Source organism: Paramormyrops kingsleyae, chromosome 7 (genome assembly GCF_048594095.1).
Source record: "Paramormyrops kingsleyae isolate MSU_618 chromosome 7, PKINGS_0.4, whole genome shotgun sequence".
In the NCBI taxonomy this organism is placed as follows: domain Eukaryota; kingdom Metazoa; phylum Chordata; class Actinopteri; order Osteoglossiformes; family Mormyridae; genus Paramormyrops; species Paramormyrops kingsleyae.
This window is the reverse complement of record NC_132803.1, coordinates 16,901,639-17,045,817: the sequence shown is the minus strand read 5'-3', so window position 1 is coordinate 17,045,817 and position 144,179 is coordinate 16,901,639. Positions and strand designations below refer to the sequence as shown.

Below are 144,179 nucleotides of genomic sequence, written 5' to 3'. Positions count from 1 at the left end.
ATCCTGGTCCTTATCCTGGTCCCTATCAGCCCTGTGCTCCGTTAACACTTCTAGACATCTTGCTGGCTTTTGTCTGAGTTTGAGTTCGGGAACCAAGAAGGAATCTGTGCTGTCTGGTTCCGGTCCAGTGTTCCATTGTTCTGTCCTGCTACCACTCTCAGCAATGCTGTTCCAGCCCAGTCCTAGTCTTGGAACTGAGGGGGGTTCCATTGTTGTGCGTTGCGTGTCATTGGCTGAATTTGGAGATCTGTTGTTCTCGATCAACAGGAAACACCCATTTGTGTGGTACTTGGGAGGGGGTCCTATGCCTAAATACCATACCTCGACCCCTCCTGAAATAATGGTTCTCGTGACAAATCATCCCAATCCAGATATATTTGTTTTAGTGGGTATATAATGAGAGAAAACCCTTCTTCCAAAACTTATTCTGAGTTTTCAGGACTAACATGTTGTCAGGGTCTGTACCATCTGTCTTCGTGTCTTCCCCCATTTGGCCAGCAGGTGTTGCTGGCCATCCTGTCCTCCTCCCTGTCAACTGCCCTTAAGCCCCTAGTGTGTTTCCCTTGCCCCTGGGGCTGCGACATAGCTCAGTGGACTGAGTGTGTGGTTCAGAGACTGAGTACCTGCTGGTTGTGGGCTTGAGGCTGGCTTGACCAGTGCTAGTTTAGTGCTTATTGGTTTCTCTCATGTTTACTATGTTTCACCTGGGTCTTGGTAACCTTTTAGTTAATTGTTTGCAGTTTGTTTCATTTTGGGTTTTGCTTTTTACCTTTCATGATTAAGTAATACTTGTCCTTGTTATATTCCTAGTGGTTGTATTCTGTGTCCTAGTTGGCCTGTTAAGTCTTTTGGTTTCATAATTAAGTTTGTTATTAGTTCTACCTGTTGCCCATTTTCCTGTGCCTAATGATTGTTGATTGTTTGTTGCTCATTGTCCTGCACCCCAATGATTGGTCAGTTGTCTGTTCCACACCTGCCTTTTTGTTAACCCAGTATAGTCAGTGTATTTAAGTGCCTGCCCTTGTTCTTTTCCCCAGTCAGTCATTGTGCTACAGTAAGTAGCTGTGTTTTGTTGCTCTGTTTAGTTTCTAGGTCTCTCTGTTACCTCGTTCCCAGTCTTTGCTTGTTCTTTAGTTGTTTCGTTTCTTAATTTTTTTAAAGTTTATTTCTTATTTTTCCTTGTTTATTTTCTGACCCCTCATGGTCCATTTGTCTTGATATATTTTCCCCAGTTTGTATTAAATGAACCCTTGTTGTCCCCTCCTGTTCTCTGTATGCACCATGCTCCACATCCGTAATACATGTATAACTTATGTGATTTTTATTTTGGTTCATCAGTGAAATTTTGGCTTTCATTTTTAATCTGGTCTGTGTTTCTTGGCCTCTAGGTTAACAGAGTCTCCTGGCTGGTTCCTGTGTCCTGTTTCCCAAAGTCCAGTCTGTTGATTGCATCCTGCGATATTTTGGTTTCCAATATACCATCTGGCAGAAGAGCTGGCAGCTGGGTGTGACAGCTTGCTTCAGGTTTTCTTTCTATTCCATGTCAGATATTTGAGCAAATGAAATGAGTTTCCTGGACTTCACTGTGATATTGTGCTCTTATGAGTGATAAATGCATGCATAAATGCCAAGACTACAAATACATGTATCAAAGCTAATAAAGGCTTATTGATAACCACATACCACACAAAGCAAGATATAAAGCACGTAATAAGCTAAGAAAACAGATTAATTAATATACTAATGTGATGATAACTACTATCCTAGTCCCCACCTAGTCAATGATTTGACTAGTCAATATTGAACAGATTTACTGCAATCGTGTGTGTGTGTGTGTGTGTGTGTGTGTGTGTGCATATCTGCCCCAGAAGTTCTTGGTGCCTGAACCACAAATCTGAAAGAAATTCTTATAAAATGGGGCAATTCAGCTGGGTGGGTCAGGTGTAAGTCTACACTCATTATATGAGGTGTTTATATGCTTTGTTGACGTAAAACCCAACCACAGGAGAGGGAATAACGAGAAAGCGGTTGGGATGCCTGGCTGTGAGTCTCTCCTGAAAAGCACTCGCGGTTTGCCACTGGATTCATATTTACTGATCATGATCGAAATTTTGCTTGACAAGCTAAGACAGGATAATTTAGTTAGTAAGACTGTTTATAGTTAGTTGCTGGACAGGAAACATTCTGTCAGAATGACTGTGGTTTAATGGCTGGTTCCATTTCTGCCACACTAATACACTAAGACATTGAAATTAACCATATCATTGGAATTAAAAAAAAATCCATTCTACATTCTTCCACTGGCTTTTACTGTACTGTATCATTACTGATATATATATATATATATATATATATATATATATATATATATATATAATCAGATTATTATGTGAGTGTAGCAATCATATATTGTCCTTCTTAAGTTTTATCCTATGATTTTCACGCCCTATCTCCTACAGTTCTTCACCTAGAAACTCTGTTCCACCTTCGACCCATTAAGGAGAAGTCTGTGTTTTTCTTAATCATATTCAACCCACATCCGTCTTTTTCAGCCCTCTTTCCAGAAAGTCAATCCTTTCTTTCGTAGACTGAGTGGAAGCACCCACATAATTGCACAGGTTATGGGGCAACAGCCAATTATGCCGTGGGCACAATCAACATTCATATTTTCTTACAGAAACGCATCTCTAGTTACTTTAACTACGACTAACTTTATTTTATTTAGGTGTAGAATTCTTAGCACATACCTATTAATAAAGTACTTTAGAAACAATGTAATACATCAATTTTCATATTGTCTCTGGAATCCTCAATGATTTTGGTGTTTCATTAAAATAAGGTATGTTCATCTTGTCTTTTTCCAGAAATATCAAATGGATGTTTGCCCCAATAAGAGTCCCCAGCAGGCTAAAAGCTATGAGATGCCAAAAGCACGATAATTATCCTAAAACTCGGGCCTCTGCTTAAACCACATGGTGAATACAACTGCAAAGTTCCCTTGGAAACACAAACACTGAAAGTAGACAAATGCTCTGATGTTGATGACGTGTTTACTGCAGCCACTTTTGGATCCAAAATGCAGTTTTTTCTCTTTTAATTATTGTTCTTCAGTTTGCATATAATGAAGCATATACAAACTGTATAATTCCTTTTCTTTTGGGCCTGCACTATTAAACTGTGGACACTGTGGTCCATAGTGACTGTACAAGTGCAGTGTAGAATCACAGTGTAATCTTTGCATCTCTATACATGTATTTCAAGGTGCTCATTGTTAATGTTCAAATAAAATATTGATTGAGTATTGGGCTGTTACAGATTCATTAGTCAAGCTTTTTGTTTGCAATCTGTTTTGACTTTTAACTCGTTTGGTGTGGTGGATTCCTAAGGCTGACCTGTCAGCAATCTGTCTACCTGAATGAATTAAGATCTTTTGAAAAAAAACATGTTAATAAATGGGAAACAAAGTGGCACCCCGGTGCAGATGTCTTTTGATTGAAACTGACCTCTCATACCCAGAATGCCTTGGGTGTATATTTTAAACAGATCAAATCAAACTTAATCACCATTCAAAGCATGCTGCTAAATTACAGATATTGAAAGAATTTTCCTGAAAATTTAAATATAAAATGAACAGCTGTACACAAAAATGGAACATTATTTCAATTATGCTGAATATAGAATGTCAATTGGTAACTTTTAATAAACCTGATTGTGGCTGAAACATGCTCATATGGAAGGGTACCACATCTGCACAGATTATCAGCTACTGTGCCTGAAGTCACAAAGAGATACTGTCCTTCCAAGTAAAAGGGATTCATGTATAGTCGTATAAAGTAGTTGAGATTTAATCAAGATTTAAAGATTTGACGAGGTGATACAAAGAGCCAAATACAGATTCAGAAATTAAAAGATTAATTACTAGAAATGTTAACACACAATGGTTAAGCTAAATATATTATATATGATAACCACTGCATGGCTCTTTAATTATACACACTAAAGAACTGGCTGGCTATATGAGAAAAAAAGTAAAACGTTTGAATATTTTACAATGAAGTAAATACTTGATTAAATATGAAATACTTGAAATATGATTAACATTTTTTAACCACTTTAAAAACAAAACATCAGTTTTAGATGCTTGACATTTCTGCTTAATTATTAATGGAAACAGTCCAGTATATTTGAAAATACTTTTTAAATGAATCACCTCACTTAAAAAAAAAAATACAACATTATGAATACATTAAGTTCTCACAAGCCGCGAATCATACAAATTGTATACCTGGGCTCTGGTTAGCCGAGCCCCAGCAAGGCATTTCTCTATGTCAAAGAAATGTTTGGAAAGGGAGGATTTTATTTTGACAGGTGTGAGGGTGAATGGATTTTTCTCCAGAATGTGAATGCAGACTAGAAGCCGCTGCAGTTTTGCTTCTGTGAGTTTTCCTCAGTACGACTGCAAACCGCTGTTCTCCACCTTGACTGCACTGGAGCGAAAGCTACAGGAGCGATCCAAAACAATCTACAAAACAATCTAGATCCTTCTTCAGACTTATGAGCTAGTTTCTGGTGTAAACTATTTAGCCAGCTGTGCTGCACATACCTAATGACAGAGATTACAGCGATGTGTTAAATTACCAATGAAAAGACACACATGCTATTTTCTTCCATCCTTCCGCATGAATACCGTTACTGGAATATTTTTAATGCCCATACATTGAACGACTCAATTTATTATACTGTACACATGACTGGTGCAAATCATTCTCATACGGAATGAAATGGGTAATTATAATAAATAATGACAAATAAGAGCTTGGGGACTACAGTAGGTATACACAGTCTAGATGGGAAAGTAATATACATTTGGAACATGTTCCTCACATGCTATTTATCTTTGACTTCCTGTCTTTGAATACATTCTCACAGAAGGGACATTTTATGGCTTTACAGGGAAATGTTTTACAAGGAAATAATGTGCTCTGTGTGAAGGGAGGGGCCCTTATCTTCCCCCAGCGCTCCACAGCACATTTGTGGGGTGAAACATTAAGTGAATGTTGAGGTCTCTGCGCCCTGGGGAGTGCGGGCGGCTCAGGACACCGGCCACTGGTGAAGCCCCAAGGCTTTACACTGCGCTTACATTCCCTACCTGCCGTTCGCCCGTTTGGAGAGCCGCCCAAAGTCATGGGCGTACCGTCACACAAACGAAAGCGCAGGCAAAGAGACGAGAAGGGAGCAGGACGAAATGGACTGTCGGAGCCAGGTGGAGACCAGATACCAGGGAGACTTGCTAACAACAAGAGGCATCCAAGCAAGGAGAACCCATAACTAACACAGAGACTGAAGATCAGACAACTTTGTTCTTTTTGCCTTTTACAGGATCAAGCTTTTGTATCTTAAACAGATTAAAAAAAAAAAAAAAAACTAATAATAAAAAGCTTGTGAAGCACTAATTAATAGCTTGGGGCTGCACAGACACACCCCCCACATAGCCATTTTGTAACAGTCTGAATAATGACTGCAAGCTTAGGTTTAGGGTTACACCTACAGAGGGTTTACATGCCAGGGAATGTGGGTAAATTGCCCTTCTAAGGGGAATCATTGACTTTTAAGCCATTTTTGGATGCCAATCCTTCATGAAAGAGAACGCAAACAAAAGATCACATGCTCGTCTGGAAGCCATACCAGACAAAATCTCTGGCTCGCCGCTGTGTGCTAACCTGCCCCACTTCACTCACACACATGCTGCTTAAAAAACAAGTAAATGAATAAAATCCCTGTCAATCGAGACCCCTGTAAACTCCATTGGCGATTTATTTACTAAACTTTGATGACAGCCACTCCTGTCGTACACAATATCAGTCATGTGACTCACAAAGCAGGGCTTTTTCCAAAGTCCATTTTTACACATGTGAGACATCCCTTCATGAACTGTAAGTGCAGCACGACCATAGAGCCTTCATTTTATATTTGGCCATAAGCTATAATATTACACCTGCCAGCAACCACAGCATCTCTCTGAACACCTCCGTGTGTGTGTGTGTGTGTGTCATGTGCTTTTCTGCAGTATAAGTACTATTCAAGATTTTCTCCTTTGCCACAGGAAATTAATTCTTTGATATATTGGCTGTTGACATCCCAGTAAATTGGAACAGCCATGAATCGCACTGACTCTGGGCAGCACTGGTTGAAAGTCAGCCTTGTTCAAAACAACCTGGGATGACAGCATGTCTTAAAGGCTTGTTTTTAATGCAGTAAGCTAATGTTGATTGAGTCTTACTCCATATAAGAACTGGTATATAATAAAAAATTAATAGTTCTTTTCCGAGTGCAGTACATTGTCTGGGAAAGTGAAAGGCTGAATGTAAATAATTATTTCTACTTTAACTGCAGTTACAAGTGTTACAGTTTTTTTTCCAAATTTCCAAACACCAGCTTGTAAATTGCTAAACTTTTGGACATTCGTGCTGCAACAATGAGCTAAGAAGGGTTTTAAGTTTATTTCTTTTCAGAAATTAAATGGATTTTAATGATCTTGTAAAGTGACTGGGATTCAGTTGATGAACACAGTGGACTGTTCATGGATTAAATTTTTTTTTTTTTTTACTGGACTGGTGCAAAAAAGAGCTGATTTATTTACCCAGAGTCATGCTAAATTTTCTGTACTGTGGCACTTTGGAAAACAGAAAAGAGTTTCATTTAATTTGTTTACAAAATTCAGTATCCTGCAGAAACACAGGGGAAATGCTATCTGGTGTGCTTTGGTTGTATAGAGGGGAAAATAACGACAACAGGCAAAAATATATTACAATCAAGGAGCCAATAGAGAGAAGGACCAACCTAGAACAGCTATAATACATCATGGAATGCTGACAAACAGTTCCTGAACTGTGTGTGATGGGATATTGGGCCATTCTTCAAGAAGAAGAGCCTTGCAGTTCCTTAAGGGATGAAGCAGGTGGAAATATACTTAGGACACTGTGCACTAGAACTTCCTGTATACTGTAGGTTCAGATCTGCTGTTCTTCACCATATAAGTTCATGAAGGTGTTTGATTGGGCTATGGAAGGTGTTCAACTCCATCCTGGTGTTCATGGAACCACTCTTGAATTTGTTTAACAGTTTATTGGGGGCATTATCATTTTGGAATGTGGGAACATCATGAGAGAACAGAGTTAGTGGTACAGGGTGTACCCAGTCGCTGAGGACAGCAGTTTAATTTATTCTTTTGACATGGGGGAGACACAGAGACGATGGATGTCTCTGATTGTCTCATTGAGCCGCTGCTTGTATCTGCAGCGGTTGTGGGATGGTTCTGCTTTCTTCTGTCCTGGCTTTCTGCGCTGACCACTCTCACCACAGTCTGCTTGGGTTTCAGCAAAATAATGACTTACAAGAAAATTATGGGCGGAAAATTGCAATATGGAAACTGGAATACACATTTATAAAGACCAAATGAAATATATCAAAGTACGACATAAACTAATACAGACACTAAAATCAAAGTGTCTCCATTTGTGAAATGGAAGCCCCTGTTCCGTGTGGGTTGTGTCCTATAGTCTGGATGTCACTGGGTTGTGTCAGTTCTGTGTCCCATGAAAAGGACTTTTATAGGTGTAGAAAATATTGCTGTAAGGGAGCGGCACTGCTATCCAGACACTGTTTGTCTTACCACTAGACATGATGGCCCTTCTATTACCAGTAATGCTAAACGTGGGTCATTGTGGGTTCCACACTATACCATGTGTTTGGTAGCACAACATTAACTGCACCTTCATAATGCCTTTATAATGCATTCATAGAACATACAGTACACCTTCATAATGCATTCATAAGCTGCATAAGTATACACTTCCTATCATACCTTAACCTTGTTTGTTATTAATGTATTTTGAAGCTGTTACGGTATGTTAGGATGTTAAGGTATACTTACTGTACATGCAGCTTATGAATGCACTATGAAGATGCAGTTCATGTAAAACATTACCATGTGTTCTATAGCCATTAGCGGGAATATGTGTGAATGGACATGAAGTCTTTGTGTCAGACAAAGAAATGAAAGTATCAGTATCAGAATTTGAGGGGATGAAGGCAGAAAATGTCTCTGTAAAATGGATGCCATAAAACTACAGAAGGTATAAATTATCCAGTAAAATTAGGAAGTTGGTGTCCACCAAAAATAAACAGCTGCTATGAGCAGAAGAAGACCATCAAAGCCACAGACTCTGTGCTTTTATATTAATCCCATTTTTGTCCCACCAAGGAAGGGAACAGGGAAGCAGCACAGTCTGAGTGTTCTGAATGTTTTTACCAGGATGAGATCTGTTCATGTCTCATCAGCTGTTTCCTCCAGCTGTTCACTTGTAAATGGTTGATGTTTCACCCGTCTATCTCCTAACTCCGTATCCTAGTCTGGGTCATGGGGGAGGGCTGGTGTGTCATGGCAGAGGAATCAAATTGCAGGCCCTGCTTCTGCGCTTTTCTGCTTGAAAACGCTGAGACACTATTGAGACACATCCTTGGCTAATTCACAATGAACGTAGCACATCCTGTCTTTAAAAATGAGCTTGCCGGGGAAGTGGTTTCACTGGCCAATGGCCTGGACCTTCGCTGCCATACTTAAGTCATCAGGTAGGATTTGTTCTTTTTCTGCTAAATTATTATATGTCAGCAACAAATTGCCATAGTGGAAAACACATGGCAATAAACAGGAATCATTTTTCAGTAAAAAGAATTATAGGTGTTTAGCAAGACAGGAGACAAACTCTGGAAAACTTCATACCAATGTTAACAAAGTTTATAAGCTATTTCTTATCACTAAAGCACCTTCAATCCTATTGTGCAAAGGACATCAAAATAAAGAAACATTCACATCTCAATGTGGCGTCAGTATGATTTGATTATATCTTGTAAGATAAATGGATGGTGAGGCAAAATAATAACAAGTGGTGAAGGAAAATATAAAAAAACAACTATAATAGCATTTATTTAAAAAAAAAAATGTGTATTAGTAGGAGTAAAATCCTTATTAAATCATAAAAGTGACTGACCACACTGTAACTAATCATTAGTATGACATCAGCTTCAGATCCTCTTTAAAGACTTTCAGGGGGTGACTTGCAAACTTTGTTCAGCAGTGCCAGTCACGATACATGAAACGGTGTTTCTCAGAGCAGAGGAAAAGCTGTCGTTTGCTTAAGCGCCACGCTGTTGTTCAGCCATTTCGCTCATGTGAACCAGCTTCCCCCCCAGCGCCAGCTCTGCTCGGCGGGAGCTCAGCTGCCGTAGAACGCTTCCTGTGTGCAACACTAAATCTTCATCCGGTATGTACTTCCAGCAGCACAGGACATTCTGTTTCTGCTCTATCATCAGGGAGGCTTTTCAGAACCAGTGCCAGTTTATCATTCCTGATAACCTTTACTTATTTTTTGTTTTGCATATTACTTTATTTTCTGGATAATATTGATGACGTCATAAATAGGGCTACTTCGATTTGGAAAGATTTACTTTTGTTTGGTAGCTTTTTATACATCCCAAAAGGGGTATCCAGTGATAACGACGCTGACAGACATACAGACTTCAGCAATGTACACATAGTTCTGGTTTATTTTTATAATTTAACATCTGCTTTATAAATCTGCAAAATCATTCTGTTGAGACACTATCTTTATGCCTATTCAATAATGGTGAAGAACAGCTGTTTACTAAAACTGCTATACAGACCTCAATGTCCTACTGTAGCTGTTTCTGGAAGAGAGTTACCGTTATTAAATTAAATTGTAATGATAGTTGCTTGTTATTTATGAAAAAATAGTTCATTTTATGACTGTTGGCCAGGAGAATGTACAGCTGTACTAGGTTCAACAGAAGTATTTATTTTATTGCATATATACTCTCCTTTTCACCAAAATGCTCTGGAGCCTCCCTTTGATGATAAGGCATCACATCCAGGCTGTTTCCTGCCTCATAACTCCTGAGATAGGCTCTAGGCCAGGGGTCTCCAATCCCATTTACAGACTGATCCCCTTCTAGAAAGAACTTAATGTGGGCTGAGATGCCGCTAGAGATTTTAGGCCCCGTGGAAGCATATCATATTGGGCCCCCAACCCCAACTAAATCCAATTATGTTCCAGGTATTTTACGGCCCCTGTCACTGAGGGGCCCTTTGAATTGCCCTAACCCCCCAGTTAGCACCCCTGAATATGGGGAATGTGCTTAAAATAAAATGATATCAACCGTTAACAAGAAGGTGTTGACCGAGGTTGGGGTGGGGGGGGGGGGTGTTCTAAGAAGTGTTACTCATTGGTCACTGCTGCTAGCACCATGACCCAAATAAGCAATTCAGGGATGGATGGGTTCTTTAACCTTTAAAAGAGATTCAAATTATACAAAGTATACAACTACAGATGTAGATTAGGGCAAATAATAGTGATTTTGCTCTTGGTAATATGCAGACCGGGCAGCATTCTATAAGTCATCTACGCATGACTAGGGAGAACAGGCACTGTTTGCCATACTGCTGTTTCATCTGTCATTTGCACAAATGTTTTCTATTGTGATATTTTTTTCCGCCTTTGATGGCAAGAAGACAAGTCATTCATTTGTTATTCTGTCAGCTTATTTCTGACGATCTCATGGCATTACCCGTTCTGTCTGTAGGCAACATCAAAAAAAAAATAATGTTTCCCGAATAGAGGCTACCCTGCATAAACCGGACCATTCCCTTGGTAACAAACCAAACAAACGAGGAACATGCATTTTGGCTGCAGCTTTTATATTGGATCCTGTGTCAAGATGTGTCAATAATCAAAAGCGATATAACATCCATAAAAAACGACTGCAGGTAATTACAATTTTTTAACACACCTCTGCTGGCAGCCCAGCTAGTAGGTTCAGCGTGAGCCACGCGACTCTCTGAAAAGGCCGGGGGCTGTTTGGGTGTAAGACATCAAAAAGTCTTTAAAAAATTGGCTTGCTTCTTTCCTTGTTTAATTTAATAAATATAAATCTGTGATTGGTTGGCAGGGCTAAGCTCATTATTGGCTGCCATGCCTGTCTTATACACTTTAAATATTAAAAACACATTTATTTTTGTCCAGCTCTATGCAATAATTGTTTAAACTACGACGTCTGTTGGGGTGTCCTTCCACTTCAAAATTTGGTGTAGGGCTAAATTCTCATTAATAAGATTAGATCATATAATAGGGTCTTATAAACTAAGCCCACACCATTGGAATAGCTCAATAAACTTTTATTTTAGAGAATATGCCAGTTGCTGTCTTAGATATCATAATTACATAAAAGCGTAAACAGGCAGACTACTGCCAACCCATAAGCAAGTGTAGGAACTGAGGGTGCAGCTGCTGTGAAGGGAAGCGACCTGAATTGTGCAGGATTTAGAAGCAGGAGATAGAGGGGAGACTTTTTCAGATGTTCAGATGCAGAGCGAAGCACACCAAGATACCTTGGATAGACTTTATATTGCTGGGTGAGGGCTGCTTCAGGGGATGGTAGGAACGTCAGTAGCACATTGGTGTTTCGAATGACATGCTACTTCCCTTTTCCCACACACACACGTGTTCTCGCTGGTCCACGACAAGTGGCTTGTTCTTCATAATCATGTCCTTGAAACTTGCCTTGCATGAAATTGCAAAATTTTGACTAGGGCTGTAATATTTCTTAAGAAGGAAAACAGGAAAGATAATTTCATGCATAAATAAACCATAACTAAAACTGTCAAAAGGAAGTTCTAGATGGAATTGGTTGCTTCTTATAATGTTATATAATATGTTTATAGGCTGTGGAGTTTCAAGAGTGATTTCCTTTTTAGACTTTCTCATTCCTCCCATACATTTTACCCAACAAAACAGCTGCTGTATTGATAATATACATAAATTACAATTATTTTCATTTTTATGCATGTCTTCTGGCCATGCCGTGCATATTATATGAAAATAACCTTTTCATAGAAATTGACAATTTGCACTTGAAATTTGAAATTTTCACTTGAAGCGTCCATCCAGTTCAGTTACAAGCATTATCAACATCTCTGTAACTGTTATTTAAACCTTTAACAACCCATAATAAGGAACTGATAAAACGTTCACGGGGTTTTCTGTGACACGTATTACATTCGACATCAATCTTTAGGTTCCGCAGCTGCAAGCCTTGCAGCCTCAAGGTAGCGCTGGTGTGCTATTGGCTGAGCCAATAAAAACCCGGGATCAGATTGATAAGCGTTCACCCCGAGGCAGAGCACGCGGCACATTAATGCATCCCTCAAGGATCCCTGTGAACGATCTACCCATTGGTCCAGAAATTTAAAGCACCCTATAAAACCTGCAGCAGAAGTAGATGGGATTTTTTTAATGATTTGAGACATAAATGACAAAGGAGAATATAGAATCTTTGCAACATAAAACAGCCAAGACTAACTAATAGGACTGTACTCCCCTACCCCCCAGCCTGGCTAGCCAAAAGAAATTTATGGCAGGTGGACACCTCCAAAATTGGTGTGACACCAGATTGAGAAAACCGTCCATGACTTCTTGACCTAGACCTGGAAAATGCCCACTGTGGGGAAAGGAGTCAAGGCTTTCGTAAACATGTACTATATACAGGACCTGCAACCTGGTCAAATGCACCCCCCCCCCCCCCCCGTCCCCCCCTTCAGTATAAACAAACCCATATGCATCTCAGGCATGAAGATAATCCCTGTGTTTATGATTGCACTACAGGAAGTGTGGCGGTAAGACCACATGTGCCATAGACCTTAGATTACACATGAAAGCTTGCTGATCGCACCGCTGCTGCATTCTGCACCTGGATGCACTAATCCGGAAGCATCTCTTCACCGGCGTGAATGGCTGGCTGTTTACCTTCAGCACGTCACCAGCCTCCAGCCTCCTTCGTTCCTGTAGGGGGTACAGGGGGCCGCAGGGGCTGCTGAGCATCTTGCGTCTTGCTCAGCTTGTTCCTGCCAGTTCTCTTAGCCAAGAGGAAAGGTGGAACGAGTTAGGATTTTAACAGTTTCTGGTGCCGCTCTGTAATTAGAACGGCTTTGCAGGCTGCGCAGATGGTTGGATTTTGGCCTTCACTTCAGTCCCAGGCAAATATGTCAGGAACATGTGCTCTGCACAGAGTCTCGCCTGGTTCCTGTCTCGAACGTCTGCAGCATAAATACTTGTTGACACGATGCTGTAGACCAGACTGTTTGCAACTCATCGATTCTGACGGAGTGAGAAAGATGACGATGGCATTCATTTATTGTCGATGCCTATATTTGTATGCTGGAGATGATAATTGTCTTTATGCAAATTAGCTAAATTTGTATGTCCAATTGAATTAAATTTACCAGGCTGCTCCATTTAAATTTATCTTTGATATACTGTACCACACATGCAGTACGAATAGATTGCAAGTTGAAGACGATCAAAGTGTTGATTAATGTTTTAAGAGGACTTTTTTATCCACATCTGGTGCCTAATTTAAAAGAGAACATCAAATTGTATTTGTATATATATATACACATACGTACACACATGTTGGCGTATCTGTCTAAATGGGGACCGTCCATTCATTTCTATGGGAAAAACTCCAATCCCAATCACGACACCCTTAATCCCTACAAAGCCCTAACCTTAACCAAAAGTAACAATCAAATCAAACAAAATACAAGACTTTTGCCAATTTTACTTTCTGGATTGCAGTCACAGATTTTTATAGAATTGAGGTTAAAATATGATTCCAAAAGTAAGGAAGTTTCAGATTTTACCACACTTTGGGGACATTTTGGTCTCAAAATGTGATCTGTGATAACCCACACACACACACACACACACACACACATTACTGGTCAGCAAACAGAAAATTGATCAATTCTTATGCTCAAGAGTTACAGTATCATAGCAGACCTAAAGAAAACATAGCAAGGTGATCGCAGGGAAATCACCTAACAGGATTACATCTTGGAACAATCCACAACTGGAAAGACACTGGAGTACTACGGAATGGAAAAGTAGGCAGGTGTCACTTGGCCTATGACCTAAAAATCCCATTGGATCATCTGCCAAGAATGCAAAGGTCTCACAGAGATGTGTAAATATTCAAGTTTCTGTGAGCTGCAAATAGGATATATGTATACGTGATTGTTGCCGATTAATACATTCTTTCTTTTTATCGTGCATTGTAAATACATTTTGTGTGCTCCGTAACACTTACTATATAAATGCCCAGCAGTGTAATTTGCAGCCTACATCAAATCAGGAAATGTATTATTTATAAATAATAAAGTGGGTACCTCTACTGTCCCACACTTAAAAGGCTGGAGTGCAGCTCTGTGTGTAATTGGCATGTTCTTGGGCATCCTCACAAACAAATGTGTACCCCAGCATTGTGCCCCACGGTGCCTGGGAGAGGCTCCATACATCCAGCAACCCTGACCATACGTGGTTAGAAGATGAATGAATGAATGAATTGTATTCTGGTATTCATGTAAACTTACTATTTGCAAATGACAAATAAAAGATTATTCAGTCATTCTAAAAGTTGCCTATCCTACAAATAAATATATAAAATCATATAAAAATAGGAGAAAACGGAACGAGACAGACTACTGATATTCCCGGAGATACTAGTTTAACTCCGAGCCAGGCTGAGATAAACTGGAGTTAAACACTTGAGTCAATATTTCACTGATCTTGGGCCCTGCAATAAATTCCACCCATGGGAAGAACCAGTGTAATTTACGCAGTTTAAGTAGCTGAGGAAAACAGAACTTTCAGACTTCCAGGAAGACTGGAAATGATCAAATGTTAATGATCTATGTCAGGCAGAAAAAACATTTCCGATTGACAAGCCACTGTTTGAGCCCTCAAAACAGCAAACCAGTAGGGAGCTTTAAGGTCCTGGGTCAAAACACAGGGGTGGCATTCAGCTGAAATTATACTGGAGACCTGAAACACCCACTGGGAGAAATTAGACTAAAACGTCAAACTGACTAATTTCCAAGATATTTCCAAAAAGTGTGTAAATAACCAGATGTTAGGGTATTTATTTAAACATAAGCTACCAAACTTGTCCAGAGTAAGGCATCACAGGAAACAATAAGCATTTTTTTGGTCAGGAAAAAAAAAGAAAAAAGTTTTGAAAGCGTAAATCTATAATAAAATAAACTTTTGAAAACAAAGCAAAAAATCCAGGATTACTTAGAAACCTCAAATGAATCCCTTCGGTTCAATGAATTCAGCAATTAACATAACATGCACACATAGCATCACAGACGTATACATACAGCAGTTGCAAATTATGTTTCCTGAAGGGTCTTTGCTTAGCAACACATCACTTAACGAGATATGGGGGCTGGATGTTTTTTTCTAGTGAAATGGAAAGTTCTTAGCCTGGTCAGCAATTATGTACATTTATTTATTTATTTTTTTTAATAGTTTTTTTTCCATTTATGTTCCATGTGTTATTAGGACAACATGTTGTTCTAATAGCTTGAGTATATGCAGACATATTGTCTCTCTATCACACACATATTCCTAAACAATAAACCAATAAAGGAGAAGATGAAGTATTCAGGGTTGAAGTGGTGTTAATTTCATTACAGGATCTGCTCGCTGACTGTTACACATCCAAAGAAAAGCCCAGTAAATGTTTATTTCTATGTTTTTGTACTGTTAACATAAGGGGCCTGCAAACAATTTACATGGACAATCTTTAAAATAAATAAAGTCATATAAAATAAGTAAAATCTGCTTCAGACATTTGTGTTTATGTTTTATAGGTACTATGTTTTATTAGGTACACCTACCTATTATGAGGAGGGACCTCCGTTAGCCTGCAGAACCCTTTTAAAGTCCAATGCCTTGCATGTTCAGAGGTACTTCCTGATATCCATAACCTGAGGGTGACCTATTTCTTCTGATCTCTCGCATTAACAAGAGACCCACTGAACTGCCACCGACTGGAAATTTTTGCTTATCGCACCATTCTTTGTGAACCCCAGAGGAGGTTCAGGAAGCACCAACAAGCATAGTATGTTCAAATGCACTCAGATTATCCATTTGTGATATGTGAAAAGTCCAGGAGGGTGACTGTTTCTGAGATTCTGTAACAACCACGCCAACAATCATGCTATGTTCAAGATCTTAGATCATGGTATCTTAACCATTTTAATACTTACACAAATAATTCCTTAACCCTTTGACTCTCTCCCCGTGTTGTATGTATTCAGTTGCAGCCACATGATTCACAGCTTGCAAAGGCAGGCTGTTTCCGTTAATGTGTAGCTATCCCTAATAAAGAGGCCACTGAGCGTATGTATAGTTTCCATTTTCACAATATTTCACACTTGAAAGATTTTCCCAGGCCCATCCTATCAGCATCTTAACTGCATTAGCCATTTGGCAATTCGATAAGGCATTTTGTTATTCTCACGAACAGCAAGGAGCACGCCGTCATTCATGCGAGGCCTCCATCGGAGCGGGATGACCAACTGTCCTTGTCTTCAGGGCTTTATTAAATCTCCTGTTCCTCAGGACAGCATCAACTCGTCAGAGGCAAGTGCAGTTCATGAATTAAACCCATAAATCTTTCATCTGTCTTCACTAAGCTTCAAAGGCGTCTCAGAGCCTGAACCGATACACCCCTAATGGTCGCAATTATGCCGGTACTGCACCCCATCATGGCGGATGGGGGCCCAGGCAGTGGGGAAGATCTGCTAATAGGTCAACAGAAAGTCCTGTGTTACCTGAGTGGCCTCCCAGTGAAAGAGTCCCTTGTGCTGTAGATGACACCCTTATCAACAGATCTGTGTGTTGGGCCCACAGCATACTGGAGACCCTGTTCAATTGCCAGGGCCATCTTGGCCTGATCACTGTCCTACTGAGGCTTGTGTAAACAAAGTCTGTGGTCTGAAATGTGGATGACTTGTGACAACTGATAATCATCTGTAACATGGGAGACTCCTTAAGGTTGGTTTGTTTCATTGATCAGTCCCAGATCTCTTACATTCATTTAGGACCCAAGTGACAAAATGAAAAGGAAACATTTTTTCAGAATTAAACAATCATGATTCTTAGGCAGCCCTGAATTGTTTATTAAGACAAGTCAGGACTGGAGTTTCTTCTTCAGTCATTAAGCTGGCGATGTACAACATCCTACATATCCTGACATCTAAAAGGTCCTGAGAAAATTTCCCTTCATCATTTTATTCTATGTGTCCACATTTGAGGCTGGTTAACGTCACGTTTTATTTTTATTTTTTTCTCTTTGGACAGATGTGTTCCCATTTGCCTAACAGCCCTGCTTTAGATCATGGAGATTAGTGACTCAACAAATGCATGTCCTATAGGGAGTTAAAAACTGGAGACTCCAACAGAAAAACATCCCCTGCTGCAGTCCACAGGCTAACAATATCCAGTGAAACCATCGCAGTCATTGTGTTTCCAATCCACCGTTCAATGGCGATGACAATAGGCAGCAAAAGCCTGTGCTGTTTCATGTTTATTCCTCATTGTTGTTTTTCAATTTAAGCTTTTCGAGACTTGAGTTTTGAATACAAAGAAAAGGCGCCGTGCAACACATTGTAAAGAACATACAGCATTGTGTGGAAAACAGCTTCTTCCTGAGAGATATTTGATAGTTTTTGCTTCAGGGAGCATATACATGACTACATAAAACACACACACACACACACACAAACACACACACAGAAAAGCAGTGTGTTGTTTACTGCGGTGATACAAACATGTGTTAGTTATTTCCATTTGATGTAGCTAATTTGAATATGATCCTGGCTGTGCAGTTGGAATTCTGAAATAAGATTGTTCACCGTCTTTATATTTGAGCCAAACTGGAAGCAATCACAAGTTACAATTTTTATGTGGCCGGTAACTGCCTTCACTGCCCGTTGGCTGTGGGTGTTTGTGGTACACGGGATTATAATGTTTTACAGTCCCTACTGGAAAATGTCACATCATTTGTACTTCACTTAATCTATAACCATATTGGCTGTTATTTCATGTTTTTCATTAGTTTTTTATTTATGCACTTTTACATAACACTGGGAACCTGTTAACCCCACAAAGCGGTACACTTAATCACGGTAACAGCCAGTGACCTCCCATGATATGGGACCTTCTCAAAGGACATCCCACCCAAAACCCACAAAGTCCCAAGTGAGGTACAGAAGGTACTTATGTTACAAAGAAGGCTGCGGGCTTCAGTTTGATGAGGGTTACCTGGAATTTTATGTTTTTTAAGAGCCTGTGCCGCAGTGCTAAGCCCTTGATGTTATATGGTTTCAGGCCTTGCATTGTTTCCCGCTAGTTTCCTCTGGGACTGCATTTCCACCTTTATACTCGGAGCCAAAGCACATGGGAGCAAACTGAAGTTTAAATAGCATGCTTCCCCAAGGCCCTGTTTAATAATTAATTCCAAACCTGGAAACCAAACAGAAACAGTCAAGAATGGAAAATGGTGGGGGTGGGCAGAATCAAAGCATATAATTGATGAGTGAAACCAGCTGAATGGTTTGCCTAAACTTTTTTTTTTCTCTCATAATCTGATGAACCTGTAGATGTTCACTAAATCCAGTACTTTGTTCTTACTTATATACACATATATTTATAATTATAATTAAGGATGTGCAACACAGCCCCGGTGTTCCTCACCTCACCCCAACCACAGTGTTCCTCACCTCATCCCAACCACAGTGTTCCTCACCTCACCCCAACCACAGTGTTCCTCACCTCACCCCAACCACAGTGTTCCTCACCCCAACCACAGTGTTCCTCACCTCATCCCAACCACAGTGTTCCTCACCTCACCCCAACCACAGTGTTCCTCACCTCATCCCAACCACAGTGTTCCTCACCTCATCCCAGCCCCCGTGTTCCTCACCTCATCCCAACCACAGTGTTCCTCACCTCACCCCAACCACAGTGTTCCTCACCTCATCCCAACCACAGTGTTCCTCACCTCATCCCAGCCCCCGTGTTCCTCACCTCATCCCAACCACAGTGTTCCTCACCTCACCCCAACCACAGTGTTCCTCACCTCACCCCAACCACAGTGTTCCTCACCCCAACCACAGTGTTCCTCACCTCATCCCAACCACAGTGTTCCTCACCTCACCCCAACCACAGTGTTCCTCACCTCATCCCAACCACAGTGTTCCTCACCTCATCCCAGCCCCCGTGTTCCTCACCTCATCCCAGACCTCGTGTTCCTCATATCATCCCTCACTTCTCAGGCTGAATCTGTGTAAAATGCAGGAATGCCCTGAGGCATCAGATAAACTCTTGAGTTGCAAAAATTTTCCTAGCAACCTGTGAAAACAAAGTGCGGTATTAATCTGTGGTTAGGTATTATCAAAAGTTTAACACCATTACGAGGATGACACCTCTTGTAAACAGCCATTAATGGAATCAAAAGGTTTATAAGTAAACCAGTTTCCTGGTAAAACAGCCAGGCCCTTGCAGATACCTTTCACCAGTTTTTCATGACCACAACAGGTCTCTCTTTACAAATCAGTCATTTTACAAAATGAACATGAAAACAGAAGGTAGCTGTGTGTGTTGTTTACAGATTATTCCTGGGCCTTGATTGATAAATCTGTATGCTGTATCTGCAGATGAAAAAATTAACCATAATAAGTATGAAGAATGATAAAAAAAAAATAATAATGACCTAAAAATGGAATGCTATTAATGCTAGCTTTGGTATTTCCAAGATTCTGAAAACTTAACTACAAACTTTTTTGCATGTTTAATATCATATGTTCATCATGATTTGTTTTACTTTTATGCCAATTAAATTGTCATGTAGATGTCATGCCTTAACTAACGAAACAGACCACAATATAGTAAAACCTGCACTCCAGGCACTGAATTTGAAAAGTACAATGGCTAAATATGTTATCTCTTCACAAAACTGAACTTTTTGACTTCTGCTTTGCTTTTATTACAGACGGTGAGTCATTTTTCATTTGAGCCCAAGAGTATCCAGGCATACAGAGTTGCATTGCAGAACAACTCATTTTGCAGTGCCAGAGGTTCCTCAGGCATACTATAAAACAATCATGCAGCATGATTTGAAATGTGCCTTAAATGTATACACGCAATTGTGCATGCATGCCATCTCGACTGACATAACACACAAGCCCCTGCACGCCCAACAGCTCTGCTGCTGATTTATAATCTCATACAACTCCTCTGCAGTTGAAGAGATGATTTGTTCTTCCTGAAATCACCTAGAGCGAAACAGAAGGAAAGGCCATGGACTCTGACCACGAAGACTCGCACACCTCAGGACACCCTCCTCGTCCTCATGCAGGAAGAGTTGCACAAGTTTTTAGGCCGAGCCAGGGAGTTTCCGTGACACGTCCTAACCGTGGCCGGTCTGTCTATAGAAACTTAAAAACCGTTGAGGTGGCCAAGTTATTCCAGTGACTAAAACAGAGAGGAATCCAGGGTGTTCCCCATTAGCAATTCCTGGTAACTCTCTTCAGATTTTCTCATGCAGATAAGGCAGCATCCCATCGTACCTCCTTCGAATGCCTCGATAAGATGTCTTTTCCATCTCCCATCGTACCTTCTGCTGGCAAACAGTGGCTCGGGAATGTCCAAAGGGCCACTGCACATGGTCCCCTGAAAACCATCACATGTGCTTTAGTACTCATACCCTGCCATTCTCATGACTGTCTGATATGGCCAGAGGGCATTTTACACCACATTTAGATCTTATTTATTTAGCACAGCCCCCTATCCTGCTGCACCACGGCACCCCCCCTAATTGGGATATAGAAATCCCCTTTATGAGAGCGATGAGAATGCAGTGGCCCACTATGAGGTAATCACAGCTGGCCTGTACTCATGTTAAGGCTGGATTCTCTCAGGCCTTCATGAGGGGAAAGTGCGATTCTGCCCTTGATTTCTGTCTGCATCAGTGAAACGTCTGGCTTGAGGTTTGCATACTGTAGATCTTTGCATAGAGCTCGCTGCATGTAGTGCCCCATTTACTTAGTTGCTATTTACCTGGCTTCTGTTTTTTATATTTGTTTTATACTACAGATGTTCTTATAAGCAGTATTTGTGGTACTATATTGCTTTCTGTTAGTTTTGACTTCTTACTCGATCTTTTAGTATTGTTCTGCAGTATATTACACTTATTTATAATTCTCATTTAAAATGTTTCTTTACAACATTCAGTTGCTGTTTTCATTTACAAACTTTGAGTCTGTGTACAACATTTAGATACTATAATATGTCTGTTTAGGTCAGTAACTAGTTGGTTTACAGATTCTTTTAAAGAGTAAGTTACACAATATATACATTTCACAGATATCATCATGGGTGTTGTACTGAAGGCTACATGTAGGCTGTGTTTTGGTTGGCATCTGCAGTCCCTAGGCTACCTGCCATACTATGCTGTCACTCAAAACGTCTATCCCTGCCCTAAACCTCACAGGTTGGTTGAAAAGAATGCTCTTACAACTGTCATCAGGAGGTTTCCAGGCTGTGCTTCCCTTTACATACATTTTATGTGGTATCCTCTTCATTGCTGTGTTTCTGACCCATCCTGATTAATCTCAGAGTGCAGTAAGTGACAAAAAAAAAATCCCATGTCACCACGCTCTTCCCAGACACCTATTCCTGTAAATGACAACCTGCACACCTACCAATACCTAGTACAGCATGGATATAAAGTCAATTTGCTCTCGAGTTTCTGCTTTCTAGGGCCTGTTAAAATTTAACTTCAAGTCTGGATATTCAAATAAAATTATAAAACCATACGTGTTCTTGCTTAATCAAAGCATACCTAAAGCAACAAGAGAAATACATATAGTTGTCCACATTGTGCGGGTAAAAACCCCATTATTTTTACAGTTTCTCTTAGTATTTCTGCTCTTGATTTTCATTGCCGTCAAGAAAACTGAATATGATGTATGTCCACATAGGAATAAGAGGATTACTGTGGAAAAAAATGAGCCTGCATGTTTGCTCATGGGAGACGTCGCTCTTAAAATCTCGCTGCTCGGCATCCTCGATGATAGATTTTCCATCCATCCCTCTTCCATAACAACATATAGAGTAAAGAGGAGTATTGTTAGCCTGGAGCCTATTGCAGGAAGCACAAGGCGGGGAAAAACTGTAGACAGGATGTCATTACATTGCAGGATGATAGATTTTGCCATCATAAAATCTAAAATGATTTGATATCACTATCAGCCCTAACTCTGGCCTTGGCATGCCGTAGGGCAGTGAAAATATTACTGCCGAGCTGTTTTAAGTCATGTATGGAACCATTTCCTGTGTGAAAAGGCGAAAGTCGACGACAGAAGAGTGAAGCTAGCAGTGATTTCCCAGCCTTCACCTTTGAGCTTTTTCAGTAATTACTAGAAAACCCACAATTAGAGGAAGAATCTTCAAGTCAGAAAAGGTGAAAGTATATATGTGCACATTCCAAACTGTTTACCCTGGACAAGGTCAGAGGAGAACCTGGAGTCTATCCCTGGCAGCATAGGGTACAAAAGGCTGGAGGACACCCTGGATGGGATCTCAGCTCACCTTCCCGTTGCTTTTCCTGGGGAGGGCTGCGGTAGCAGTATGCTGAGTAGCACGCAGTTTGCAGTGGTGGGCAGGGTTCCGCTAATCCGCTAACCGCTAATTAGCAAAGCTAACTTCTTCATTAGCGAATTAGCGGTTCTCGAAGCTAACGTTTTAGTTACCACTAGTAGTTTGCCAGGTACCAGGCCAGAACTATTTTTCCATGGTCACAGACTCTAAATCATTCTGGGGAATCACTAGACGTTCCCAAGCCAGCTAGGAAATACAATCCCTCTGGTATGTCCTGGGTCTGCCCCAGGGCCTCTGCCCAGTGGGACATGCTTGGAACTGTTCCCTTGGGGGCCATCCAGGTGGGCCACCACATAAGATGCCTGGGCCACCTCAGCTGCCTCCTCTCAATCTAAAGGTGCCTCTGCTCTCCTTCCTGGTCCCTCTGGATCTACAAATCATGTCACACATTCATACAAATACAAGATGTAATGAGATGTAGACCTGATCACTTCTAAGACTGAACATATAAATAGAAGATATTTCAGCCACTTGTTCTTAAAACCTTGTTCTTTCAGTAATTGCCCGCACAGCTGACGAGGCATGTAAACTGACTGGAAAATTGTCTTGAAAATGAACTGCCCCTTCACCGCCACAGTGCTCCGCAATCCGCCTGTCAATCTCACCGCCCTTCTTGGCAATGTTGACAGAAATTCCAAGTCACCTAAACTCCTTCATTAAGAACAGACTCGCCCTTCTCACCTGAAAGGAGCAATTTAATCTTGTCCGAGTACCAGTGCCTCAGATTTCAAGGTATTGAGTCTCATCCCTGTCATGTAAAACTCTGCACTGAATCATTCAAGTCCATGGTCCAGGTCCTGGTTGGATCAGGTCAAATGAATATCGTCATGCTCCTCCGCCAGAGAGGTAATGTTCCATATTCCCAAACCAGTGTCCATTGCCAAGTCCTGTTCCGTCTGTGTCCTTCTTATTAATACCTGTCACCCAAATGGCACTGCACCTGACCTGGCCACGTTTTACACCGTGAGTCTAGTAGCCATTTCCGGCTGTGCCTAACTGGGTTATATGGGTCCACATCACTCCCGGGCCTGGCTTCAGAGCAGTTCCCAGCAACCCCATCCCAGCAGGGGAACACTGGTAGTTCTTGGTACCTTTCATCAGGTGTTGGATAATAGATTGTATGGCCTCCTACCTTAAAAAAATAACATACAAATAAAAAAGTTTTAATTGCTTCTACTATGTGTGACACACAATATGACCTAACCAACAATTATATCTTTGGTTAAGAGCAAAAATTATCGGAACCTTAAAAAAATAGACATTTCAGATGAATTTGAGAAGAATCAAGATATAAAAGAATTTAATGGCCTGACTGACAGTTATATTAGAGACCATATTTTTGACTGATAACTGAAAGAATCTCACATGAATTTCCTTCTTATAGAGCTTACAGTGATCATTTGTTCTCATCCAGTATATGTCAGTCAGATGGGTAATTAGGAATGTTTAATGTTGCAATAACTTCTGTGTGCTGCTGAAAGGATTCACAAGGAGTTTACAGTGTCAGGAAAGTTTACTAAGCGCTTTTGGTGGACATTGCCAGAGGCAAGCTTCCACAACACCAGCATGTTTTCATAACAGATGTCAGCTTGAGAATGATGAACCTTGAGGGATCAGGTGCGTCGATGCCCACAATTACAGGGATAGCACCCCTTTGCTCTGCCCAAGCTAGCCTTGTGCAATATTGTGAAAAAGCAAAAACCCTGGAGGTCTCTCTTTTTTGTGTATGTGCGCCGTCTTACGTTTTGTTCTAACAGCCCACAGTGTTCCCAGTATTCACACAGAGGAGAGAGGAGAGGGAGGGAGATGTAGGGAGAGGATGGGAGAGGCTGGGAGGAGGGAGAGAGAGGGAGGAAGAGGATGGGAGAGAGAGGGACGGGATGGGAGAGAGAGAGAGAGGCAGAGAGAGAGAGGGAGGGAGAGGATGGGAGAGAGAGGGAGAGACAGGGAGAGGATGGGAGAGAGAGGGAGAGGTTGGGAGAAAGAGGGAGGGGGAGGGGATGGGAGAGAGAGGGAGAGGCAGGGAGAGAGAGGGAGGAAGAGGATGGGAGAGAGAGGGAGAGGATGGGAGAGGATGGGAGAGGGAGGGGATGGGAGAGAGAGGAAGAGGGAGAGAGGGAGGGAGAGGATGGGAGAGACAGGGAGAGAATGGTAGAGAGAAAAGAGTCTTGTGCTGGCAGCAGACCTCTTTCTTCCTCACAGGGGCTCCCATTATTCACTCACCTGCGTCACCTGGGCCGCCTGCCTACCGGCTCCTGCGAGGGCCTTGGGGCTCTGACTCCTGCGAGGGCCTTGGGGCTCTGACTCCTGCGAGGGTCTTGGAGCTCTGACTCCTGCGAGGGCCTTGGGGCTCTGACTCCTGCGAGGGCCTTGGGGCTCTGACTCCTGAGAGGGCCTTGGGGCTCTGACTCCTGAGAGGGCCTTGGGGCTCTGACTCCTGCATGTTCCTGTCTCCTTTTACCCACTTTAACACAATAGGAGACAAAAAAGCAAAAAGAAGATGCACTGCAGAAAACACATATTTACCAGGCAGAAATGCTATGGAAGAGATGAGAACATACAGAGCGTTGTTGACTGTCGTAGAGGCAGTTACACCATATCATTTTAATGGATTAGAAAGAGTCATTGTCTGATGTATAAGTAATCATTTGACTAAACAAATGCATTAAAGACAAAGGCTCTGGAAATTGCCGGGGCGTCTCGAGGACTGTTGCTATGGAAACATTTGCATGTGAAGAGTATTGAAATCTGTATGATAGAACCTCAAATGCAAAATAATTGGGTACATTGAACAAGTGGTTATGAGGTTTTCATATTGTCATTGTAGTATATTACAGTATCTAGATGAGAGTGTATTGAACCCCTTCAACAAGCTTAAGTAATTCAAGACTTTTACTGGCACATTACAGTAGACATACTGCATTTCTTATAATGGTAGAATCATTTAAAAGCCTCTTATATTTAAATGTTATTTTAATGTAGAGTTTTGTAACAAAATATCAAAGCATACTGTACACATAATATTTCCACTGACTTTGAACCATATTGCCATGCCAGATCATTGCATTTCCTGCAATATAATTTGGGTTTTGTAAGATATATGTAAGTCATTTAGAAAGAAACCTTTTTTCTGAGTCATATTACTGTGATCTGCCAACGATAACTTATGTAAAAACACATAATCCTTTGTATTTTCTTTGTCATTCAGTAGCAATGGGTATGTTGAGGCACAATGAAAACAATCAATCAAATGAAAATCTGGGGAAAATATTTAAAAACGTCTGCATGATATATATTCAAAAACATAATAGAGAAGTTGTCATGGTGATAATTGTGTAAGATTGTACCCTTCTCATAATCTTGCCGCTCCAATCTTCTGTATTCTAATCATAGTTGGTCTCTGTAATCTTCCGAGATGCTGTTGGCAGCGAGATGCAAATAAGTCATCTCTGCCTCAGCAACAGTCCCAGCGCATTGTCATGATCACAAAAGAGGGAGACAAGCAGAGGTGACACCTAGTCAAAGCAGAAGGCTATTCCAATGAACAATGGAATAATGAAGCAATGTCAGAATGGAGAGATGGGGAACGTCCCCTCACAATGGGATGTTCATTCAATCATATTCAAAAGAACTAACGGTAACACTTTGTTTAAAGCTGACATCCATGATGCACTATAGATACCTTCATAATGCATTATAATGGTCAGTGCAATTAATAAAGCATTACAGCATCTTCTATTGACAGTCATAAGGCATTATAGTGTTGACTATAATACTTCATAAGCTCCAATGAAGCTCTCATCTATGATGCACTATAGATATCTTCATAATGCATTTTAATGGTCAATATAAGCATTAAAGATTCTTTGTATTGCATTATGTAGGTATCTATAGTGCATTATAGATGAGAGCTTCATAAAACATTCAGAATGCATAATAAACATGGCTATGATGTGTTATGCCCTTTTTATAAAAAATTCTAGCCATGTTTATTATGCTTTTTGAATGCATTATTATGTGTTATGAATGTGTTCATAAATTCTTATAGACGTGGCGTTCATAGAAAGTGTTAGTTAACTAATTTGTAATTTGTCCCCTTATACAAAAACCCCAAATGAGTTCACGGGTATAAACTCTGGCCTTCTGCATGCCTCCAGTAAAACGAGTGCAGGTTGAGTTTCTCTTCTGTATTCCTTAACCACCTATACTAGCATCCTTATTCATCGAGGTGAAGGTGAAGTTTTTGAATTCTTTTGCTTCTTTGTTCAACAGTTATGGACACAGCCTGCGAACCATACAATGTCACTGGTTCCATTCTCAGGGGACATGCTGATATACTATGGAAAAAGCAATTAAGCTAAAATTTGAATTTTAATACCAGAATCAAATAAATAATAATAATGGGGAGTAAGCAAAATAAAGTCTGATGGAATTACTGTCCTTAGGAAGTGACATTGGCTGCATTATAAGTGTGTAAAGACTGATAAATCACATATTAATGGAAGAGAATTACAAGACCAGCCCTTGACTAGCCTAAATAAGCATCAAATCGTGACAAGATCTTGCGGAACTGACGGGTGACTCATATGTTCTTGCACTGTGACAGGTGGCCGTGAAGGACTTCTACATTCAAGGCTCCCTTAATTAGGAACCATGTTGGGATGCAGAATTATTGCCATGCAGTCACTTTAAATCCACAAGTTCGCTTGTTCCTGAGATAATTAGCGGTGTAGTGGGGAAGCCACTCAAAGTGCGGCAAGAGAGCCAGTCCAGGCACTGTAAGTTGTGTTCAGAAGTGTCTTATAGTATAAAAGGAAAGGCAGTGTCACTGTGATGAACTGAAACAGCGGTAAAGCATTAATCATCTTTCAATGCAGCTTTTAAACTGTCTGTATTTTAAAATGTAGCCTGTCTTTGGAGATTTCATTTGCTGGGCAGGCAAATGTTGTTTTCTGTTTATTTCATCCACCTGAAGGGTAAATTAGAGATAGGACTTTGCTTAATTGCACAGATTTGGACTGTGGGGAGAAACAGGAGTACCCACAGGAAACCCATGCTATGCTAAATAAAAACGACAAACAGGAGTACCCACAGGAAACCCATGCTATGCTAACTTTAATGATAAACAGGAGTACCCACAGGAAACCCATGCTATGCTAACTTTAATGGTAAACAGAAGTACCCACAGGAAACCCATGCTATGCTAACTTTAATGGTAAACAGAAGTACCCACAGGAAACCCATGCTATGCTAACTTTAATGGTAAACAGAAGTACCCACAGGAAACCCATGCTATGCTAAATAAAAACGATAAACAGAAGTACCCACAGGAAACCCATGCTATGCTAACTTTAATGGTAAACAGAAGTACCCACAGGAAACCCATGCTATGCTAACTTTAATGGTAAACAGAAGTACCCGCAGGAAACCCATGCTATGCTAACTTTAATGGTAAACAGAAGTACCCGCAGGAAACCCATGCTATGCTAAATTTAATGATAAACAGAAGTACCCACAGGAAACCCATGCTATGCTAAATTTAATGATAAACAGGCATGCCATCAAATATAAGGCCAAATAACTAAATGTGTTTGAAAGCTTTTAGTGAGTAATGAGTGCTGGCCCATAGGCAGGGTCATCCCATCTATTCAAAGTTTGATTTATAAATTACCAGCAATATATTATCATGCATGATCCACCATTGTAATTAATCTAGTGATTAATCTAGAATATAATAAGGCATCAACTGCAGCACCTGACTGGTGTGTTAATGTAAGCAGTTATAACAGTATAAGCACACAATCTGGATGCTTTGTAATCTCAACAGTGTCTCTGAACGTCGGCGATACGCATCTGCCCGGAGTCTTCATTCTCTATCTGCAGTGTCTCTCTTAAACTAACATTGATCTGAGTTTTCGATTAATGTGGGCCTATGGATTACTCATTAGTCAAAGTCCATTGTGGATGAATTTTTGATAAATACTGTCGCTGGCGCCTGCCAGCATGAATCACCATAATCTATTAATCAGGAAGTGTGGTACGCTGGACACTGCATTAGAATATGATTCTCATGTTTGCAGGATGGCAATCACCAACACCTATCCAATAATGTAAATATACACAAGTGAAACAGATGCTCTCAACAACAATAAAAAATGATTATTATTAATCATTATTATTATTAATATCATCAACAACAGCAGTAGTGTACCATGATTAAAATCATAAGCAAGTGGCAAGCAAAATCCCAGATGATTTAATGCTGACAACTGAGACCTGTAACTGTGCGCTCCTTGAGAAGTTATTAATTATTATTGACATTTTGTCTTCCCTCAATCTTGTTTTCAGAAAGTCCTAATTAGCACCCAAGTAAGAAAGCAGCATGATTTGTTAACATTGGTGTACATGACATTTTCAATTCCCTCCTAAAGAAAGGCCACTGAAGGCAGGCTAGACATTTAGCAGACAGAAGCTGCCCTAAGATGAGTGCAGTGGCTCTCTGGGATTATGTCTCTAAATGTGGGACTAGCCGTAGCCTTTCCCCACCCACTGCACTTCATGATGTATGGATTCACCCACTTTAATCCCATAGTTATTGGTTAAACACACAGCACTCAAGGACACTGGAGCCACGATGGACACAAAGCATCTTGTCTCTCTTTTCGAGAATACGGTTTCATTATGAGTTATGTATGGACAAAGCTGAATATCCTTGCATTTTGAATTTAAAAACAATTCAAGTCAATCTTCTTGGGAAACTCGTTTATTTGTTTGGATGTATCTTTGGATGTGTTTTTGTTATGTCAGTGTATAATGTTGAGCATTGCCCACATCAATAGACAAAGAACTGGCTTCTTCAATAATAAATGGTGTGTTCTAATGAAAAGTGGTTCTGCACCATTATGTCATCAGGAGATGGTGACACGGGCAGCAGGTGAAAAAATATCAGCCATCAGCTGTCACTGTCACTGTCACTGAACTCAAGCCCACGCTCAGCAGTCCGAAAATAAACAAACAAGTGAATAAAACAAAACTGGAAATGTAACAGTCTGAAGGGCAATCAAATTCACATTAATTTATAAAATTAAGTCTCTGCAGCAATTGCTTTAGTAACACAATTCTTTGTCATCAGAATAGCAAGAAATGCAAGAATAAGTGAAACACAGTTCAAGTAATTCAAATTTAAGTCAAATGTTTGCTGAAAGTTATAAAAAGCTAACAAATACTGCAAAGGAATAATACACATTATGTATATTTGCACATTGGTGTCTGGAATTTTTTGGGGGGACAATATCTAGGTCAGGATTTTATATCACTAGTAGTGAAAAGAATTTTATCATACCATGTAAAATAAACATTCCTCAAAGATTGGGGCTTTGTCATATAGCATTGACATATATGCTTACACACACACACACATGTTTGTATTGACATCTTTGTGGGGACTCTCCTTTCATTTCTATGGGAAAAATTCCAGAATTACAGCCTTAACCCCTACCAAACCATAACCTTAACTGTAAGCTCACATACGCACATAGATGACATAATGATGATGGAATTGTAAATAAATATTATTTACCATAATAAATAATAATGAAGTCCAGTATCATCATCCCAGTGTTTCGCATGTGTAACAGGTGCTGAAACAGGAGAGCGCATTTGCAGTGACTCATCCCAGTGTTTCAGCTTCAGCTCCCTGGGTGCCCATAATGCGTTTGAAGTTATGGATTCACTTTGCTTTGTGAGGATTTGCATATCATCTCTACCAAAATAAATTATGCTTGTGTTTTACTTGCAAGGAATTTCCATTAAGGGCTCCAAAGCTGACTGTGAATATGTGTTAATACACTTGCACAAACACGCTTGCTGTAATGAGGGGTAATGAACAGGTCCTGAGAAGCACAAAAATGTATTACAAAAAAGGCTAGTCTTGTCAGGCTTATTTAAATATATATAAATCAAATGCCGTTGAGCTGTAGTAACCGCAATGAAACTACATCTACATTCAACTGATTCAACAAACAACCACACACACACACACACACACACACACAGGTTTGTAATTTATATCCTTGTGGGGACTCTCCATTCATTTCTGTGGGGAAAACTCTAATCCCAACATGACAACCTTACCCATAAGTAACCAAACAAAATACAAGACCTTTGCCATTTTTACTTTTTTGATTGCATCCACAGATCTTTGTAGGTACCTGAAAAATGGTCCCCACAATGTCAAAATAACAGGTTTTTATTACAATGTGGGGAACATTTGGTCCCCACAATGTAATATAAACATAATACACACACACACACACACACACATACAGTATATACATATACATATGTACATACCTATATATGCAGTAGTTTGTATGGATTGGTTCTGTGTGTCTTCAGGGGTTTCACTCAAAACAGTAGTCATGGGTAGAAAACAGTATCTAATGATATCTAAGTGAAATAATCATTAAAATAGTCATTTAATGCCATTTAGATGAACAATGACACTGGACAGGGGGAAAACATTGAATGAAAAAGGACATTCCCAGCCTTGTGCCCTGTGCTGCCTAGAACAGGCTTCCGGACCCCCCATGACCCCGAGACCCCGGCATTTGGAAGTGAGAGGGTGGATGGATGGATGGATGGATGGATGGATGGAAGTATAATTCTTGTCACATGATCCTGGATTTGATTCTTTGATTGCCTTCCTGCCACTAAAATAGTCAATTTGATAGTAAGCTGTACTCACAGAGAGTGTGAAAAGAGTTAGGGTCAGGAAAGAAGAGTCTTTTTAAATTCTCCTCATCAAAACCTTTCAAAGAAGACTGTCAGCCACACTAGCTGGCATTTGAGGAGTGAAATGGAACAGTGGGGCAAGGAGTGCAGCCTCGTGCTTAAAAAGACAAGGCTTTCTCTAAATAAATATATTTCCTGTGAAAGACAGCGCCATAAATATTTTATTTGCAGCGCATTAAAATTCTACTCAGTGTTTTGCCACGGGGGGCCTCAGCGAAACAATCCAAAGTAAAAGGTCAGCCTCACTAAGGGGGCTGGCGAAGTGATAGATTTCAGTTATTAACAAAATGCAAACAGTGGAAGAATTTATTTACATTACGATTTACATAATAATGCTTTCGGCCTATTTGTCGCACTAAGGGTGAACGCCTAGACATGTAATACAGAACTGTAGTGAGAACATGTTTCATGGTCATTTTTACATTTAAATTGGCATTTGTTTGCCAGATATCTTTTGACCAGTGTTATGTACAGTATAAGGGAGCCAAATCATACATGACAAAAACATACAGATTTCAAAGGTCCCATTTAGGTGCAGGTGCTGCTTAGCTAAGCTGCCAGTGACTGAGCAGGAAGAAGTGCAAGATAGCTGTGGGAAAGGGAGCCATACAAACACTGCATGAGCCTTGGGTCAGAAATGCTATACACACAAACATCACCCAAGAGAGAATCCTGTACGACGTACAATATAAAAAAAACAGCCAAACAGAGGTGCCAAACAAACCACTTCACAATGGTAGAAGTCAACAGCAGACAGCGAGGCGGTGATGGTCAGTGGTACTTGAATATGACGTTATTTTGGGTGTGAGATGTTGAGAAGGTGTTTCTGTCGTAAGCTGTTCTTTGGAGGACCCTGCAGATTTGGGAGAGCAGATATGGTACTCTGGGAGAGCTGGGAAATTAATTTCAGAGGGAAATGAGATCATGAGCATTTGCCTTGGGAGAATCATTTAGGGATTGTGGTGGTGAAGATTGAAACATTTCAAAGAGTCCACCAGTTAAGCAAATGGTTATATGGCTCCGGCCCCATCTTTATGACGTCGATCGCAAACCGTGAACACAGTTTTCCCAAACGCAGCTATCATTTTGCAGGTTCCCATATTTTCAGAGCGTAGGCCTGCCAGGGTGGATGGGTTACAGTGTGTTAGCAGGTAGCTTGCTGGTGGGTGAGAGCTGAGCTGTCCGAAGTGAGCCTTGTATCATCTGTAAGCATTGTCTTTATGATAGAGGCATAAAGACACAGCTAAAAAGCTATGAGCTGAATTAATGGCAACATTTTCATTGTGTCTGTGGTATTCCGTGGTAGTTATTGCGCAATAGAGCATAAGAACAAGAAATTTATGAATGAGAGGAGGCCATGTGGCCCATCAAGCTCGCAAGGGGAGAACTCAACTAATAGCTCAGAGTTGGTAAAATCTTTTCTAGCTCTGATTTAAAGGAACCCAGGGGTTTAGCTTGCACTACACTAACAGGAAGACTATTCCATACTCTAACTGCATGCTGTGTAAAGAAGTTCTTTCTCAAATCCATTTTAAAATCTTCTCCCGCTAATTTCCACCTATGGAAGTTCTAGTATTTAAAGTAATACTGAAGTAACTATTTGGTTGAACAGCATCCAGACCTGTTAGAATCTTATATACCTGGATCATGTCCCCCCTTAGTCTCCTTTGCTCGAGGCTAAACAGATTCAGCTCAGCTAACCTCTCCTCATAAGACATTCCTCTAAGACCAGGAATCATTCTTGTAGCCCTACGTTGCACCCGTTCCAAGGCAGCAATGTCCTTTTTAAGGTATGGTGACCAAACCTGCACACAATATTCTAGGTGGGGTCTTACCAAGGAGTTATATCATTTTAGCATCACCTCCCTTGACTTAAACTCCACACAACTAGAGATATAACCCAACATCCTATTGGTCTTTTTTATTTCTTCCCCACACTGGCGAGAGTGGGACATGGAAGCATCAACATACACACCGAGATCTGTTATATTTCTGCTCCCTGCATGGATTACCTTACATTTGTCTGTATTAAATTTCATCTGCCAGGTATCAGCCCAGTCGCTAATTAAATCAATGTCCTGCTGTAGCCTGTGTGCTGCTAGTTCAGTATCTGCTACACCACCCACCTTCATGTCATCGGCAAATTTAACCAGTTTACTGTATATATTGATGTCAACATCGTTAATGTAAATTAGGAATAACAGTGGCCCTAAAACTGAACCCAATATAATCCTTTAATTTATAGTGGAATTTGAAAACTGGTCAATGAAGTAATAACTTGTGGCTAAAGATTAATGTGAAGTCGGCTTTGGACATTTAGTAGTTACCAGTGAAAGTTCTTCACTGTGTGAGTTTTGGTTACCAACACCGTGACATATGATGAAGTCTGACTTCAGGTCACTGCCAGTCTCAAAAACAGCAAAAAATGGAATGAGCAAGTTCTGGAAATTTGCTATTCGATTGTGCAACTTAAAGAATTACGGTCTTTTTTCCTATTTTGTGCACTTAGTAGAAATGTGACAATGGTGATTTTTTTTTCTCTTCACTGTTGGCCTTTCCGCCCAAAACAACCAACCATGCTGCTTGATAAAACTTTCTTGGGAAGAATTAGCTGATAACGTATCATAATACTGAACAGAAACTGTGTAGAATTTGCTTCACTATTGCCATGTAACTGCGGCTTTGTGTTTTTCGCCCGTGAGGTGCTGAGACTACGGTGTTAGAGGGTCTTGAAAGTGCATCTGGCTCAGACAGTTGGTGGGTGGTTGTGCAACAGCAGATATGGGAAAAGAGACAATGAAATATCTCAGAGCCTTTTATACATATATATATATATATACATCATATATCAGCCCCTGAACACTTACTAAAGAGGGCAATGGAGCTATAAAAAATAAACCAAAAAGGCTAAAGGAAGCCCAGTGGGTATAAAGCAGGGGGTTTATATTCTCTAATCCCATTCTTAATGATAAGATATTGACACTGCGAGCCCCATATCCCATGAGGTCTGCAGAATAATTACAGGAGGGGCGGGAAGCCAACAAGGCAAAAATGAATCGGTCTGCAAAATGTATTAGACGAATCAGGTCGCAATAGTAATGTGGGGCCTGTGAAATAAGAGAATTCGCCTCCTGGATCTGCGCTTGAGGCCACAAAGCAGATTCTCTGATATGCCCCCGTGTCCACCGGTCCCTGTGAGCAAGCAGAGGCCTTTTAAGGTGCATCTGTAATCAGTAGGCAGCTTCCCCACAAGACCCGTTATCTGCTATATGAGAGCAGCAGCACATTTACAGGGGTAGGAATTGATGGCGCAGATGTCCGAGCTGTCATCAGGGGGGGGGGGGGGCATTTTGGGTGGCGGGTGGGTCAGCTGCAGAATGGCGTATATGTAATACTGAGGAGAAACGCGTGTGTGTGTGGTGGGCGAGGGGGGGACCAGTGTCTGACTGATACCTTAATTATTTACTCATTTTCGTTTAGCGATTCGCCTTTTTTGTTTTAGTTGGAAAACTTGTCGAGTATGTTGACAAAGAGTCCATTTTACTAAACAAACATGGCTGTAAATTGCATGGAAATCTGATGATGGATAGAGTCATATTCATCTGGACTTAAAGAATTCCCATCTGTATTCATAATGCTCAGTCAAGTATAACTTTCTAAGACATTTGTTGTAAGTACAGAGAAAGCCACACCCCCAGGCTGGTGTTGTATGCACACTGGGATTCTGTTTCAAATGCAAGGAAGCTCCAGTTCATTTATTAAAAACCCTGACAAAGCCCACTTTGAATGCAGCATTAGTGTTAGGGGCTGCACAAGAAAGTATAATGATTAGTTTGGGTATCAGATGTCCAATTCCAGGGGTGAATTATGAATAAAGTATGAATTAAGCATACTAAAAGCATACTCTACAAGCATACTCTAAGGCCTTAGTAACTGCCAGGACATGGGTCAGCCTGATTAATGGACTTTCTGCTCGCTTGTCCTTAGAATGGTTCATAGACTCTCCTCATCAAAACTGTACAGTACTTAACAACAGGCAGAATGACATGGTTTTTTATTGAATGCTTGATCCTGTTGGGCCAGTTTTGTCATTTGTGCACATAACATGTTTGCTTAGGATGAATTTCATGATTAGAAGAGAGATTGCTGAAATTGTAACACATTACAGGAACAGATATGGTTCTCTGACACGTGTATATATCTGTTTCGACATATGGTAATGATCATGCACTCATTTTAGCTCAGTTTCTTGACATACTATGATGTACATTTATCATTAATAACAACATTCAGCAAAGAGAACTGTGGTCCCATTTACATTTGAAGTGAAATATGAAATCTAATGCAGTTACACCAGACAGGCAACTGTGAAATTCTGCAGGGGCTGAATTTAATCATGAGTGACAAAGGGGTGATGATCAAGAAGTATGAATATAAAAGTAGCTACCTGAAAATCCATCTCAAAAACTCTGTTCTAATAAATGCACATATTAACCATGTCTGCTGTAAAAAAAGTTTCATCAGCTACATTGTTTTTAGAATCTCATTACCGTCAGAAAGTTTGCAAAAGAACGCAGTACATCTGTTCCAATTTTACTGAATTCACAGTTCCTGGGCAGTTGCCATAGCGACACCTGGAAGAGAGGTTGTTTGTTCTAGCACTCCGCAAAAAAAAAGGCTATTATTTCACGCACAAGTCGATGGCACCACCTTGTTCCAGCTAAATAGCGCCGCATTACCAAAATCCTTTTATGCTGACTGCTCTCAAGATGTCCAATACATCAACTAAATGACTCAATAAATCACCAAAGCATCAGGCCAAAGCAGGAGGAAATGTTAATAGCACTGTCAATGTAGGAAAATGTCAGTTGCTGCGTAACATTTACGGGAAAATTAAAAATGTAGATTTTATATGGGTCCAGGTGAATCAGCAAGCCACCATGCAATTCTTTCAGGTGTTTCAAGACGTGATATCTTTAATATACTATGTCTATGAGACAAACTGGACAGACATCCACAGAGAGCTGTCTGACCAAGCTCATTTTTGTAGTATTAGGTAGAAGTTAAGCGCCTGTGTCAGAAGAAACGAGAAGAGTGTAGTTCGGCATGTTAATGACAACCTACCCAGAGACCTTGCACAGACACTGCTGTTCCTGTGCATTATCCCCACTGAGGCTGGTGTTGCATTACTGAAGCATCCTACCATGCATCAACAGATTATGGAAACAAGCACAAGTACTGTATACCATTGTTATCAATGACACTTGACTACGCAAATGCAAAAGCAATCCTTATGTGCAACGTTCATCTGTATATGAATTTCTGTTCATGGGTATCTTTCATTTCGATAGTCTCTCCACCATCCCGATTGTTTGGGTGAATGATTCCAGCTCAAGTACTAGTTACTGTTACCACTACAGTAGCTACAACTAGTTCTTGGGGCTCAGGGTACAGTGCGGTTTCATTTCTTAGTGAAGTCAAAATATGAGTCATAATATGGTTTTCATCCTAAGATTATCAAAATTGTAAACATCTCTGGCTTTTATAGAACACAAGATGTTAAATTTCAAAAAAAGGCACATTTGATTTTATAAGATAATTACACATTAGAGTTTAAATGATACAATATTCAGAATTATATATAATTATATAACTATAATTATAATAATGAAGATGTTGACACTGTTCATATACATAACACGAGAACATCAATTTTAAATAAATTAAAGAAAAATACCTTTTGAAATACAATTTAAAAAAAGGCTGCAAACTATTTTGTTTCTTTTTTTTTTTAAATACACTGCCATAGTGAAAAAAAAAATAACAAGGACCGTTTTTGGAAATATTATTGTAAAAAAAGCACAATTATACCAATGTTATCAAGGACATGAATACTACATAATATGCAGCAATCCTGCCATTTACACCATATACACATGCTCTAATAGCCAAGTACATTTACACACAGATACACAAGATAATATACACAGACATATAACTCATATAGAAGTCTCTATATAAATTTGAGAGGAATTATGGTATAATTATGTCCAAGTGCACAAAAGATTAATTACGGGTAAGATCACTGGAGGACACCAGCTTTCCTTTTTTAAGGTTTCAGGTACAACTTTTCAAAACTCCTTAGAAACATACATAAGTAATTAGTACAGATGATTAAGTACAGGGTGCGTAAAAGCCACTTGTGTATCACAGTGACAAATGTTACTAGAGGTAGCTTTCCATAATTCCTAACTTAACGGTGTATCAGACACACACGGCTGAATGCGCTCTACAGTGCTGCATCGAACTTATACTGGAATCCCGCAAATTCTTTGGGCTTCGGTAGTCGGGGGGGATTCATGACCATGACACCATTCCTATTCCATCAAATCGGGGCGTCTAAAACGCACACGCACAAAATCAGAAAATGACCACCACTTCACTGGTGTATTTCCTCATGACAGAATTGTACAAAGTGACGTTAAGAAGCCGAATCCCTCCGATGGTTTCAGAAGGCTGATGGCATGGTGTGGTGGGACATCTGAAGCAGAGTGAAAGCACAGAGCTCTCAAAAGAAAAAAGAAGGAAAACTTTGGTTCAGAGGGATCAAATTGAAGTTGTAACACTTCTCCTGCGAGATGTTTATACTGATCATTCACTCCTAACACACCTCTCGGACCACATCAGTCTTATAAATAGAGCCTGTCCAATCTAAGGTCCTGAGTTGTTTTTTCCGGGCCGAGCAATCAGGCACTTGAACGATTCTTGTGATCCCGGGTCCTTTATTCCCCCCAGCGCCCTCCCATCATCTCGACCCACTGTAATAAATAGGAAGGGGGGAGGGGGGGCAGCTTGAACAACCCAATTCTGTCACTGTGGCGGGCGGAAAGGGGGGGGGGGGGGCACAATCAACAAGGCATGTAGGACCTCAGGTCAATTTTGGGAAGAAAGAGAAAAAGAAAGAAACATGGGAGAAATAAAGGATGCTGTGGGCATTAGTGTCTCCGGGGGGGGCGATGTGTAGCTGAGGGGGAATGTGGCAGGGGGGCCGGCGGGAGAGACGGGGGCCCTCCATAATGATCCCAGTAAGCGCCGTTTGTTCTGGACCACCAAGTGAGGGGTGTGGGGTGACTGAGTGCTGGGGGGTGTAGTGAGAGACCGCGCCCCCAAAAACACTCTGCACCCCTTTCAGGCAGGACCTACACGCTACTCAAGGCGTCTGCTAGCTGAAGGGATGCCGTTTGCCCACTTCCTATACAACATTACATGCATGTTTAAATCATATATGAATGTGCTTCTGGAGAGAAATATTAGTGAGTCTTGCCTTCAAAAATACAGATATATTCCTGCAATATGTTCATAAACACACACGCAAACACAAATGGGCACACACACGCACACACACACACACGGGCTCTCTCTCTCTCACACACACACACACACACACACACACACACACAGTTCAAGTCAAAAATCTGGACACACCAAGCTGCCCACAATAGAGTGATAGTGTCATGTTATGTACATGACCAGGCCACCTGACCTAAGCACACTAAAAATGGTTTTGGAGTAGAGTTTGGGCAAAGAGTGAAGGAAAAGCGGCAAGTGAGTGCTCAGTATATATGTGGACCTCCTTCAGGACAGCTGGAAAAGCATCCCAGGAGGCCACCTCATGAAAAGGATGTAGAGGAGACAGTGGGGTCAGTCAGTCCCTGGAGCAATTTGGGTTAAGGGTCTTGCTGAAGGACTCAATGGTGGGATTTGAACTGGCCTTCTTAGTCCCAGCCCACAGAGCTGCGCGAATACATACATACATATATATATATGTATATCTCACACACACTTACAGATATGTAACAATTAACTCTAGGGGTCTACCAGATATCATATATAATACATACTATATATAAGTGCAATGATTTGTATCCACTTAGTTACATACATAAGAACGTGTAATACAGTTCATTTTTATATTTTATCAGGGGCAGTGCAGTGACCTCGCGCCTCCTGGGCTGGGGGTTGGAACCCAAATCACCAGCAGTGCGGCTGTGTGGAGGGTCCGTGTCCGTCCCCCCCCGTGCAGATGAAGTCCTCCTCCCGGTTCTCCAACATGAGGTTCAGGTGTCCCTAAATTTCCCCCATTCCAGTGACCAGGCTGGTAAAAGGCTTTCTAATCCTTCAGAATGCCACTGCAGTGCATCACTCATATTAAAATACAGGTACTGTCCTATAGTCCTTATACTCTCATGTATTGTTTGCCTTACGCAGTGAAGTGTTACCATACTGATATACCAATAAGTGCACGCTTACATTGCATGGGCTCATCTCATTCAACCTGTGTGGTAAAGCTGAACGGAGCAGCAGTTCACAGTCTGTGGGGTGACATTTATGTCCACTGTCTGGGTATCTAGCGGTTTAGAGGTACACAATGTTCTCCTCGCTCCCATCCTCCCCATTCTCAGTCTCCACAGGGACGCAGGGCTGGGAGATGAGGAGGTCACTCCTCACCGGCTGGCTGGAGCTGTGGCAGAGGTCCGGGCTCGAGAGCAGCGTCTCCACCGGCCATCGATCGCCACTGACGTTGTGCTGGAGCGTGTTCAGGTCTGCATTGGAAAGTAAGTATAGGCATGGACCATTAGTATGTTCTGCTTGGTTTTCATGCTCTTCATGTTCTGAACATTAAACTAGACAAAAGAATCAAAAGCATTTCAGTGGGGATCAGGAAGCATGCTTTTGGGCCTGTAGTATAATCCATGTTCTAGTGGTGGGTTTCCATGAGCCTGGACATCTGCCCTGGGAAACACAGGGATCAAGGTAGGGGACACCCAGGATGGGATGCCAGTCCATCACAGGGCACGAGGCAGGGGACACCCAGGATGGGATGCCAGTCCATCACAGGGCACGAGGTAGGGGACACTCAGGATGGGATTCCAGTCCATCACAGGGCACGAGGCAGGGGACACCCAGGAAGGGATCCCAGTCCATCACAGAGCACACACCATTTATGCACCATTGCCTTGCATACATGTAGCAGATCTATTGGAGTACAGACCAGGGGCCTGTATCAGGAAGCTGGATTTCCTGCTTAGCCGGATAACTTGTCGGATTTTTAAGGTAGTTTGGGACAAGTTATCTGACTAAGCAAGAAATCCGAAATTACCTGCAGACTAATCTCTCTGGAGTGCCCTGTGTTTTTTGAAGCATGCAGAAACTTAGGATCAGCCTCACATGAGCTAATCACTGCTATTGGCATAATTGTTACTCGCATAATTAGGCAGTTCTCCGCTGGCTTGTGGGCCCAGGCGTGTCACCGATCAGCAGGCATATCGGGCTTCGGCATTACTCGCATTGCTGACAGTAAACACAAAAGCAGAAGGGGGAAAGATGCACATTTTTGTAATATTTCCTACACAGGAACTGCTTGTACTGATGGCTATTCACCATCAAGTTTGTACTTGAAATCTGGCAACAACCTCCTGTACCTCCTACAATTTAATGGGAACGGGATCCCCGGTGCTGAACTCTGGCACAGAAATAACTTCGTCAGAGCACTTCATGCAGATTATGTGGATATTTCAAGTGGTAGATGAATCGTTCGGAGGTGGGAGTTGCGTGAGTTTGGTGCATTGGCAACATATGATGTGCTAAAAGTTTTGCCTTTGACATCTGAAGAACATGTGGGTGTAAACATATGAATATATATGTATGTACAAACATTTTATGCTCTCTGCAAAGCTCTGTCAGTGCAGTCATTAATCAGAGCCAGAGAGCAGGCTGGACCACGGGGAATCTCGGGTTTTGCACTACAAGGACCCCCTGACATGCCCTATTTCCATCCCTCGGCGCCAACGACATGGCCTGCCCTTTCTGTGACACCACATTATTTAAGCATGGGGGGAAGAAAGGAAGGGGGGCCAGGTATATGCTACCCCCTCCTCTACCAAGACCACAGCGTCTGAGGTTCAACACAGGTGCCGTTCTACAGGCTGCGATAATTGATTTGGCCGATAATCAGCTTGCTGGGACTCATCGGGAATGTGTCTCGGGGTGATTAATTACACACATCACCTCGTTAGAGTACCACACGGGCTGGCTCGACATTGGAAATGACGAAGAGGCGGAACCAGAGGCCTGTTTGCTGTGGGACACGCCGAGAGTGACGAGAGACAAAGCTTGTGCCAGTGCTGAGGGCAGCTCCCGGTCTGTACAGGAACCCTCCAGAAATTCAGGTTTCTGAGTGATTGCAACAGATCAGCTGGCATCCTCCTGCAACAATACCGTTCGCCTACTGCAGCTCTCTCCACAGGTACCTGCCAGTGATAACAGGATCAGGATCGTCTCCTGTCCTGTCCGGCCTTAACGAGCAGTACAAGCGAGCAGCCAAGTCTGCTGCAGTGAAAAAACTAAAACAGAAAGCTGCATTCCAGTGTTGGACAAAACGTCGCTTGTTTTCAGTCTGACTGCAGAGAGGCCTAGGTTACAAAACAGGAAAAACTAGTGGTTTTGATTAATTAAACTGTCAACTGTTGAGATCAAAGAGGGTAAGTACCCAGTATCAGTGTAAAAGAGCCCTGGGCCTGACTTCCCTACATGGGATAACTTAACTGTCAGGCCAGTGAGTGATGCTGTTTTAACTGGGGCCTGCGAGGGATAAATACTGGGGGAAAGAAGGTAATACGTCAATTTGTAGAAAACTGTGCCAGCTGCAGCATTTGTGGGGTTCTGTCTTTAAATGATGCGACACACTTTCGCCGAGACACTCAAACTTCTGAAGCTATCGTGGCTAAGGGCTCAGAAGCTATCGCGGCTAAGGGCTGAATGCCAGCAGGAGATCTTCAGTGGCTTCAGTGACCGAGTCCGAGCAAAGCCTGTGCAGAATCCTTCATTTCGCCCTTTACTTCTGCAGTCATTTCAAATCGCGTACTGCACTTTACAACATGAAAAACGCATATGGTGTGTTTAGCGCTGCAAAAATAACACCTGACTTACTGGATATCCGCGGTAAAAGGCGCCTTAATATTCATGCGTCTCTGACGGGCCGATGACGGTCTGCTTCATAATGAGTTTCGTAAAGATTTTTTTTGATCGATGCCCCAGTGTGCCGGCCGGGTCGCCGTGACGGTGATTTGCTCAGTGCTGTCTGACTCGCCGCTCGATGGAGAGCGAGATAGATTTTCAGGGCGAGAGAGGAGACTGTTGTTTTGTCAGGAGACACTGATTAACTGGGAAAGAAGTGTGTGACTCAGAGGGATAGAGCGGCTCTGTGACTGATGACCTTGATGTTTATTCTCACACATACGTCTCTCGGGATCATACATAATACCGCGTTAGTGCCACAATCTGTGAATGAGATTTAAAAGAAAAACTGATTAAAGTAGATATGTAAAGGACAGCCATTGTTTCCTTAAAACGTATGAAATGCAGCAAGGGGCTGAGTGGCTTAGCGGGGGCCCTGGGGGGTCAGGATCCCACCCCAAGCACTGCGAGCGGAGCCCGTCTGTGTGGGGTCCCTCCTGCAGACAGGTGAACATAATGTGTGAATGTGTGTCCTGCCATGACCAGGCATCCCATCCAGGCTGTCTCTGCCACCCAGCTCAAGCAGGACGCACCCCGACAGAGTTTAGGGTTTCAGGCCGGGTACGAGTCAGTTTTTTATGTTCAAACTCGGGCTCGAGTCGGGTTGGAGTTTGTTTATACGTGATTTTTTAAAAAAAATATGCACAAATCACTTTTTGCACTTGCTGGGTCCTTTGCCCATTTGCACTTTCCATACCACCCGCATTCTCCATTATATTAATTATGACTTTATATTTACAACCTTGCGTATTACAAAGTAATCACATATTATCGCTGTTCGATGAAATCACCAAAAATTCAAAGTTTCAGGGGCATGAAAAACGCATTTTCTCAGAAACTATTTTAGAAAATGTTAAACACCATAACGAATTCCAATTAAAGTGAATTCCATCTACAGTAAAAAGTCACAGTCATCAAAAAGTGGACATACGAGGTTTTCATCAGACAGCGACGACGTGGTCTACTACTTCAATAACACTGTGACGGAACGAAGCTGATTAACGATCGATCTGATGTTAACGATCGATCTGATGTTAATGAAGCAGGTTGAATTTGTGTCTCACCACCTTCCTTCACTATAGTGGTCTGAGGTTCTGTGTCCCTTTGGACCGACCGCCTGTGGTCCTTGGAGGTTCATACCATTGTGGGTGAGCTCCCTCCCGAGGCCGCCGACCCCCCCGCTGGAGTAAGTCGTCGCGTACAGTGCGCCCCCCGTGCCGTGGCTCTGGCTGTGGGTCAGCACGCAGTGACGGGAGCCGTCCGCCTGCTGTCCACAGCCCAGCTTCTCAGCGGGATGGCCAATGAGGGAGTTCAGGTTGTTCTGGGTGCTGGGCCCGTTGGGGAACACCAGAGAGCCCGAGCGCTGGTTCTGCTGCTGCGCGTGCCGGTTGTTGAGTGGCATGTGGAGCGCTGCCTCGTTGACGAACACGGAGCCGTTCCCGTCGCAGCCGCAGTACTGCCCGTGGGCCGAGTCCTGTGGGGGGGGAAGGGACATGTGACCATGTGCAACAATGGCAGGCCAGCCCACAGCTACACTGAACTACAAGCACCGAAGGCCGGACCAAACTCATTCGTAAAAACATCTTCGATATTTTCAGGTTTGCTATCAAGATATTCCAAGAAAGGTCAATGAAAAAATGGTTTAAAATCCCCTCAGTGCATTTTTTCATAAAGTTTGAATAAAACAGTCACAGACACGGCTGTCTTTATCCAAAGTGACATTTATAGGCGATATGAAATTTAATTACTTGTTGGTGTGTGGGCGGACACGTTGCGCCGCTGCGCCCTCAGAACAACAGTGCCCTCGCGGCTGGCAGGAGCCAGCCCAGCCCCGCGGTCGCGTCCGAGAGCGCCGTCGATCGAAGCCACGTCCCGCTAATTGGAGCGCGTCGCAATAACAAGGCGTGTGAGTCACCACTCGTTATGTCTCCTGCCCTCCGTGCTCGTTTCCTCTGCCTGGTGCCAAATGCTGCCACGCATTTCGGCCAAAGAGGACAGAAAGAAAACAGCGCGATGGGTTTGCTGGCAAGCCGGCCGCGCTGCCTGTGCGCTCTGGTGGACACAAACGCCAAAGGTAGCCCTGTTATTACAGCGTCGCTAAAGTATTACGTATTGATATATGTAACGGCAGCGTGACTGGGAGGCTTTGCAGTAATTGTTCTTGAAGGAGTTTTTTGTGTCTTTTCTCCTGGATGCTGCTTTTATTCAGTTCCTCACAATAAATGGCTAAAACACAGACCTCTGTTTAGCAACACAAAGCAGTCAAAACACAAGGTTAGCAACCCAACAGCCTGCTTCACTCCTACTTCCCATTACTCCCAGAGACTTAGCAGTACTATTTCGTGTGAGACTTTAAAACCAGGGAAGGAAGCACAGACAGGAAAAGGTAAACCCACTGTTTGTTTACCAGTAGTGAGCTTCTCTGTCACACAATAGTTTTCACAGCACTTTACTTCCTGCGAGTCTCTGTTGCGTGTGTGTGTCTGTGTGTGTGTGTGTGTCTGTGTGTATTCAGAAGCATCCCCTTGTTCTTTGGCTGGTTTAACTTAAAGACAGTGTTTAAACTGTCCCTATCTTCCCGGTCTGTGAATCAGAGGCCCACCGCAGCCCCCACTCTGCAGCCCCACCCCCTCTGAGAAGGCAGGGCCTGGAATGCGGCCCCCACGACACAGAGACACAGGGTGGACATTCCGTTGCTAAATCCTACATCACCCATCCCATCTAAAATTCCCATCGATGCATTAATGTCATTTTCAGTTGGCATTAATAACTTAGTCATTTATAGGTTAGTCAAGCATAATTTTAATGTGCATTTCAGAGGCTTAAAATTCGATTAATCAGGGTCACTATGAAAACGCTGAAGCCCGGCTCCACCACAGCGACCGTCTTCGACAGCCTGACCGTTACCTACACAGAGAGCGCAAGGTGCCGACTGGACACCCTGCCAGTGTGACCTGAGAGGCAACTTCATGTAATGAGGCCCAAGTATCAATTGGCACGTAGCGTGGGGCTTGCAAACAGGGTGCCTATGCTTCAGCTGGTCGGCCAGCTGTGCGCTTTCTGTGTAGCTCCATGTTTGTGGCTGGCCAGGCACCCACCAGTGCTGTGGAGAGGCCCTCTCGTGTGTCCCCCCCCCCCATGGGCATCAACATACCTGGCAGCCATCCAGCGGGATCATCATGACGGGCAGACTCCTCTGCCGGTTGTGGCGCCAGCTCTGCAGCAACCTCTGCTGGGCGTCCAGCTTCTCACGCTCACGGCCCACCAGCCGCTGGCCCTCGCGCAGCCTCTCCAGGCTCTGCTGGTACTCCCGCAGCTGGCCGTCCAGCTCCTCGCGCTCCCGCTGCAGCCGCCGTGCCTGCCGTTGGCACTCCTGTTCACGTGCCTCCAACTGGCTCTCCAGCGCCTCCTGCTGGCGGCGCCGCAGGTCGCACTCACGCTCCCAGCGCTGCTGCTCCTGCCGCAGCTGACCCTGCAGCCGCAGCACGCCGGCCAGCTCCTCCCGCTGCTTCTCCAGGTTGCGCTGCTTTTCCTGCTCCTGCAGGGCGTTGGCACGGGGGCACGGGGGCCGGGGCAGCCGGCCGCTCTCCTGCAGGAGGACCTTCTGCACTTCGAAGCAGCTGTCCTGGATGGTCACAGCCGCCTGAAAAGCACATGATGCACGTCTGCACTAACAACAGCAGTTTATGAGCAGGTCAGCCTCAACTAGCTAAACACAGAAAATGAAAATAATAATAACAATAATAGTAATAATAATCCATCTAGCTTCCATGTGTTACAATACAACAATATAATGATCTATTATTATTTCATATAATAATAAGTAACAGTGGTCTCAAAAGCAATCATTTAATTTTAGAAACTACATAAATTTGAAAAAACTCAAGCGAGCACAAACAAATATTAATTAAGAATATAAGATAAAAACTTTTCATGAAAAGGCTATTTTATTTTAGCTTACTGAGGAAATTTGTATAACTTCCTAAAGCTAGTCCAAAATACCAGAAATTGGAAAAATCTCCCTTTATTCCAGGGAAGTATGTACGTTAAGTTTTCCGTGACTGGAGGGGATATCATGTTCTCTTTAGAGGAGGGCGATGATCACAGGGATTTGGAAAGGTTCTCTGGAAGCTGCTCAGGTACCTATGAATTACAAATATCTAAACTTGCATTAAATCTACGGGAGCCTTGAGATGTCAAAAAGAACAAAAATATTTATATGGCTGTTGCAGAAGCCAGTTGAGTAGTAATGATGGAAAAAATGTCTATTATAAAATAAAAAGCAAAGTAGCCTTGATCATGACAGAAACTGACATTCTCAGCACAGGCATGTACTCCGTCATATTCAGAAAAGTAGAATCTTGCACATTTTTTTTCTTTCTTCATTTATGCAACTAAACAGAGAGTGGGCTGATAAGGCTGAAGGTTCACTTTGCCAATGCGTGTGTCCATGAGCTGGCTGACAATAGTACAACATTCACTCCTGGCTCACCTCCAATACAAACAATCGACACGAAAACTATGGCAAACTAAGAAAATAATCTCCACTCCTCCTGAGGACAATAATTGCAGACCCCTAATTCAACAGGTAATTAACCGTCCCCCATTATTATCGACTTGCTTCACCAGCTTTTTGGTGAGCTACATTACAGGGCTAATACTTCCTGCTTCACTAAATTAGGCAACGCATGACAATTACAGCCTTTACTGCTGGTCACCAGAAGGACAGATACTGTAAATCAGTGTTTCCCCAACTTGGTCCCCAGGGACCTCGAGACAGTCCATGTTTTTGCTCCTACCGGGAGCTAGAAAGGGAGCAAAAATGTGGACTGCCTGGCAGGGAGCTGGGAGCGAGCAAAAATGTGGACCGGCTGGAGATCCCCGAAGACCGGACTGGGAAACACTGCTTTAAATGGTTCGCAACAATGAAGCAGCATTGAGGGACTTTCTCACCTGCAGACTGTAGAGTAACTGGGTCAGGCTCTGCACACTTTGGGCCACCTGGGAAGGAGGAATGAACATTCAGGCAGAAAGAATGAGTGGCTTACATTGCCTGATGGGTAAATGGGACTCGTTATAACAGTGCTTCTCAAACCGGTCCTCGGGGACCCCCCCAGACGGTCCACGTTTTTGCTTCCTCCCAACTCCCAAGGCAAAAGCGTGGACAGCCTGGGGGTCCCCGAGCACTGGTTTGAGAAGCACTGTGCTATAACACTGTCCTGGCATCTGTCCATACCGGTAAGGGTAGATTACAAAGACAGCAGGCTGCCAATGTGCAATCAGATAACAATCTACAACAGAAATACATAAAAAGCTCTGTACCGATACATACACACGTAAGCACCTGTGTGGGGGTAAAAACAAGACAGCAACGCACACTAAACTACAAGCTCATTCTATCCCAGATACAGGCAAAACTTTAGCTACCCAGGCAGAATAAAAGGGTTATTGTTTATGCAGGCAATCTAGCGTAAGGGACGTTTCGATTACAAGGCCGACGTGAGCAAGCCAAGACAACAGCTTCGACAGTCTAGCTCTGTGCAATAACTGCCATGGAGATCCCTATGAGTCAGGAGTTCGGTTTTAATGTCCTATGCAAAGGCCATTTCCTACAGAAAAGTCTCTCGCTCGCTACCCTGGGTCATTGGGTTTAATTAACCAGAAGGGAAGATTGTCCCCAGCTGGGCAGGAACACCAGTCGTAACAGCGCTGTGCTTCTTGGACATCTCCCAAGCGCGGGAAAACTAGCCATGCTCATCTTCTGAATTTTCACAAGGTCTGAGGCTTGTACATGTGCAGTGCCAACTTATTTTTTATGCATAATTTATTTTAAAACAATAATCTTTTTAATCATTTGGTTTAAGTAAGGGAGTGTATTATCACCCACAAGGTTGGATTTTGGTCGTTGCCTGGATCTTTTGTTTGTCTTGAGCACCACCTAGTGGCCTGACGCTGTAGCTTACAAAAGGATTCTGGCTTTACATCAACGCACTTCACAGAAGGGAACAGAACGCAGGAATGGGCAATGAATGCAAATGTGGGCTGTGTGTTTGAATAACAAACAGGCAAGCCATACATAAAGAAGCAACTAAACATTTCTGCAATGCATTATTATTGGGCATTATTTCCAGCAATTACTGCTGGAATGATAAGGCACAGAAGTGGTCTGTTTGTTATGCATTTTACTCTACCTTTAGGTTAATACTGTAGTGATCCCTTTTAGGGGCAGGGACAGATAATATTACAGCGCTGGCCGCTGTCCACTCTACTTCTCTGGTATCCAGGTCTGAAGTCTGAGACACTGAGCTCGAATTGTGGGCGACCGTGCAGTCACCTATGAGAGAAATAAGACCTTAAAACATGTTACATTGCTCAGAATTCACATTTTAACATTTTATTACAGGGGTACAAGATTCAGATAAACAGGGACATGTCTTGAACAAAACCAACCCTGAATCAAAAAGGCTTTTAATATCTAGAAAATAGATTACCTGTAAAAGTTCTATTTACATAAATTTGCATAAGTGCAAATTTGCCCAGGAGGACAGATTTCCATACTCATACATTTTCATATGGCAAGGAGACATGGCGACATCTGCTGGAGGTGAAATATGCAGCTAGTGCCTTTTAGCATCTGTAGCTGAACAACTACTGTCCCAGTTACATCATTTTAAGAAAGTTCATATGGGATTTTTGTTTTTATCATAGGTTTATTTGTCTATCTATCTATCTATCTATCTATCTATCTATCTATCTATCTATCTATCTATCTATACCTACGCACGCACACACACACACACATACACTATATTTCCAAAAGTATTGGGACACCTGCCTTTGGACACGTGAACTTTAATGACATCCCATTCTTAATACACAGGCTTTAATATGGAGTTGGCCCACCCTTTGCAGCTGTAACAGCTTCAGCTCTTCTGGGAAGGTTGTCCACAAGGTTTAGGAGTGTGTTTATGGGAATTTTTGGCCATTCTTCCAGGAGAGCATTTGTGAGGTCAGGCACTGATGTTGAACGAGAAGGTCTGACTTGCAGTCTCCACTCTAATTCATCCCAAAGGTGTTCTATTGGGTTGAGGTCAGGGCTCTGTGCAGGCCAGTCAAGTCCCTCCACACCAGACTCACTCATCCATGTCCTTATATATATATGTCCATGTCTTATCATAAGAACATAAACCCCAAATCATGAACGTTCACATTGTGCCGACTGACCAAATAGAGGCGCACAGTTGAAAACAGAAAGGTTGGGCTAAGGAATGTACATGTGACTCACATTCCAAGGAGGAACCCTGGATGCTTGCAGAGCCAGTGGAATCGGCGAGGCTGACGGGACCACCAGACTCTGGCAAGCTCTCCTGGGACCCGTTGTCGGACGAGCGAGACCGGGAAGTCAGAGTGGTGGTCAGCTTCTCCGCTGGGAAGAGGATGCAGTCAGAGTGCATTTTAGAAATGGGCAGTGATTTCACCTCAGACTTACAATCAGGCCCCAGATACGTGTCTGAAAAAAATTGCACAGGTTCTCCAGCTACTTGTTTTCTACCATGACAAATATATCTATGGAACCACAACTAGATAAACAGTACTTGAAAACAGACAGATGCACATAATGGAATTCAGCAGTCTTCTAATACATAAAGAAGATCAGTGGAGCAGCAGAGGTGCTGGGCGCAGCTCCGGGGCTGAGACTCTCACCCTCCCTGAGAGCAGCAGTGAGCAGCGGCGCGGCCTGTGGTGCCTCTTCCGCGTTGGCCGGGATGAGCAGCCGCGGCTCCGGCAGCGAGGCCTCCTTCACGTTCATTCTCGCCAGCTCCGTGTAAATCCTCAGCTTCTCCTCCAGGCTGGAGCATATCTGCTGGTCCTGTGAGTTTAGCGTCTCTGCACGGATATGTGCAGGAGATCTAACGTTAAGTTTCTGCTTGATTGGCTTTGGATTCTTTAACGTAGAGGGCCATGCTCAACACGGTCACATCACATCAATCCAAACTATATACCCATCATCAGAATTCTCCTTGTGGTGGCCAAACAGGTCAGATCACATTCTCATTTCAAGGCCACAGACAAAGCAGAGTGAAGAATAAAGATGCAGAGGACCAATGTTGGGTCAAAATATCTGAAACCTCTGCACAGCCATGCATGTTGACCCCATACAGGTCAAAGACAACAGTAAAGTGCGTTTAGAACATAAATAAAGCTGGATACTATTTATTCCTCTGCCTGTGATGGAGAGGCATCTGCGGTGTGTGTTGAAGCACGAGGACCAAGACAAACGACAGACATCCAAAGAGACGCGACCTTGCAGCTTCTGGATCTTTTGAGCACGGGCTTCTGCAGCTCGCTTGTCTTCCTCACACTCGCTGTTGATTTCCTCCTCTTCCTCGGGGCAGCTGTGGTATAAGAAGGAGCGGTGAGTGTCGGGACAAAAACTCTGCCGCTGACATGTGTGCAGTGTTCCGCACGCGCCCATGCTGTCGCCGCGCTTTTACGGTTGGGGCAACAAACAAGTCAAGAACGTCAACTTTGGGTACAGGTTTGTTTAACAGTCTGACGGGCACTTATGTTGCAAATTTGATTTTTAATCTGAAGTGACATACTGTCGAAGCACATGTGACAAGCTACCAGTTAAAACACAGCACCATTAAGTAGAGTGAAGCATGTTGTAGAGCAGGGGTGGGGAACCTGTTCCATGGAGATCTGATGTGGGTGCAGGTTTTTGGGATGACCTCTCAATCAGCCAATAATAAAGCAGTGCTTCTCAACACCAGTCCTGGGGACCTACTGTTATTGGCTGATTGAGAGGTCACTCCAGAAACCTGCACCCACACTGGCCCTCCATGGATCAGGTTCCCCACCCCTGTTGTAGAGGTATAGTCCATGGTGGTATCCCACACAGCCCACACAGGCCGGAGTCAGTCCTGACTGACCTCTCCACCGCCTCCCTTATCAGCCTCATCCAGGTGTTGCGCTCCTCCTTGGAGGCCGTGTGCACTTCGTACATCTCTGGGCCGGCGGCGGATGCGCTGATTAGAAACATGCCTCTCTCTTCATTGGCCACCTCCCTCACTATGAGCTTCTGAAGGGAGATCACCGGAGGCTTCTGGTCCTGGGGGAGCCAAGCGTGTTCACATATTTCAGGAGATGCCATGAGATGCCATACAGCACAGCCTCTTCAACTTTTTGATCAGAGGTCCCATGGCCCACATGAGAGAAGTCAGAGGTCCAGAACAATTATCAATAACAAAACAGCATTTCACAAACTTTAATGAAGTAGCCCTCAGTACCCCTCCATATAGACACCAATATAAAACAAAAGCGAGAACTTCTTAAGGCTTTCTGATCGCTTCGACTTTTTATCATTGGGGGGGGGGGGGGGGGGATTATGACAGGTTATGATGCAAGTGTGTGTGAAGTTTGGTGGTTCTACATAGTCTTTTTGTATTTCAAACCATGTTCAGCCTTTTCACGTATACCATATTAATGCACCATAAGGTGTATTATCGGCTGGGTCCAGATTAACTGGCAGTTCGGTCCGCAGATGCATATGCATGATTGAAAGCACCATCCATGACAAATGAAAAGGAAACAGCAGGTTGATCATCTGGCATGATAAATGTGTCATTTACAGAGTGACCTTCAGGTTTTCATTCTCATTCTAAACTTACTACAGCAGCAAAAATGAACTTCTGGTCCTTCTCCTGGAGGAATATCAAAGTGTCCGTGAGGAGAAGCGCCAGGATATCTGCAAGAAAAGATACAAAGAATAAGAAATCCCTCTAAAAATAGTCTTATAATCTAGCAATCCTACAATTCCCAATTCTGCTGCCAACCCTTGAGTCTTCCAGTTGCGGTCTTCCAGTAGACCAAGCCCTCGTGCTTCAATGTCCTGGTCTGGTTGAGAAGGTCCTGCTTGCGGAAGATATGGCCGTTCTTCAGCTTAGCCAGAGTCTTGTTCTCCATGCGGTTCAAGATGTCCAGCAGCTTCTGCTCCTTGTTGTACTCGCTGACCTTCAGGTCGACGGCCACGATCACCTCCCGGATCAGAGCCAGGGCTCGGGACAGGTCAGTGTGCTCCTCAGTGCCCTCTGAGAGGAACACAAAACTGGTTTGGTGAGACCTGACAGGTGCCTCATTTTCAGTCGCTTTTCTAATGTCGGCTGCATCTTGCTAACAATATGTGAGCCCTGTGATGTTCTGCCATCCAGGCTGGCCACTGCCTCATGCCACATGCTTCCTGGAAGAAGCTCCAGAGGTATTTATGGTAAGATCACAAGAAAAAAAACAATACAGTATTTTCAAATATTTTATAACTCATCTTACCATTTTCATTTTCTGCATCTCTAGGTCAACAGTGTTCAATTATAATGAAATTGAACTACAGTAAATTCCAGTTATAACGGACTTCAAGAGACCTGGCAAAACAATCCGTCATATCCAAACTCTGTTATAACCAGAGTTGCTGTTTTGCTGAGTTGCCCAGAACACAACTACAGGACACCATTTACTCATGCCACACCTCAGCAGACACACTTGTGGTATAGATTATTATATTGTACATGTAGTAATCCAGCTTTACCTGACCAGATGCATGACTATTAATAATCCCGACTACGTATCTTCGCTGGATATCACCGGCACGCCACACGCCTTGTAGGCGGAGCCTGTATGTCTGTTATAGCCGAACAAAACTACAGCTAAAAGCGACCCTGGGGACCAAATAGTTTGTCCATGATAAGCGAAATTCCGTTATATGCGAGTCCGCTATATCCGATGATTTTTCTGCATGTTCTTAAAGGCGCACTGCCGGGACCAGCGGACCTTGTCCATTATAGACGATATTCCGTTATAAGCGAGTCCACTATAACGAGATTTTACTGTAGTATTTGTTTTCAGTGTTCCACATTCGACTGACATACACTGTCAGTAAAAATGAGTACCAATCTGTACCTTTGCTCATCACTGGGGCTATACCCTCAAGGGTAGGCCAGTTGTACCCTAGCTGTAGTAAATGTACTTTTTAGTGTAATTTAAGGTACAGAAATTGACTCGGATCATCCTCAAGGTACAAACATTAATGGACCCCAATGGTACAAAAAAAATGTTCCTCGTACATCATTTCTATACCTTAAAAGGGCACAGCCCCAGTGATGAGCAAAGGTACATTGATTTTAGGCTATAGATGAAGAAATGGAAATTCTGAAATTAAGTTAATGTGTAAACTGAAGATGCATCTGCAGTATTGAACCTGAAACAGACTGACTGACCTTGGGAATACTGAAGAATCCTCTCCAGTAATACTGGGTATTTGGTGATGCGCTGTGTCACCAACAGGATGCATTCTGGGATCTCTTTCCTCCGCACCAAAGAGTTATTACTCTGTTGCTGTAGAAACATCATCAGGATACAGAGCAATAGGTATCAGATGAATAAGGCAGCCAGTGACCCATAAGGAGATTATGATGACATAACCCACAAGGCTTAAAGGAACAAAATTAATAAAATAAGGCTTACTTTTATAAATAGCTGGAACTTCTTGTTCTGCTGCTGAAGCTCTTTGAAGAAGCTCACAGCTTCGGTATGATGGCTACAGAATTCCCCGTAGACCTGCTTCATCTTCTCAGCATTTTCATGCGAAAACTATGTCAAAATGAGAGGGTGCTGGTTGCATGGAGGCTTGAAAGCTATATACATGCAACAACTACACTCACCTAAAGGATTATTAGGAACACCATACTAATACAGTGTTTGCCCCCCTTTCGCCTTCAGAACTGCCTTAATTCTACGTGGCATTGATTCAACAAGGTGCTGAAAGCATTCTTTAGAAATGTTGGCCCATATTCATAGGATAGCATCTTGCAGTTGATGGAGATTTGTGGGATGCACATCCAGGGTACGAAGCTCCCATTCCACCATATCCCAAATATGCTCTATTGGGTTGAGATCTGGTGACTGTGGGGGCCATTTTAGTACAGTGAACTCATTGTCATGTTCAAGAAACCAATTTGAAATGATTCGAGCTTTGTGGCATGGTGCATTATCCTGCTGGAAGTAGCCATCAGAGGATGGGTACATGGTGGTCATAAAGGGATGGACATGGTCAGAAACAATGCTTAGGTAGGCTGTGGCATTTAAACGATGCCCAATTGGCACTAAGGGGCCTAAAGTGTGCCAAGAAAACATCCTCCACACCATTACACCACCACCACCAACCTGCACAGTGGTAACAAGGCATGATGGATCCATGTTCTCATTCTGTTTACGCCAAATTCTGACTCTAGCATTTGAATGTCTCAACAGAAATCGAGACTCATCAGACCAGGCAACATTTTTCCAGTCTTCAACTGTCCAATTTTGGTGAGCTCGTGCAAATTGTAGCCTGTTTTTCCTATTTGTAGTGGAGATGAGTGGTACCCGGTGGGGTCTTCTGCTGTTGTAGCCCATCCGCCTCAAGGTTGTGCGTGTTGTGGCTTCACAAATGCTTTGCTGCATACCTCGGTTGTAACGAGTGGTTATTTCAGTCAAAGTTGCTCTTCTATCAGCTTGAATCAGTCGGCCCATTCTCCTCTGACCTCTAGCATCAACAAGGCATTTTCGCCCACAGGACTGCCGCATACTGGATGTTTTTTCCTTTGCACACCATTCTTTGTAAACCCTAGAAATGGTTGTGCATGAAAATCCCAGTAACTGAGCAGATTGTGAAATACTCAGACCGGCCCGTCTGGCACCAACAACCATGCCACGCTCAAAATTGCTTAAATCACCTTTCTTTCCCATTCTGACATTCAGTTTGGAGTTCAGGAGATTGTCTTGACCAGGACCACACCCCTAAATGCATTGATGCAACTGCCATGTGATTGGTTGATTAGATAATTGCATTAATGAGAAATTGAACAGGTGTTCCTAATAATCCTTTAGGTGAGTGTATATGCATAACAGGCAATGTGCTGTGACACCGTATTAACAGAGATCTCCTTTGTTAACCAAATACTTAAAAAAGACCGACCAATATATAGACTTCACACTCTGTTGTCAGTTGGATACTCACCTGGTGCACAAGGATGTCTCCGATCCTGTCAATGAGGAAGTTCCTGCTGTTATGCTCCATGGTGCAGGCCTGCCGCCGCTCTTTCATGGTGCAGAAGAAGCTTTTGTGGAAGTCAAACAGCTCGTCCAGACAGGGGAAGATCTTGTCCACCGTTTCCAGGTCGAGCTGCAGCTCTTCCCTCATGCCCTTCCGGAAAATCTCAGCCATGATGGTCAGCGTCTGGATGTGGTGCATCTCGGTCTGCATCAGCTCTGGAGGAACAAGAAACAGAGTAATAATCTCAAGAGTTCATCTCTGGGGGCATCTTGGTGGGCACGTCGCTGTGCCCGCAGCCCTCTCCTCTTGAACACAGGAGTTTGAAAAGAAAAAAAGGAAACTAGACAAATTAAAAGTATCAGTAACACACACAAGAAAGCTTTTACTTTTACAAAGACATTTGCTAAATAATTTATACCTAACAGATCATGCTATATATTTACACAGCTACTACTTGTAATTGTAAGTTCAACAGCAGCAAAGGCTTCATTGAAAAACAACACAAGCATTACTCAGAATCTCCCCACTGTTATAAAGCAAACACTGCAGTGTCTTGGCTTAGAGTAAATGGAAAGATACCTTTAAATGGATATCTGTATATTTCAAAGGTGACTCCTGTAGTCCTTACAATTAACAGTTGGCAGGCCTGAACGCCACTCTTCACAGAGCTGGCCTTGCGCCTAGAAGGTTGCGAGGTCAAAACCCAACTGGAAAACTTATCTAAAATATTTGGCAATACCACAAAGGAAGGAAATTAACACTTTTTTTTTTACTGCCAACGAATGGACAACGGGTAAAACATGCAAGCTATTTAAATATTGTATTGACGACATAACCTAACCATGATGTATCGAGATTGCTCCAAGCTGTTTCTACAAATACTTCCTCCATTAGCGGAATTTAGTGAGCAAATAAAATAATAAATAAAAGTTTTTTTAAAAAGATTAAAAGAGTAAAAAGGATCAGAACTAAGACTCAGGCATAATTCTAAAGCCAGATAGTGATGACAATAATTGAGAGCTTAAAATTCAGGTTCTATGTTCATCTTCAGAGATGCTGCCGGTGTTTCTTAAAAACACTAAATGTTCTTTGATTTCCAACCAACAGACACACGGTCACTTGAAGTAAACTGTGATCTCTCCGCACCTAGGCAAGTGAAGCACAGCTTTTCCATCTGATTTCTGATTTAAAATATGCAAAACACTGCCAGGGTATTCAGTTATTTTCGGAAATTAGCTCAAGATTGCTTCATTGTAGTTCCCAAACCCAACATGCTCTTGTGTATTTGGAAACTGCTTCCAAGTCTCTAAATACACATTCAAAATGTCATTTCAAGTTCATATTATTAGGACTCAGTCTTAGCACATAAAGCTTTCAGAAGAAGTTTTCTGAATATGTAAATGGTTTTTGACTCAGATTATGAATGTTCCCCCAAACAGGGCATCCTATCCAGAGTGTACCGTGTCACATGCCCTGTGGTTCCTGAGACTGGCACCAGGCTCACATAAGTCTGAATCGCAGGTGCAGATATGGAAGAAGGATGAAGGCATGGCATACAGAGAGTTAAAAAATAACTTAGAAAGACATTTCATTTTGTTTCTGAACACTATAAATATTCCACTGAGTAAAGGTATTTTGCCAAAACTAATAGGAAAGGTTTGACTCTTTTTATCCAACAGCCGTTTAAACAGCTGCCATAACAGTGATGTAGACTAAAACCGGCACCGGCTTCATGTTTGTAATTTATTTTGACCTTATGTCAGAGGACGGAAGACAATATTGTTTGTTCAAAGTGGAGATTTAGTCCCTGTTTGATAAGGCTGCAGAACGCACCATAAATCACATCCTGTCTTTTCACAACACGTTTCTCTTGCTTCTTGCAGAACTTGTGGTCCACAGCAAGGCTCCAGGACTCCGCCTCGTAATCTAGCAGATCTGCCCGGAAGTCATTTCTTAATGAGGCGTCCACAACATCTGAAGACACAGAAGATGACACCTGTTTGCTTTTGTGAAGAAAATAATTCCTCTGGTAAAATCGACCTCAGAGAATAGACGGAAAATTGAGAAGTACATCAAAAAAGACCGCAAACTGCAGTTATATTTATCAAATTATCACTGGTATGGATGCTTGAAGGAATTTCACCACTGCGCCACAGACTTGATGAAAGCTCATTTAACGGGTAACACATTTTTCAAGCATTAGTCAGAATCAGGCAGTACCTGAGAATAAAATGTTCTTCCACAAATAGCCAAAGAACAACACACTGCCTTCTCATTGCTAATTTGGTAAACTGAGCTCAAAGTCCTGTTTCAAGCCACAAATCAGATGCCAGGTAATTCAATACCCCCCCTCTCAGCACCAATAAATCAATGCTTCCGAAGACAGTCAACAGTACAATTAGTTCAGTCTGTTGGGGTAACTTGTGCTGGAGAAGCAGTTACAGAACCTGGGTGAGTGGCTGTTCAGGTAGCTAAGGTAGAGGATGACGTGATAATACCTTCAATGATGGAGGAGTCGGTGGAGGGCGAGGATTCGGTGACGGGCAGGAGCTCCTCGGACTGCGAGCGGCTCCCCCAGGCCACGGTCTCAGGGTCGACCTCGGGACCCTCGCTCAGCCTGCTGGGGAGGACATCGGCAACAACATCGTAAGGGCCTCTGTGAAGCTTCATGCAAAACCACAAGTGACATTCATCTTCTGATTAAATTACTATAGCAAAGGCTTTAGCTTCACTCTCTATCTCCATAAAGCTACTGTAGATATTTTATTGGAGGAATTCAGGAAACGTAGCTTGTCTAAGGCTATAATGGCATGATCTTTCATGGGGCTTGAAGCACACGTCATTAAACCTGCGTAAAACCATGCACCTTTCAGAAATACTAAAACATGGTTCAGGGCTTGGATTTCTGACCCTGAGACGTTCATCTCCATGCAGAAGGAACATAGCTGTGTGCAGATGTCTAATCAAAGCTTGTATTTTTTTTGCACTCGTGACCCCCCTGTAACTGGCCACCCCACCGCATGGCTACGGAGGAAGCCCACTCACCGCTCTGTAACGATGGGTGCGCTCTTGGACAGGGAGCCAGGCACGCTGGCCTGTTCCCTCTTATCCCGACACATGACGGCGGGCAGGGAGGTGGAGGTGGGGATGACGCAGGTTATGGGATTTTCCCGCGTCAGAGTGTCTGACAGATAATAATGGTCACAGGTCAGTATGGGGCTCCCAGAACTTAATCCTGGGCCAACCGCTTATTGCAGAAAACAAAAGCTGTTGAACATTCCAATTAAATTACATATGCTTAACTAATAAATATATAACCATACAACTGCATCATAAATAAATAAGTAACCGTTACTTTCCGTAAGTTTAAAGAACTATTTTCTTAGGGGCAAGCTAAGAGGAGATTATTTCAGTTTGAAGTTAGATATAATTGTTCCTCTCTAGTTATTACTGGGAGACGATTACAGTTAGCCCAGTTGTGGCCGCTTAAGCACATCAAAGGTGGGCCATGCCTGGTTCTATTTACAGGATATCTGTTGTTGCCCTTCTATAATTACTCTCAAAATTTCTACTGTCCCTTGATTTAAAATTATGCAAGAATTGCATGTCTGCTGTATAGATATTAAAATAAATCTGGAATTGTGGAAAAAAACATTTCTGTACTATTTCTGGTGAGCATTTTGTAACTTTAATATATATGCTCATTAGAATGAAAATGCTCATTAAAGAGGTCTTTGTACAAAGATCAAAGGACTCGACCAGTTTTAAAAAAAGGTGCTTCACTGCCCTGTAGGGGAAGAGAGGCTCCGTCAGGAACCCCCCACGTAGTTCACTAAACATTAATGCAACCAGGCAAACTTTAACTGCTGGACTCACTCTGCGGGAGGGAAGTTGACTTGTTCTTCATTGTCACCGCATATCTTTCTTGAAGCTTCTGTGAGAAACAAAGACTCTGATTTGAAAATAAGGATCACATGTATGTGCAAACAACATATAACTTCCATGTGCTGTAGCCACTCTTCCATTCTTAAGGAAAGAAAAAGATAATATATATGCTGTACTTTTAAATCATTAACATAAATTATTTCTTGGTTTTGGCTGACCATGACTAACACTCTGATTATTTTGCAAGCAACGTAACTCCTCGAATGACGCCCTGAAAATTATAACATTTCCTCATTCCTTTTTAAGGAATTCTGTGGGCATGACTAGAGAACGAGACCTGAAATAATTACAGTATATCCTGCTATAAATTGCAGTATTTGTATTTAACAAGATCCTGCGTGCAATAAAGTGATACCTTCATACAAGGTGTGACAGGATCCCGACAGCCTTTGTGCACATTGATGCTGCAGTCTGTGGAGGAAGTGACATCATCAATAACACCTCAATAACAGCTAGAGTGTACAGAGTCCGACATTAGCCTGCATATTAACCTTTCAGAATTTAAATGCCCACCAGCCTATTCAGCAAAAGTATTTATTGCATCTGGACCAGAAACGAAAGCATCTGGATTAGAGAGCAGCAGTAGAGCATAATAGAAAATTCTAGAGCAAACACCTCTGCTTCCTTCAACAATAGCATAATATCAGTCCTCTCCACATTTATAGAGAGACAAAGGTGGTGACCCGCTGACAGGAAGACAGGAAAACAATACACACTTGAACACTGAAGGAGGTCCTTCCCCACAGCTGGCTTGTCGCAGACCAGGCACAGCGTCAGACCTGTGCAGGACCCTGTGGCAAACTGGTGGCCATTCAGTGACTTCTCTTTGCCCTCCTTTTCCTTTGCCTTCCCCTTGGGAAGTCAGACCCAGTGGTTATCAGTCAAGCGCACAGGATCTGGCATTTCTCTGCTACCTTTTTATCCTGACTGCCCTCATGAAACGGCATTAACGATAATGAAAGCTGTACGTCGGGGACGTGCAAAGGTGAATTTGTTGTTTGCTTTCCATGAGGGTTAATGATTACAAGCACAGTTCTGCTTGTTGGTGGGCGACAGTTAAAAGTTCAGCGCTTTCTAAGGTCTAATACGTCCATTTCTTCTCTGGAAGGAGGTGGCCGAGCGTAAACGCGTGCATGTCCCTCAGCGGAGGCAGGCGGGTTGACAGGTGCAGCGCCTGCCTTTACCTTGTTCTTGTTGCGAGTGCTGGACATCCTGCTCTTCAAGAAGCTGAAGGTGCGACTCACTTTGTACTTCTCCGACTCGGCTTTGGACGGGATGATATATTTATCCCATTCTTCTTCTTCAATTCTGTTTGAAGAAAAAAAAAAAAGCATTTTACACGACTGCAAAATTGCGTCACGCACTCGGCAATTCTGCGGCTGTACATTACAGAACAAACTGGCATTAATCTACTTGAAGGACAATGTTATGGTTAGTTCGCATTGTGCCAATCATGCACTTTACACAAGGCAGGAAAGCTGTTAGTCACAATGATAATCAGATTGTGCCCACTGTCCTACTGTTGCATTTCTAAGAACCTCACAGATACATTTTAAATTCTAAGCAGCAAAAGAAACACTGCAGTGGGTTAGTTCATACCACCACTGGTCCTGCTGGAGAAAAGTTAAACCGAAGCGAGCATACCATGCAATCCTAAGCCCCCCCACAGAGTCATAACAAACCAATTCATTCTTCTGGACTTCAGGCTTCATGACTCACAGAGCATTTAAAGCTGCCTTTATTTTGAGCTCCTCATTTAATCCATACCTCAACATGCTATAGGTAACAGATCTACAGGTTACAGATCTACTGGCAAGTAATTCAGGGGCGGTTAGATGCTATTACTAGTAAATATAAACAGTGTGCCTGCTATGTTAGGCTTGGTTACCAGACAGCTTGCGGTGTTTAGGGTGCTGACACAGCAGTGAGCGGCGAGATGGGTTAATAGCTAACAGGTTACGCCAAGCTGACCCCAGGGCTGGACTGGCCACATACTCTTTGAGGAATTCGGAGAGGGTGAGGTGTTGCAGGGACGCCGCCAGTGCCACTCTGCCCTCGTCCTCAGCTGACTGTGCCCTCTTACGGAAAGTTAACTCCCTATGGGAAACAACAGAGCTCTCCCGACGTGCTGTGGCTTGGTGGGGGGGTTTAGTCACACACCGTGTACTTTTCAGCATTAACCATCAGCGAGCAGCAGGAGTGACTCTCTGCCTGTGGTGTCTGTCGTGTTCGAGTGCCTGCTGTTGGCAGCACTACAAAGGGACTGAAACTGTGTGATAACTGCACAGCACGTTGGCTGGGGACACGGGGAATGCTGCTGTGCATGCTGTCCCATTTTATGGAAAACGGTAATATTTCCAGGTTTTGGCTTATTACGGGTAAATGGGGACTAAGGACCGGCTACCCAGGACTGGGACACATGGGATTGCACTAAGGAACCTGATGTTCTGTTTCATATACCAAATACTCCCAAATGACTGAAAAGGGCAATCAAGTCTAGGTAGAATACTGTAAACTAAAAATATTTAACATTAGTTAGTAAGATAAAGTGAGGTCAGGAAGGGTTAAACATGAGTTAAGCATGAACACGTCCTTATAGGGTTGGTTATTTTCAGGTTGTTTAATATTTCAAAAGGCAATTTTCATACTCTCATAAAATGCTTCTAACAATGTATTATATACTTGCTATAATGTGACATTTTGCAGTTCTTTCGTTAGTAATACTGCATATCTTCATTATGAACAAAGTGTACCTGGAAACTTTTACAGTGCTGATGTTTTCTATGCAAACCTGGACACTTCTTGCCCAAGACGGAGAATACTGGAACATCCAAGATCTAACTGAGCCTGCCTGAAGGAGACCCCATAGCTATCAGAAAATGGACAACTGCACAGGACCTAAGCGGCTTAGCGGTGCATGTGGAAGCTGCTTAACGATAAAACAGGAAAAACTGGCCGATATTCTTAAAAAATTAAAAGAAACTAAAAGACTTAAAACTAAAAGAAACCTACATTTCCAACTATTTTCTACAGTATACTATATTATAGTTTATTAGGTAAAAAAATACCTAGTCGACTATTCCAGTGCCAATACAACTGTGAAGGAACAGACAGAAGTGTGTGTATATATGTATAGTACATAGTACATATAAACACATAAATGTGCCTATACAGCCGTCTAATCATATATACACACGCTAATATGTATGATATACGTATGCCAACACAGAAGCCAAACTAAATACAGAGCTACTTGACAACAGACTTATTTATAAAGTTTCTGAGGTTTTTATTTTGTTGATGGGCGATTGGGAAAATTAGGAAGTGGCACTGAGGATGTGCAGTGAACCAACAAAACATGCTGGTAGCTAACAGTAAGCCAGAATCTAACAGCAAGTCAAGAGCTAACAGCAAGCCGAAAGCTAACAGCCTGCCCGAAGTTAACAGCAAGCTGAAAGCTAATGGCAAGCCAGAAGCTAAAAGCAAACTGAGAGCTAAGAACAAACTGAGAGGTAACAGTGGCCGAAAGCTAACAGCAAGCCACTGAGAGCTAACAGCAAGCTGGAAGCTAACAGCAAGCCACTGAGAGCTAACAGCAAACTGAGAGCTAACAGTGAACTAAGAGCTAACAGCAAGCTGGAAGCTAACGGCAAGCCGAAAGTTAACAGCATGCCGGAAGCTAACTGCAAGCCATAAGCTAACAGCAAACTGAGAGCTAACAGCAAGCCGAGAGCTAACAGTATGCCGGAAGCTAATGGAAGGCCTAAAGCTAATGGCAAGCCAGAACAAACAGCAAGCTGAGAGCTAACAGCAAGCCATAAGCTAACAGCTAGCCATAAGCTAATAACAAACTGAGAGCGAACAGCAAACCAAGAGCTAACAACAAACCACAAGCTAACAGCAAGCCGGAAGCTAACGGCGAGTCGGAAGCAAACAGCAAACTGAGAGCAAACGGCATGTCCAAAGCTAACGTCAAGCTGGAAGCTAACAGCATGCCAGAAGCTAACAGCAAGCCATAAGCTAACAGCAAGCTGAAAGTTAACGGCAAGCCAGAAGGATACAGCAAGCCAGAAGCTAATGCCAAGCCGAGAGCTAATGGCAAAGCCGATTTCTAACAGCAAGCCAAGAGCTAGTAGCAAACCGAAAGCTAACAGTAAGCCAAAAGCTAAGGCCACACTTCCTGAATGAGAAGTGTGGGCCTGCTAATTTTATAAGTGCACCCTCAAAAAAACCCAGGAGAAACCGACCCGCCAGCCTGAAACCACCAGAACTGCCAGGGGGTCACTGGGCAAGCTGCCAATAATAATAATGGCTAACAGAGATCAGGCCAGCGTTTATACCAGCGCGACAGGGGGTAGCGGGAAACGGTACGGCATTATGAACCGGAAGGCAGTGAAATGAGGGATTCATCTTCATAAATACCTTTTCTCTTGTGGCTGTTCTGGCAAGCTGAAAGCACGCTGTTCTGTAAAAGGAAAAGAAAATGAAGAAAACAATAAACATGGTGGATGTGCAGAAAGGCCCTTCTGGGGACTTGTGCAATAGTCATGTCGCATCCTTACAAATGCAAAAACAATGTTCTGGGTGTTATACACCATCCAGAAAACGGCCGATAAGCCAAAGCAAAAAACAATCGTACGAAACGATTCATTTAGCAAAAGTTTTAGAGAAAGAACCGTCACATTGGTGATCAGCAACGACATGACGTGGCTGGAGTGCAAGCACAGTAAACTGAACTTTCATGCGGGACCTCAGGATTGTATAACACCCTTTGATGAGACACAGAGTTTTAAATGTACACTCAGCAAGGACCAACACGGAAGTCATGACATGTTATGGGAATGAAAACAGAGGGTAAGATTAATGTTTTGGGCACAACAATTCCCCCCACAAAGACCCACACACCACAAGCTAGGAGCTGCATGCCCTCCGTGTCACACACCCTACCCCCAAGCGGTGACTACGACACAGGCTGGCTAGTTAGTGGGATGGCTGTGGGTACCATGCACTGTGCCTCTCTGTCCTGCACATGGTGACCCGGTGACCAGCTCCACTAAAATGCTGCAGGGACGTACATGTGGGGGGACAGGATTAGCGTTTGACATGTGGAGGCAGACCCCAGACATGGTTACTGGAGCACGGCGGGGATGATGGGCGAGGGTAATGAAGGAAAAGTGCCCATCCCATGAGGCCCAGCTGCTTGGGCTACATGCTTGCTAGCCGGGCAGGGCGGGATCATCTGAGGCGAATACTCACTAATCGGATTGAGCAGGGACAGTGATTTAGACAGAGAGAGAGCCTGAAGGAGGGACCGACCACTGTTGCTGAACACGCCATCTACAGGGCAAGGATAGAACGCTCACTTGGGAGTAACACTCTGCCCCCAGTCCACCGGCAGTCCACCCAAGTCTGTTCCCACTCTACCCCCAGTCCACCGGCAGTCCACCCCAGTCTGCTCCCACTCTACCCCCAGTCCACCGGCAGTCCACCCCAGTCTGCTCCCACTCTACCCCCAGTCCACCGGCAGTCCACCGGCAGTCCACCCCAGTCTGCTCCCACTCAGTCCACTCAGTCCTCCACCAGTCTGCCCACAGTCTACCCCTAGTCTGCTCCCAATCCACCCCCACTCTGCCCCCAGTCCACGCCCAGTCTGTCCCTTTTCCACCCCCAGTCTGCTCCCAATCTGCCCCCACTGATAGGAAAAACGTTAATTATTCCAGAAAGTTATACACAATGTAAACCTAAGCTTGTCAGTTGCAGTAGATAAAAGCATCATAAGCAGGTACAATTTTAGGATTTGGCCCTTAGTGGGACTCAGGCCCCTAAAGGGATGCCGAGCGGGGGGTATGAAATGTATAGAGAAATACAGGACTGATCGCTAAATCGTCTTAAGGTCATTATTTTAACAGGGGGTTAAAAAACAGGAGGGTTGAAGCCCCCCTAAATAGGGTCTAGAACCACCTATGGTCAGGAGGTCTTTGGTATGTTTCATGTAGTTACATCTGTGCATCCAAATACCATCTAGGAAATGAGAATCGAAGAAAGGCGAACTCCAAAAATCTAAATTACTAAGAAAACACGTTTGCTTCCAAGCTGCTGCCGCTATTGGGCCCACAGCCGCACAACAGACAGACCCAGAGAGGGTCAGGAGCCAAGTCATCTCGTGCAGAGCCAGAGCGCTGCTGGAAAAACGCTCCACAGAGATGTTTCATTCAAACAGTGAAATAACTGATTACAATCAGCTCGGTGCTGAAAGGGAACACTGGCGCTCTCAAATTAAACTCCGGCTCCGTTCTTCAGCCCAAAACAAAAGGGAAAAGAAGAAACAGCTAACAGAACAAACATATTCTAATACTATTCAGAATGCTCCACAGTAACTCAGACACTCGATCAGAATAGTATATGCTGAAAAGCAGATCATTATATATACAGTATACAGTATAATGATAGCATAAAGATCATTATGTATACGACGGGAGACTGAACAGCCAAACTGGAGCTTTTGGTCAGCTGAGGGCCAGCTGGAGAGACACCGACCTTCGGTGAGATCCGAGCTGGCCAGGTGCCGGCTGCAGCGGGGCCGCACCGTGCTGATCTTGGGGGATGAGTACGAGTACGAGCGCAGGCGGAGACCGAGATCCCCTGAATCCTACAGAAAAGACAACAGTCAGAAAAGCAAGTGGAACTTCTAATGAACCTTCTAATGAATGGTTACTAAATCGGTGGTCGTCCAACCCTTCTATCGCAGCAATCAGACCGGTGTCTTCATAACCCCCTGCCCCCCAGTCTACTGCAACATCTACTTGTGACTTGGCAGCTCACCAGATTATTTTCTTTGTACAAGTAAAAGACAATTTACTAGTGCATATAAAACGGCATATGCGTATAATGTGTGTGATTCAGACTGAAAATAGCTTTTTGCTGAATCTACTTTCTGGCTGTGTACCACAGCGAGGAGGCTCACAGTACCAAAGGAGAGTTGCGTAAGGGAGAGGAGTGTGCGTGACTGCGGCTGAGGTCCAGGGAGGCATCGAAGGAGTCCTGATCGTCTCCGCTGCTGGCCTGCAGGGCGCCGCCCTGCTGGGGAGACGTGGAATGGCGAGAAAAAGCCGACTTCTCCAGTAGTTCGTCCTCTTCGCTGTCTACCTCCAGAGCCACTAGACTGGGGCTGACGGGAAGTGACACAGAGAGCTCCCATTAGAACAAGTGCAACCACCCCCACCCCCCAGCCTGAGAATGGGAGAGGAAATAGGTGAACAATGGGCTCAATGCAAGAAGCCTTGAAAAACAAGCACAGGCTGGGCTAAGTATACACTAATGTCTAAAGGAATTAAACATGTTAGAATAGAAAATAATACAGAATGCAGAAGTCATTTTGTCAGTTTTAAAAGATGTTGTCACCATTTAAAAGATGGAAAATATGGAGACATGAGTGAGAGAACATTAATCAAATAGCATTTAAAAACTGCCGTTAAACCTTTCATCACAACTACTTTGGTCCATATCCTTCTATATAAAACTGAAATTAAATTCAGACACCTGATGACAAACCCCATTTCAAAAGGATCTCATAGCCGCAAACTGAATTTTGTACTTTGAATCATTACAGAAGTTGAACACGTATGATGTAATAATCTCGTAGAACACTAAATACTTTAAATCATTACTGTTGTACATTACAGAAATACATCAAACATAAAATGGAATTAATGTACAGCATTTTACTGTTTACTGAACATGTCAAAAGAACGTTTGAGCAACAGCCAGCCGTACCTTTACTGTACAGGAAAGCTCAAGTACAAAGCGGGTTGAAGATTCTGATTCTAATGGAGACTCTGAAGTGAAAGCGCGGCCAGGCAGGACATCTCACCTCCGAGCACATGCCTCCCGCGAGGATCCCCCTCCCTGACTGAGCACGTCGGCCTGGGCTAGCTTATTTAGCCGAGAAAGCGCTAGGTCAACAGGGGAAAGACACGGGGAGGGACTAGCGGGGGTCAATTGTTCCCGGGCCCCCCCTTCCTCTGCGTGCGGAGGGCGGGAGAGAGAAGCGGATGAGCCCGCCACCTGCGCAGGGTCAGCTGGGAAAGGCGGAGCGCCCCCGAGAGCGTCGGGCCCCCCACCGTCCGTCAGTGTGCTGTCGCCTGTCACCCCAGCGATGCTGTACTTTATGTCCGAGTCATTCACCTATGGGGGGGGGGGGGGGTTACAAAGACAGTGAGGCTGATGGAAATTTTAAATTGAGTCCATGTGCCCATAAACAGTGGATACATCGTTTCCCTTACAGATCCTATAGTGATGAACAAACAAATAAGTAGTAATAGATCATCAGGCTCTCTGTTCTGCTTCAGAGCGAAGGAATGTTCTGAATCAAATTTGAGTGCCTAAGGTGATGGACAGGACCAAACCAAAAGCGGCATTTCTTACCTGTGCCTGAGTAACAGCTCATTAATGTGAAATAGCAGGAGTTTCTGGGGGGTGTAACTGCACCTATGAGCCATAAGGTGGCATGGCGTTTAAGGACGCCTCCTGATATAGGGTAGCTGAGTTGTACACTATCAGTAAAGCTGTGTCAACAACAACTGCACATTTTGGACATTGTTCAGACTCTTGTATTTAACCTTTTGGCCCAATAGCTTGTTTCTTTTATCCCAGCAGGCAAACTTGCATCAGAACTGATAAGCAGTTCCTCTCATACAGTGCTGCTTTTACTGTACAGTGCTGCTTTTACTGCACAGTGCTGCTTTTACTGTACAGTGCTGCTTTTACTCGCTGCCTCGGGTCACAGGCTTGAATCCCATGCCGGCTCTGTGGAGATCGTATGTTTGCCCCACACTATACGGCGATCCTTCGACAAGGGTTAGCTGACCTGATGTCTCTAAACTGCGGATAGACTGTGCCCAGTGTTGAACTGCTATGGGTCCCTCTGCCCTTTGCTCCCTGACATAGGGTCCAAGCTCACTTCAAATCTATACTATATATGTGATTCAGAAGAAAGAGAGATACACTATATGGACAAAGGTTTTGGGGAGCTGGCCATTACACCTACAGGTACAGCAACATTTATGACGTCCCATTCTAAATCCATAGAGATCAATATGGAATCGGTCTGCGCTTTGCAGGTATGACAGATGCCATATAAGGCTTTCTACAAGATTTTGGAGTGTGTCTGTGGGAATTTTTGCCCATTCATCCAGAAGAGCAATTGTGAGGTCAGACGCTGATGTTTGACATGAAGGCCTGACTCACAACCTCCATTCTAGTTCATCCCAAAGGTGTTTGATGGGGTTGAGGTCAGGGCTCTGTGTGGGCCATTCAAGTTCTTCCATACCAAACTCACCCAACCATGTCTTTTTGGACCTTTTTTGCGCACTGGGGTAAGGTCACGCTGGAACAGAAAAGGGCCTTCCCCAAACTGATCCCACAAAGTTAGAAGCATAGAATTGTCCAAAATGCCTTGGTAAGCTGAAGTAGTAAAAGTTCCCTTCACTGGAACTAAGGGGCTTAGCCCAACCCCTGAAAAACAATCCCATACTATTATCCCTCCACCAAACTTTACAGTTGGCGCAAGGCAGGTAACATTCTCTTCGCATCCATCAAACCCAGACATGCCCATCAGACAGCCAGGCAGAGAAGCGTGACTCGTCACTCCACAGAACACATTTCCACTGCTCCAGAGTCCAGTGGCAGTGTGCTTTACACCACTCCATCCAACACCTGCCATTGCACTTGGTGAGGCTTGTATGCAGCTACTCGGCCATGGAAGCCTGTTCCATGAAGCTCCCGTTTTTGTGCCGGAGTTAATGCCAGAGGAAGTTTGGAACTCTGCAGTTACTGAATCAACAGAGCGTTGGCAATATTTACGCATTACGTGCCTCAGCACTCGGTGACCTGCTCTGTTACTTTATGTGGCTGAGTTTCTGTTGTTCCTAAAGGCTTCCACTTTGCAATAATACCACTTACAGTTGAACATCAACAATCTAACACGGAAAAAAAATCACAAACTGACTTATCACAAAGGTGGCATCCTATGACAGTACAGTGCTTGAATTCACTGAGCTCTTCAGAACAACACATTCTTTTATAATGTCTATAAACCTGACTGCATGGCTTAGTGCTTGATTTTATACACCTGTGCCGATGTAATCGAATAAAATACCTGGATTTAATTATTAAGAGGTGTATCCCAATAATTTTGTCCACACAGTGTATATGTAATAATGTATATAAAGTTAACTAATATGCTGCATGATGTCATCACACACGCCCACACTGCAATAGTCTTGTTTTGATCTGGAGATGGCACAGGGACTAGTAGACTAGGTAGTAGTAGACAGAAGGCAAGACTTCATGTGTCTTCCATGGATAGAATGATTCCATTTTGCAGAAAGTATGGAAACCACCGAATAAGGTACAGGCAGTCCTCAGGTTAAGAGGACTCTTGTCTGTAGCTTCTGGGATGGGCTCCGGACCCCCCACAACCCAGAAGAGTAAGTGGTTTGGAAAATGGATGAATGGATAATAATAATAATAAACAAAATCTACCGCTATTCGACTGCTACAAATTCATCTTAAAGACAGACTTAGGGAATGGCTGTCGTTCGTAACCTGGGGGCTGCCTGTATTTTAGAGGAATGAATCTGCTCCACGTAACATTACCTCCTTTTCCTAAGACACTATGGATTAGGCTCTGAGCCGGCAGAGCGGCAGTATGTTACGGGTGAAGCTTTGGGCCTCTCTCTGCGATACCTGCTCCACCAGCATGGCATTGGCATATATCTGGTCCTTCCCATTCAGCATGGCGGACAGCCGGGCGGCGGCCGAGAAGGTCGACTGGTCCGGAGGTCTCCTGAATGATGGAGACGGGCTTTTCTCTGCAGGAACAAAGTACATGCCTGAGTATCCTTCAGCAAATGTGGGCTTCACTGTAAAATGAAACCAGATAAAGCCTGTCAGTACACTGGGAGCAATTTTCCTTACAAAGCTCTCATTTTGCTGTTTAGCAATATTAAAACTATTTTTAATAGCTTATAGCTTTGCACAGCTGTTTTGTGTTCTGCCTAGGTCTGTATCTTAGTCTATTATGAAGTTGTGTTGTACAATGACAATGAAGATATTCTATTCTATTCTATTGAATATAGTTTCACATTTCCAATGTGCATTTTACAGTATTTAAAAGCCAATCCAACAGCACCCAGTGACACCAGTCATCTAGGTCATCATTTAAGGTGAAGAAAAATGCATATGTGAGCTAGGCATTGTGTTTGGCAATACCTCAGATTTCCTGTTTACCACGCCGTTCAGGCACTATGCAGTGTGACCACCTTCTACATGGCAGCTTTCTGAAGTACGCCAGCCAATAGGCTTTGCTCCAAACATGCCTGGATGTTATTGTAGTAACAGGAAGCCTCTTTATACATCTATGGAACTAATTAGTCATTACATTATAGGGATCACAGCAGTGTGCAAAATATTATACAACGAACAGAATACAGAACATAGTACATGACAGAGTGAGACAGAGCAGGACTTTTCAGTGTTACTTATGTGTAATTCCTGGAAAAAAAGCTGGAAGACAATGTCTACAATCATTACACTACAGCATGAACAACATGTGAGTTTAGCTGACCTTTATCTTTTAAAGCTGAAAGTAGAGAAAAAGTCGAGTGTTACACCTTCTCTCCACCATACATATTCACAGACTTTATATTAATTCTTTCCACAGAGTAAAAATGGAGGATTAGTAGTGGTGCTGAGGCTGCTTCAGTATTTGCACCCCTGCCACTCCCAGCCACCACATTCTGCGGCTAAATGCAGATCAGCTACACTGTTTCCTTCATTGTCCTCAATAAGCATGACAAGGTCAGTTATGCTGGCATGCGTGACAGAAGGAAATTGTTCGGGATCCAGCTCCTCAGTTCCACTGGCCGCGTCAGTCATTTGCGTGCAGTGCCAGAAGCAGCACGGATTGGTAGGACGATGGAGCCATAGGAGCAAAGCCATGGACTTAAAGGCTTCTGCCTCAAGAGGCTGTGCTACTGAGCAAAAGCCAACCAAAGGAGATCATCAACTACCTGACTGACAGCGAGAGTGTCCTGAGATGTGAGAGAGTGTCCTTCATCATTGTGAGGAGACGTCACGCAGCCGCTCATTAAGACTGCCATTCATAAAGTCATTCATTAATGACTTGTACAGTACTTACAAACTCAGTGGTTCATTGGCTCGAGGTACAGTACAGTACTGTATGCAGCTACTTTTATTATTACTGTACAATTATTATCATTATTATGTACTGTATCATTATCGGTCCAACTTACCTTGAAATTCGACTTAATGACTGACTTAGGAAATGGAGCTGGTTTGTAACCTGGGGTCCCCCATCTCTCCCCCGTCCTCCTTTCTCATCCCCAGTACACATGCCCAGGCTCCGACTTCCCAGGCGGCCCACAGCTGTGCTATCTCCACTTGCATAAATGTTCCAAATGCAATAATGTAATTTTGAACGTCATGGCTTTGTTTGACTTTTACTGTTTAATTTCCTTCATGTACTGCGCTCGCAAAAACATCCAGACCCAGAGAGGCATATTTTCAGGCAGTGCTGCTTGATACTTGAAAGAAACAGGTGTTCTAATTCCTAGCAGCAAAGCACCATGAATACAGAAGGCTAGCTTTATAATTTAATATTTATGAACACGCACTGGCGTCATCTGATCAGGGGAATTAGTGCAACTGCTCACTCTTTGATGTGGGGGGAAAATCCAAGGTTAAAAGCTTTGATAATATAAGCGTGAGTATTAGTTGCGACATATTAGAAATGAAATAACACCACTGACACTAAATAGTAATAACAGGTTCCAATTCACAATAATCTGTCATTGTGTACAATAACACATTTTATATATGCAAAGTTAAAAGTGATTTTAAACTGTGGGGGAAGGTGTGACAACTTGTGTTTTTAATAAAAGTGTTTTTTCAGATTCCTCCAAAAAAAAGAGGTAGATCCTATTTGACAGGCATTGCCTAATACTAGTCTGTGAGGCGTAATAATATAAAACATTACAACTTTAGCAAAACTTTAAAAACAGTGGAGATAATATTACATCAAACGCAGTTCTTATGAAATAAGAGGAAGAATTTTCAGCAGTGGATAGTGTTTATTATTGTGACCGTGAGGCTGAGAGAACGATGCTGTACCAGGAATCTCTGGCTACATTCAACCAGTCCAGAGAAGCATTATGTCACTGCACAAGCGTTCGAGAGTAACTGCCCGGTCTGCTCAAACAGCCCGCTGCAGATGTGTCCCTCCGAGGACAGCATTTCCCACTAAGCACAGGAGGGACATACAAGGATACTGGAAAGCATTTACATTTATCTTCGTAGCCTGTACACATATGGCAGGCTCAAGCAAGATCAACAGCTCCATGCAACTTACTTCAATTTACTTCAAGGGGAACATTACCAGCGGCAATAAGTTGCTTCACGTCAGCCGAATCCACTGCACTACATTGCCATCCAGACTCCATATTCATGCAGAAAATAAATACTTGTACCTGGGCAGCCACTGTACTGGCACATCTACTAAAAGGAAGTTATTTTGCTTGCCATATACAAATAGCTCTGTGTCTGCCTGGAAAATACCTCCCTGTCTCCATTCATAAAGCCAGATTATATCCACAAATATATACCTCCAGAACCTTTAACCTTTAGCCTTCTTTTATTTTATTTTATTCTTTTGCTTTTGCTCCAGACATTTATCACACATGCTTCAGATGAAAATGTTAAATGCAGAGACGGTAGACAGACACAGGAAGGCCATTCCTAATGAATTTCACAGATTTGGAGTCTCCCTGGTGACAAGAATGCTTCTGGATTGATTAGATACCCAGAGAAAGGGGGTTCTGCTCTCTGAAGGAACAACCACGTTTTGAACAGTGGCGTGTATGTATCGACGCATGCTGTATATACACAAAGTAAGATGCAATTTGGATGAGGTTGAGAATGAGCTGAAATATCAAAATGCAGACCTTGTCACTATGGGTCTGTCAGCGGTATTAGAAGAAAAAAAAAAAATCCCATCCATCACACTAAAGAACAAGTTGTTGTGAAGCACAAAGAATTACAGGTCTGCCAGTGAAGTGCAATTAAACAGCCATTTGGCCAGAATGAGTTACATAGGCCGCCACAAAAATGCAAACTTTGTGTTACGGGCCTTAAAAAAATGACGAAATTGTCCAGGATAAAGTTAATCCATTTAGATAAAAGCTTGAAACCAGTTTCTGAAATTGTTTAAATATTAAGTCTGTGCCTGGTACATTCAAACAAAACAACATTTGAATAAATTCCTGGGGTTTTATAATGGCAGTGAGGTTTCTAACACCAGTTAATGACTCATCACTAAGCACATCTCCATAAGTTAATTTGTTCTACATACTCTGCACCGTCACTGTTGACAAGGCAAATCATTCTACAAAGTGAACCAGAGTATAACTGCACGAAATTAAGGTAATAACTATGCAGGCAACACAGATGAAGGCAGAACAAAGCAGATAAGCTGTCTAGCGATACTGTTGCCTGTCAGCGGGGTCTACAGCCAATACATGGCAGTCATGAAGCCCACACTTCAGGACATCAGAAGGAGAAAGTAATCAGACTACTTACAAGGTAATGAAACTCTTACATTTATGTAAATGAGTGTGCATGTGCGTGCAGACTTGTCTCGAATTAAAAATCTCACTCTAGTTAGCAACAGTAAGTTGTATTTGTAATGAAAAGTAAAATGCACTGTTTTCGACTGAAACGGCTTATCATTCACTGTGCGTAGTTACTCCAACAATTACGAAATGAATTTGAGAAAACATCACCTATGACACTTTTTTTTTTAAAGACCACCCATAACCAACTGTAATAGTAATTAAAGTCTACTTATAAAATATATTTTGAAAAATTTGCTACATAAAGACAAGACCTGAAAAAAGTAATACCGTAATATAATACCGTCACCATACAAAAAATGAATTACCATGATAATTTTAGGTCATATCGCCCACCCCTAGTAACAAGTACACTCACTTAAGTCATGGTAACCAGTACGCTTATTCAAGTAATGGCACCAAGTACACTTACTTAAGTCATGGTAACCAGTACGCTTATTCAAGTCATGGCACCAAGTACACTCACTTAAGTCATGGTAACCAGTACGCTTATTCAAGTCATGGCACCAAGTACACTCACTTAAGTCATGGTAACCAGTACGCTTATTCAAGTCATGGTACCAAGTACACTCACTTAAATCATGGTAACCAGTACGCTTATTCAAGTCATGGCACCAAGTACACTCACTTAAGTCATGGTAACCAGTACGCTTATTCAAGTCATGGCACCAAGTACACTCACTTAAGTCATGGTAACCAGTACGCTTATTCAAGTCATGGCACCAAGTACACTCACTTAAGTCATGGTAACCAGTACGCTTATTCAAGTCATGGCACCAAGTACACTCACTTAAGTCATGGTAACCAGTACGCTTATTCAAGTCATAGCACCAAGTACACTCACTTAAGTCATGGTAACCAGTACGCTTATTCAAGTCATGGCACCAAGTACACTCACTTAAGTCATGGTAACCAGTACGCTTATTCAAGTCATGGCACCAAGTACACTCACTTAAGTCATGGTAACCAGTACGCTTATTCAAGTCATGGCACCAAGTACACTCACTTAAGTCATGGTAACCAGTACGCTTATTCAAGTCATAGCACCAAGTACACTCACTTAAGTCATGGTAACCAGTACGCTTATTCAAGTCATAGCACCAAGTACACTCACTTAAGTCATGGTAACCAGTACGCTTATTCAAGTCATGGCACCAAGTACACTCACTTAAGTCATGGTAACCAGTACGCTTATTCAAGTCATGGCACCAAGTACACTCACTTAAGTCATGGTAACCAGTACGCTTATTCAAGTCATGGCACCAAGTACACTCACTTAAGTCATGGTAACCAGTACGCTTATTCAAGTCATGGTACCAAGTACACTCACTTAAGTCATGGTAACCAGTATGCTAACTCAAGAATATATTTTTTTAAATAGGCAAACAGGTACCCAGCTGGGAAATCATTTCATAAATATGATTATTTGATGTAAAATGATGCATTAATTCTATTTAATGCACTGTGTCAGATATTTACATTTTCACATGTGATGTATTTAGCAGATGCTTTTAAAGAAAGCAGAAAACGTCAGACAGTCCCTGGAGAAGCTGGAGGTTAAAGGCTGTGTTCAGGGCCCAACAGTGAAATCACTCTGTGTGTGTGTGTGTGTGTGTGTGTGTGTACAAAACACCCTTACAGCTCATTGAATCAATGCTTCATTTCTCCTGAAAAGTGATTCAATTACAAGCAATAGTCTTTAGTATGTGATTGAGTAAACCAATAAAATTGTGAGAAAACAAAATGATTTGTTGTTTATTTCACAAGGATATGCTAAAATAGTATGGACAAATTTGTTGGTACCCCTAAAGAAAATATTTATCCTTGCATTATAGTCATGTTTCAAACTAACTGTTTAACCTTAATTAGTATCACAAGTGTCCCAGAGTTTCTGTGAGAATGTTCTTTGGACTGATGAGACAGAACTGAAGCTTTTTGGCCAGTCACATCAGCTCTATGTTTACAGAAGGAAAAATGAAGCTTTAAAAGAAAAGAACATCATACCTACTGAGAAACATGGAGAGGCTCGGTTTTGATTTGGGGCTGTTTTGCTGCATCCGGCACTGGAAACCTTGAACCTATGCAGGGCACAATGAAGTCTCAAGACTACCAAGGCATCCTGGAGTGAAACATACTGCCCAGTGTCAGAAAGCTCAGCCTCAGTCACAGGTCATGGGTCCAACAGGATAATGACCCAAAATGTACAGCTAAAGGCACTCAAGAATGGCTGAGAAAAAAAACCCAAAAAAAACATTGGACTATTCTTAAATGGCCCTCCATGAGCCCAGATCTTAATGCTATTGAACATCTATGGAAAGATCTGAAAATTGCAGTGTGGAGACGCCACCCTTCAAACCTGAGACAGCTTGAGCAGTTTGCTCAGGAAGAGTGGGCCAAACTACCTGCTGGCAAATGCAGACATTGTACAGAGATCGCTTGTTGGTAGTGATTCCTGCAAAAGGTGGTCCACAAAATATAAATTTAAGGGTACCATATTTTTGTCCATGCCATTTTCCTTTGTTTAGCTATATAAAGTATTCAACTGAATCAGTAATCAAAAGCAAAGTCTCATTTGTGTTAAATATGGAATAAACAATAAGGGATGCCATTAAACTTCTGTCAGTTTCAAGCTATTAAAGAGAAAGTTGTGCTTTTTTGTTTTTGTGGAAGGGTACCGACAAATTTTGTCTGTGTGTGTGTGTGTGTATGTATGTATTTGAAAATCATACACTGTCTGCGACTGTTTTCTGTGCTTGAATGGATCATAAGTCTCACAGTCAGTCCAGCATGTATCACATCACTGTAAAAAGGCACAGGAACGGCCCCCCCTTAGTTTCCTTCCGAGACTGTGAAAGACCCACAGCCTTCACAGGGTGTCCCACTACAAACATCTCCCGGAAAAATCCACACCGCGACTGTAACAACAGTGCCAAGGGGCTTTTAGCCAGACGGACTGCTGTGCCCCTCCGTGCCGCCGGCCGGCCACGGACAGCTGCGAAAACCGCTTGGCTCTCGAGTGTTTTGAGAACCCAAGCAGAGAGCAATCTGTATTTAGCAATGTCCCGGTAAGTGGAAGCCAATCTATGGTCTCCAGCACCACTTGAAAGCCTGGTTTTACAAAGCTGCACAAAGGGTCCACTCACGGCCAGGGACACGGAAGAAGGGCGTTTAAAATGAAACAAGTTCTAAAATCAGCTTAGAGCCCAGGAGTGCATCACCCCTCAAATGGGAACCACTGCCAAGATCTTGTTGTTCCTCACAAAAGCTTGACCACAAAATAGAGAGAGAATCAGAACAGTGTCTTTTTTTTCCAGAATGATTTCTCATAATGGGGAACCCTGAATACGTTAGAATTGTGCTTCTCCAAAGCCAAGACCAACATAGTTGCCATTAGGTTGTACGGGCCATTGCTGCAAACCACTACTGTCCATCAAGAAAATCACAGCATGTTGACAGAAAGAGGAGCACAATCCACCAGCCCTGAACTCAGCACTGCTCACTCAGCCTCTAAAAAAACCTGACAATTGGGCAACGGCGGATTAAACGTGATTAGCATTACAGAACTGTGGTGCTATACTGATAATAGCATCTTCATTTCAGACTAACTGGATTTTTGAAGACTCAACAAGCAACATGTCCCTATGTTAGCCACTGTGTAGGGCTGAGCAATTCATGAATTTTAATTTCAGTTACGATTTTGGCTTCCAATGATTATCAAAACAAAATAAATCGAGAGCATTTCATTTCTCAGTGATGCTCCCGTTCTGTCTTTTGTATTGTAAATCCAGCACCCCTTTTTAGCCCCTTTTATTTGTTTCTCAGTTGAATTATATTTAGACTTCAAGGAAATTTACTGTTAAAAAGACAAGTTTTTAAAAAGTTCAATAAATGCATGACATGTCCGAAGCCAATGAGCAATCGTGTTAAATAATAATGATCGTGATACTGAACAAAACAATCCTGATTATGATTTTTGCCATAATGAAGCATCCCTATCAGAGCAACACAAAGCCTGTTCTTATCAGAATAGGAAGCAAATGACTGTGCGGTGTTTCATAACACAAACTTACTCAAACAGAATTAGGTATGTCTCTGAGAGTCCTGTCTCCGGCTGCCTCCGGGGTCATAGCCCGCATATACGCGTGACTGAATTTGCTAAACACAACATCTGACTTGCTCTCTGAAACTGAATCGGGGTCTACATTAAAAACAAAAGCACAACAAACGGTTCTTCGGCAGCTGTTTCTGAGAAATGCCCGTGGTTATTTAGGAATGCAATGTCTGAATTCTTTCTAGAAAAATAACAGCAAACCTCTTTTTATATCAGTTTCAGAAAACAGCCATACAGAGTGAAAATAACACTACAATCACTAGATTAAAAACGCTAACTAGCATAGTGGCTCTCTGTTATTCCTTTTCACGGCTGCAAAGTGGTATTTGGCTAGAAATGCAGCTTGTGTCTCCCTGGAATTACATTAAATCATCATTTAGGACCCTTGCTGTGAAGGCCACCTGCCTACCAGCCACTGCAGTATGAAGCAGCGAACACATATGACTGCGGTTCACCTATTCAGCTTTTTTTTAAGGTGTCTCCCTTTTGTTGGCAGGCCTGAAAACATTACCTATTATATTACACCACTGCTGACCCCATGAACCTACACTCCGCCTTAAAACCCAGTCTAGCTGCTTTTTAACTCTGCGGCTGTCTGGGGTCTTGGATGACAGATCATTGCATTGTGTTTTCAAAGAAGGTAAACAGCCATGTAACCCACCACATTAGCTATCTGATATGCATGTTGTGGAAAAAAATGGCAAAATAGTGAATATTATACCTTCAGAACACATAAGACAGCTTCTAGACAGAGGAATTCTTGGATTTTTTAAATGCTGAATATTCATTTCTTTTAGGCAATGAAATGCCAATATTATACAATAGTTCTGAATTTACAGAGGAAAACGAATTAAAACCTAGCTTATCGCTAGTAAATGACTTCCTACTTCCGGTACAGCTGCCGTAAATAATACAGCAGAATTAAGTTGTTTTTTTTTTTTTAAACTGTGTCCTAGGTCACAATCAGTTCACCTCCAGACTACCAGTTTACATCAGCAGCTTGACACTGAACACAAGTGATGGAGCCTGTCTGTGAAAATTAATTTTTAACAGAACAGTCACCACCAAAGGAGGGCAGGGCAGACGATCATTCTCCCCACTCGATAAAAACTGCCTTAATAAAAACACAAGCAGCCCCAGCACTGGGACGGGATCCCTCTGACTCAGAAACAAGTATGTATTAGATACTCTGAGGAGGAACCTCAGTAAACTGCCCAATAATAAAACAATGAATGCATAACTGACTTTAATGATCTTCATGATTTCACTCAGACATTGACACTGGCTGTCATGTTTAGTGTGCTAATACCACGATTTCAAAAACCTGTCCCAGTGTATTGTGAAACTGGAGTAGCAGGAGGAAACCTGAGCAAAATGGGGAGAACATGCAAACACACACACACACACACACACACACACACATATCTGAGCCACCACGCCACCCTCTACATAACATATCTAACGTACACTGTCCATGAGGCAACTCTGTGTGGCTAACAGCCTAAAGACTAAAAAAAAGCCACACTAATACTGTCAAGGCAATTGCTTAACATGCACATCTTCAAATTTAAGCTCAGACATTTAGTAACTGTGCTTTTCCAGACAGCAGCAGAAATTACCCACGGCTTTTTTTTCAGCTCCATTAAATTTATTTTACACGGTACCCTTCCCAGTATAGCTACCCCAGAGAGCTTCAGAGTACACTGTGTGAGGAGAGGAACACACAGCCTTAGGTTTGTACAACTGGGGGGTATTTCTGGGGCTCCAAGGTCAACAGGCTGCCCACCCATGACATGTTAATCACGCAAAACAACAACATCAACAACAATCGTGCATTTAAATGGTTTCCAGCTTTTCCATTTTCTTTATGCAATTGTACCCCAATGAAAACTTTTTGCAGATGTCACATAAATGAGGTATTTGACACAACTTAGCTTAGCAGCCCCCATTGCCCACAACAATCAGATTCACTCAGCCGGCCTCACAGACTTGGCTGTAACCTGATGAGTGTCATGCTCTCAGACCCTGTAACTGCTCAACGCAAAAGCCCTTGCAAATTTAACAAAATAAAACTAACAAAACACCAGGCATGAGAAATATTTTTGCTGTCCATGTTGACAGTGACAGTTTATGGGTAGTTCAAGGAAGCAGATCGACGTGAAATTGCATTTTTGCATTTCATTGCACAGAACATGTGAAGGAAAAAAAAAAACATATATTTCTCAAAACTAGCATTGCTTCTGGCGACCCAAAATGTGCACATGACAAGGTTTTGGTCACCTTGACCAAATGACAAAATGCTAACTGGCAGTACGGAATGCAAGAGTACTCATGCACAAAATAACTCAAACATGACAAAATAACTCAAAACAAAGGAAAATACGGAAAATAAAACACTTCAAATATTTTTCTGCTGTGTAAGACTTCATAGAAATTAGCATTTCTATTATATAGAAAACAGCTACTAGAACTTTTATTCAGGTTACTGCTGTTGTCATTTAAATATCTGAATGTCTTTGCCTCCCGCATTAAACAACGCAGCTCATGCAATAGATTTCCTTTGCTGCACTACTTGTACCTTGTCTTGAGGTGCTCCGTCGGATCCTCATCTTGGGGAAAGACGGCCAGGAGTAATTGAAAGGCGAATCAGAGTCTGAATCCATCTCTGGCCGCTGAGCGTTTCGGAGGAGCGCTTCAGAAAGGAGACATGCTGGTTTCTGTACTCTTCCCCCGGACAGCTGGTTGTTGTCCTCAGCAGTGTCCCAAGTCTGAGCTCAAAGCGAAACCATCCGTCTGCAGCTCTGGGGCTGGCTGCGGTGAAACCTGGACCCAAACGCGAGGTGGGACTGCGGTGCTGCGGAGGGGGGGGGGGGGTGTTTGTGTGGGAGGCTTGAAATTCAGAGGAACATGGGGAGTAAGGGGGGGGGCACGGCGTCCGATGACAGTCCCGAAATCCTCCCAGGATGTAAACGCTGGCTGCAAAGAGGTGTCCGGAAGAATTTGAGAGGTCAGCCAAGGCCGATGAATCATTAACTCACCTTTTTAATCTCCAGTGCGAGGGTGAGCTACAGCAGTCCAGTGGCTTTTAGGGCACGTTGGGAAGGAGACCCTACCCCCCGCCCTCCCCTCCCCAAGAAAAACAGCAAGAGAGGGACACAGGTCGGAGTCAGCTCCGCTGTCCTGTGCACGCTGAAGCTCGCGGTGCAGGACACGGCTTCTGAGCGAGGCCAGTTTTCATCGGTGTCCGTCCCATCAAGCTGCCGCAGCAGAGTTTTCCGAACAAACACTGACTGGAGAGTCCTGGGGGTCCAGAAGGGGGATCCAAAGGTTTCTTTCCATTGACTTTCCTTTCATTCCGTGGTCATACGGCACCCCCCCGCCACCACCGCCGCCGCGCCATCGGCCACGCGGTCTCTGGCAGCTGAGAGAGCGAGATCACCCCCCTGACAAGCGCCGCAGCCCACAGCGGCTGAACCCGCGCGGCTGTGAGCAAACCTCACGCTCACAGAGGCGAGGAGAGGAGGACAGGGCCAGCACATCCTTTCAGCGGGGGGCTGTCCTCTCAGGAGTCTGCGCGGCTAAATAAGTTTTGATTGTTTCCATTGCTCATTAGGTCGTCAAAGGCAGCCGGCGGGGGACCGGCAGGTCCCTCTAATTTTAGCAGCCGTGGAGGTCTGGCAGTTTTACAGCCTCTGCTCTCAGCAACGACGGAGCCGCTTCACAACAAGTCCTCCATTCTTATAGGGTCTCCCCCAACAACCCGCTGGTAATTAGCATTCACTGCAGCCCGGCACCCCCTCCCCCCGAGCATCGTCTCCACAGCACAAAACCCCTTTCAGTGCACACCCGTACGAGTGAACCCCCCCCCCCCCGCCAACGGAATCAAGAAATAAATGAAAAACCTGTTTTTCCGTCTCCCTCACTAAACTCACAGTTAGCTTTCTACTGGTTTCCCCTTAAAATCCGAATGTGTCCTTGTTGGACTTGAGGTGAAAAACAAAAAAACAAAAAACAAAAACATGTGGAGAGGCTGAGGGGGGGGAGGGAGGGAGGGAGGGAGGGGAGAGGGGGGGGGGGTGCAGGCCAAACAGTGGCAGGAGCGGGGTGCTGTGTGGATCATCTTAAATGTCAGCTTTTGTACAGCGATGACATTTGAGCTCGTAAACATTCCCCGTTTCACTTTGATTACACGTCCAGCAGCTAAGGACGACCGTAAAAGTCCAGAGTCAGCAACAGGATATCAGACGGCTCCCCGTAATCATCACACTGATATGACTCATTTTTAATCTTTACATAATCTTCCTTGTGTGAAGGCATATAAATTTAATCCCACACACATCTCATGTAACTTAGTCCTTAAAAAAAACAGCAATATTATACTAATAATAACTGACTATTTTCTCACTAGCCAGTAGTAATGTTATACACAGTTAACATTTTTACTATTTTTACTATAATGTTGTTATGCTAAAACATTGGTACTCCTCTGCAACATGATATGCAAGCTATTAATAGAAAGTTTTGATATTCTAACCCTGAACGCAAACTCCCATGAAGCATTGATAAAATAAATAATGTTTGGAAGTAAAACATTACAAACAGACCCATAACCTGCACATCAGAGTGTAACCTGCAAAAGCAATAAATCTGTAAATACACGACTTAATCCAGTTTGTGCACTGATGTTAGATGTTGTTCAAAACAAGCCTTTAAAACTGTGAAAATTAACACCTCCCCCATATAACCTTAACAAGAAGCTCGGTACCTTGAATTACAGCAGTAGCCAGCATTGCCTTAACTCTGTACAGCTAAAACAAATAGACAGAATTGTTGTCCTGGTGATGATATGTTGATATTAACTACACTTGAGGCAGAAAACAGACAAAGCCAAGACTCTCGATGTCTGACGCATATACCCTAAGTAAGTATCGGCTCATCGTTACCATTCAGCTGAAAACCACACACACAAACACACGAACGCATACACTCACACACACACAAAAACACACACACATACAAGGGTAAACATATCTTTATGGGGACCGCTCATTCATTTCTATGGGGAAAATACTAACGCTAACTATGACAACCTTAACCCCTGCCCATCCGTAACCAAGCAAAATACAAGAGTTTTTGCATTTTTAGTTTTTTCATTGCAGTTACAGATTTTTATTAAATTTAATTTTCCCTTATGGGGACCAGGAAACACACACACGCACACGCAAACACAAACAGCCTAAAGGTTTCGGAATGAGAATCTGGGACATAATGCTCCTATTGCTACACCATAAATATCGAAGTATAAACAAATCATGTAGGTTTTAGCAACATTATTTGCGTAAAATATAATGGTGCTGTATTTACTTACTTCAGTCAAAATAGCACACAAATATAATATTTCCATGTTTAATGCTCAGTAGGTAAACGTTTTGTGAAAACAATGCTGTATGGTTGACTGCACTATACGTATTTAGCCCTTTTCTCATGTCTCCTTGATGGCCGACACTCCCAGCAGCCTGTCACACGTGATAAACAGGGCACACCTCCTGCACACGCTTAACCACCTACTCCTTTGCTCGCCTCTGAATGTGCTTCGAGCTTTACTGGGTGTCTCTGCTGGCCCCAGCTTCTGCTTGCACACGCCCAGCCAACAGCAGGCATCGCTGCAGGGCTAGGTGAAGGTAGATCAGCTGGCCCCGCCCACCCTGCCCCACCCTGCCCACCTGCCCCCCCAGCTCTGCATTCCCCAAGTCTCCTTGGCAGTCAAGGCCAATGTGACAGATCATGAACCAAAGAGACTCTACAGATCAGCGCTATGCACCCGTGTGCCTTTGCGAGGCTCCAGTATGTCTTACATTCATATTAATGAAGAAAAAACACTATTAAATTATTTCAGAGGCCTATGGACGCATAATTCTCACAACCAAACTCAATCACCACCCTTATTTTGCCGTCTTGCACGTTTAGCAATGCACTTTGCTAGACACTGATTAGCTGTAGATATAATACTTCCAAAAAAATGCATTGTCTTGTAATTACCAGAAAAAACGTGATATAGTTTCCAAATGTCTTCATATCCCATAATGTTACTTAAAATTGACATATATCTTCTGCACAAATATGCATTATGCTGCACACTAGTAGTAAATAAATATTTCAACAAACATCTATACAACTATGACCTGACAAACACATTCTTAATCTCCCACAAAAAGGCTTGTTTTATTTAAGACCTAATTGCCTTTCCAGATTGTCCACACCTAGGACTTTCCCATCTGGCTAACACCCCCCAGAGGGCAGGAAAGTGACAGGCACTGTGAAGAATGTCTCACCCGTGTAACGGACGGAGCAGGGCTCTCACCTCAAGCCACAGTAACTTTCAGAGCATACAGCTGAGTCAATGACTCACATTTCTATTTAATTATTCAACCAAGGAACATGAATGAACTGGACACTCCATTAATAACTGTAGTAGTGAGAGGATTCTTTCACCCAAAAAGACCAATAAAACATTACGGCAATTTATTTGACCATTACCAAACACTTACACAGTACAGAGTTACCTGACCAGGAGAGGGTGTGTGTTTGTGTGTGTGTGTGTGTGTTGGGGGCGCCAGTCCATCACGCTCTTTGTGCAACTTACAGACAGGTAAGAGGAAAGCAGAGTACCTGGTGGAAACCTGTGGGGGTCACACCCAAACGCTGCACAAAGGCAAGACTCGAACCAGCAACCCTGGCGCTGTGAAGCACAGGGGCTGACCTGCCCCACCCTGCCATGCCAGCCCTCATTGACTTATCTTTGCTCACAAATTGAACATCAAAGGCCTTCAGAGGCTTACAGACAGACTGTTAGTGAAAGCCTAAAACCAACATTCTAAAAGCGAAACGGAAGCACTTTCTAGGTGTTCCTGTTATTTCTGGTCAGTGGGTGTGTTGGACTTCACTAGAATGTTGCTTGGTGCGGCTATTTTTAGCATTCTGCATAACAACAACTGCAGTTGAAGATTATCTTTGACTAGCACCAGAATAACCTTGTGCTTGAGAGTATTCAGTTCTTAACACACATTAATATCCAAAAATAAGCATTCAAAATATCAGAACACACATGCTTCTTGAATTAGCATTATTGATAATAGAACATTTAAAAATGTGCTATAAAGCAATGTAATAACTTCAAAAATCTTTCCGAACAACTTAAAATAATTCACATAAAAGTATAAGTGCAGCACTGAATAAAAACAGTCCTGAGATCAAACCTACTTTTTCATGTGCAAAATTAAAAATTAGAGCAAAATCAACGTTTGAAAGACTACAGTTGGATAAGACAACTCAGCACCACATAATACATACTGCTCCAAGCTCTACTTCCTCTTTTGCTGGAGAAATACTAGACCTCATTTTTCAACTCTATAAGATATATTTCCCCTCTAAACAATTCTCTAAAACTTCAGTTCAGAAAAAGAGATTCAGAGATATCTGATTCACATGAGGAATCATTTTATACTGAGCTGACTGGACAGATGGGGGTCAGGATTTTAAACAGCTCAGGTTGCGCCATAACCTAATTTTACGATAAAAAATGTCACCATAAGTAGCAAGTCCCAAATTTTTCACACTGACTTTCATTTTCTCTCAGTTGTTGAGAAAAGGGCAGCCTCTTTCCTCACACAACAGCGGACAACAAACAGCTCCATGTTTCGCGCCATCGTACTCCGTCAGCACCGCCGCGAAAGCAAAGGCGCAACGACGCGGCTTGACGGCTCGCCATGATGCCACTGTCAGTACCGCGGTTTGCGAGGAGGTAACAAGCGCGAGATAAAAAGACTGAGCTGGAAAAGCAGTCAGTTGGAAGAATGACTAAAACAGACGGACTGACCAAGGCAGACGGACCAAAACCTCAAGATATTCAAATTGCAGGTTGCGTTTGCCAACCATAAGACCGATCTTGGAGCCGCAGCATTCCACCTAAAAGGCAATGAGTCCTGGTCAACCACTACAGTCGAATGATTAACCAGAGGACTGTTTTTTGCTTCAGATATCCGATTCCTCTGAATTCACTATAATCCACACGGAGAGGATGTGTGACAGAGTGGCTTCACCAAGGACACCTTGCACATTCTAAACTCCCAGGTGAAGAACAGAAGCCATAGAGATCTCAACCTTGCATGTTCGGTACCACAGCTTTGTGGCTGGTTACATTATATCCATCCATCTTCCCACCACTTATCAAACAGGCACCGAAAATAAAAATAAAATTATGCATTGATCCATCCATCACCTGCTTATCTTGTCAGGATTGTGACAGGATCTGGAGTTTATGCTAAGTACTAGGGATGCTCATTTCGATTAATTTTCCCAACCGACAACCGGCGTTTGTTAACCGAACATTAACCGTTAACTGATTAGATTAGAATATTAAATTCCTCTGGGGTCGGCAGTCCCGCCGGCGGGATCTGACAGAAATTTCGCCAAACCATTTAAATAACTCTGCGAGGTTTTATCATATACACATTTAAAAAACACCCTCAGAAACCTTGGACGGTCTACTTTTCAAATATATATATAGGTAGAAACTAAATATATTTTTATAGCTTCGTGATACGAATAGAAAGAACAAGAGTGACTGACTTAAGCGTCTGCGTCTCGAAGCAGCTCTGATCGCCTTCCCACTTGCAAATTGCGCTATTCGCATGATAACAACATGATAATCCGACAGTTAGTATTGGATAAAGAAATATGTGAATACGCCCATTGTAACCGAAATAAAACAAGAGCACATGTCTGGGTAGTGTTTACACCGATCGGCTACAATATAGCACACGGATACGTCTCTGCCGCTGAAGCTTTGCGCCAATGTTTCCATTTTCAGCAGCAAAGCTCGTACCTGTGTTCATGGCTCAGTGGGCTAAGCCTGTGTGCCTGTAATCACAGTCGCCGATTCAAACCCAGTGTATTTAGAACGTGAAAAGCGATCTTCAGCTGAGATGCCACAAAACTTCATACTACTACTAATAATTAAAATATATATAAAAACATTTTAAACCGTTTAACTGATAGTAATATTCGGTCAAAATTAATTATTTCGGTTAACGGTTAAACGGTTAAAAGGAGCATCCCTACTAAGTACCATAGGGCATATGGTAGGGTACTGGTTTATTCTTGGATTCTTAGATTCCTGCTTACTGGTAGTCTTATTCTGTAAGCTTTTCTGCTTACACTGAAGTGTTATTAGTGACTCTATTTAGTTGTCAATTGTGCAAGATCATTGACAAAGGTTAATGCATACGGGAGAACCATATTTGTGTGATTTTTCTCCTCCCCAAAAACATTTTTCAGTTTGGATTACATTAGCATTTTGGCCTTTTAAAGGATTTCTGTGGTAAGCCTGAAGATCAAAACATTGAGAAAAAGCAAAAATACAACTCAATTTTTTGTGTATACTCAATGTTTTGCATTTTTGGATTTTTTTCTGATTCCTTTGTGTTTTGTATTTCCTTAATGTTTTTTGCGTATTCTTAAATACTGAGTGCTATGCACTTCATAGGATTACAAGGAATTCTGTTGTTGGCAAAAATGTTCAATATATTCCAGGAAACAGCTAGTCATTCACCACATATGTAGCTACAGAGCGTCGTCATCAAAAACATCAAGGCGGGTGCAGCATGGCCAGGGCGGGACACTGCACACATGTGCATACGGCCCCCTCTCAGGGCACTGCGGCTGAGTAAGGACCCCCCCGCTGCGGAGTGCCTGGGACGTCTCCGTGCCGCGGTGGCAGCGGAGGGCGCCGTGACCCTGCGGGATGAGCAGGTCCCGGGCAAACGCTCCTCACAAACAGAAAGTGGCCCCCGGGGAACAAAAGCCTTGGGCTCCGCTGGCGTTCTGGCGGCAGGACAGGAAGGCGGTGGCAGGACCCGCCCTGCGCTCGGGGGCTGTCTGGCAGGAGTCCCACCGCCTCGGCAGGCTTTCATGGCGAAGACAAACGCCTGCCGTGGTACCTGCAGACTTGTGCTTATCCCGTGATTTACTGTCTGACACCTATAGTACCCTAATTACAGCAAATGCATGGCATAACTGTCCTAGATTTACTGATATTACCTTAGAATTACTCACGCTTTTCTCAAGATAATACGTAACAAACAAACAGTACAACTGTTTCTTCAAGATCTCCGCCGTTCCACTGCAAGGACAGATGATGATAATAACTGACGCTCTGACTAATCTTAAGCTTTGTGTTCCAAACCCTCCTGTTACCGTATTGAACCACAGGTCACACAGTCATTATCACACGGTTATACACAGACACCTAATCACCCTACTCCCACAATCTGTAGGAAGATGTACTCAACATCTCTTGAAAATAAGTTGCTTTTTATACGTTTTCATTAAAATTTATCCAGCAGATTATTGACGAGTCTATCGTAAACTCAAACCAAGAACAGAAGTTAACTTCCATACAATGTGATACTAATATGCAAAACCAATGAAAGCAGAGCAAGGCTATTAACACTTTTCAAAAGGAAAATGTGTTATATCTCTAAAAATGAGAACTTTCATGCCAACATCAAGCAGAAAATGACTGCTATATGAAAATCAACTTATTCAACATAAATTAATTTATTTCAGAGGAATCTCATAGTTCCCACATTAGACATGCTTCTTGCACGCTTTTGAGAGATTAAGGCTCTGCACAGTTTTAACCGTCTGTCCTCTGCTGAGATACCGGCAAATTTCGAGAAGCACATATGGTCATAATAAGATGCCCCAGAGGGATCTCTCCCACCCTTGAAACTGCCTTCATATCACAGAAATTTCATTAAGAGCAGGTGAAACTGTTATTCTGAGATTTATCGTGGTGGCTCCTTTGGCGAATACTGCACACAAAAATGAATTTACACTTTAATGCCACCTGCCAGCAGAGTAACAAGCATATCTGATTGATGTGAGCCAATATTACATTTTGGACAAAAATACTGAAGACTAAAAGTAAACCTGAATGAGCATACTGTGTGTTGCCAATGTACCATTTTATTGTGCAAAAGCTAACGCATTTCTCAATATCAAAATCAGTTCTCATAAAAAATATATCTTACCGGCACAGGCTGCAGCTGGTTCCTCCTCCTCGTCCAAGGAGAGCACAAGCTGTTCCTCAAAGACCTGAGTAAGGAGAGAGGAACATGAGGCCGATTCACAGCAAGGTACCTCAGGGCTTGGGGGGGGGGGGCAAGGAACACAGAAATAGCTGCCTGTACGCCAATAATCGAGGGAGGTGTGAAGCAGGGCTGATCCGGTGGTCCATTAGCAAGACCCCCTGCCTTCTGCACACCTCTCAGGCAGAGCGGAAGCTGGAAAACACAGGCACCACTTAGCCGTCATGACGACCGCGCGGCTCCCTAACACGCACCACAATCGATGCGTTTTATGCACAATATAAAATAATATGCCGCAATGTAACAATATGATTCATGACAATAGATTGTATATAGCGTTGCCTCTTATCAGGCATTTGCAGATTAAATACAAACCCCAACTGTTTTCTGACCTCCTCTGCTAAAGAAAATGACAGCCCTGCTGCCAAAGCACCGGTCACGCTGCCCTCGGGAGCAGCACCACCTGGTTGCCCTCAGCATCTACGCTCCACTCTTAAAATTTGGACTGTATAATTAGGAGTTTGCCATTTGTTCATTTGCCTTCCTCTGCCGGTCCCAGGAGGACGGGCTCCCCTGCTGAGTCTGGCTCCTCCCAAGGTTTCTTCCTTCTAGGGAGTTTTTCCTTCCCACTGCTGCCCCTGGTTTACTCACTGGGGGGCTATGGGCGGGGATAATGTACAGTATAGCGCTTTGAAACAATGTAATGTGGTGAAAATGTGCTATACAAATAAAACTTAATTTAACTGAATGGAACTGAATTTACAACTACAGAAAGTCTCCTTCATACTAAGCACTACTACGGGCTTAAGGATAACTGTTTAACGTGTACCAAGCAAGCACCTGTTTTCATTGTCAAGTGACACTGAAAAAGTACTGAGAAAAGCAAATGCTGTACAGATATTTGTAGACAAAGACTGGTGTCAGACTTGGATGAACGAACAATCAGCCTTACATCCACGGCCTTATTTAAACAGCTCCCCAGTACAGAGGCGCATAAACCCAGAACTGATTGATAACCTGTGAAAGGATTATTTTTTTCATGCCTTGAAAGTTCTGTCAAACACTCTATATGTTAAAGCACCCTAGCCTTCCCTCAGCTTTGCAAGCCTGCCTCCAATTTCGCCCTGAGGAATAAAGCTGTTTCCTCAGCTTTGCTGCCTGCGTATGGAAAATTCTACACCCGTAATTACTGCCAACATTTTCCCATTAGGAGAGTTTACATTTAATCATCTGAGCCATTGTTCAACTCTTCCCCTAATTAAGTTCACTACTTAATGATTAAGAAACTAACAGAATATACATATGAACATGGTGTTGGACGCTGTTTTTTTCCTTGTAGGTACAGCGAGTCATACTCACATTATCTTCCAGCGCATGATCAACTCTGCATAAATCTTTCTCAAAATCTGCAGGACAAGAAGGAAAATGAATCATGTGTGTGATTATTTTGCATTACGACCACCAATTATCATCCTGGTAACGATGAGTCATTGTTCATACTGGGAACATTGAACCTGTACAAATAATAAAGTACTTATAAAAACAGCGATAAACACCGATCCACTATTGCCAATAAGCAGTCATTTCACGTGCTGTGACTGTGGTTCCAGTTCAATTTCTGGTAAAGATTTCAGATCCCATTCCATCCTGGATAACAAATGCTAACATGCTAAATCTTTTTTAAAAAAATACCTTTATGTTACATATGCAGAGTAACTTCCAGACCAAAGGGAGCAAGGCTGAAGGACTGTCTCATCGTTCTTACGTGACGTGACGTGACAACAGGAGACACAGAAGACACAGGATCGACTTACTGCAGGGAGCAGCCTACCAGCTAATGGGCTGCAATCAAACCTCACGTTACTATGGTTACTTGCAACAGGAACTTGGGTCCGTAATAGAGAGCGACAGCATCCCTGTGTGGCGCTGCTACAGATAAACTACACGTTGGGCCACCCAAGAGCGGCTGAATGCGTTCGGTCCTGGGCTGGAGATGTTAGGGAAACACTGCTGAGATTTCACAAAGGACCTTCTGTCTCTTCTATAAAATGTAATAAACACAGCAATTCACTGAGGTCCTTGTGCTGCCAAAACTGTTATCATGCACAGGGGGGGCTGGCTTCATGAAATTTAGTGGTTACTGACCAAGAGCCATAGAGAAGCCCTCACTATCTGAATTAATTGAGTGTGAGGGTAACTGTGGGGTGGAAACTGCATGTTGCAAACTGAGTTTTGCTTGTTTGTTAGACCGCCAGAAGTGTATATTGCGCTTTAGCAACAAAGTCAACGGAATTTATAAATAGGGCATAAATATATTTGACTGATTTAAATACAACTGACATAGGAAATATCTGACTGAGGGGAGATATTCCAAGATATTTCAGTTAATCCATATGACATAAAATACCGAAGCCTGGGCCACAAATCACCAAGAGATGACATTATACTTTTATCACGAGGCAGCCATTTCTAGGCCTAAATCCACAGTGGATGGGCCAGCACACACAGCTGGGGGTACGATTCTTCCTAATCTCTGTGAACAGTGCAGGGTCTCTTTATTCAGTTGGTGACTGGGTTAAGGAGCCGCAAAAAGTCAATGACAAAATTAAACAAACCAAATATATTCATCATTTTCACTTCATAAAGAAGGGAATGTACAATACTGTACATGTATCTGTATCTCTTTGTACCACAGATACTTCAAGCCAGTGTTTCCTAACCAAGTCCTGGGAGGCTCCCAGAAGGTCCCAGCTCCCTGCCAGACAGTCCACATTTTAGAGAGCAAAAGACTGCCTGCAGGTCCCCAAGCACTGGAAACACTACTTTTACACAAATACACTTTACAGTAAGTGCAACAATATAATTTATGATGCTTGTTTACATTCTGTATGTTCCTCCAGCGTTCTTTGCCATCATGATAACTGCATGGCTACAAACAAGCTTCAAGTGAAATTCACGAATCATAAAACTAATCCCAGATTTAATATCAGGTGAGACATAGCTGTTGTGGTCTGCAAAGAATGCAATGTAAATTGTAACAGAGGTATGTTGATATGCAGCTTTACTTTCAGTAAATAAACAGATAAACAGTATTACGCACAATTATCTCTGGACATGTTAGTGAAAAGCTGATGGGGCCCCGCATACAGGCAGCAGTGCAGCCTGTTCATTTAGCTGCTAGCTACAGTGTGGCAGCACCAGGCAAAGTATCTAAAGTTCACTGAAATATATGTGTCAGCTTTAATGCCCGCCTAACTCTGTCCTGCATGTCCTGTTTTTGGCCAGCATGTGTCGCTGTTCATCTTGTCCCCCCTCCCACTTGTAGCCCTCAGCCCTTGTGTGTCTCCCTGTTTTCCAGGCCACTGCACAGCTCATCGGGTTGTGGGTTATTCTGTGTTTACTGGGTTTTTGTTTCCTAATGTTTATTACTTTTGTAACTTGTCGGATTTAAGGTACCACAGTTTAAATGGACTTCATATTCGTTCACTTACGTTTTGCCCAGACTACCTTAAATCCGACAAGTTACCCCGATAAGCCAGTAACCCCGCTTCGTAGGACAGGCCCCCAGTGTTGTAACCCTGGTGTTTGTTATGCATTCTTCATTTAGCGTTACCGTTTCCACCTGTTTCTTGTTGTTCCTGTGCCTCCCTTGATTGGTTAACTGATTATGAGCTACACCTGTCCCCTGTTTGCCCTGGTTTTCTGTGCGTATTTCAGTGCCTGCCCTCACTCTGTTTGTTAGTCAGTCATTGTGTAAATGTTACTGTGTGTTTGTTGCTATGTTTGCGCCCAGATTTTTTTGTTGTTTCCCCAGTGTATTTACTTTAGGGTTTCTTTTAGTTAATTCTTGTTTTTTTCAGTAACCCCCTCTTGGTCCTTTTATTCTGTGCCTTCCCCGTTGTGTTCAGCCACATTAATAAACCCCTTTTGTCTTGGAGCTGCCCACTGGATCATCACCTTTTCTCCTGCCCGCGCCATGCCGCTCCATGACAAAATGGTCTTATTTGAAGGAGTAAATAAGCAATTATATAACATTAGCTAAACATGGAGGTCACTGCTATTGATCTGGCAGATTAACACGGCGCCCTGCAAAAGATTTCTAAACCATGGAAGTCTAGCACCTCGTTAAGATTTCACAGAAGCCAGGTTATTCTCAGTGAAGGGAAATAATCAGTCTGTTCAGATTTCTCAGTATAACATGTGCAGGGCTGCTGTCCTGCTTGTGTAGCGCCTACTTCAGATGAGTCCATCACTCTGCTTTTTTCTTCACCCACTTGCCAGCAGAAAAACTCAGGATCGTGTTCAGACTCAATAACACTTCCGACCGCCCATGCCTTCTGCCTCAAAAACGGTCATCTGAAGATATCAAATATTTCGATAAACATATGCAATCTTCATTTTGTGCACTGACAGATATTTTCAATACTTGTCAGATTTCTGTCGGGATTTTTTAAGCTGCACATACACATGCAGATTCTCTTGGCTAAAGATAGCCAGAATGACAGAGTGCATATGCTGTATAACTGCCAAACTGCTAATTTCCTAACCCCAACCCAAACAACTCATTGCAATTGTATGAGCCACACACAATTTCAGGATATGTCTGAAACTGTTCAGAATAAACATGAAAAGAAAAGGAAATGTCACAAATATATAAAAATCCCATTACACATATAAGCAGTCATTGACTGTCCCTTTTTACATTGAAAGCCAAATGAATTATTTAAATTCAAGAACACAGATCTTCTAAACCTTACTATAGTCTTGACACATGGCTTATGGCAAACCCCAAACCAAACATAAGAAGTACCTGTAGTCTTTGTGATGCCTTTGCCGTCATCTTCTTCAGATTCAGTGTGCTGTCCAGTTTGAGAAAGTGCTTTGATCTAAGGGAGTTTCACAGTAAAAAACGTTTGCAGGAACTGTTTAAGATTGCGTAGTGATTTTCCGACTTGTAAATAAACATTTGAAACACTAGTACACTACACTGGATAGTAGTGTACTGTAAAATTTGTTCATTTCCACTTTGAGATTCCATTACATAAATACAGTTATTAAAAAATAATTCTACACTTATGAATTACTTCACATTTGACAAAAATAAAAAGTAAAGAAAAAGTAAAATCATTTTAATAAAAACAGGAAGAGGAAATATTTTCTAATATTTCTGCAAAACCTGCCTTGTACCTTTAAAGGTTGTGATGTGGCACAGTACCACAGTACCAGAGTGTTACAGTACCACAGTGTTACAGAATAAACTGCATTCAGTCTGCCAGTAAGGCACAGAGCAATTCAGATGGCTGCCACTGCGAGTCCTGGGCTCACCTCCCTCAGGAAGTGATCATCCTTCAAGCGCTTCCTCAGCAGCAGAATCCCAGCCTGCCGGTTCCTGTCTGAGGCCCGCTGAACCGTCAGGGTCAGCCTCTCCGATTCGTGGCAAAAGCGAAGCAGTCGCGAGCTGTCGGCCCAGATCTGCGACATCCCGGCCAAGGGCGTGGTCAGTGGGTTTGGAGGGCTGGAAAATGAGCGGAAAAGAGACCCATCAGCGTGCAAAAATCTTGAAATGTCATACGCGTATGCTTGGAAATCTTGCAGACTCAACCTTGGGACAATATTACATAAAAATGTTCTTTTGTTTAATATTTTCATGTTTTATGTTATCATCATTTAACAAATAATAATAATGCTTTCTCATAATTCAGATTTATCAAACAAGATTACCCGTCATGCAGAGACTGCAGCTGTGACATCACATACTTCCCAATACTGTCACAGTTTTTTTTTTGACCCTTCACTGTTTAGTGAGCCTAGTGCAAATGGAGCAGTAATATAATAAGCAACGCATGCTCTGCTGTTGCTATCCATTATGCAACCTGTAATGTCCATTATAACTTAAAGGGACTATATTTCACAGTAATCCTCCCTAACCTAATATTTTGACCATTCTTCTCCAATACTAAATGTAACTTCATTAAGACTAATCAAGTAGAAGGAATATGCTAACATCCTTCCAGTTATTGTTCTCTGCAAAAATATCCAAAAATCCAAAGATTCCACCAGCTCCAACTACTGATTTCTATGTGCTCTTAAAATGCTGGCGTCTTAAACCTTATATAACCCAATATACATCTTTTTTTTAAAACTCTAAATGTTATTGCTTTACTACGTTTATAATGAGGCTGGACACACTGTTGCATTTCTTGATAAATCCATTTTTATACCCCCCAGGGGATTTATATGAGAAATATATACATCACTGGTTGACTCAGAAAGCATACCTGATTTCAAAGACCCTCTATATCAGTGGAGAAATGACTCACTTTGTCAGTAGTTCCAGTAGGGCCTGCTGCCCGGACTGTTCTGCCAGCTTCAGGGGAGTGTCCCCCTCCTCATTAGGCAAGACCACAGCCATCAGGCCCCCGGGCTGACACAGGAGGAGCTGCAAGACGCGGGGGAGGCCCAGTCGCACCGCAATGTGGAGCAGAGACTCCCTGGGCTGCAGTTCTGTGAGAGAGAAACACGAGGATATACTAAAGGTCAGGAAGCTTCAGCTGCTACTGGAGAACTTGGCCGCAGCATCACAGGGCACACACACAATCATACACCATGGGCAATTCAGAGGTGTCAATTAGCCTAACTGCATGTCTTTCGGCTGTGAGAGGAATCCCGCCTGATACAGGAGGAAAATGGATTTCAAGGCAGCAGTGTGACCCTCTGAGCCACAGTGCCGCCCCTTAGTACTGAACACATTTCATTACATCCTACGGGGAGCCCCCAGGTTTCGTGGGGCTGTTACCCTATGCTGTTTCCTTGTTAGTAGTATTCCCTGTTTAGTATTTTATTTAGTATCCCCTAGTATGTATTGTAGATTTCCTGCCTTCCTGTATTGCTCCTTCTTGCCTTTAGTATTGTGCTCCTGGTGTTGCTCCATGACTTAACTTCTGTTTCATCAGTTTGGTTTTGACCCCTCATGGTCCCTTATTTTCAGTGTCTCCGTTGTCGTTCTGCCTTTTCTCGGAGCCTCTATGTGGATTATCCTTCCTCTGTCATGCCCCACCTTAACATGTTCACAAAACTATTGTTGCAATTGTATCAAAACACGCTGTGAGTGGCATTTGCCACTGTGGTTAACACTGCTGACGAACACCACTGGAACTGGGGTTTGAGTCTCTGTCCTAGCTCCGTATGTGTGGCGTTGGAATGTTCTCCACACGTTGTCATGGGGTACACTGCCCCCCCCCACAGTCCAAGACCCTGACTCAGGCTGACATAACAAACAGCTGGACATCTCATTTAAGGTCCCCTAGAGGGATGCTAGGAGAAATACCCACAAGAGGCATGGTGCCAATCCAATAGGGACTCTGCTTTTATAGCTATGACACTGTTCCCTTAGTCCAATCTCTACCATGAGGTGGTCTGGATGCTTTCAAAATATTGTTCTGCCTCTTGTCAATAAAGGCTTGGCTGAATATAGGAAAAATAAGAACAGTAAACCAATATCAGACTCCACATAACACAGTCAGGACTCTACCATTTTGTGTTTCATATTCCTTATCTATACATAATTTTTTAGAAATCTTATGTTCAGTAAGGCCAAAATGAGCAACTCATCTGAACAATTCTGCTTTATGCCGTATATTGATAATGCAAATGCGCAAATGCAATTAAAAGTATTTCTATAAATAATTTCCCATTTTACTTTGTCGTTACATTAATTCAAAGATTTATTTTTCAATTTTGTTATAAAGAATATTATAATTTTTTAAAACACAGACACTCACATTGAGTGACATCAGCTGTAAAACCAGCCATTCCTGTCTAAAAAAGATAACTAAACATACACAAACAATTGCCTGAGTCATCTATATCTTGCTCTCCTTGTTTTTGCCACTTTCTTTAGACAGTACAGAGTAACCCCCTCCCACCACTGCAATAATACACCTAGGTCCCCTGTTTTCCACTGATAATGAAAGTGCTTAAACTCCAATAACCCCCATTTAGCCAATCAGGTGACTGCAAATTAGCACAAGGCTCACTTAACAAGACTGTTCATGTTTTCTATACAAAATATCATTCTACAGCAATACTTAAAATATATGTTTTGTGCGTCATTAAATTGCAACACCTTATACGTGTCCTTAGAGAAAGCTTCATTAAAAGGAGGCTTTCAACCCCGCAGAGTTGCACTGTCAGATTTCACCGGGAGGAATGTGGCAAATGAAGCATCCATCAGCTAATTCAATGCGACAACACGGTACAGGCCATTCACGACCTCGGCGGTAAGGCCGAAAGCAGCCGCTGCCATGTAAAGCATTCCGCGGATCCTCGGACACTCATGCTATTCTTCTTCCCGCAGAGCAGACGATTTGTCCCAATGCCATTTTATTAGTACAGATGCTCATTCTTTTTTCTTTTTTTTTAACATACACCGCATCTGTTTTCTCTTTGTGACCTATAATACCCAACATCATACTAACAAAGCAAGCTCAGTATTAAATGAAAAAAGTATAGTTTAAAAATATTATAAAGGATTAAAATAAACACCCAAGCATTCCCCAGACAGAGCAGTGTTAACAGAAGAACCGTAGCACATCATATATTAACAGGGAACCACGTCAGTGTGATTAAGGTCTGACCAACCTCCTGCAGTACCGTCCACGTGGAAAGTTTTTACTTTGAATTTCTCCAACAGAAATAATATCCAGATGTACAAGTACTCGTGCTTATGCCAGACTCAGAGTGTACAGAGTAAATACAATCAATCATTCTGAACGGGAAAGATAATTAATTTTTCTTGACCTCTGTTATGATATGCTAATACACAAGAAACCTGGAAACTGTGAAAGCTATTAACAAAACGTACTAAGCTCTCAAGCAAATACTCGGAATTTCAACGTCTTTTAGTAATGGTTATGATTTTGGACAGGTACAAAACATGCCTAGGCAGTGCAGTAAATATACAGTGAAATGTGTGTCAAACAAAATTAATTAGTCATTAACTGTATAATGTTAATGAATAACCTGGCATGCAAAGGTAGCTGTTTAGCAAACTGCATTAAAAGTGATGAATTCTAGATTCTTAACTCGTGGTGGTTTTAAGTATCCACTGCTAATTTGAAACTGGTAATGGAAAAACGTCATTTAAATGTTAGAAATTCATAACATTCTTAAACTCATTGTACCTATATTTTAATATAATATCATATTTCCAGATTTAATATTTTCTAAAAGAATTATGTATAGTAATAAAAAATAGTCACAGATCAGTATAAAGTAGAAGAATTAATCATATTTAAACGAGCATATCACACACTGAAAGCAACTAAATTAAGAAAACTAAAAACATACATACTCCATCCAAATTCCACGATAACAACATAAACCAGGGAACAACCTGGACAGGATACCAGATTTTAGAGGCACCAGTTCACCTCAAACACACGTCTTTGGACCACTAGTGGAAATATGGCAACAAGGCAAATATGGGGATAACTTGCAAGCTTGACACACAAAGATACACATCCAAAGTTAAGATGGGGACTAACATCACAACCCTGGATGGGTGACTGGGTCTCACATTAAAACAAATGAATAAAATTTAATAATTACTATAATTAATTGTAATAATATTATATGTATTAAATGGACATGATGGTAAAAACACAAAAATCATAACCATATTATCTCTCACTTAGTTATAATCCCTAAACAAGCTTTAAAGATTACAGCAGCCCTGTGTTATGGTTCGGCGGACGGGTGAGCGGAGAAGCAGGCGAGAGAGCCGTAAATACGGGAATACGGGGTTTATTCGGGACAGACAGGCCACGGACATTAAACAATACAATGACAGATCTGGGAAGACTAACTCAGACGCGGACTAAATACACAGGACAAGCCAAGAGGAACAGGAAACAGGTGATGACAATCGGGAATTGACACGAGGTAACGAGGGGGGCGTGGCACACACGAGGATCATATGAGCGGGCGTAACACCCTGAAGGTCATTAAATTTTTACAATAATGTTAAATAAATATAGTTCTGGCTTTCCATAAAGGACTCACATTCCACCAAGGATACTATGGCCTTTTTCTGATTTTAGGTTATTCATATAACTTTGAAATACAATTATAACTGTATTATTATTAACATACAGTTACCCTAGAAATTAAAAATAATAGCTGTGTACTTAAAATCAATTTCAAATATCTTCCATTTAGTCATCCATAATTATGAAGACATTGATATGGTACTGCTATGAAACAGAGCCCTATAATTCCATTAAAAAGCAAATCAGATTTGTTTGTAAATAAAGCAAACATACTCAGTTATTTAAACCCAGCAATGGTATTGCAATTTGCTTTTCTATGTCTGCAGTCCTTTCCTAATTTTATCCTGACTTGACTTCAAAATTTAGATCATTTTCCATCAGTAATCGGAAGTAAGCATACATTACATCATTATGCAGAATGGAAGAAAACACAAAAAAAAAAAAACAAATATATTAATATATGGCTTTGTGCCAAAAGAATGTACAGACAGTAATGTAGCAGCCTAACAAAATATGGCACTGAAAGGTTTATTGGCTGTTTCATATGATTCCCTGGAACATTTCAGGGAAATGATGCAGCTGTTCATATTGAAACCATACTAGTACGTTACACTGCAAATCAATACTTCTCTTTTCCGATACAAACCAGAACAGAAATGTCTCTTGATGATAAGACAGGGTGATATTTTTTCAAAAAACAAAGGGCCCTTTCTCCATTCGAGGAGCATATAATGCGCATGTTTGAATCGACAAATGGGCAATTCCCTGATGATGAAAAATTATTACCCCTCCATGAATCACCACCTTATCATGGTGGAGGGGTTTGAGCACCCCTGGATCCTAGGAGCTATGCTGTTAGGGGCAATCGCCCCCAGGTAGGGTCTCTCAAGGCAAACTGGTCCTAGGTGATGCAGAAGACCCTATGATGGAAAAGATTAAGGACTATGTAACGTCACCCAAATTAGGGAGACTGGAGCCCCACCCCGGAGGAAGGTAGGCGTGCACCCGGCGGTCAGGTCTCCACCCATGGGGCCCAGCTGGACAGAACCCGAAGGAGTTACAATGGTCCGCCCTCCTGAGGGCCCACCACCTGCAGGGGGGTCATGAGGATCGGATGCTTTCTGGATAAGGCAGCCGTCAAAGGCAGGGGTCTTAGTGCACCAATGCTTGGTTACTGAAACTGGCTTTAGGAACATGGAGCATAATCCCTCTTGTGGGACAGGAGCCAGAGCTTGTGCACGAGGTAGAGAGATACCAACTAGATATAATCTGGCTCATCTGAACATACGGCTCAGGCTTTGGAACCAGAGGACTCTATTCCACTCTGAATTTGCCCATGGTGAGAGGTGCTGGGTAGGTGTGTGTCTACTCATAGCCCCCCCGGCTCGGCGGCAGTATGTTTGAGTTCACCCTGGTGAATGACAAGGTTGACAAGGTCGATTTCATGTCGGGGGATGGACTCTGATAACGGTCTATTCCTACGCACCAAACATAAGCTTAGAGTATCCAGCTTTCTTGAAGACTTTGGGTGAGGTGCAAGAAACCGACCCCTACTGGGGGATTTTAATGCTCACGTGGATAATGAACATGAAACCTGGAGGGATGTGATTGGGATGAATAGCCTGTCTGATCTGAACCCAAGCAGCATTTTGTTATTGGACTTTTGTGCTAGTCACAGTCACAGTTTTTCCATATTGAACACCATGTTCATGCATAAGGGTATTCATAAGTGCACTTGGCCCTAGGATACCCTAGGCCAGGGGTTGCCAATCTCATCCAGAAAGGGCCATTGAGTATGGAGGTTTTCACTGTAGCTCCCTAATTAGATTACTAATTAGAAGACCGACTGGCTGAAGAGTCCTCACACGTTATCCCAAAAACCTGCATATATACTGGCCCTTTGAAGATAAGATTGCCCACCCCTGCTATCAATTAATGATTGACTTTGTAGTACTATCATCAGATTTGCAATCATATGTCTTATACGCTTGGTGAAGAGAGGAGCTAAGCAGTCAACTGAACAGATCTAGTAGACCCAAATGTATGTCCTGCAGAACTTCTTCTATATGATGAGGGAAGCTGGAGACATTGAGCCCAACTGGCCTATATTCCATGGCCTATATTCCATGCCTCTATTGATGAGGTGACTGTTCAGAGCTGTGGTCACATGGTTGTTAGTGCATGTCACAATGGAAATCCCAGAACCCAGTGGTAGACAGCCTTCCCAAGCTTAATTAGTTTGTGGGACTCCGAAGGTAACTTGCAGTTGTGGAAGCAAAAACGCCAATGTGGGAAGAGTTCAGTGAAGCCATAAAAAGGGACCTCTGGTTGGCTTGAAAGAGATTCTGGTAAACTGTCAGCAGGGGGAAGCAGGGCTTTAGCCCTGCTGTTCACTTCAACTGGAGATATCGTCAGAGTGTGAAATGAGTACTTCACTAATGCTGAGGTCACTGAGGTAGTTAAAAAACTACCCAGTGATAAGGCTCCAGGGATGGATGAGATTCGCCCTCAGTTCCTGAAGGCTCTGGATGTTATTAGGCTGTCTTCATTGACACACCTCTTCAACAGTGCGTGGAGATCAGGGACAGTGCCTTTGGATTGGCAGACTATAGTGGTGATCTCAATCTTTAAGAAAGGGGATTGGAGGGCATGTTCCAACTTCAGGGGGGATCACATTCCTTAGCCTCCTTGGGACAGTCTATACCGGGGTACTGAGGAGGAGGTTCCATCCATTAGTTGAACCTCAGATCCAGGAGGAATAATGCAAATTTTATATTAGTTGCGGGACGCTGGACCAGCTCTTTACCCTCACAAGGATACTGGAGGGTTCATGGGAGTTTGCCTAACCAGTCTCCCAGTTTCCAGACTTGGAAAAGACATATGGGGGTCCTGTGGGGGTGCTTCAAGAGTATGGGGTGCCATTAGGTCCCTGTATAAACGGAGCAAGACTTTTAATAAGTAAATGGTTCTCATTGCCGGCAGTATCTTGCGTCTTTGCTTTTACAGATGATGTTATCTTATTGGCTTCATGGAGCAGTGACCTCCTCCAGCTTACACTGGGGCAGTTTACGGAGGATCAACCCAAGGGCTATGGTTCACAAGCAGAAAAGGGTGGATCTCCAGGTTGGGGTGAGTTACTACCTGAAGTGGAGCAATTTAAGTATCTTGGGGTCTTGTTTACAAGTGAGGGAATAATGGTGCGGGAGATCAACCGGTGGATCGGTTGTACTGGTCTGTATTTGTGATGAGAGAGCTGAGTCAGAATACAAAGCCTTCCCTAAACCTGTTGATTAGGGATATGCCTCTCCACAGTTTTTCATTTCCGATTCAGTTCCGATAAACAACTGCCGATACCGATACAGATTCCGATACAATAGCTCTATTTACTTTAATATACTACTTTAATACTATATCTAATTTTAATATTTTTGGAAATGGAAAAAAGGAAATGAAGAGATTCAAGCCCTTGGTTTACCTTGCCAACGGGGGTGGGGGGGGTCCCCTGAGTATATTGTGGTATACCATATACCATTGTGATCGACCAGTTGGTCACCGATGAATTAAAGCATCATCCATTAATCATCTTACGGTCAACCTGGAAATATGCCAATCGAAGGGTTGGGCACCCCTGATCTAAAAGGACCAAGTGTCACTTTCCTGCAGACTTGAATAAGATACATTCACAGTTGACGAAAGAGAATCTTAGCATCACATATCAAAAACAGATTGCAAAATATGTATAAAGTGCTCATATTTGCAAAAATGCTTGCCTCTGAATTTACTAGATATCGTTTTTCATATAACTTTCAACCATCTAGTTCAGGGTTTTAGTGATCCGAGAGCCCATTCCAGGGAACACAGGGCACAAGGCAGAAGCACAATGGACAGGCCTTAGAGATGCCAATTAACCTGACTGCATGGCTTTGAGTTACAGAAGAAACTCAGACAACACAGGGAGAACAGGCAAACATCACACACGGGATCTGAGCCCCCAGCCATTGAGGTGTGATATGACTGTGCCACCCAAGGGATCCTTTATTACTATAATTTAGTTGCTAAGTAACATGATTACAGAAAGTGATCTTTCTTCATTCTGTCATTTTAAACAGTTGTATATACTACTGGAGTAATTTAACTCCTCCTTTAGGGGAATACACCAACTACTAGCATTATTCCATAATCCCAGCCACACTTCTTACATACATTCTCAAAGGTTACCTTCACCAGGTTGGCTTCCGAGGACGTTCCACGAGTATGGATAGTCTAAGTTGGCCATAGCTTGCGTGATACTCTCATCCATCCTTCTACAGCCATCCTTGTCGCTTAAGCTAAACCTGCCGGCGATGTCCTGGTGGCTGCTGGCACTTAAGCAGTGAGCGTGAGTGACCAGAAACTCGGCCAGCTCCTGAGCATCATCCTGGATGTACTCCACAGAGGCCTTTCCTAGGCAGGAGACAGGCTGCCCTTCAGTGTAGAGATAAGCCATGACGGAAACCATCTCGAAGAGGTTATGGCCTGCAGGAAGGCAAACGTCACATGCTTACTGGCTAAATTAATCAGCTAAACTACTCACATGTACAACTGTATTATCCTGATGATACAAAATCATTATTAGTAGATTAGTAGTTTACATTGCTTTGGTCAAAATCAAATTAAAAAATAACTAAAAGCAACATGAACAACATAAACATACCAATGTGAAAAACAGCACCCATGTTAACACCGGTACAGACACAACAAAGCTCAGTTTGTTAGCAAAGTCCTGCTCTGTTTTTTGTTTCATGTATGACGTTACTTTTCTTGTATAATTCCCGATTAGTGGGGTGTGGTGCAGTGAGAGGCTCAGCAGCTATGTGCACTGCATGTCAGTCAAAGCCACTTCCAGCTCCTACACTGTGACACACGGAGCAAGCTAGAGCAGCAAATATCATCTCCTAGGGCCTGTGCCTACTATATCCTTTTACGGTGTTCATTAAGTGCACCTTTATAATGCATTTATAATGCATTCATAGAACATTAATAAGCAGCATGTATTAAAAAGGGGAATAATGCTCATGCCATTCCACACATACATGATAAAGCATTACAATTCTTTTTGAACTTGTTATGTATTGCTTATAAAATGATTATAATGTTATTAATTTCTCTCGAGATCATTTAAGTATCTGTCTTTATGTTTGCCTGCCCGTCTGTCTCAAAGCTGTCAAGTCCTGTTCATTGAAAGTATTGTGAATGCAATGCTTTAAGACATGTTAAGGAATACTTACCTGCTGCTTATTAATGTTCTATGAATGCATTATACATGCATTACAAAGGTGCACTTAATGTGAATTATTACCCAACATTCTTGACATAAAACACTGGGAAACCTGTTAGAATGGCAAACAAAAGCCAGGGATCATATCAGGAATGACTGGTTATTAGGGTACAGGACGGGGCAGGACCGGAATGACGGCCATATAAAGCGTAGGTGACAATAAGGAAGCCTTTGCAGAAGATGATGAAGAAGAAAAACAAACAAGATAAGGCAGGAAACAGAATATGTCCCACAAGCAGGGCTCCTGTTAACTAAACCAGTGGTTCACAGAAAAAGGTCCTCACATACTACTAGTGCTACCACATAGTTTGCCAACCACTTGTCTAAAACAGTCAGTTACCAATTTATACTGTTACCCAGAACAATGGACAGGATTAACCAACCCAGAAAACCCATGTTACCTGACCCTCCCTCCTGTGATGGCCATGCCCCCAGGCCTACATAAACTATTTTATATTTCTGAATATAGACATATAGAAGCTAGAGGGACAAAGAGGCCACAAGTGTGCTTTGGATGTGCAAGCCACAAACTCTGACCTGTCCGTTATACTGGATATACTGGTTTGACAAAACCTTACATGTGGGACTCACCTGGAACAATGAAGTCCAGGTCACACCCCTCGCCAGCTCTCTGAGCCACGGAGATGTGGTTTAGAGAAGACCCTTCCAGCACAATGTAGAACTCGGCGTCCTCTGGAAGCAGAACCGCATCCGCGGTTTGCAGGACAGCACAGACTTTAACCCTCCCCTGGAACAGAAACAGGAGGAGGTTGGGATGCAGAATCTGCCAGAGCTTTGAGGCACAAACTTCCTACCTGAAGAATTAGAAATGTATCTCATCTGCTTGAAAAATTATGCAATGAATGTAATAATCAACATACACATTAGGCTTAATAGTAGTTTAATCACTGATTTCAGGGGGGAAAAAAAACTAGCTAATTTAACTGAAATTACAATCGTAAAGTAAGTAACAGATTCACTGATTTTAAAACCGATATTTCTACATGTATGTATGCATGTACAATAGACCATTCAGCGTCACGACTTTCCCATCACGGTCTTGATATATCGCAGGGATTAACCGGGAAATTACTGGGAGTTTATGGAAATGTTGTAGATGACGAACAGAAGCCAGAAGGCGACACACAAAATGTTTCGTAACTCATCAATGCATAAAATATACATACAATGCTGGTTTGGAGGACGCCAAACATGTTTACAGCAGCCTCTCATGTGATCTCTCACAGTGAGCTTCGTCTGTCACATTTCTGTCACCTTTTTGCTTCACTCACATGCCTGCTTCACTCACCCAGGGGACCAAAAAATTTTACCCAGTTTTTCCAGACAGCAAGGGGCTCGTGTCCCTAACCCCCACAATGTGGAAGGGTCTGTATGCTGATATTTATAAACATTATTAGTTTCATAATTGACGTTACATTGTTATAGTACATTGTTCTTATGTGGCAATCCCTAAGAATACAAATACATTCTAACTCCTCAAACACTCCCCACAATTAGCATACGTGTGTTAATGTGGAAAGTGAAGGTATGGTACTGAAATTGTGCTTATGTATGACATCCATAAATGAGTGGTATGCTGTATGGAAAAGAAGTCATATAACGAGTAAGTCAATAACAAGATGAATTGACTGGAACATTGAGGTTCCATCAGCTTTTATTCTGAAGGGAAGAGACCCTTGGGATCCAATGTGGAGCCAATGCGAAGTCCGGTTGATACTGCACAGCTCCAGATGCACTAAGGACAACATCTCTTTTGGATTTTCACTTGTGAGCCATTCAGAGAGGGAATTTCTGGCGACCTGTCACAAAGGTCTCATCTATCAACCTTCCGTAACTGCTTATCCAGAGAAAGGTCACGTGGAGCATGGGCACCATCCCAGGAAAGACAAGGAACAATCTGGAGGGGATGCCAGTCCATCTCAGGGCTCACGCTCACACACAGTCACCACTATGGGTGGTAATATGGGCAGAGGACACGCAGAGCGTGCCAACTCCACAGACAGGGCAGGGTAGATATCCAAATAATAACTTTGGAGATGTAAGCCTAAAATGCCAAGAAGTGAGACAGAAGTCATTTAACAGAAATTCTGAAGCATTTTAGAGCATTTGTTACTTACAGAGATCTATGGACGTGAACACAACAGGCATTGATCATCATGTTTTTGTATCTCATTCGTATGAACATGCTTACAGTACTTCAGGCTATTTTACCCATATGAGTTGTGTTGTCCTACATGTACGTGAGAACTGGATGATCAAAGAATTCAGTATTAGTGGGCCAAATGCAATTCAGTATTAAGATGTTATGGCCCATATCAGAACTACTGCCTAACTTCTCAATGTAGTCCTCAGATGCCGAACTGAACTAAACAGTTGGTGGCTACAGTTTTGGTCCACATAAAAGTGAAAGAATATCTTATATGCATGCCTTCAATTTACAATGAATGTACTGCAAATTATCACATGAATTCACTGCATGTGCAAAGTTACAAGGCCAAATAATAAAAGACACAGTACCTAACATTAACATAGTTTTGGTTGGCCACGTAACCAGACCAGTATTAAAAATGGTAATTTGTACTCCATTAGTAATATCCCTTTCAAATATCTCTGCATTTACTGCTCTATTTGCAGATGAAAGATTTCTGAGAAATAAACAAACATTAAAATAAAACTGAATGAAATGCACAGCTTGATCTTGTTTAGATATATACAAGCAATACATATTTATTGTGAATTTTCTTCTACATAAAAATGCATTATTAACATCACAAACAGAACAAAGATAAGTTAGACCCACTAACTAGATCCACTAAAGTAGCATAACCCACAGACCTGAAACTGCAGCCTGTTTAGAGGAACACAAACTCTCAACACTTAATAAAATCTCTAGTAGGTGGGGAAGGGGGTTAATGTAAGAGAGGAAGGAAGGATAATTGCATTTAATGGGTAATTACTTGTTACTGTGGAAACCAGTCATGACTATGGGAGGATCAGAGGATTACAGAGGAAACACACTCTAGTCTGGTGAACCGTTAGTTCACTAGGTGTTGGTCTGACATCCTGTAGCTCTGAATGAAATTCTAGCACTTGCATGATATGGAAAAACCGCTTAGAGATATCTTTGAAATGTACAGTACGATTTGCTTAAAGGAAGGTCCATCAGTCAATCCATTCATCCAACCTGACAATAAATATTCTATTGCAGTGTTTTGAAAGCTATTACACTTTTGTTTGTAGAAATCCATGTTCAGATCATGATGGTACAAAAGTATATTTTTTTCTTGTGATTGAATCAAAAAGCACGGCCAGTGGGGCTGTACTTAAACAGCAAATGACGACATCCGATATTCCATAGTTCGGTATGTTCAGAAAAGTAAAGGAATGTGACATTCATTTTGATCCAAATTCACCTCGGACACACTATACTCATTTGCTCATTTCTAACTTTTTTGCTTGCCCATAATCATCTAGAACCAGCATTTTTTACTTAAACTGAAATAATTCAGTTGATCACACTATAATCTCACTATATATTATATATACTATTTTTTTCCTTATCTCATTAAAGTACTTGAAGTACAGCCATAACCTTGAAGACAAATGTTTCCACGCCAAACAAAAGCAGCTACTGTAAATATTTCCGAAAGCAATGCCAATAGCAGAAGGTCTACTTTACTGAAACGGCCTTCTAAAAGAAACAAAGCGGTAACCAGGTTAGATCCATACAGACACGCTCCAGAGTACCAAAATGCACACCAATCACTTCCAACTTCTCCGTTAGCACAGCATGCCAAAATGTGGCTTCCTCCTTCTCTCCATAATAAAGGAAACAGCTCTACTTACAGAGGTAATGAAACGGGAATCATATTAATAATCATATTAGCAGCCTGCTGATATGATATGTCAGTAACAGGTCGGCATTCCAGTTTACCTGCCTGGTCACTGTAAGGATGAGTAAAATCCAAGATAATTAATTTAAATGCCAAAGTCAACCTCATTAAATGTTTAATTGAAATACCTGTCGTAAAAAAGATAAAAATACTTGCATACAATTGAGGCAAGATTTTTGCTTTTCTCTACTTGAAACCGTTTGATCATTTTCACTCTTTCTTTGCACTTCCCCGATTCTGAGAACTTTCAAAGATGATAATGAAAAAGGCTCCTTCAGGACTTTTCAAGTTGAAACCATGATACCCGCCCCCCCCCCCCCTTTTCATCGGGACTGCCTTTCAGGATTGTGATTGAATCCGTGATTCTCCCCAGCCTTGACTAGATCCTCACAAAGTGTGTTTAGTTTTCGTCCATAATTAGTATCTGTAGAGGCTGTTAAAAACAGGAGGACAGGACAGTATTAGTGGCAGGAAGCCGTGCCAAAGATGGAGGAGGGTCATTCTCACTAACTGAAAGTGAATGAAGGCATCTCAAAAGGCACAGAATTAGCACAGGCCGCCGCGGCGGGACAGTCGACGGCTTTTACCGCCATTCACATCCGTATTTGAGATGTGACCACTGCACGACCCCACATCCCTGACAGAACACTTCTCTAACACTTGCGTCTCAATTCATCAACAGACATAAACATTTCAGAAAGAGGTCTTTCTTATATATATTGGACTATAGATAAAAGCTATGTGCTGGTTCTCAGCAAAGACGAGGAAAAGACACATCCATTAAAAGGCAGCAGAGCCCAAATGCATACACCGGGAACAGAAAGTCTAAGTGCCAGCCCAAGCCATTGCGATCTCTGATATTTATGGGAGATGGTGATGCGATGCTGTGATAAAGCTGACTGCATTGTAATGAGAAGCAACCCTTAGAAGCAGGTTCCTTTTGTCACTTGTCATGAGTACAGTGACAGAGACAAAATATACGATCAGACGACATAACCAGAAACTGTACCTATGGCAGAATAAGATCAGGGATTGAACAAACAGGATTCATCTAGCATTCAAGATCCAAATTTATTTAGTGCCATTCCTACTGGACTGCTTACGAATGAACTATGATGAAATTATTATGGGCTGCATGCTGTTGCATTACTCATGTATCGACAAGGGCATAACCAGGAGAAAGACTACAAAGATACTTATACATGTGCAGATACACGTGTATTCTTAGGAAGGCACATCACACACTAGAATACAAATTCTTACACGCAAAACACAGATCATTGGTTCATAACTCTTTCCTCAGCCCTCTAAGAGCGTGGACTGGCAATGGGGGTGTGGTGGTGCTAATCACCAGTGAGAACCATCAATGAAGATGATTTCTCTGCAACAGATTTCCTGCTGTTTTCACTGGAAATGGAGACACACTGGCCCTGGTCCCTTTTTATGGGGTGCTGCATGCTGTCCGATTCACCTTTTCTGTGTAGGAGGAAGTGTTCTGGGAAGATAATACACTGCTACTATGGCTGGAGAACAGGGGTGTGGTGCAGGGAACAGACACGCATTGTACAGGCTGTAATCAGTAACAGGAAATTCAGTGCCACTGAAATACAGAACGTGAAATGTAAAACACGACGGGGCAAACATCATGGAAAAGGTGCTAAATAGAACTAAACTGAAACTGAATAATAGTCACTTCTAATACAAAGTAGCTCTTTGTATTGTTAGGAAAATAAATACCAACATTTTAACTGATAGTTTACTGCTATAAATAGCAGAAGTACTTGAATTTTATTGAAATTAGCACTTAACGTTAACGTGTAACACGCACGCTCTTTGTTTCGTTTCAGTAGGTCCTCAGCACTATTCCCCCACGTCCGTCCATTTTAAAACGTACGGTAACAGTTTAGCTAGGATGCAGCCATCTCTCCCACATGGGGGGAAGCGACCCTCGTCGCATCACTAATCCCGTCTTTGTACCTTCTGGCTATATTCTTGGAGATACTTGTGTATCGCGCTTCACCTCTGGCAACCAACGTGATGCTTTTGTCAAAGGCAGCAATGGAGGCTCTTCTCCCACATGAAGACTATGACCCCAGCCATCTCATTAAGAGCCAAAGACCCTTCAGCGAGGCTCCTGCCGTATGACGTCTGCCTTCATTTATATACATCATTCATCATTTGAAATCTCAATGAACCCCAGGTAAATATGGCAATACCCTTTCCTTGGCAGACAGCCCAGACAGCATGGAAGAAACACAGCAAGATATTTCTGTCTCCTTGCACACATATAAGACGTAGACTCTAAGTAAGTCAATTTTTTGGGGAAGCACCTTTACCGATATCGAGTCCAATGCCGAGCTCATGTACTCCTCCTCATGACAAAGCGCCAACACCTATGTCAGATACCACCTGATTATGCATTCAGCAACATCCTTACCGAACAAAATAAATGGGTATGCAGTGCTTAAGTACCTCAAAATCAACAAATCCGAAGCATAGCAGACTGTAAACTCTGCTCTACAAAACTATCAAGAGAAGGTAAGAAAACGCGTTCATGCAATAGTCATCCAACATCTAAAAACTAAACATAAGAAAGAGTATGACAAAATTGCAGCACTCTGCAGCAACTCACCGTGCAGTAAACACTAGCACAAAGAGGGAAAATATCTAACAATAACCCTCATGCAGTGCTAATAACAGAAGCTCTTACCCACCATAGGGCAGTAATGCTACACATATTCATTGTGTGCCTTTGGGTACATCATTTTCGGTACACACAATGAAACTAATGAATGCATTTATTGACATGGGCAAAACAGTTCAGATGTTCAATACGGAAGACATTAGGCTAATTGTGGCTGTTAGTTGGTTATGGGGAGGGCTGGAGAACTCAAAGACCCTCCCACATCACTTTAAGAAGTAGGTGGGGAACATCTCAGTTTACGAATAAATTATTCCAACATTGCAGAAAGAGGAGTTGATAAGACCAAGACTGTCTCTTAGCTCTGCTATATCAAACAAGGATGTGGTGCTTGAAACACATTCAACGCACTAACTCATTTCAGACGGCATCATCCAAGTGTGTGTACGGAAAAAAAAAAGCCTCGGCAAGTTAGTTTCCACGTGGCATTTAAGGTACTTTGCCAGGAAATTATGACTGGACTTAAAAAAAAAACACTAAAAGTAGCCGTAAATTTCAGAAAAATTCAAAAGAATCAACGTTGTTTTAGGAATACACTGTCATATTTGCGTATATTGTGGTAATCATTATTTTGACGCACCACCTCTGCAGGGACCATAGGTGCACATTTCCATTTGTTTTGATTCAACCCACTGTCCAAGACTGGCTGACATAAATGTGACATCTACTACGTCTGCTTCAGACATCGCTTGATAAATTATACTAAGGCTATTATGAGACGTAAGTATGACTGAACGTTACTCGATAAGATGGAGACGTAATGGATGTTAGAGGACGTATTTTACCACATGTGCAGTATGCCGGATGAACCAACACAAAACTATTGCACTGCCAATATAGAGGTTTAGTTAAATATGTGTGTTATTGTATCGCATGGTGCATATTATTTTTTTTATCGCACAGGCCTAACTGATGTCATTGTCAGTAATCATACTCGGTCTGAAAAAAATGTTACCACTGCATCCCCACAATTTGTTGAAACAAATACTATTATAGCATTGGATGACATGTATGAATCGAAGAAGACAAGTTGCTTAGAGATCAGAGCAAACAAAATGTGCAATGCAATGACTGCAACCTGATCTCCAAGGGAAAAAAACACCTCCGTAGCTCACCGGTGCTGTTCACAGAGTGCCTTCAGGTGACAAGGATGTCTTGACACATTGTAGTTTAGAATGAATATAATCAGATAAATGACAAAGTTTTTTTAATTTTAATAAGAACTTTTTTCCTAATTTCCATCTGCTTATTTTTTCTTATTTTCTATTTCCAGCTGCGTTCATTTCTTTAATTAAGATGCAGTTTGTATGCAGTTTTTTCACCCGTCTCAGTTGACTCATTACTGACTGTCACCATGTTTTCCAGTGACAAAATGATTTTTAATCTCACTCTGTCAACATGTTGCAAAGAAGTTGGACACTACAGACACATTTTACATGAAATGTAGCCATATGAAACTTAATCTGTTTATAAATAACTTTAACCTAACTGAAAAATTCACTGCATCTAGATAATGGTATTGACAGTGTAATTGTTGGACTGTTACAAACTGAAGGTTAACTGACTGACAGCCATCTCACACGTTCCTTTCACATCATTTCAGAGCCACCCGGCAACAGCAGCAGATTAAGGCATCCCTCTCTCAGATCTGACTGACCAGTTCTTCACTGGAATCCCATTATATACACATGACACTTATGAAGATTTTTTTTAATACCAAGTTTACATCTTAAGGTTAGACAGGGTAGTTCCAAGCTAGTAATTCTGATTTCGTTGAATACTGGCAAAATACATTCTAATAATATGATTCTAACAATGCAGCCACAACAGCAGCAAGTCTTGGTATAATGGCTTTATTGTTGTCTTTGACATGTGGTGCTGCCCTGCCAGCTGGGACAGAACATTCTCCATACGTCACAGGGGTCGGGCATAACCCATGGAAGAGAATGCGCACCATTCTGTACCACGGTAAACGAGAAGCAGCTCCATCATTTCCACCACATGAAACAAAACAAATCGTTAACTACCAGAACCCCTTCTACCTACATACAGAGCCAAAACAAGACAATATTTTTTTCCACATTAATATATGCAATTACTGCTCAGGGTCTCCTGTTCACAAAAACAACGAGGAGATAATTATCTTCATTGTTTTATTTTTCCATCTCGCTCTTCCTTGCACACATGCAAGGGGGTTTGTCCAGTGGCCTGGGTTTCTGTGAGCTTTGTCATCTGGAGAGCAGGCAGACTGAAACAGTTCCCCGGGGAACCGGACCACAAAGGCCGTGCCAGTCTTGGGTTTCACCTGGGAGTCGGTTAAGTGCTGGACCCATAAGCCACTGAAGGGGGCATTGGAGAATACTTACATACAGAGGGACTGCTCGTCTGCTCAGCTCCATTCCCTCAGCATCTGCACAGGAGAGAAGCATGATAAGATGCCTTCAATCAAGCATGCTAATAATAATATTTATTCCAAACTGCAGTGAAACACAAACGCGATGCTAAGTCCCTGTTCCCTACTGAAAAAACACAGACCAAATGAAATATGAAGGATAAATTCACAAACAAATGTACTAAAATGCATATATATAGATTATAATAGCAGGACTTGACTTGTTCATCTTGGTTAAACTCAAGGCTTTCAGGGAGCCCTTTTGGTATCGGACTTCTTCTGAAGTCGGCTGCTTTTCTTCATTCCATATTCCAAATTTAATTGGATACAGATAACACAGATAACACAAAGCCTTCATTAGGAGAGACAGCTTAATCTTTTGATCTCCTAAGCATGTCGGGACAAAACATCTCTAATCCCACAAAGTTATCCTTTCTCAAATATTTTCACTTGTAACATAATACCAAGTTCACAGCTCCTCCTTTTCATGTTACGTGGAAAGGTGGGAGAATACAGTGAAGACAGAGCCTGTTAGTCTCTTGTGCAATGACAGCACTAGTCCCCCACTTAAGTCTTGCATCTATAGCTGGTTATATACAAGTCAGCTATTTCAGTACCGAATGTGAATATAAGGGCTCAAAACTACGAACAGCAGGATGATAACAGATAATAGAACACAAGCAAAAGCTCAGGATAAGGAATTAATTTTCAGTGTTACTGCTCATCAGTAAAAAAATGATCAATTTCAATTTCTTGAGATTGGTCTACTTTTGTACAATGTACATATAAATCAACACACCATGCTTTAAACCTAAGTACATTAAATAGTGTAAAACTAGATTTAAAAACAAAATGAATATGCTATCAGAAAACAGCACAGTTCACAAAAATAAGAAGAACGAACCATCAACAGTAAATGAATCTGCCCTTAAAACAAGACAGTCAAGTCTAAATTCATGGATGGCTGGTCTGCCATAACGTTATTATGTAACCGCAATAATTCAGTACCCCCTGAACTTTACACTGTGAAAGTTACTAATGCCCTTCTGTCAGCACGATGAGGATCTGTGTTATGCTTAACTAATGCCCACTTCAGCTATCCTCAGAAGATTGTTTGAAATAAATGGGGGGGGGGGGCATTGTTCCAGAAAAGCCCATCTTTGAGATTTTACTTTTACGTTCAGCTGCGAGGCTGACTCAATTCTTCTAGGGCCCAAGGTTGAGGATTCTCCAAAAATGCCATTAAGCTTGTTTAGAGTATGCATGACAGTATTTACATCTTATAGAGGGTGTTAGCACATAAGCAAAGTCCTTTTTAACAAAAAGCATAAAGAAATGCAAGGACGGGCTCTCCTGCTGACTCCTACATCTTGAGCAGCTCTTTTTTTCAAGGTGCTGAATGGTGTTTGGTCTGCTGGAGTCTATCAGGGTGAAAACATCTGTGTGAAACAATCCTGCCAGTCCGAGGGTGTGTCCCACCTGGCAAATACTGGCCTTTTTTAAACTCGATTTTGAACTGGTGGCTAATTCATAGAGTAACTGTATACTGAAATTGACTAATGACATCAGAAGGACTTCTATGCAATCCAGAACAGTCTACAAGATCTAACAATTACACAAACTTTGAAATGATCAAGTGTTCATTGTTTAATGATACTGTATTTGGCACACAGTTTAGACTTGAAAGACATTTTGGAGCAAAAAAAACCATTTCCAAACGAAATGCATATAAACAGGAAGTAGCTAAACCCAAGTGACTCCAGCATAGCTACAAGTCAAAGGCATTTCACAGCATGCTTTGTTATGAATACCAACTTTTCCTATTTCCTGTTTTTTTTTTTAGGTTTCAGACTTACAGACAAAACATCCATCAAACAAAAGGTCATTAAAGGCCACATTTTGGGTTCCTTTGTAAAATGACAGGGGAGATCAGAAAAAATTCTCACCAGCCGTGATAGCCTGTCGGATACCTCCATGCGCGCCATTCAAGTTCAGCTGAAATTTCCCATTTGTTGCCTGTCCGCCTCTCTCTCTCTGCTGGCCTGAAAACGCTTTCCCTACATTGTCACACAAGAGCCACAACATTCCCTTCCTATTCTTTAGTGCCGTCTTCTGATGTCTTTCACAGAAAGACACATCAAATGCAGTGAAATTTGCGATAGGAATAACTGGCTCAGGAACGCGGCTGCGGCGCTCTGCTTGGGGGGGAACCGGTGCCATGCCCCGCCACTTTATGTCAGTCAGGGTTACTTATCCGTTTATTTAGCTATTACGCTGCAGCAGTCCTTGCATTATCTCCTGTCCAGCCAAAAAAACTCATTTTAATTTCTGAAATCGTCCCTGATTATATATGTTAAAATTCCAAGAATTACATTTGGAAGATGGGAAGTAAGAGAAGCATTGTTCTGATACTGTCTAATTGTGATCACTGCTTTTATATACATCTTTCAACTTTGCGTTCCTCTTAAGATGCTTCTTTTTACTAATTTCCTCTTAAAACCCCTTTTCCTTCTCTTCTCTCTCAATATGCTTCTGTTCTTCAGCCTCCCTCCTCTTAGGATCCTCCCCTTTTTATTCACTTCTCTCTCTACATCCCCTTGAGATCCTTTTCTTTTGCCTGTCGCTTTCTTAAATTGTGTCCAGCTATTTATTCTGAAATGCCAACCAAAAAAAATAAATACCCGACATAATTAATACTGATGTTAAATATTAAACGGAATCTGTTACTTGGGCTCAGCCTTTCTCTATTTAAAACCCAGCATTTATTGTATGTGATTCAATAATTTAGAATAATCATTTCATTGCTTATGCAAACCATTTAGTCTTGTACAAAGCAGTTCTGTGTTGATTACAACAAAGAGAACATTTTGGACAACTAAACAATGCACATATCAGAGCCGTTCGACATCAAGCTTGAAGTAATTTAGAGAATAATTTCACACTACACTCCTACGGAACTGAATCCAGTATGTCATTAGAACTGAAAAAAAATCTTGTTTTGGGACCGAACTGAGTTGTGTTTATTCCCATAAAAGAGAGTATTTTTCCTATTATTAATATTATGGTACCAAGTAAACAAGATCTATAACCATATTTCTATTTACACATGGAACCCAAACATCAATATATACAGAGAAGTATTAGCCTGTGACATATTTTACAGTGGCTGAGTGGGTAGCACTGTTTGGGTTTGAATTCCACCTCCACTCCGTGCGTGTTGAGTTTGTGTGTTCTCCCTGTGTCACACAGACTTCCTCTGAATTCTTGGGTTTCCTCCCACAGCTCAAAGACATGCAGTTAGGCTAAATTGCCCATTGTGTATGTGTGCACTGTAATGGGCTGGCATCCTGTCCAAGATGTACCTCTGTCATGTGCACTGGGCGTCTTGGGACTGACTCAAGGCCGAACATAACCCTTCCCAGGATAAGCAAATGCAAGACGGGTGCTTAAAATATCGTTCATCAATCTGTCAAACCTTGCAATATTTTGTTGTCCATCACAAATTAGTACCCATCCAATTCCTCCAAAAAATGTCTTTATTTCAAATATACAGAGAGGGTAAGGCCAGAAAATCTGGGTAATTCTTCTGTCCACTGATTCTGGTTCCTGCTAATCTTGTATCTGGGATGTCGTAACATATCCAGAAAATTTGTAATTGATCTGAATAAAAATGTATGTAGTAAACTGTAAAAACAAGGATGAGACTAAACACCTTGAAAGGAAACATTGAAACACAGCATCAATAATAATATGGACTATGCTTTTTAAAGTTAAGTGTCACAACAGACAATGTCACATGATTAAATACTGAAAAATGCTGGCACATGCTTTCCAGTTAGTCCAGGGCTCAGCTAATAAAAATAATCTTTTATGTAGTGTAGGGGAACACAATGACAGCTGGAGTAAAGAAAACAGAGAGTATGCAGCACAAGAAGTCAAAAAAGGTGTCGGGAAGCATTTTGTAACTTGTGTTTCTCAAGTCTCAGGTACAAGAGTTGTTGAAACAGCATGCATATCTTTCCAGTTGTCTGATACAGTGCAAAACTTGAAACACAAGAAATGGAACAATGGAAATAAGCAATGATCTCCTTGGATCGATATACCTCATGGAACGCTATGTTGCCCGATCTAGACAGACACTTCTTTAGTGTACTTATGTAAACATTTTAGACCTAGCATGCAAGAAAGTTTTTCAGAACTGCTACACACTATATGTGACTAGCTTGCTTACCACAGCAGGAAAACAGTGAATTGCCCAGTATGAAAAATACAGTAGTAACCAACCAGTCATCTGGAACCTACTGACTGTTTATCATTACAGCACTGGTACAATTTTACATCTAGACAATCCTTTTACTGTGTCTGTGTACTATTTAATGTTACATGCCAAAAATGTTTATGCATTAAATTTACATCAAGACAACACATGCTATTATTTGAAGGACTATATTAAAATTTAAAACTGCTTATGTTACAGTATGCACTGAAATGGAACTGCAGTTCCATTGTTAAAACTGCACAAATGACACATCTATAATCTAGTCACTATGGGTAATTCAGCTGGAATGTACTTATTTTATATTGCATGTAAACTGGACTACAGTGACGTGACTTCCAACGTGATCATATTCTGATCTTAGTACTCTTGAACACTCATGGAAATTTTAAATCATAATTACCGTATAACAAATATGTTTTTGTTTTCACTTAGTCCTATACATGTCAACGAAGGAAAGGGTCAACAAATAGGATAGTATTTATAATTATAAAATGGCAGTCTTAACCTGATGGCTTCCTCTAAATTATTTTAACACTGGGTCACTTAGGCAAAAATGCCAGTAAACTGCACCCTTCCTTAATCTTAATAATCATTAAAAACAAGTGTCTCACCCTCATAGACCTTCTGTGGGAAAACTAGAGGCAAACACATGACGCACGTTATCCAAACTCAAGTGTCAAACTTGGCAGACACTGATAATAAACGTTCACGCTAAATCAGATCACTTACATGTAACCTGCTCTGCTAATACACAGAATATGTAGCAGACGAGAAAATCATGATCAACTTAAGAGTCTTACGCTCCGATTACTTTCTTATTAGCGACTGATTCATGACTAGATTACCCTGGGCAACCCCTCTGCCTTGTTATAGGATAAATAACAATACTGACCCAGGGTCGGTTCCTATGGGCATACGATACCTTCATGCACATAGCGGTCACTTCGTTACAGTATTTGCACTATAGAAATATAAAGAGAGTAACTGCGGGTCAAGGATATTACAGCTACTACTAGAATGGACTAGAGTACATAGTTTAAATAAATAAATAAATTACCTCAGTCCTCACGTCAGACGAATCGTTTCAAGCTATCAGCGCAAAGCAAAATTCGATTTTTGCATCCTTCCAACTTTGACAGTTGAATAAAGTGCGCGCCCCGACCGAGACAGATATTCATGGAAATCTATGGAGTATATTAGCGCATATTCGGCAGCATTTTGGCGTAGCGCTCTTCTCAGGCGGCTCGCACGGGTTTCTGCGCCGGGGATCCCGGGGATGCCGCTCGGCTTCTTCCTTCTCCAGCTTCTCCTTCCCTGCAGTCGCGGGATTCGCTCGCCAGCTGCTCGCGACCGCTGCCAGGTCGCCGGGCGCGCGGCACAATAACAGCGTCACGTGTCCACACGCCATAACCTGAAGGGCTCCGCCGTGACGTGCGCTTAACCCGTTGAGCTCCCCAGGTACCCATGAGCAAAGACACAGGTGTTCTCAAAATAGAAATATACCGCACTTTTCCACCACTTAAAAATTCACAAGTTAAGGTACAAAAAGACAAAGGAAAATGTCTTTCATGGAGAATTCATATGTTTTTGTTAATGTTACTATAGTCCCATAATAAAAGTCACACTACAAGTAATGTCATTGGAGATTTTTTTAGCAGTAGATATGCATCAACAACGGTACCCTTTGTACACTCAAAATAGATAATCTGGTTTCTCTTTTTAAGGCCTTGCTGCAGTGTATAATTTGAATGACAGGTCAGGAGCACAAGGGTGTCAAATTCACTCCACAAAAAGAGAATAATTTTTTTTCTTCCCCTCTCTTCAAACCCTTTAGTCAACGTTGGGTCTTTGATAGGCACTAAACTGCTTCTGAAAGCCTGGTGGGAAAAAGTATTTTAATATTGGTGTGGCATGTTCAGGGTTGTCATCCAGTTACCTTTACATTGTTCCTACGTTTTGTATAGAATAAACACTTCTGCAGAATAGACTAGTCATATTGTTCCTACACAAAATCCAAACTACTTTAGCATGACTTCTCATTTCACTCTGGTTTGTCTTTATGACCTGAAACTAAGCATTACCAAATAATCATATCCTGTGATCAACCAGGAAACATGAACAGATCGGCGCATGGGTTAGGTAGCCTTGATATACTGTATAGGCTATATTGATGCCGGGGCGGCCGTGGTACCCGGGCTATATTGATGCCGGGGCGGCCCTGGTACGCAGGCTATGTTGAGGCCGGGGCAGCCCTGGTATACAGGCTATAAAATGTGGGGGTTGGGGAAGAAAGTCTGGCTCTCACAGGATTGGCCCAATGAGAAAATTCCCAAACTTCCCAATGGCCAATCCACACCTGAATTCAACTAATTATGAGTTTAGAGGACTAATTTAATGGGATAACCTCACAGTGAATAATATATACTGCAAATATGTGAAATAGGCGACGGTAGGTCTGAACTAGATTAAGTTTTGCCATGCTGGGGTGTGGGGTCTATCCCCAACAATACGTTGTACCAAGTCACATACCACAGCAGCCCCCTGGGAAACACCCAGTATGCCAGCTTGCCAGTCCAGTCCTGGGTGAGAGCGGTCAGTGAGGGGTATGTTTCTTGTACATTTGTGGTTAAAAATAATATTCCCAATAGAAAGCTGACTGTGCTAAAATATCAGTAAAATAGCAATAATACCATCTTTTGATATTACCATACATAGAAGCAAAGAAGTTCAACAAAGGAGTAGCCAAGAGCAACTGTCTGCCCATCCATCAATCTTTTCATCCATTCTTTAACCTATCTATCCATCCATCCATTAGAGGGCACATGGCACGGTAACACCATGGATGAAATCCTAGTCCATCACAGACTGTTAGAATTTTGGAGATACCAGTTCACCTAACCCTAACCTAACCCCATGTATTTACACAGCAGGAGGAAACCCTGGCCAGACGGGGAGCATGCAAACTGCACACATATCAAGTGGCAAAGGATCCAAACCCCATGAAATGTAAGATATTTTAATAAAAAATAGACATTTCCTTCTATTGACTTTAAAGGAGCACTACTCTGATAATAGCTTCCATAAATGTAAGCACATCACAGATTTAAAAAAACATATCAAAAGAATTAGCTTAGCAGTTGATCTAAACAGTTGAAATATTAATATTTTCCACATTTTATTAAGATCAAATTACCAAAACAAAAAAAGACTATAAACAGCTGTGCAAGCTGAATATGGTAACCAAGGAGCTCATGTACCAAACTCCAGATTTTAGTGCTTTAATTGCAGAACTAAATCAATGTTGGAAATCCTCTTACTGCCTAACATTGTAGCTTTAAGATTTAACTTAGTTTGTGTATGCAATACTGGAAAGAAAATAAGGGAATAATTACTTCAAGATAGTTTGTGAGATTTAGGGATAAGTCCTTATTTTGCAATTCATTCATACAATCTGAAAGGCATTAACGTTGTGCTACCTTTAATTCTACTGAGGTTAGACGTAATGACAATGTTAAGTCCACACGGACCCATCTATGCAAAACAGATGATGCCAATGATCTGCTTCTTCAGTCGTACAGCGTCACATAGTCAGAGTTATAGCAGGGAAACAGGAAACAACAGAATCACTGCATTAAATCCCCACCCTTCCTGCTTATTTCAGCAGATATAACAAAGTCCAAAGGTGGAGAACCTCCAAAAACTGAAAGAGTACTTTATTTTCCTCATAGCAGAGAAAACTACAAAATATTTTATACTTCATATTCTTTACTCATGGTGCCTTGATGACCTGCCAACAGAGATAACTAAGACAGAATTAGGTGGATATTCAGTAGTTACCCTGATGGTCCTGATTCTTGAAGGACCCGCCCACTTCCAACAGAACACAATGTCATCAGACTAGGCACTCAATCTCAACATAGTTTTTAAATATGAAAAATTCATAATCAGATTTCAAACAGCATTAAAACTATAGTTGAGAAACCCAGTCATTTAAAAAATCTATTTTAAATCTGAAAGATCTTTTGTATTCAAGGGCAATACGTTTGTAAATCTGTCGTATCTATGAATGAAAATTAATCTGAACTTCACTGAAGGATCCAGTGTCCCCCCTGCATTAAGCTTTTTTGCATTCCTTGCAAAAGTGTTTCTGCTTGAGAACCAGTTAAACATCACAAAAAGTCACAACTAAAGATGTAGACATAAAATGTATTAAAGGAGTATATTAACAATAGATCCAAGGCCCTTACCAGGGTAGGTGGGTGGGTGGATGGATGGATGGATGAATGATGCATTTACACCAATATCCTCATAAAGATTATCTAACAGCTATGCAAAATGAATTTGTTTCTTGTATTATGAATCTCCAGCACAGGTCACATTTAGTCCCAGACACATGGTGACAGTTCACCTCCTAGGAACCTAGCCTTTCATCCGTTGGGTGATCTTTGACGACAGCAGCATCCACTGTTCCTCCGGCATCACATAATAGCATCAACAATCAAGGCCTACATTTCTGAGGTAAACAGAAATTCGTAATGCATGACTCCACTAGCAAAAATATTCATTTGTTTTAAGTCAGCATCTCACAATACTAGACAGGCTGGCATCTTTCAATTCTTACATTTGGACTCCGAAGGATAGACAAGACAGCATAGTTAGCCAGCAGAGCAAAGACGAGCCAGACTGAGCAAAGACGACCCAGACTGTGCTGGACTGTTTACAAGAATATCATAGTTTAACTTTTAAATACAGTCAGCAGCTGAGGGACTGCAGAAACTGCTGTTCTGCGATGTGCTTTAATGACTGTCTGACTAACGACATTTTACATTTGTATTCCATGGTTAAACATTTCTGAAACGGTGTCAAAGTAACAACCACAAAACACATATTCTGAATTTCCTTCTTAGGTCCCTAATGCATATAGCTTTTCTTTAGCACATACACAGAATTTTGCATGATATGCAAATATTAATCAGTTTTGCTCCTGTTTTATGCTGCCCCAATGATCACATGGATATTAAGCAGTAATTACTTTAACATTACACTTAACTGTGGCAAATATTAACTTATTAAGCCTCCCTTACATCATTATAAGCCTATTCCTTCCAGCCAGCATCTTAACGAATGATATCTAATTGATTATCTAGATATGTTCCCAAATACAGATTTCTAAATAGGTTGTCCTGAGAAAGAAGAATAAAATCTGAAATAAATTTGATTTAATGAAAGTAGATTATTCATTAATGTATAATCTAAACTCATACAAGTTGCATCACTGACAGTAACACACACACTAAACAATGGTTGAGAAACACTGAACTACACTGCCCCCTTGTGTTAAGCAGTAAAACATTTGTATGAAAGAATACAAACTACCATTTGGCTTTGAGAGAGAAGTTTTACTCTTCCATGACATTTTTAGAAGATGGAGATACATACTTCAAAACACATAAATACATACTTCAAAACACTGGTGCCGATCTAAATACATTGAAAAGTTAGGCTGGAATTTACCGCTGAAAGAAAGATGAAAGATTAAAAAGGAAGAATAAAATACGTCCTTAATTTCCCACAAATTGCAAAAGAATAGACATGGGCTGTAACCATGTCTGTCTCCTAACAGATCTTGACAGCAGACCTCCGAGCTCTGCGTTACTTCATGAAGCAAGTCACTCAGAGGACGTGGAGGATGATGGGAATATCAGGTTGCCCCTACTACCTGGTCCTGCCCACTTCCAATCTCCAACAGCCCATTGGCCGTTCTGTTCTGTTGTGAAGCATCCTTCTTTGTTGTCATGGTGGCAAACAGCGTGTCCAGCATGCCCAAGACCTCCACCAGCTCCTGCTGGTAGTCAATTTCCCTTTCAATCAGTTCCTGCAACCTCAGTATCTGCTTGTCCACCACCGGAGACTGGCCCATCACCCTCATGTAAATATCTGGGCACACAGAACAACGTGTCAGCATCACAGGCACAGCTTCTGCAAGGTCAAAATACCCACAATGCAATGACAGGTGACAAAAGAAAAGAGAAAAAAAAAAAAAAACTTACCCAAAATCATCTCCGCAACAATGACCAATGTGGGGGTAAACCTGGAATCAACTATATTCCTATAAAACCATACAAATAAATATATAATATAAATCATACAAAACTGAAGGCAAAACATCTGACAACCTATTGCAGTCAAAAACAAATCTAGAGCTCTACATTTTAGAAGACAAAGGAGACGGTAAATTATTTCCTGAAGTAACAGTCACTCAGGCTCCCACTTTCTTTAAATGACTCAACCGTTAACATTGCTGAGGTTCATTCACGTTCCTGGGGACTTCCCTCTCCCAAAACCTCACGTGGGATTAGAGCATCACCAGCATCACAGAGAAGGGATAGCAGACGATGCTTGTATAGTAGCTGAAGAAATGTAACCACCCCCAAGAAATACTAATCATACAGTGAAATACTAATCATACAGTGAAATACTAATCATACAGTGTAACAGAGTTCATCTTCTCATCCTGGGTCTCTGGTTCAATGCTGCTCCAGCTCAATACAGAAAAGACCAGCTGCAGCCTTTCCTCAATACAGGAATTCGGGGTGAAGAATCAAACTAGGGGAAATCACTGTTAATACTTCTTACCCCAAGCATCAGCTTTTCCAAAACTCACCCTCCTAGTTAACAGATCAAAAGGACTTAACCAATTCGCAACTCAGATAGGAGCCTTCCACATGCCATAGCTCAAACTAACTAGAAATGTCCTGGACTATAGTCACTGGTGCTACTGTACATATGGACTTTCTGTGTGCACCCCGCTGTAATGATGTACAGTGTACAGTGCATAGTAATGTGTATTACACCATTCATATTGCAATGTTTTGATGATTTTTCATGGGTTGTACCACCTGGCATGTGCAAAAGGATTCAAACAAAGAATTACACCAAATTAAATGTAACTTTTTTTAGTTACTTAAATATCAGATTTAATAGTTTTCTTACTCTGCTCAATTGTTCAGACGGATGCATTACCTGATAGTTTTGGACTTTGTGATACAAAAATGTAGAAACTATATTGTTTGAATGTTTTGAAAACATATTTGCATTAAAGAGGTTTCATACAATAATGTTAGGAATGTCCTTCCCCTGCGTGTTCTTAGATTCCCTGTATGAAGGCCTGCACTCCTGCTTTCGACCTTTTAGGCAACCAATCACACACTTGTTGGTCATGGTTGCGAGTGGTGATATATGTAGCTTAGTTAGGGTCCACGGGAGCCCACAGTTATCTTGGATGATTCAGTTCAGCTTGGCTAATCTGACTCTCCAATGGCTTTGAAAAACTGAAACAGCTGGATAACTGTATCCATGATTAGACAATCCCAGATGAGTCTTTAATCTTGGAATTTTTAAACCACATACAAAGAATACTCCCTGATGTGCTGAGTTTATTTTGTCCAGGACACTGCAGGTGACAATTCACCAAAGCAAACTGAAGTGCCCTATGAGGACGCCGAGCAGGATTACCCTATGAGGATGTCCATGAGTACCCTATGAGGACGCCCATGAGTACCCTATGAGGACACCCATGAGTACCCTATGAGGACGCCCATGAGTACCCTATGAGGACGCCCATGAGTACCCTATGAGGACGCCCATGAGTACCCTATGAGGACGCCCATGAGTACCCTATGAGGACGCCCATGAGTACCCTATGACGACGCCCATGAGTACCCTATGAGGACGCCCATGAGTACCCTATGAGGACGCCCATGAGTACCCTATGAGGACGCCCATGAGTACCCTATGAGGACGCCCATGAGTACCCTATGAGAAGCTGAGCAGGATTACCCTATGAGGAAGCCCATGAGTACCCTATGAGAAGCTGAGCAGGATTACCCTATGAGGAAGCCCATGAGTACCCTATGAGAAGCTGAGCAGGATTACCCTATGAGGAAGCCCATGAGCCTATGAGAAGCTGAGCAGGATTACCCTATGAGGAAGCCCATGAGCCTATGAGAAGCTGAGCAGGATTACCCTATGAGGAAGCCCATGAGTACCCTATGAGGAAGCCCATGAGTACCCTATGAGGAAGCCCATGAGTACCCTATGAGGAAGCCCATGAGTACCCTATGAGGAAGCCCATGAGTACCCTATGAGGAAGCCCATGAGTACCCTATGAGAAGCTGAGCAGGATTACCCTATGAGAAGCTGAGCAGGATTACCCTATGAGAAGCTGAGCAGGATTACCCTATGAGAAGCTGAGCAGGATTACCCTATGAGGAAGCCCATGAGCCTATGAGAAGCTGAGCAGGATTACCCTATGAGGAAGTACATGAGTACTCTATGAGAAGCTGAGCAGGATTACCCTATGAGGAAGTACATGAGTACCCTATGAGAAGCTGAGCAGGATTACCCTATGAGGAAGCCCATGAGCCTATGAGAAGCTGAGCAGGATTACCCTATGAGGAAGCCCATGAGCCTATGAGAAGCTGAGCAGGATTACCCTATGAGGAAGCCTATGAGCCTATGAGAAGCTGAGCAGGATTACCCTATGAGGAAGCCTATGAGCCTATGAGAAGCTGAGCAGGATTACCCTATGAGGAAGCTGAGCAGGGTGCTAAGGCTCCTTTCATCTCGGCCGGCAAGGGCGTTCTTCAGAGTGCCTCTGCGGTTCAACTCCTGCATCACAGCCACTGTGACCTCTGGTTTCTTCACTCGAATCCAGGGCTGAGGGGGCGACACACATAGCCACACGTAATCAGCACAGATACAGAGCAAATCATGGTGCCTCCTGCTGGCTGAACCCCAAAACCCTATATCAGTGTGTCTCTCCCCCCACATGGATCTGAAGGGAGCAAAAACCCGGAGCGTCTAAGGGGTCTCTGAGGACCAGCTAGAGAAGCTGACTTACAAGGGCGAAAAAGCAACAAGAGAAACTCACCTCCAGAACCGTGTCCAGAGCTTTGGAAACCTGGAAGCTCTTCAGCTGCTTGTCGTATTTCTGCAGGTGCATCCTGACTGGTTTGCTGACCAGGAAATCATCCTAAACACAGACAGAAGAGTTACTACTCAGAACATAAGGTTCAAAACAGTCAACAAATATTATATCTAAATATTAATATTTACAGAAAAATGAGTGCAAAATAGTATTCTACATGAATTATCAAGTATTAAACATCCTATCTTTTTATATATTAATAAATGAATGCATTTTTAAAATGATGTAAATATTAACAAACATAAAATTAAATGCTTATAAAACATAAAAGGACATAAAACATGAGAGCAGAGCCATTGTGGCAGCACCTGCTTGGGCACGTAGGTCTTCCCCTTGACAAAGACCCGGTATGATGGCCGCCGCCGCCGCTGCTTACTGCCAAGCGCCTCCTTCTCTTCTGGCTTCCTCTGCTTGATGCTCAACACGCCATTGGTCATCCCAACCACAAGAGTGTTATCTTCAGGCTTCATACAGATGGAAAGCAGATGCTTCATTTAGAAAAATCTCCCCCCTCCAAAAAATATCTGTGGCTCAGGTAGCATGAAATTGTACAGAAATATGTTGTTCTCAAACATTGGCATGTGTACTATTGGTGGTAGACGAGCTCCCTCTAGTGGTTTGTGGCGGTACCTCTATTCAAACATCAGTCATAATGGTGGTATGCGGCAGTCGTAATATTTTCAGAGGTGGCATGTGGTGTGAAAAGTTGAGAAGCATTGCTGTATAAGATTAAGGAAAGCCACTAAGAATTATGGGACATGGTCATTACTCAATATACAACTGAAGCTGTAACTAGTACAGCAATGAAAAACAGGAGTAACTGCTTATCAGTAAATGGTAAATGTGAAGCTTAATTTCAATATCCAACAGCCCTTTGCCAAACCTGCGTTCTTTCTCCATCACACTGGTACCTGGCTGATCACTTACCGCCAACGCGATGCTCAAGATGGAGGACGCGTAGTCAAAGTTATGGACCACTTTATATGTTGTTGTGCTGTAGACCTTCACATGCCTGCAGGGAAAACCTGCATTTTACTAAGACATTCAGCTTCATCTCTGGAAGCCATAAAAAAAGCTCCACACAATCCTCAGTGTTGGACTATGACTTTAGGTTGGCCAGTTCCACAATAAGAACATATCTGTTCTTCCATATTAAAATCACAAAATGCAACAAATTATACAAATTGCAATATCTAACAAAGAGGAACCTATATCAGCATGTAACAGTTCCAGGTACTACTTTACAATAGTACCCTTATAAATGGTTCATGAATGGTTTATTATTATGTTATTAATTTGGTTGTAATGCTTTGTGAATCAGTAATGAACAATTACAAACAAAGTTTACAAACAAGCTACACACACACACACACACACAGCACTGCGTCCCCACCTCACCCAGGGCCTCACCTGTCCAAAGACCCTGACAGCAGCCTCTGCCCCGAGCTGCTCATGCACAAACACGTCACTGTCTTGTGATGGTTCTTCAAGGACACCAGTGCCTGCCCCCACTTCAGCATGTCCCACACTTTCACATAGCGGCCACCTGCAGAAGAGAGGCAGCATGGGCCCTGAACGCCGTAGGCCGGCGGGTAAGATACCCAAAGCTAAACAGTAAATTTGTGTTGGCAAACTGTTCAACTAGGCAGCGGCACTGGTGGCCTAATGGTTAGGGAAGGCACTTGTAATCGAAAGATTGTTAGTTTGAATCCCCGACCAGCAAGGTACCACTGAGGTACCCTGACCAAGGTACCACCTCCAAGCACTGCTCCTCAAGTGCTGAATTAGCTGCCCACTGCATGTCGCTACGTCAAATATGAGTTAAATGCAAAGGACACAGTCCATGGCTGTGCTGTAGTATGTCAACAATGACAACTAATTACTTTCACTTTAAATTCCGAAAGCTGTAATCTAGGTAGAGAAAAACTTTTGTGTTTCTGTTGACGGTGATCTGTGTGTCAGGGGAGCCCACTTACCCGCCGAGACCAGAAGCCCCTCAGAGGGGAAAAGCAGGACGCTCTCTACCGGGTGCCCATGGTCCATGTTCATTATGCTTTTGTCTGTTCGCCCATCAAAAACCCTCACAGTGTGGTCGTAGGACCCTGCAGAGGCAGCGGGAGCAACATGGTTGACATGCAGAGAGAGCTCCACAAACGATGAGTCACACCAACGCTGCTCCAGCACCCAGGCCATGAGGACTGGAGGTGTACTTTGGAAGAGCAGCTACAAAAGCTCCCAGCTGGCCTATATCGCAGAGACACTTCGCAGATGTTTTGGTAAAATGCGCACCAGGTGAAACCCAACTGCGCAAGATAACAAAAGGTCTACCTTGCATGGGTGACAAATCTAGGCATTTAGCCAAAAACACCAAGTCATCCACAGGTAAAGTCAGAGAATGCCACCGACATATACCGTAACATCACTCACCCGTGATGAAAAGGTCGGGATTCAACTTGCTCGTTGTGCCGCAGCGAATGTAATCAGTGTGCTCATTGTAGCAGGAAATTTCAGCGGAGCTGGGGATGTCCCACAGTCGACACGTGTAGTCATCCGACCCAGAGAGTATCCGATAGCGGTCCGACGTGAAGTCTGTGACGTGTACTGCCCTGTTGATTTGGATAAATGGAAAACGCATATGATCTATATATATGCAGAACGCTCAAGTTTGTTTCGGGATGAAACTAGAAGTTTAGAAGTGAAAGCCGCAGAAAGCACCAATACCCAGCAGACAGTCAGGATGAATCAATAGGATTATTAGGGCAGTGCTGTGTCCTTACTAGGGTTGCAAAGGGGCAGAAAATTTTTGGAAACTTTCCAGAAACTTTCCATTCCATGGGAAGTTAAACTGGGAAATTTTGCAAAAATTCCAAGTCTGGATTATTAATGGGAATACATGGGAAAAAACCCCAGTCCTTACACCTCCAGGGGTACAGGACTTCATTCCCAACCCCATGTGCATGGATTGTGCGTGTTCTTTACATGTCGTGCTGGTTTTCTCCGGTTTCCTCCCACAGTCCAAAAACATGCAGTGGACCAGGTATCTCTACACTCCCACGATGTGTGAGTGTACCTGCCATGAACTACAATCCCATTCAGCTTCTACTGGCTGGAAGTGGGTGGAAGATGGATTACTGGATTGATTGAAATTACCAGTACTAAATTGGGTAGAACTGAGAACCAACTTTCATTAGAAGTATTGCATTTATTAATTATACAAGTGGTATGTAAATTCTGTGAAACTTCAGACACACAGGTCTCAAATTTACACCCTGTACTGTAACTATATCTGTAAATTGAGAAGCAGGCCACATCGTGGCTAAAAACATACTTGGAGTGTCCAGAATACTGTCTGAGCGGCACCTGGCCGTTGACGTCGAAAAGCTGCACCAGGGAGTCCTCACTGCCGGCCACCAGGAGCTGGCCGTCAGACCGGAACGTGCCGCTGTATGCTGTGTCCTTGAACCGCGTGAATGACTTCACTGGCTCCTGAGAGTACGGGCCATATATCTGGATCTGTAAACCAAAACACCCATTTTATTTATATAGTTCTTTTCAAGATCTCAAAGACACTTACATAGAATAAGGTAAACCGATTAAAATAATGACAAAACATTATGGATAGGGAAGGTTACACACTTCAGCAAACAAAAGGAGACCGAGATAGACTGACGAATAGCAGTGTGGAGGGAGCTTCAAAGTCAGGGAGCTAAACAGAAAAATGCATGATCACCACAGCCGTGACGTTTGGAAAAGGGAGATGAGGACAGAGGCAGAAAAGTAGGATCCATGACTGGGGGGAGGCTGGAAGGGGAGAAGTAGTTCAGAAAGATATGATGGGGCCTGGTTATTAAGAGCTTTAAACGTTAAGAAAAGTATTTTAAAGGTGATGCGTTCTTTTAGAGGGAGCCAGTGCAAGCCCTGAAGCATGGGAGTGATGTGCTGATAGGAGTGAGCGTGAGAAGGCGGGCAGCAGATTTCTGGATTATCTGAAGTTTATGGAGAGACTTAACAGTGACATCAGAAAGTAGTGAGTTGCAGTAGATGAGACGGCTAAAGCGTGAATGAGGGACTCGGCAGCAAATTTAATGTTTAAGAAAGATTGTGGACTTGAACAAAATGTCTATGACTGAGGTAAGAGCAGGAAATGGAAGAAATGCAGTCTTTCCTTGATATGGCTTATCGATCTCTTAAGCAAAGTGACAATGAATTACATCAGTGTCCTATTTAGACTTTCCACAAAAGCATGAGATATTTTAAAATAACTTAACAAAAGATTAAAAAGAAACAAAGTAGGAGTGGGGTTTTAAATTCCTAATTTCCAGCCAGGGATCGATAAAGTACCATCTTTGTCTCTCTAAATTGCATAATGAAAACAAGATTTCTATTCATACTCTCCCAATATGGTTTTTAAACCTCTAATAGAACAAACTCGTGCAGTACTGCAAGATTCAAAAAACCTACCCTTGTTGATGCAGTGACTGCATAATTATATGGGGAGGTGGGAGAAAAGTCTATGTTCGTGATTGCCCCAAATTCCTTAATCTGGACAGGAGTCTGTAAATAAACACAAAGGTGAACAGTGATTAAGACAAACAAAAACTGATAGTTACTCAGAGCCTAAAAAAGCTTTGCAAATTACTTTAGTATTTCACAAATTAAGTCAGCGTGCGCGTGCGCGCACACACACACACACGCACACGCACACGCACAACAGGAGCAGTATTCAAACACCCAATCTGGGAGGTGTGAAGGTACAGCAGTGTTTCTCAGCCCGGTCCTCTGAGCCCCCCAGAGGGTCTAAGTCTTTACAGACAGTTGACGTTTTTTCCTTCCTCTCAGTTCCCTATTGTCTGGGGATCCCCAAGGACCGGATTGAGAAACGCTGAGCTATGGTAATAACCACTGGGACACCATGCTTTATACCATACCTTATAATTTCTCCAGTACAGTGTGTCCTGAGTAACCTTCTCCCCAAACTTAGGATAGCTTGGAATTCTTGTGGGTTTAAACGAAGCCATTACAAAACTTGACAATTTCCAATGTGAGCATAAGCTTTGCTGGGCTCACCTAATAGAAAAAGAGCAAAAGCATTATTGTCACTGTCAACATTTTATCCTTTTTTAACTTTTTATGTAATGCTCGAAAACCAACATAGACAATTTATTCGAGTCCACAGTCTCTTCCTTAAACACTTAACCAACTTAAAGAGAAGTGCGAGCTGTACGTTCATAATCATCCAATAATTTTCTCTTGTGTAGATTACTATGTCGTACATAAAGACGAGACATAATATAATCAGAAAATAACCTAAAGATGCCACTAAACAATGGGACAGGCTTGTTCACAAAAACGATCCATTAACTTTTCACAACTTTATATGTGTAACTGTCCACCGTTCTCATTGGCTCAATACAAAAGCGCTGTAGATCAAGCAGGAAAAGCAGTAGGGATTATTATTATTTGTAGTGATAGTAATAATAGTAGTAATAGTAGTAGTAGTAGTATGTTTTTGTGACAAAATACAAGACCTTAAGCCAAAGTGGTCCAAGCGCGTGGTGTAGGTAATGTTATACATAACGGGTAAATGATGTTCAAGAGGAGGTAAACCAGCATCAGATCAAGCAACCAAGATTTACCTAAGCAGCGATCAAAAATGACCATGAATCACATTAAATTTGGTACAAGATCTTCGCAGACATCATCAATCCGCATATTTCCGCACGTTAAAATACCTAAAGGATTAAGCCCCAACTTCACACCGTTTAATTTATCGGTTTTTAAATCGGAAACAAACTGCTTACCTAAAATGAGTTGTGTACTGGATTGGATATAAAACGAACGCGACAGTTAATTTTATTATAAAAATATGACCTAAATTGCAATACCGAGAATCAGCTCCATTTAAAGTTGTCACGTTGTAAGCGAGCTGATAGAGGCAGCCATATTGCTCTGCCAAAACTTCCGGTTCAAATGTAAATTTAACTTTATTGTTCAGACAACTAGCGGACAGATTTCAACTAACTTTATTGAACAGCCGCTCAAGAAGGTTTCAAAGCAACAGTTTTTAACCAGGCGGTAGTCTGTAACAAAGGTTGTGAATATATTCGACAGAATGGGTCGTTGACAGGTAAGCAGGGCTGTTGATTTTTATTTCGGGTATTGTTGGTAACTAGACAGGAAGCAGCATAATTGGAGTCGTTCACGTTTTGAGACATTTTTCAAATCTAGCTAGCTATGTGCAGAGTCTGCAGGCTATGTTTGACCATTTCTCTGCACGGACGTCATTGACCGTTACTGTTTTCACGTGTAGATCATTTCGGATTTGAGGATACAGACGTACAGTTCAATTATCTGCATTTACATATGACTTTTAAGACCACAGTTTTGAATATATTCGATATCTCATGTAATGATTTTACTACATGCTGGATCGGCTTGAATTTTGGTGGAGGGGTGGATTAAGTGCGTTTTGTCCAAGTGCTTTTAATTTGGACATAATTCTTGTTTCCAGGGTTTCATTGCCTTTCCCCATGGGTTCCTTCCCGTGTTGAACCTACAACAAAGAGGATCCATCTACAGGAATGGACATGGCCTCGGCAGAGAATCAGAGGGAGTGCCAACTGGACCCGGAGGAGATGGAGGGCATCTGCGTGATGCCAGGGGTGGGTGGTGCCATTAAGGCAGAGCACCAGGTGGACGTGAGCACAGAGGACCCTGGCTCCCAAAACGTGGCCATGGGCATCAAGTTCATTCTGCCCAACCGCTTCGACATGAATGTCTGCTCACGCTTTGTCAAATCGCTCAACGAGGAGGACAGCAAAAACATCCAGGATCAGGTCAACTCAGACTTGGAGGTGGCGTCTGTCTTGTTTAAAGGTACACAGAGCTAACAGAAAATTATGCATCATGCCTGACATGAGTAGATCCAAAAATGTATGTGAAAAATAAGATGTTTTATGGATATTTCAGGTAATTTTCAATTTTGTTGCACATATCCTCATTGCAGCATTACATCCTAAGTTAAATTGTTAAAAAAATCATAATACTTCCATTTAAAATAATACTATCACAGCAGTATTAATACTTGCCAATTCTGAAATGTCTATTGAAAATGCAGCATTATATACAAATATTTTGGATTTCATGGTTTCTGCAGGTCCTTAAAAAGCCTGAATTCCAATAATCTGAATTCTAGGCCTTAAAATGTCTTAAATACAAATTTGACAGGTCTTAATTGATCAGATTATGAGGTTAGCATTTCTTTTTAAAAAAAAGTTGCATTCATCTAAGTCTCAATTTTAAATGTGTTCTTGGAAAAAATTGTAACAAAACTACAAATGGAAACCAACATGGATCTAATAACCACTATCAACCAGAGGTGGAGATTTCAGGTCCATATAGTACAAATCCAGACCAAGATTTAGTTTCGATTAACCAGTTCAGTATAAAGAGTCACAGAATACTCATTTGCCTGGTTGAAACAAAATCTTGGTCTGGACCTGAAATCTCCACCTCTGCTAACTGCAAACTGTAACCTGGTCAGAATTTGTCAGAGTACACCCAGCTAAAGTGTCGCAGTATGGTGTGTGGATTAGTGTAATGCATTCATGATGGTCTTAAAAAGGTCTTATAAAGTCTGAAGTTTTACTTCTTGAAACCTGCAGAAACCCTGAATTAAAAAATTCCTGCAAATAGCTTTGTCAGTAAATAAAATGAAAAAAAAGTTTGTTTTTTTTGTTCAGCCCTGGGCTTTTTTGCCTTTCTTTTTGAATCACCCTCGTCACAGCTGAATGTAACATTCAGACTTCGCAGTCACCGGGAATCCAGGTGCGACATGTCTACACGCCGTCCACTACCAAGCATTTCTCTCCCATCAAGCAGTCCACCACGCTCACCAACAAGCACCGTGGCAATGAGGTCTCATCCACGCCATTGCTGGTTCACTGTAAGTGTGCTTACATTGATGGCATGTATCTATTTGCTGAAGTATAGCATTAATCTTAATTTATAATTGAAGAACAAATTTCCAAAAACTCACTCAGTCCAGTCACTCTTGGTGAGTTTTAGAAGTTTAATAAATTACATGAGGCATTACATGAGGACTGAGTTAGTTTTGGTTTCCAACACTGTAACATATGATGAGGAAGCCTGACTTTAGGTCACCGGTGTCTCATTTCAAAAACATCAAGATATGGACATAATTTTGGAAATTTGTTCCTCAGTTTCATATAGTCCTTGAATGCTCCTTGAAAATGAGTTTGAGTAAAAAATGTTAATATTGGTAATTTTATTCAACAGATGAAAACTTGAAGGTGCTGTTTTGTCTTTTTCAGCCCTGTCTATTCACCAGCTGGCCGCTCAAGGGGAGATGGTGTTCCTGGCCAGCAGGATCGAACAAGGTGAGCTTGAAATACTTAGTGATGTTTAAAATGTTGCTGTCTGCTCTACAAACCACCCTGTCAATATGTGTGGCTGCTGTTCTGAAGTAGTTTCATTTTGCTCCCTTCTCTCAAACTTGACTGCTTGCACATGGCGTATCTGTAAATGGAAGATGTAGCCCTGTGTATCGTCAAACAGAGACGGTGATCAACCTGCAGGATGAGGAAGGATTCACCCCTCTGATGTGGGCAGCGGCTCATGGGCAGATTGCCGTCGTGGAGTTCCTGCTGCAGAACGTGAGCGGCTACCGCGGATCTGTTCTTGGAGTCCACCTAGCTGTCTGTTTTGTGAAGTCGCCCTTTTATCACAGCGTTTGATTTTGGTTGCACCACAAATGCCGCATCCTGTTATTGTCCATCAGGCCTGACTCGTGTTCTTCTACCTAGGGTGCAGACCCCAACATCCTGGCTAAGGGGAGAGAGAGTGCCCTATCACTGGGCTGCAGTAAGGGCTACACTGACATTGTCAAAATGTTAATTGATTGTGGCGTGGATGTTAACGAATATGACTGGGTACGTCTTTCACATACCTGTAGAACTTTTTCAATTATACAGCCGGTTCAATTAAATAATTGTTTCATGGTAAACCATGGTAAATTCCCTACAGTTAGTATTACCGTTTCAAATTATCATTAAAACCACAGCTGATTACCTTGCTTTGGAACAATTCATGGCAAATACTGTACAGCATCAAAGAAAGTTAGCCAAAGTCTTCCAGACGTAGGTGCACAGGCAGAGCATGCAGTGTGGGCTTGTTTTGTGCCAGTGAAAACATGGCAGAAGGCAGTGACAGCGCTCCGGAGATTTTGAATGTTAATGCACATTTTATATGGTTTTCATATGCAAACAAAAGGTCCATAGTGCTGCTAATATTATTTTTAGTTTTCAGTATAAAAATTGGTGAAATGATTCCAGGTTATTTTCAGCACATTTTAATAATACTGTTATAATACTGATAATTTTGGTCGATATAATCATGATATAAAAATTTTATACATTTTCATCTGTAGGAATAATATGCCAGATTGCTTTGTCAGTATCTGTAGCATTATTTTAATGTATAGTTTAGTTTATAGGATTAGGACTGTCCATTGCTGGTCATTTGACGTCCTGGATAGGCATGGCTAGTGTGATTTCATATTTAAGGAACATCCCTTGTAAATTTCAAGATGCTGAAAGCATTAGCAATGAAAGAGCTGGAAAGACCAAATTTTAAAATGCTCAGGTGTAATATGGTATTTGAACTTCCTTCTCAATGTAGAATGGTGGTGCCCCTTTGCTGTATGCCGTTCATGGGAATCACGTGCGCTGTGTGGAACTCCTTCTTGGTAATTATGAATGGATTTATTTTTACATATATGTAAAAATGCATACATTAATTTGACAAAGTGATGTTCAAGTGAGGCAGATAATACAAGCACATAGTAAAAGAGGAGTAGCGAAAACACTAATTTGAAGTGACTCCAACCTGAGGTTTCATTAGTTCTCTTATATTTTTGCATTTTAATGCTTGACTTTTATCTTTCACAGATAGTGGAGCAGATCCGACTATTGAGTCTGACTCTGGTTTCAATGCCATGGACATGGCAGTGGCAATGGGCCACAGAAATGGTAAACGTCTCACCAATTATAAATTTCATATTTTAACATCTGATTGAGTGGCAGATTAATTATAGGACTTGAATGATGTTGAGGTTAAAATGCTGCATTTGTCATTGGTATCCTGTCAGCTGATTCGGGTGGTTGAAGACAGGAAATGGCAAAGATTTCTTCCATGGGTCATGTGCAGATTGCGACACCATGCTTACAATAATGCAGTCGTGTGAAGTTTTCCCTGGTTATCAAATGGGCCTTGCAACTCTTCGGAATTAATTGGAAAATGGATGATTTAAATATGTTTTTGAATACTAATAAACCAGTAAACACCATAAGCTTTCTTAATTTCTAAAATATTATCATTGTGTGTATTGGTGACTTAATCAGACATTGTACACTTCTGTTCTCCATATCCCTGTGCTGATCTTTGATCACCTCTAAAACACACAGATCTATTGCATTTTAGTTAATGTGCTGCACCGTTTCCTTTACCAGTTCAACAGGTCATGGAAGCCCATCTGTTAAAGCTTCTACAAGGAATTAAAGATTGACTGTGAAGAATTGAAGTGAGAGCAGAAATCAATGGGTGTACTTCAAGCACTTTAAATCAACAATCTTTCTGCTTTTCATTGGTATAATATAAACATTTTTGTTTTCAGTTACCCTTATTTCTTGGGTACAGGTGCTACATACATGTAGCTATTAAACAGCACATATTTAAAAAAAAAAAAAAAAAAAACTAATTATTACATTGACAAAGTCATGTGTAGAAGGTTCCCATGTTAATTGTTACATTTTAACAGCCTTTAAAGTATTACTAATATCTTTAAAAGTTGATTAGACCAAACATGGGAAAGTTTGTTTTCCAATTTTTCTGAACAAAGGACTAAGTAAATGTAATTACACAATAAGACTTACTTAGCCATGTTTAATTTCTGTGGTTGCTGAAGTTGTGATATTGGTCGTGATATGTGTGATGTTTTGTGTCATATTTATTTTTGTGTAGTTTGGTGTGAATTTGTGATTTTCTTTTTCTTTTTGTGTAGCATACATCCCTATCTTAGGGGTGTCATCTATGCATGAAGGGAGTACAGGCGACAGCTAACACTCATTTTTTTTTTTTAAATCTAATTTTTTTCGGTTAGAAACAAGCAGCAGTTAAGCAGGAAACCGCTTATGAATGAAAAGCAAATTCAAGGCACTGGAGTTGGATGGTGACATAATCAGTGTTAGACTGATTAAGTTGTAATTTTGGTATGTGTTTTATACACAAGCATGCTGTTTTTCAGACAATTTATTAAAATCATTTAAATTGTGGGTTTGTGTGTCAGTTTCTGATGAATTCAAGAGCAGTTTTTTTTAATGAACTATTCCATGTTTTAAATAAACACCTGTGTTTAAGGCAGGTTTTCGCTAGGATATTAAGTTTTCATACAGTAAATCACAAAAACACATTTGTTTAAATAGATGTAATTTTGTATTTTGTTCCCAAAAGAACAAATATCAATAGTTTAGTAAGTTACACATAAAACACTCCCAACAAATCCTGTGTTGATAAACTTACTTGGCATTTTGTTTTAATTCAAACGTACAACCCCCACACACACCATTCCTTAATGAATAGCATGAAAAGTAACTTGATATATTAAACAGTCTCTGAATGCATTGCTTTGAGTTTTTTCTGAAAGTTCTGAATATATTGTAAATAGTATACACATAGTATGCCACATTCTTCACCTGGAACTACCAATACAAATCAAGATTTTTCTGATAATTGTGTACAAGTCAATTCACTGCACCCAGTGTAGAGTAAGATTCCAGATAATAGTCCAAGTGTTGGCACTAATATGACGACACCTTTGTAAATATCTGAGGGTCACCGTAACTCCACAGTGCACTGCACAATCCAGTTACAAAGTGACAGTGTTAAATACATTGCCCTGAAAAAGCAAAAATGTAAAACTGCTTATTTTTCATCAAGCAAACTTAAGTGTTACTGCGGACAAATGGAAGGAAAAGGAAAAGGAAATTTGGCTTATCCAAATGTTGCTTCCACTTGAACATTTCAAAATATAATCTGGTGTTATATTTACTAACAGGAGATACCAGAAATATAAGCAGAACTGAGTAATTGGTGAAATATACTGGAATATCATATGAACAAGCAATTTTTAAAGCATCATACACGTGCCCTAAAAATGGGTGGCAGACAATAGTGGTTAATAAAAAAAAAACTAATTCAAGACCATCTCTAAATCAGGTCCTCTTCAGTTCGCTTCATTCTTCGAAGCTTCATCGAAGGTCCCCACAAGAGCTGAAGGATCAGAGTTTTCCTGCGTTATGTCCACTGCAAGGCTACTGTATTTCTTCAGTTACTTTGTTAAAATAAAAGCATCTCACTACACAACAGTACAGTATATTACTGGGTATGTGACAAGTGAAACTTGAACTTGAAAACGGTAACACATTAAAAATTGGCTCAACACAGATCCCAGAGGACAGAAGATACAAACGGTGGAAATGAGTTTCCTTCACTGGATATCTGGGCAGAGCCACTGCTGCTCTGCATCGAAAGGAGCTAGCTGCGGTGGTTAGGATATCTATCTAGGAAGCCTCCTGGATGGCTTCCTGGGGAGGCGTTTCATGCATGTCCAACCAGGGGGAGACCCCAGGACAGTCCCAGGACACGCTGGAGAAATCTCTCGGTTGCCCTGGGATTGTCTGGGTGTCTCCGCAGAGGAACTGTGGAAGGTGGCTGGGGAGAGGGACGTCTGGGCATTTCTGTTGCCCCTGTGTCCCAGACCCTGATAAGCGGCGGATGGATGGATGGATGGAAGGTTGGTTTGAGGTTGAAAGCTCATAGATGTTGTCTCACCTTCATTATTTTGAACATGCCAGTTTTATTAAGAGCACACCACTGACTGTAAAGTCCTATCATCATACACCTAGGATAGGCTCCACCCTCAAAGTACTTACTGTATATGAAACTACATTCCATGTGTTGACAAAAGTAGCAAGGAGCATTTTAATTATCGTCAAAAGGCACATCCGACTACAAGTCTGCTATCTCACCTGGAACTTCTTCATCATCCTCACCAACAGCAAGGGGTGCCCGGCCATCTCCAGCTTTTCACACAAATGAAAGCAAAGAAAACATGTTTCAAAGGCTGGTACTATTCCAAATGCACCCAGTAACTTTAGCTATAAATTATATAAATATGTTAGTATTAATATAATATGTTAATATGTTTAGAAAATTGGCCAACATTTATATAGCTGGTATATCTAAAAGCATAATGTACCTGCACCTCAAATGTACAAATCATTTAATAAAAATGTATTAAAAGTATATTGTCAAAACAATCACAAAGTTGAATAACTGATTTTCATCTTTTGACATGAGCTGCCTGTGCTTCAACCGGCAGAATACCAGACCGTGGCATAGCGGCCATCACCAGGGCCCCCGCAGTACACTCACCCTGCCTCGGCAGGGCCCCCGCACCGCAGTACACTCACCCTGCCTCGGCAGGGCCCCCGCACCGCAGTACACTCACCCTGCCGAGGCAGGGCCCCCGCAGTACACTCACCCTGCCGAGGCAGGGCCCCCGCAGTACACTCACCCTGCCGAGGCAGGGCCCCCGCAGTACACTCACCCTGCCTCAGCAGGGCCCCCACAGTACACTCACCCTGCCGAGGCAGGGCCCCCGCAGTACACTCACCCTGCCGAGGCAGGGCCCCCGCAGTACACTCACCCTGCCGAGGCAGGGCCCCCGCAGTACACTCACCCTGCCGAGGCAGGGCCTCAGCCAGCTTCCTGAGGCTGGTCAGGCTGTCAGCACCGAGCTGATTCAAGATGGTGGGCAGCATCTCTGTCAGCTGCTTGGTCTCCGCGTGACCCGTGACAGTGAACGTATTGGCAGCCAGTGACGCCTGCACTTTCGGGTTGTTGAAGTGGATAACAGTTCCCTGGTTTGTGAACATGTTAACCTGTGGAACAAAAGTGGTTACTGGAGACCCTAGAAAGAGACTTTTTTTTTGTTTAATGGTCTCACAGCCAAAGTTCATTTTGCTTTGGATCCATGTAGATAAATTTGTTAAAGTGAGTGGAGTTTTATAAGGCTGAGACAAACTAATTCAAAACAATACCACATGTAAAAAGCACAAAACCATTCACCTCCTCAATGCCAGAAATATTATTAACGCCAAGTTTCTTTAGGGAGAACTGAAGCTTCTTGTCATCTGCAGTTGCTGTTCTGTGTACCACCTTCCTCTTTCTGCGGGCAGTACCCTTCAAACCAAAAAAAATAAATTGACAAGACAATTTTATTTATTTTTATATATATATATATATATATATATATATATATATATAAAATAAGTATCTCAGAAGTACTGATAAGACCAAAGCAGTCCATACCTTTCCACCTATACGGACTTGCGCCTGCATCTTCGCAAGCTTTTCCTGATTCATGATGGTTTCTTTCATCTGCGATAAAAGCAACAGATCATTAACCCCACACTGTTTCTGGACTTTTCTTGTATGCAAGCATTTCTTTAAAAAAATAATCTAACACCCTCTCCTAACACAATGCAAGCCCTACTACATAGAGATCTCGATATAGTGACTGGTTAAGTGTGGTCACTTGTTTTTTAATATAGAAGAAATGTCATAAGTTTCACAAGTTAAGCAGGAGTTATAAGCTACAGAGACCATCAGTGACAATCAATCCTGCGTGTTACAGACAGTGACAGATAACTCACCATCACATAAATTCTTGAAAATTAATTCGCAGGACATCTCTGCCTACATGCATACCAATTTAGCTGAACAGAAGCACCAGAACGTTGTTTTGCCGGTGTTTGCAAATGACACATGGTTAGTTCAAGTTAGTAAATTAGTTTATACAGGCAGGAAGTTAAATTGGTGATAAATATCAGAATACCGCAAGTCACGTTTATCGATAAGGCAGTCAAACAACCGCAACGTAACCTTTTATTGTTCAGATAAATCTTAATCTCGGCTGTACATGGAACTAATTTAACGTATTTACATGTTTTATATATACTCTAGTTACTTTCTCATTACACGCAGGCCATCAATTCGATTTGAACACGACCTAGCCAGCTAGCTGTCCAATGAGGCTGATAAGGAAAATAAAGTAATTTACGTTCTTACTGGGGGGGGAAAACAAAGATATGTCAGAACGTTAGATATTATATACCGCATTTTTAAATGTGATAACAATATGACACAAAGCTGAAAACAAGTGAAATATATCTGGAAAGCTCATACACACCAGATAGCAACCTGGTTAAATGCTAGCTGGTCAGCTACAAAGAAACAGGCTGTAAAAATAGCCATGTTAATAACATTTAGAACTGAATCAATGAACTTAAATACTTCGATCCCGTCATTCAGCTTTATGTGCTTTTATCTAATAATGCAAATATCTCCATGAGTTCAATATCTTGCACGTACCCTTTATAGTAACGAAGAGTTTAGCGAACCGGCTACAGTTCCCAGCGGGAATCCAGAAAGGCGCATGTCTGCGCATGACCGGAAGTTATTTAAGGAAAAGCATCATAAGTGACAATAACGAAGCATGGTGCTGTTATGAGCTGCGTTAACTTAATTTTCTTTTGCTCCAATTGAATATTTAATTTAGGGTGGATTTTTTAAAAAAGTGAAAAAAGGATTACTGAGGAGGTCTGCAATTTTAAAAGAATATTTAGATTTATACCACTGGAAAACTAGGTTGTAGACTGAATATGTTGTGTCACACCACCTTCTTATTATGTATTAAAGGTAGAAAAAAAATATGCTACATCTACAGAAAGATTTCTGTCCGTAGCAAAATGGTGACCGTTATATTTTGCCTTATATAACCATCAAAACTGCTCCAGAGGCGCTGGAAGAATCACTGTCACCTCTACCAGTGTCTCTTGGGTAATGGGATATTTAACAACAGTTGCTTTTGATAGCAAATGGTGTCAAGCACTTGAGCCTTGAGCAGTGCTCATTAACCAGAAAGGCTATGGTGCTTCTTAAGTCACCTACATTATTTAGAAAAGCGCTTTATAAATAAATTACTTACTTACTTAGTAAAGAGTTTGTAGAATAACATTTTGAAAAATCTGTATTGGCTATGAAACATTTATTATACACATTCTAAAATCATACCCAAGCCATGAAAGCTTTCAAAATCATTCCCACTCTGTCTCTTTTCTAGATATTAAAAAAAAATGTTTTTTCTGTTTTTCTTTCTGACAAAAAATTAATAATTAGCCAACTAGTTTTTGAGCAGTTCAAGTTCAGTGGTTTTTTCCGTGTTTCATTTTCTACATTACGGGCTGTACCATTTATCACCCCAGCAGGGTGAACTACCAGGAAAGCATTTGATTGGCTGAAATTAGCCAGTTGGTCATTGAATTCATTGGGTGCTCTGAGCTCAGATGCTGTACGCTTCTTAACAGTTACTGCAAGCCAAAATCAATTCAGACATAATAATAACTACATTTTGCATCTACTTGTCACTTGTCAAAGTCTGAATTGCTAACCAATGCTGAAAGTCTAAGTCTGGAGTATATCGACCAGTCACTACCAGGGCTTTCAGAGAATATCCAGAATCATAATAGGGAAAGACAAGCAGGAAGCAGGAGAACACCGTAATCTGATTAAGGCGGGACAGTGTCATGCGGGACATTTGTGGGCAAAAGTTAATTTTCTTTTTTACTTTGCAGGGCACGACACAAATACATTATAGAATTATATAAATATTCAGCTAAATAAAGAAAAGCTAAATAATTGATGTGTGATGTCCAGGGATCTGTATCATGAAACTTGATTTTTGGGTTAGCAAGATAACTTGTTTGATTTAAGGTAGTCTGGGCTAAATGTAGGGGAACGAAGATGAAGTCCATTTACACTGGGGTACCTTAAATCTGACAAGTTATCCAGCAAACCAACAAAACTCTATTCATGATACAGCGA

The 144,179-nt window shown here is 42.0% G+C and overlaps 4 protein-coding genes across 13 annotated transcripts; 1 reads left to right on the top strand and 3 right to left on the bottom strand.

The window, feature by feature from the left end:
• Positions 1-35,473: 35,473 nt before the first annotated feature.
• arhgef28a (Rho guanine nucleotide exchange factor (GEF) 28a) lies at positions 35,474-119,508 on the bottom strand. Of its 8 annotated transcripts, none has more exons than XM_023823013.2 (37): positions 119,223-119,508; positions 113,861-113,904; positions 105,471-105,627; positions 103,781-104,077; positions 95,834-96,017; positions 94,839-95,028; positions 94,324-94,399; positions 90,873-90,919; positions 89,457-89,520; positions 70,291-70,415; positions 67,415-67,728; positions 66,514-66,712; positions 66,082-66,193; positions 64,801-64,881; positions 63,967-64,009; positions 61,540-61,641; positions 60,729-60,852; positions 60,261-60,396; positions 59,900-59,955; positions 59,476-59,533; positions 58,645-58,783; positions 58,098-58,219; positions 57,433-57,573; positions 55,564-55,814; positions 54,030-54,155; positions 53,783-53,900; positions 52,349-52,603; positions 52,184-52,260; positions 51,446-51,624; positions 50,817-50,908; positions 50,217-50,399; positions 49,798-49,938; positions 48,704-48,846; positions 47,466-47,513; positions 45,667-46,155; positions 43,653-43,986; positions 35,474-40,039 (listed from the first exon to the last, which is right to left on the bottom strand). In XM_023823013.2, the coding sequence occupies exons 2-37, from the start codon at positions 113,891-113,893 to the stop codon at positions 39,852-39,854; spliced, it is 5,424 nt and encodes a 1,807-aa protein (XP_023678781.2). In that variant the 5' UTR covers positions 113,894-113,904; positions 119,223-119,508; the 3' UTR covers positions 35,474-39,851. The 8 variants fall into 8 exon arrangements, with proteins under 8 accessions (XP_023678781.2, XP_023678782.2, XP_072570519.1 ...); XM_023823014.2 differs by lacking the exon at positions 119,223-119,508 and adding an exon at positions 115,833-116,008; XM_072714418.1 differs by lacking the exon at positions 119,223-119,508 and adding an exon at positions 115,833-116,008 and having other exon boundaries at positions 58,098-58,216.
• A 4,035-nt stretch (positions 119,509-123,543) lies between these two features.
• On the bottom strand, positions 123,544-133,127 carry utp15 (UTP15 small subunit processome component). 2 transcript variants are annotated; one of them, XM_023823194.2, is made up of 13 exons: positions 132,956-133,127; positions 132,083-132,221; positions 131,616-131,708; positions 130,483-130,667; positions 129,582-129,760; positions 129,131-129,256; positions 128,565-128,700; positions 128,082-128,166; positions 127,463-127,618; positions 127,098-127,199; positions 126,750-126,883; positions 124,216-124,274; positions 123,544-124,102 (listed from the first exon to the last, which is right to left on the bottom strand). In XM_023823194.2, the coding sequence occupies exons 2-13, from the start codon at positions 132,170-132,172 to the stop codon at positions 123,867-123,869; spliced, it is 1,581 nt and encodes a 526-aa protein (XP_023678962.1). In that variant the 5' UTR covers positions 132,173-132,221; positions 132,956-133,127; the 3' UTR covers positions 123,544-123,866. The 2 variants fall into 2 exon arrangements, with proteins under 2 accessions (XP_023678962.1, XP_023678963.1); XM_023823195.2 differs by having other exon boundaries at positions 133,040-133,112.
• Positions 133,128-133,136: 9 nt separating this feature from the next.
• ankra2 (ankyrin repeat, family A (RFXANK-like), 2) lies at positions 133,137-138,505 on the top strand. 2 transcript variants are annotated; one of them, XM_023823196.2, is made up of 9 exons: positions 133,137-133,281; positions 133,666-134,030; positions 134,941-135,099; positions 135,488-135,553; positions 135,732-135,829; positions 135,980-136,105; positions 136,854-136,920; positions 137,123-137,203; positions 137,684-138,505. In XM_023823196.2, the coding sequence occupies exons 2-9, from the start codon at positions 133,736-133,738 to the stop codon at positions 137,737-137,739; spliced, it is 948 nt and encodes a 315-aa protein (XP_023678964.1). In that variant the 5' UTR covers positions 133,137-133,281; positions 133,666-133,735; the 3' UTR covers positions 137,740-138,505. The 2 variants fall into 2 exon arrangements, with proteins under 2 accessions (XP_023678964.1, XP_023678965.1); XM_023823197.2 differs by lacking the exon at positions 137,684-138,505 and adding an exon at positions 137,323-137,663.
• A 137-nt stretch (positions 138,506-138,642) lies between these two features.
• On the bottom strand, positions 138,643-142,756 carry btf3 (basic transcription factor 3). The gene is made up of 6 exons (XM_023823200.2): positions 142,668-142,756; positions 141,606-141,674; positions 141,363-141,476; positions 140,974-141,175; positions 140,261-140,314; positions 138,643-139,502 (listed from the first exon to the last, which is right to left on the bottom strand). Exons 2-6 carry the CDS (start codon positions 141,672-141,674, stop codon positions 139,456-139,458), a joined length of 486 nt encoding a protein of 161 aa, XP_023678968.1. The 5' UTR covers positions 142,668-142,756; the 3' UTR covers positions 138,643-139,455.
• Positions 142,757-144,179: the final 1,423 nt, after the last annotated feature.

Excerpts from the sequence above, each read along its gene's own strand:
- arhgef28a (XM_023823014.2), bottom strand. The coding sequence starts at position 115,971 with ATGTTGTGGCTCTTGTGTGACAATGTAGGGAAAGCGTTTTCAGGCCAG. Across the intron at positions 105,628-113,860 it reads GACGAGCAGTCCCTCTGTAT|GGGAGGGTTAAAGTCTGTGC; the intron begins GTAAGTATTCTC and ends TTTCTGTTCCAG. Across the intron at positions 64,882-66,081 it reads CAGCTCGGATCTCACCGAAG|ATGGCGTGTTCAGCAACAGT; the intron begins GTCGGTGTCTCT and ends CTTGCCCTGTAG.
- utp15 (XM_023823194.2), bottom strand. The coding sequence starts at position 132,172 with ATGGCTTCGTTTAAACCCACAAGAATTCCAAGCTATCCTAAGTTTGGG. Across the intron at positions 127,619-128,081 it reads TCTTGAGCATCGCGTTGGCG|CCTGAAGATAACACTCTTGT; the intron begins GTAAGTGATCAG and ends ATCTGTATGAAG. Across the intron at positions 124,103-124,215 it reads TGTTGCGGAGATGATTTTGG|ATATTTACATGAGGGTGATG; the intron begins GTAAGTTTTTTT and ends CTGTGTGCCCAG.
- ankra2 (XM_023823196.2), top strand. The coding sequence starts at position 133,736 with ATGGACATGGCCTCGGCAGAGAATCAGAGGGAGTGCCAACTGGACCCG. Across the intron at positions 134,031-134,940 it reads GGCGTCTGTCTTGTTTAAAG|CTGAATGTAACATTCAGACT; the intron begins GTACACAGAGCT and ends CCCTCGTCACAG. Across the intron at positions 135,830-135,979 it reads TGGAGTTCCTGCTGCAGAAC|GGTGCAGACCCCAACATCCT; the intron begins GTGAGCGGCTAC and ends TCTTCTACCTAG.
- btf3 (XM_023823200.2), bottom strand. The coding sequence starts at position 141,674 with ATGAAAGAAACCATCATGAATCAGGAAAAGCTTGCGAAGATGCAGGCG. Across the intron at positions 141,477-141,605 it reads AAGTCCGTATAGGTGGAAAG|GGTACTGCCCGCAGAAAGAG; the intron begins GTATGGACTGCT and ends TTTGGTTTGAAG. Across the intron at positions 140,315-140,973 it reads TGAGGCCCTGCCTCGGCAGG|CTGGAGATGGCCGGGCACCC; the intron begins GTGAGTGTACTG and ends TTGTGTGAAAAG.